This window comes from Musa acuminata, chromosome BXJ1-2 (genome assembly GCF_036884655.1).
Source record: "Musa acuminata AAA Group cultivar baxijiao chromosome BXJ1-2, Cavendish_Baxijiao_AAA, whole genome shotgun sequence".
Lineage (NCBI taxonomy): Eukaryota > Viridiplantae > Streptophyta > Magnoliopsida > Zingiberales > Musaceae > Musa > Musa acuminata.
Window position 1 is genome coordinate 25,208,927 of NC_088328.1, and position 139,338 is coordinate 25,348,264.

General features: G+C 37.8%; 18 protein-coding genes and 1 long non-coding RNA gene across 38 annotated transcripts; 10 read left to right on the forward strand and 9 right to left on the reverse strand.

Moving 5' to 3' along the window:
- The first annotated feature begins 771 nt into the window (after positions 1–771).
- Positions 772–30,381, forward strand: LOC135604403 (uncharacterized). Of its 4 annotated transcripts, none has more exons than XM_065094369.1 (18): positions 772–1,330; positions 4,466–4,871; positions 4,963–5,034; positions 5,151–5,213; positions 7,621–7,833; positions 10,232–10,810; positions 14,811–15,557; positions 17,062–17,343; positions 17,994–18,149; positions 20,513–20,910; positions 21,292–21,754; positions 21,835–22,188; positions 23,226–24,012; positions 24,101–24,159; positions 28,257–28,742; positions 29,098–29,136; positions 29,217–29,343; positions 29,741–29,916. In XM_065094369.1, exons 1-18 carry the CDS (start codon positions 957–959, stop codon positions 29,773–29,775), a joined length of 5,640 nt encoding a protein of 1,879 aa, XP_064950441.1. In that variant the 5' UTR covers positions 772–956; the 3' UTR covers positions 29,776–29,916. The 4 variants fall into 4 exon arrangements, with proteins under 4 accessions (XP_064950441.1, XP_064950442.1, XP_064950443.1 ...); XM_065094370.1 differs by lacking the exon at positions 29,217–29,343 and having other exon boundaries at positions 775–1,330; positions 10,232–10,418; positions 10,512–10,810; positions 29,741–30,381; XM_065094371.1 differs by lacking the exon at positions 29,217–29,343 and having other exon boundaries at positions 775–1,330; positions 10,232–10,418; positions 10,521–10,810; positions 29,741–30,381.
- Positions 30,382–34,897: 4,516 nt separating this feature from the next.
- LOC103975840 (uncharacterized) lies at positions 34,898–43,229 on the forward strand. Of its 4 annotated transcripts, none has more exons than XM_009390936.3 (9): positions 34,898–35,345; positions 35,570–36,232; positions 36,731–36,830; positions 37,869–37,937; positions 38,307–38,424; positions 41,377–41,465; positions 42,379–42,440; positions 42,571–42,667; positions 42,780–43,229. In XM_009390936.3, exons 2-9 carry the CDS (start codon positions 35,895–35,897, stop codon positions 42,828–42,830), a joined length of 924 nt encoding a protein of 307 aa, XP_009389211.2. In that variant the 5' UTR covers positions 34,898–35,345; positions 35,570–35,894; the 3' UTR covers positions 42,831–43,229. The 4 variants fall into 4 exon arrangements, with proteins under 4 accessions (XP_009389211.2, XP_009389212.2, XP_009389214.2 ...); XM_009390937.3 differs by having other exon boundaries at positions 37,872–37,937; XM_009390939.3 differs by having other exon boundaries at positions 37,872–37,922.
- A 786-nt stretch (positions 43,230–44,015) lies between these two features.
- Positions 44,016–46,178, reverse strand: LOC135612888 (photosynthetic NDH subunit of lumenal location 3, chloroplastic-like). The gene is made up of 3 exons (XM_065109674.1): positions 46,002–46,178; positions 44,483–44,745; positions 44,016–44,349 (listed from the first exon to the last, which is right to left on the reverse strand). Exons 2-3 carry the CDS (start codon positions 44,723–44,725, stop codon positions 44,242–44,244), a joined length of 351 nt encoding a protein of 116 aa, XP_064965746.1. The 5' UTR covers positions 44,726–44,745; positions 46,002–46,178; the 3' UTR covers positions 44,016–44,241.
- A 1,609-nt stretch (positions 46,179–47,787) lies between these two features.
- On the reverse strand, positions 47,788–48,440 carry LOC103975838 (defensin Tk-AMP-D2). Its single transcript, XM_009390930.3, has 2 exons — positions 48,289–48,440; positions 47,788–48,195 (listed from the first exon to the last, which is right to left on the reverse strand). Exons 1-2 carry the CDS (start codon positions 48,350–48,352, stop codon positions 48,020–48,022), a joined length of 240 nt encoding a protein of 79 aa, XP_009389205.1. The 5' UTR covers positions 48,353–48,440; the 3' UTR covers positions 47,788–48,019.
- A 3,738-nt stretch (positions 48,441–52,178) lies between these two features.
- Positions 52,179–56,155, forward strand: LOC103975837 (uncharacterized). Of its 4 annotated transcripts, XM_065094372.1 has the most exons (7): positions 52,189–52,415; positions 52,854–52,960; positions 53,291–53,361; positions 53,810–53,908; positions 54,038–54,131; positions 54,559–54,733; positions 55,717–56,155. In XM_065094372.1, exons 3-7 carry the CDS (start codon positions 53,341–53,343, stop codon positions 55,784–55,786), a joined length of 459 nt encoding a protein of 152 aa, XP_064950444.1. In that variant the 5' UTR covers positions 52,189–52,415; positions 52,854–52,960; positions 53,291–53,340; the 3' UTR covers positions 55,787–56,155. The 4 variants fall into 4 exon arrangements, with proteins under 4 accessions (XP_064950446.1, XP_064950444.1, XP_064950445.1 ...); XM_065094374.1 differs by lacking the exon at positions 52,854–52,960 and having other exon boundaries at positions 52,179–52,415; positions 54,619–54,733; XM_065094373.1 differs by lacking the exon at positions 52,854–52,960 and having other exon boundaries at positions 53,280–53,361.
- Positions 56,156–56,610: 455 nt separating this feature from the next.
- On the forward strand, positions 56,611–60,307 carry LOC135604540 (uncharacterized). Of its 2 annotated transcripts, none has more exons than XM_065094376.1 (4): positions 56,611–58,013; positions 58,692–59,181; positions 59,294–59,378; positions 59,941–60,307. In XM_065094376.1, the coding sequence occupies exons 1-4, from the start codon at positions 57,527–57,529 to the stop codon at positions 60,142–60,144; spliced, it is 1,266 nt and encodes a 421-aa protein (XP_064950448.1). In that variant the 5' UTR covers positions 56,611–57,526; the 3' UTR covers positions 60,145–60,307. The 2 variants fall into 2 exon arrangements, with proteins under 2 accessions (XP_064950448.1, XP_064950449.1); XM_065094377.1 differs by having other exon boundaries at positions 56,612–58,013; positions 59,297–59,378.
- Positions 60,308–61,089: 782 nt separating this feature from the next.
- On the reverse strand, positions 61,090–64,949 carry LOC135604566 (ras-related protein RHN1-like). The gene is made up of 8 exons (XM_065094378.1): positions 64,764–64,949; positions 64,609–64,686; positions 64,315–64,482; positions 64,158–64,206; positions 64,002–64,075; positions 62,632–62,725; positions 61,736–61,836; positions 61,090–61,405 (listed from the first exon to the last, which is right to left on the reverse strand). Exons 1-7 carry the CDS (start codon positions 64,800–64,802, stop codon positions 61,736–61,738), a joined length of 603 nt encoding a protein of 200 aa, XP_064950450.1. The 5' UTR covers positions 64,803–64,949; the 3' UTR covers positions 61,090–61,405.
- A 196-nt stretch (positions 64,950–65,145) lies between these two features.
- LOC103975834 (NADH dehydrogenase [ubiquinone] 1 beta subcomplex subunit 7) lies at positions 65,146–70,294 on the forward strand. Its single transcript, XM_009390924.3, has 2 exons — positions 65,146–65,571; positions 70,084–70,294. The coding sequence occupies exon 1, from the start codon at positions 65,215–65,217 to the stop codon at positions 65,539–65,541; it is 327 nt and encodes a 108-aa protein (XP_009389199.2). The 5' UTR covers positions 65,146–65,214; the 3' UTR covers positions 65,542–65,571; positions 70,084–70,294.
- Positions 70,295–72,257: 1,963 nt separating this feature from the next.
- Positions 72,258–75,521, forward strand: LOC135582876 (myb family transcription factor MOF1-like). Of its 8 annotated transcripts, none has more exons than XM_065094381.1 (7): positions 72,260–72,969; positions 73,063–73,197; positions 73,322–73,398; positions 73,490–73,526; positions 73,975–74,116; positions 74,264–74,495; positions 74,993–75,521. In XM_065094381.1, exons 2-7 carry the CDS (start codon positions 73,071–73,073, stop codon positions 75,272–75,274), a joined length of 897 nt encoding a protein of 298 aa, XP_064950453.1. In that variant the 5' UTR covers positions 72,260–72,969; positions 73,063–73,070; the 3' UTR covers positions 75,275–75,521. The 8 variants fall into 8 exon arrangements, with proteins under 8 accessions (XP_064950454.1, XP_064950455.1, XP_064950453.1 ...); XM_018821425.2 differs by having other exon boundaries at positions 72,260–72,916; positions 73,057–73,197; XM_065094379.1 differs by having other exon boundaries at positions 72,261–72,969; positions 73,057–73,197.
- Positions 75,522–75,604: 83 nt separating this feature from the next.
- On the reverse strand, positions 75,605–79,449 carry LOC135604682 (uncharacterized). 2 transcript variants are annotated; one of them, XR_010484252.1, is made up of 3 exons: positions 79,248–79,449; positions 76,708–78,275; positions 75,605–76,407 (listed from the first exon to the last, which is right to left on the reverse strand). It is a non-coding gene; the product is annotated as an uncharacterized LOC135604682 (long non-coding RNA). The 2 variants fall into 2 exon arrangements; XR_010484251.1 differs by having other exon boundaries at positions 76,674–78,275.
- Positions 79,450–80,781: 1,332 nt separating this feature from the next.
- LOC103975833 (calcium-dependent protein kinase 26) lies at positions 80,782–87,634 on the reverse strand. Its single transcript, XM_009390923.3, has 7 exons — positions 86,673–87,634; positions 84,756–84,899; positions 84,530–84,682; positions 83,892–84,007; positions 83,517–83,684; positions 82,445–82,669; positions 80,782–81,103 (listed from the first exon to the last, which is right to left on the reverse strand). The coding sequence occupies exons 1-7, from the start codon at positions 87,385–87,387 to the stop codon at positions 80,987–80,989; spliced, it is 1,638 nt and encodes a 545-aa protein (XP_009389198.2). The 5' UTR covers positions 87,388–87,634; the 3' UTR covers positions 80,782–80,986.
- Positions 87,635–89,689: 2,055 nt separating this feature from the next.
- Positions 89,690–92,335, reverse strand: LOC103975832 (probable L-type lectin-domain containing receptor kinase S.5). The gene has a single exon (XM_009390922.3). It carries the CDS (start codon positions 92,042–92,044, stop codon positions 90,002–90,004), a length of 2,043 nt encoding a protein of 680 aa, XP_009389197.2. The 5' UTR covers positions 92,045–92,335; the 3' UTR covers positions 89,690–90,001.
- A 3,736-nt stretch (positions 92,336–96,071) lies between these two features.
- Positions 96,072–97,604, forward strand: LOC135604718 (protein ALTERED XYLOGLUCAN 9-like). The gene is made up of 2 exons (XM_065094384.1): positions 96,072–97,356; positions 97,481–97,604. The coding sequence occupies exon 1, from the start codon at positions 96,210–96,212 to the stop codon at positions 97,290–97,292; it is 1,083 nt and encodes a 360-aa protein (XP_064950456.1). The 5' UTR covers positions 96,072–96,209; the 3' UTR covers positions 97,293–97,356; positions 97,481–97,604.
- Positions 97,605–100,151: 2,547 nt separating this feature from the next.
- Positions 100,152–101,577, reverse strand: LOC135604731 (DNA-binding protein MNB1B-like). Its single transcript, XM_065094387.1, has 7 exons — positions 101,349–101,577; positions 101,154–101,267; positions 100,993–101,050; positions 100,864–100,908; positions 100,680–100,760; positions 100,497–100,592; positions 100,152–100,399 (listed from the first exon to the last, which is right to left on the reverse strand). Exons 1-7 carry the CDS (start codon positions 101,396–101,398, stop codon positions 100,379–100,381), a joined length of 465 nt encoding a protein of 154 aa, XP_064950459.1. The 5' UTR covers positions 101,399–101,577; the 3' UTR covers positions 100,152–100,378.
- A 776-nt stretch (positions 101,578–102,353) lies between these two features.
- LOC135604739 (butanoate--CoA ligase AAE1-like) lies at positions 102,354–105,235 on the forward strand. The gene is made up of 2 exons (XM_065094396.1): positions 102,354–102,628; positions 103,573–105,235. Exons 1-2 carry the CDS (start codon positions 102,398–102,400, stop codon positions 105,040–105,042), a joined length of 1,701 nt encoding a protein of 566 aa, XP_064950468.1. The 5' UTR covers positions 102,354–102,397; the 3' UTR covers positions 105,043–105,235.
- Positions 105,236–106,665: 1,430 nt separating this feature from the next.
- Positions 106,666–107,883, reverse strand: LOC135604745 (uncharacterized). Its single transcript, XM_065094402.1, has one exon. The coding sequence runs from the start codon at positions 107,759–107,761 to the stop codon at positions 106,883–106,885; it is 879 nt and encodes a 292-aa protein (XP_064950474.1). The 5' UTR covers positions 107,762–107,883; the 3' UTR covers positions 106,666–106,882.
- Positions 107,884–112,772: 4,889 nt separating this feature from the next.
- LOC135604757 (GDSL esterase/lipase At5g55050-like) lies at positions 112,773–114,397 on the forward strand. The gene is made up of 5 exons (XM_065094412.1): positions 112,773–113,042; positions 113,126–113,241; positions 113,321–113,557; positions 113,689–113,938; positions 114,025–114,397. The coding sequence occupies exons 1-5, from the start codon at positions 112,799–112,801 to the stop codon at positions 114,243–114,245; spliced, it is 1,068 nt and encodes a 355-aa protein (XP_064950484.1). The 5' UTR covers positions 112,773–112,798; the 3' UTR covers positions 114,246–114,397.
- Positions 114,398–119,745: 5,348 nt separating this feature from the next.
- On the forward strand, positions 119,746–121,358 carry LOC103975826 (GDSL esterase/lipase At5g55050-like). Its single transcript, XM_009390916.3, has 5 exons — positions 119,746–120,016; positions 120,100–120,215; positions 120,295–120,531; positions 120,663–120,912; positions 120,999–121,358. The coding sequence occupies exons 1-5, from the start codon at positions 119,773–119,775 to the stop codon at positions 121,217–121,219; spliced, it is 1,068 nt and encodes a 355-aa protein (XP_009389191.2). The 5' UTR covers positions 119,746–119,772; the 3' UTR covers positions 121,220–121,358.
- Positions 121,359–128,168: 6,810 nt separating this feature from the next.
- On the reverse strand, positions 128,169–132,431 carry LOC135604773 (wall-associated receptor kinase 5-like). Of its 2 annotated transcripts, none has more exons than XM_065094426.1 (5): positions 132,243–132,431; positions 130,651–131,633; positions 130,061–130,537; positions 129,738–129,890; positions 128,169–129,639 (listed from the first exon to the last, which is right to left on the reverse strand). In XM_065094426.1, exons 1-5 carry the CDS (start codon positions 132,248–132,250, stop codon positions 128,417–128,419), a joined length of 2,844 nt encoding a protein of 947 aa, XP_064950498.1. In that variant the 5' UTR covers positions 132,251–132,431; the 3' UTR covers positions 128,169–128,416. The 2 variants fall into 2 exon arrangements, with proteins under 2 accessions (XP_064950498.1, XP_064950505.1); XM_065094433.1 differs by having other exon boundaries at positions 130,651–131,839.
- Positions 132,432–139,338: the final 6,907 nt, after the last annotated feature.

Below are 139,338 nucleotides of genomic sequence, written 5' to 3' on the forward strand. Positions count from 1 at the left end.
TGCATCGGAAGCTTAACACTTTTTCCTTGTAGCCATCTCGAAAAACACCCTTATTATCATTCTTATGCTTTTGATTTCGGATCGTATCAGATTGAACTCATACGTAGATTACGAAATCTCTCCGCAAGAAAGCATACCTAAATTTTAGTTGGGTTGAAATTAACTATATAAGATCGACTTCCATGCGTTTTTTTAAAGAAAATTTAATCATTTCCCCATGACGATCACATGAGACGACAATACACAAACGAAGGAAGGACCTCTAAACGTAGACTTGTATCAACCAATCCAAATGTCTCAGGCCGGACATCAGAAATATAAAAGCACGTAGCTTGGAAACCGCATCTAGATAGGGAAAGTATCGTCGGATGAAAGATGGACGGCTAATATTCATAGAGGGAACGACCTGGGCTACACCAGGAGACAATGGACGGATCAGATTCATCGAGGGAACCGACCCGGGCAACGTTGGCCGTTGAAGAGACATCGGACGATGGCGTCCACGTGCAACATAATGCAACACCCCGTTACACGATACACCAAAAGTACCACCTCCTAACACAACATATATTGTAATAAGACCCCTCAAACGTCGGATAATAATCTTTCACCAGGGATGCAAGCCACGAGGACCGTTGGATCACGGGGCATCTCTTTCATCTACCGGAGACTTAGAGGCGGTCTCATCTGTTGCCGATGGCCTCCAAAGAGCGGAAAATGGAACACCACTCCAAAGGCTGACCGAATCGACCAAGAAGTGCTACCTGAGTAACGTGGCTTGTGGGGGTCTGTGTGATTCAGCCAATCTGAACGGCGTTTTCCCACAAAACAGGCCTCGGTCCTTACGGAGTCGTCTTCAACGGATACCATCGTTCGAGCAGCCGTACACAGGAAACCCTAAATTTCCCTCGCTCTTCCCGTCTCCTGAAAGCCATAGTCTCTCATGCCATCCACCCATGGATTGCATCGTCTTAGTGGCGATTGAAGAGGTCTGCGCGCGGGCGGCTGCCGGAATCCATGTCGCCGATCTCTGGCCGAGCCTCCGCGGTGCCCTTTCCGGCGCCGGTCTTCCCCCTTGCGACGCCGTTTACAAGGTTATATGGATTCGTCTCCTCGCCCACCCAGGGCTCCGATTCGAAGCCCATGGTTCGCCTCTCGGCTCCCAAGACCCGTCCATCCAGTCCTTGGAGGAGGCGCAGCGGATTGGGGTGAGGATCGTCGCGGAGGACCATCTTAGGGATAGTTTCCTGGGGATTTATGATCTCAAAGCTTCCTCTTCGGATATTTCTCAGATTCAGAGGGCTGCTCTCGAGCGGTTGGCCGCTGCCAGGTTCAATGGTCACCATCTTTTAGTCTGATTCTAATACATGCCAGTTCTTTTCATTTTTTTTCCTGTAGAATCGAGCTAAATAATTGTTTGCTTCGTTACTCGAAGCATTTAAATTATGATGTTGCATTTAACTTGGTTTTTAGTTGTAAGCGTATTATTTTGACGAGTCCGATTATCTATGCTGAAGTTATGGTTTCATGTGAAAACGAGGGGTGACTTGCTTCTGCTGAGGTTTGCCCCTGTGATCTATGAACAAAAAGTCGTTGCTGATTATATTCTGGCTCGAGGAGTATTCTAACTGCTATTGAATCTTTCATTTTATGGTTGCACTCGTTTTCACTATTAATCAGTAAAGTTTCCTTTTTTCCTTAAAAAATCTTTTGTAGCATGTCATGCTTATGTCTTATATAGTGCAACCAGAAGCTTTGAACTGGTCAGAGATCTTCATGAAATTGAAGTGAAAGCATTGAAGAAAATAGCAATTCTTGGAGATGCTAGTCTCAGTTAATCTTTTATCAAAACTTTAAAAAACTGATTTTTAATGGAAGTAATTTTCTATATTGGAGTTTGAGCATATGTTCTTGGTGCTTGAATAGATAGACGTGCAGTATCCTTGTGCCCCAGTTCTGTAGCAGACTATTATGGTTTTTTGTAGCAACCTCCCAAGAAATGTCAACTTACTCTAGGCTCTTTCTGTGGATGACGTACATTTTTCACGCTGAAACAAATACTAAGCTAAAAATATTGCCACCTATATTCTAAATTTCATGGCTGTTCCATCAAGTCATGGATTCAAGTTCAAAATGTCTGTTTTCTTCATCTAGCATATCCTTTAGGTGTGGTTTAGGCTAAACGACTCAGATCAAAAGTGGCTTTCAGAATTGACTTGGATGCACAGTTGCTTGCAATAGATGGAACTGAGGTTCTCTCTCTTTCCTTTACTTGTCTATATCACGGCTTTCAAAACAATGTTGCCACCACCATATGTTGGTCCCATGACCGGTCGTCAATCTGAATTACAGAGACAACCCGATTTGGCCTCGTTCCGGAGTCAATAGAAGCCATCCACGATGAGCACTTCACAAAAGGGGAAAGGGAGAGAGTCGATGATGATGGCCCTCAGAGCTGAGGCAGATCTCGTGCCCTCATCTTAAAAAGAAGTCCACTGTCGGGGTGTTCACGATTTGGTCCCTTCGATGCTCAGGTCAAGGCCAGTTAGATAAATTTTTGATATGGGAAGTGGGTGAAATGAGGAGGGAGAAGAAAACCTGGATGGTCGTCCAAGGGTTAATAATTTGTAGCTGGAGGTTTTTCTGTTCAAAACCTTTTTTTTTCACATGCTAAACTTTCTTGAACCTGATTCCAGATTCTGTTATATGGTTGGATCGAAAACTGGTTTCTGGATAAGTTATTGACAGCACAAGGGTGTCTGTGGGTTGCCAGCACGAACTGTTGGTGATGGCATGCCCATGTATTGATGGGAACAGTCTGAAAATTGACTTGATCATAGTATTAAATAGCCAGCACCAGCATGACGCAGTTTGCCATGATACTCTTACCCAACTCTTATGTTATGGGAACAGGAAAACTGTTGCAACTATTTCATCATATACCTTTCTGACTAACTGACCTTAAAGTTGATTTTGTAGCTGTTAAGTGGATGCTACATATTGCTGTGGCCTTTTGCTTTATAACATGATTGACAAGGATCATTGTCATTATGACTCTCTGAGATCTTTGCGTTCTATTGTTGCTTAAAGTATATGATGTTTATATTTTCTTCTCTGTAATCAATAACTTAACACACACATCTGTAACTGAAGACCACTTGCATAGCCAGCGACCAGAGAAGTTATTAATTTTCGGGATGTTTTTAGCTAGTATTTAAATCTTGAGTCTTACATGGAAATTTTTTTTTTCCTTCGACCTGCCACTTTCATGTAATTGGAGTTTGTTTAATGGTTTTTACATGAATGATGTTGCTCAAATCATCCAAACCTGACTCCATTGGGTTTTGAGTAATGTTCTTTTAGGATAGAAGAGGTTCGTTGTAGAGGCATCCGTATGCAAATCTCACCTAAATTTACAGGATTTCACACTATTTTTAAGAAATAACCTAAGCTTTTCGTTGAGAATTATTATAACTAAAACCAAGTAGAACCTCTGTTTTTAGTGAATGAATATGTAGTTTCTTTCAAGGTTTGATGTACTGCTTGAAACGGTACGAAACGTGCAGTACATACTGGTCTGTGACTGACCGGTATGCCATTTTGGGCAGTATGCAGAAAAGGGTTAGGTAATGATTGGTATGGGTAATGTTTCGGCTGATACGGTCGAAACTCATGCTGTATCAGCTGTATTGGCCGTTATGGGTCAGTTTCAGTTGGAATTTGACCAATACCAACCCATGTCGGCTTAAGTTTGGCCCCAACAGTCAAATTGACCACTGGGGCGTCTTTTGGTCTTTAAATTCTCACCTCTCCCCCTCTTTCACTCACTTTCTTTCTCATTATTTCTCACACTTGCTTGTGATTGAAGTTCCTAATTGGTGATTAGTGGTAATCAAAATGTTGATTTGGATAAAAGAGGGGTTGGAACTCAATATCTAGTGGAATTTATTTGAAGGTATCTATTGTCTTACATTTAGGACCAAATTGAGGGTTTTTAGGGTTAATCACGCCAGCCTTATGCATTTATAAATATGCCTTATGTACACTATTTTCTTAATCAAATACAATAAAATTATCATTAAATTAGGATAAAAATCTAGAAAAGAATTTTTATGAATTTTCGATCATTTTTCAACCTTTTTCTGAAAACTGGTATGTACCAGTATATTGACATGTCATACGCCAGTATTGACTCGTATGTCGGTCTGCCCATGGACCAATACCACTGGTCGGCATGGTACTGTGGTCATTGGTTTCTTCTACTTGCTTCTGTGATGGAACCAAGGTTTTATTGCTTGTTGCAAAACTCTTGAATCTCCCTATATGTTCTTTTATGTTTTGTTTTCTTTTGAAACTATGCATCAGTATTTCTATCGGCAATCACAAAAATAAAATCTTCCCACTATATATGTGCTTAAATTTTTTTTTAAAAAAAATCTCTGAAATACATCTTATATGTTTGCAGAACTAATGGAGTCACTCAGAGTGAACTTGGTAAAGAATTTCGCATCAAGGGAAATAATTTGTTTTACATAGTGAAACACCTTGAATCCCAGCATCTGATTGTGCGACAATCAACCATTGTAAGGGCAAAAGATTCAGGAACTGAATGGGAGAATGCAGCAAAAAATAATTCTGTTGTGTCTACCAATTTACTACATTTACACCGTTATGCAAAAAACTTAAATTTAAATTCACAACAGAGATTTGAGATTACAAGGGCAGACATATTAGAAGGCATGACCGTTGATGGGATTTCTGTAAATGGTGATGAAATTTCTGGTGATTTTGCCAAGGATGATGTTTCAATAAAAGATTACCTACCTGAAATGAAAGCTATTTGTGATAAACTTGAAGAAGCAAGTGGGAAGGTCAACCTATGTTTGCACATATGTACATTGATGTGTTCAAATAATGTAACTTAACATATTGCTGATTATTTATGGTTGTTTTTCTTTTCAGGTTTCAGTTGTATCAGATATTAAAATGTCTCTTGGCTATAGAAAGACCACTGGCCATAGAGCATGGAGAAATGTAAGCTGTTTACTGAGCTAGACCAATTATTTGAGTTCGATATGGGTATAGTTCTTTTAGATCTCTAACAGATTTCACTTTTATTTTGGTGATATTGTTATAATATGCATTTACAGATCTTGCAAAGGCTGAAGGATGCTCATCTTGTGGAAGAATTTCAAGCAGAGGTGAACAAGAGGGTAAGTGTAAGAATTGTAATTACAGATTACCCCCTGTGGTTAGTTATGTTTAGCAGCCTGGTCCCTACACTTTAAAAAGTTACATTGATATTCTTATAATTAAGTGAAACATTCAACCCCGTTTCTCCTACGCTGTTGACTTTACTGACCGAAGATACCACATGTGTTGTCACGTGCAAAAATGGTGCTAAAAAAGAGATAAAAAAATAATTTTGATCCTCACCATTGGCAGAGAGCCACCGGTCTTGCGTGAAGCCGAAAGCGTTGGGTACGATAGCAAAGTAGGAGAAATGAGACAGTGCAAGAGATGAGGATTGCCATCGATACCGTGGTTGGGTAGGCCGTTTGGGAGGATAGCGAAGTAGGAGAAATGAGACACTTCAGGAGATGAGAATCACCACCAACAGTCGTTGGGTAGGTCATCCGAGAGGATAGCTAAGCTTTCACATAAGTGACCCTTCTATGAAATTAATATCTTTGGACTATGAGGATCGAAATGACCTTTTATCCTTTTTTTAGCATCATTTTTGCACATGACAACATGTGCGGTTTCTTCCGTTAGTAGAATCGACGGTGTGAGGAGAAACGAGGTTAAATGTTTCACTTTCGTAAGTATAGGGATGCTAATATAACTTTTTAAATGGTAGGAACCGTGATACTAAACATAGCTAACTGTAGGAGATAATCTATAAATAGCCCTAACTGGATATACCTTTGACTAATTGCAACACTTTATTGCCTTTAATGCTGTATGCTGGCATTCTTGCGCTCTCTTATGCTATTGGATATCTCTTATTGCACACAGATCAACCTTCTTTTCTGAATAATTTTTGTTGGGGACTCTGTCAATGCAACTTTGCTTGTATTTCTCATATGTTTATCAATAATTAGAGAGTCACAACATCTTATCCTTTACCTTATGCTGACATTCTCGTGTTTCTTCCGCTATTAGATTTCTCTTATGCACGCACAGATGAAACTTCTATTATAAATCATTTACTGTTGGAATTTCTGCTGTTGTTCTTCTGCTTGTACTTCTAAGGAAACCATACCCATCTAGTTGCCGACCAGTATCAGCACTGAACCATAATTTTAAACCTTGCCCACAATTTTTCACATTTAATGAGCTGTTCTACTCTTTATGAGATGTTTTCATTTTGTTCCTTGTGAAAATGGTTGTGCTGATGGGATTCCAAAATTTTGATTGTTTGCATTCTTGCTGCATGCTGGTATATATTAAATTTATGTTGGTTCACAATGTACCAAAAGTTAATGGAGCATAACTTTCAACTAAGAGATCATAATATCCAGAACTTAGAAGCAAACATCTTTTTTGAATTACAGGCCTTGACACAAAAGGAAGAGTTCATGCAGACATGTGATCTCTAAAGTTAGTTTTCTTTTTCTTCAAATTTTAAGGGAATGAGGGAAGAGTAAACTAGCAGGATTTTTATAGTGCTGGTCTGCTGGGTACCACATCTGCACGATACATGGTGTGGGCCTGTGGGGCATGTCTAGGCATATGTAGTACTTAATGGGTCGGGTAACATGTGAGGATCTTTAGAAGTGTTTAGATATAAATTCTCACATTTTTGTTTTTGAACTTTTACATGGTTACCTTAAATTCATGCATGAACCTGAACTTATGAAAAAAAAAAGGGCTGAAACTTGAAAGCAAGGTTTTATCAACTGACCATACCGGTTTGTACAGTCCGATTCTTACAGGTGCAATGGTGAATTGGTTGCAAGTACACCTGTTTGGTCTGCAATTGGTGGCAATTACACCTCTTCATTGCCATGTTTCTTCTCCTCTCCGTTGGACTGCTGCATTGCATCATCCTTTCCGGCACCACTGCTGTCCCTCCTCCATTACTTGTTCATGTCATGGTATCTACTTTGCTGCATGGTGTTGTTCCTCCTCCGTCTTCCATCTCTTTTTTCCTTCACTGCCTCCTCGTCGTTTCACTCTCTCTTTTGCTGGCAGTGTGGTATGTTGTTGGATCAAGATTTTTGTTCTTGGTTGGAAGTATCATATGTTTTAATGGTTGGATTATTGAACTGCACAATTATGATTGTGGAAGAAGTCCAATGAAATTTGTGATTATTGCAGCAGTTTTAAATCTGTAATTATCAATGGTCTGAAACACTCCTGGAAGAGAAAGAGCTTAAACTTGTGTTGGCAAAGAAGTTCAGGAGAAGTTGTAAAGGACACAGGATAAAATCTTTTTGCTAACTTCTAAAACCATCAGTGCTCCATTTTGTAGCTCATATCTCATTTTTTGCATCATGAAATATTTTTCTTCTGTCAAAGTTCCTGCAATAATTTATCTTTTTATGCTTTCAGTTTATTGGATGCTTTAAGTTGTCATGAACGCAGACTCTTGTGGTTTTCTTTCATTTATTGCAGGTTGTCAGTTGTTTAAGGTTACTAAAGAAATTTGATTCGAGAGATTTCCAGCCCAAAAAAGGAATGCATTCACATGATAACTTTGATAATGAAAATTTGATAAAAATTGGAAAAAGGGGTCATATTACTGATCAGTTTGTTGAGCTTCCTTTAGAGCATCGCATATATGATATGGTTGATTCCGAAGGACAAAAAGGATTAACGATTTCTGAGGTACTCATCAACAATCTGCAGGCCTTTTCTCTTACCTTTCCAACTTTATTCTAGTTTTCTACTATAATTTCATGAGTTCTGGTTATACTACTTTTGTTGGCCTCATGTACTGTTTACTCAATCTGAGTCACTTCCTTGTATGTTGAGGATTATAGTCCTTTTGGGCTATCCAAATGAATAAATGTAATTCAGGAACTTTGCGGCTAGCAATGGTTCCCAATATGGTTTTAAATTTTGCCTGGATTAAGACATACTTGGCTGAGTTTATCGGTTCAGGCTTGAATCGTCATGTGGACAAAAGTCTTGTATTGTTTTTCAAGGTCAGTGGGGCTTAGGATTTTTTAATGCACTTCCACAGAAAAAAGTCTTGCAGTGCACTAATCTCATCTCTCTCTCTCTCTCTCTCTCTCTCTCTCGTCTCACCTCGTGTCACCTTTGGCTATCGGCTCGCCCGCTGACCCTCTGGTACTTCTCTTCTCTTCTCTTCTCCTGCTCCTCTTCTGTTCTATTTCTCCTCCTCTTCTCCTCCGCATCTTCCACCTGCTATTCAGCTCTCCTTATCCTCGTCCCCCTACACTGGATCTCCTTGTCCTCCTCCTCCTCCTCTTTTTGTCCTCCTCTTTCTCCCTCCTTCATGGTGCTGAACGAAATGCTGGTGTATTGTGTCATGATATTCTGATAGGCTAGTACGGATCTGGCCAACAACAAGTATAGGGTTCAGTATCGACTTTTGAACTATGGTCCTCCTTGTCTCCTTGCTAATTGGGAAGAGACTTGAAGAGCCTTTTTCTGGATCAGAAAAGCGTCTTATGCCTACTCTACCAGTGCCTAATTCGGTCTATGGTTCGACCAATTAGGTAGGCAAAGTGAGGAGGGCTACTAGGTCATTTGGGGACACTGAAAGAGACATGTTGGAGGACATGACAGAATGCAGAAGCAACAAATGAAGGTTTGGGTCTATTAGTAGAAAAATTGTTATGATGCCAAACCTAATTTTGGATAGATGCTCATATGTTAAATATGACACATGACAAACAAATGAAGACAAGAATTTTGGATTTAAGAATAGGGAAAGGAAATGAGAGAGAATAGAGAGATAATAATAGTGAAAAATAAATGATAAAATATAGAGGGAGTGAGGATGATATCACATTTGCTCTGGTTCCTAGGCATCATGCTTAGGGATCCTATCGTTTTATTAGACATGCCTCATGCGTAAACGATATTATCACACCAACGAAGGATAAGTACTAGACTTGCTTTGGCTTAAAAAACCATTCCTACAGATGTGGCTTCATATCACACATGGACATTATTGGGTTATTGGTTACATCCCCTTTCTTCTTATGCACACACAGTATGCGAAAAAAAGAAGACTACAAAAATATGGAAATTATATGATCAAGAAAAATGCATTCTATAAATCAAGGAATATTAATCATTTCTTCTTTCTTTTTTTGGGGGTATATATTTTTCAAATTTGTTTTGACAAATACACTCTCTTTTTGATAAGATGTTTGGTTGATAGTCTTCCTTTTCTTTGATGATAATTAAGCTTCCTTGTGGTAATGGATCCTCCAATCAGGCTCAGATTTTTATCCTTGTTTGGAATCTTTAATCAAGCCCGTCCTTTCTTAAGAATATGGATAAGTAATTAGAAATGTAGAAAATGTTTTCTTGCTGCAACTTATAATATATGTAGAAGACTGTTCTAAGTCTCTAAAATGATTTAAAAATTAAATAAAAGAATATACCTTCTCCTTTAGACTGGTCTTCAAACAAGAAACATGGGATGCCATCTTATAATAGAAACATCATCTTGAGAAATGAATTTGGTTGTTAGGTTCATTCATGACTTGTGCAAATAAGGACTCAAACATTTGGTGCAACCATATGATTACTGACAAGTTATCTATATTTTTTTATGTTTTGATGTTTAGTTCCTACCTTACTACTTTTATGCTGTGTCATGCATTTCTGTAATCACATCACTGTATCTACTTGATGCCCATGTTTCTGATCATGGTCTTTTTAGTTTTTACAAACTCTAATTTGTGGACATTATATCTTGGTTATTGTGTGATCAGCTTGTGCAAAATTTCATGCTTTGACTTGTCCCTGCAAGTAAATTTCTGTGGAGTTTGCTACACTGTTAATTTCCTATATTATGGCTGAAGTTGTATTAATTTACACAATAGATAGTTCATTACTTAATTGAGAAGTCAATTTTGATCTATTCATTTATCCTGACTCACCAGTATTGAGATAGGATAGGTAATGGTCATTTTGTCTTCTTTAAGAATAGAGCAATTAGTTCTTTAATGCAAGCTTCTCAATTCTATTTATTTTATTATTCAAGAGAATTGTGTTTTTATTAAATGTTGTGACTTGCAATCAGGTTTGCAGACGACTTGGGTTCACCCCTAAAAAGCTATACAGCCGGATTAGTTCAATGCGTGAGAGGTTTAGGATGTGTTGGCAGGCTGAAATTCATGAGAAAACGCCACTTTATCGAATGTGGACATTCAGAAATTACCCACATCATGCAATCAACACTTTTCCTGGCAAGCATGAAGCACTTCAAGGTACAAATGAGCTTTTGTTTCAATCAAAAAATTTAACATTGCTCGAGCTCCAGTCGATAAATTCGTGCTCCACTGGTGAGCTTTCATCCATAGAGAAAACAGATTGTGCAGTTGGATTGGCACCTTCTGGCATGCCTCCTGAACATGATCGAGATGCACAAGAGATCAAATGCAGAGGGGACCAGCAAAATAATGCCACTGAACTTCCAAGTGTATCTTATGATTCAAAACCTGCAATTGTGGAGATAATGCTGAAACAGAATGCTTGCCAATGGGAAGAAAGCCGTTTTGTTTCATCGGTTTCACCCGAAGTTAAAGCTGTGAAACGGCATCACCGATTGTCGACTTCAAATAGAACTAGGAGGGAAGAAAGAATAGTAAAGAAGCTGAAGGTTATAAATTATCATTCTCCATCATTTTTTATTTAATTTCTTTTGAGTTCCCTCTTGATGCCTATATTTGTGTTTAGCATAATTAAATTACCAGTCAGTTTAAACTTACTTATGATCATCCAACTTAATCTTATTTTTCCTTTTCTTATTTATCAGAGTAAAAATATAATTCTATTTTGCTCAGAATTGTTCTTCAAGTAAATACCCTTTATGGTGACAAACATTGAACCGCTGTTGTGTATGCATGATTTATTCATGGAAATAATGGGGATATGTTATAATCCATGACGAGATGCATGAGATGATGGTATTCAGATGCAAAAACTAAAAAAAGTATTGGAAAGGCTTGAAATATGGGAATCCTATCTTCCTGCATGTAACTTTATGAAAGGAGCTCTGTGGTGTATAATAGGTATAATGAGTTCATAGGGGTATTTGGTAGTAACTATTGTGTTTTAGAGACCATGTTCTACCATGAGACAAGGTTTAAAATGGTCTTGGAATATGTTATCATAAAAGTTCATTTGAGCTTAAGTTACTTAAAGGTGATTGTTTTTTCCAAAGTCAAGTTCTTGGCTTTGAAATTCAATAGAGCTTTTGTTGTTTGTTGTGGCATTGGTAGGGAAGAAAATTTAAGGTCAGTTTGGTTTGACAAGTTTGGACTATATTAGTTTGGAGTTATTAAGTATATAACTAGCAAATTTAATGTTGTAAAACTGATCGAGTTTAGGCTTCTGTCGAACACCTCAAGGTGGTCAAGCAAGCACGAGGATAAGCCTAGCTGGTCTGAGTTATGTTAGATTAACTTCATATTTGTAAAATTTTTTAGGTACCATCACAAAATCACATCAGTGCAATAAGTACACACTTTAAAGTGTTGCTAACTTCTTGAAATTTAAGTCAAGCCAATTGAAGTCTACTTGACAGTTGACACATCCACTTTTGGTGAAACAAAGGGTTCTTAGCTCATAAGGGTATGTGCCACCTGCTTCAGTGCATGTCACTTATAAATAATGGTCTTGCTGGTGGAAATAACATCTTTGTTTTCTATTTTGCGGACATATCACTGGTCCACTGCTAGGTTTTCATCCCGCCATCTTTTAAAGGGGTACCTTGACCTATACGAGATGATATTATACATTAACCTTGATATCTTTTAGGAACTTCAACTTGGTACTATATTTAGTTGCATTTTCACCATGCTGTCATATTGTTCTTTGTAAACTGCAGTTGTAGTCTCCTTATATATGCTGCATCTAGCCAGTTGTTGGCTATTAAGCAATGGGCCTATATGCCCTTTTGATCGATGTCCATGTTAACTAATGAAAACTGTTTAATTTAAGTTAAATCCTCTGGTCTAATAGATTTTGACCTGTCCACATTAACGATGTTTAATCACACTTTTTCTCTAAGTTTAAATTCATCATTTGAGAATATGTTGATTGAGATCATTATTATTTAATGCACATTTATTATTTTTTGCTATTGTTCCCACAAAATGTATAGGCACTGGTTTCATAGTTCTCATTTTTTTTATGATGATAATTGTGGGTAAAATCATATTACAATTGTGGATGATCATATTATTGGATATTTGATATTGTATATCATGACCAGTTGACCACTTTACTTAAAAAATTGTTGTAAACTATATATGAACATTGGGTGTTTGGTTCTCTGCTCAGTATACAATATGATTTTCTAATAGATAAATTTTGATGATTTATTAGTTGTCCTCTTTGTGTTCAAAATACCTTACAGCCCAGTGACATCTGCTACAAGCCTGCTGTATGCTTTGATAAGCTTATAACATTGGAGAAGATGGAGTTTAGGGTTATCATATTAATTTCATATCTACTATACAGGGATCCTATTTTCATCTTGGCTTCTATTCATTTTACAATGAATTTTCTTCATCCGTACATTCATTTATGTTGTATATGTCACCAAATTTATTACATGCTCTGTAAGGACACGAAGGTTCTTGAGTTGTGCTTCCTTTAGAAATACATCACATTTTGATAAGACGTGTCCCTATCAAGGTATCCTGTAATTGGATGAAACTTTCAACCAAGGATAAAAGAGAGAGAATTTATAGATCTGTTGTAATAATGAAACAACCAATATCAAGAGAGAAGACTTACAATATGCCATATACACAATAAACCAGCCAACAGAACTAGGGAGAGAAGTTTCCTGTTTAGGAAAACTGAAATCATATTGAAGGATATGTCTAAAATTCTCTAAATGCAACTTTTAATGGTTCAGGAATACTCCAAAGTCTAAAATCTATCTGTGACCAGAATAGGATTTATATATAAGAATATAACCTGATATATGAGTCTAAAATTGACCTTAAATAAGAACTTAATATATGGTGAAATACATAAAAAATAGATAATTCAACCAAAAGGCCCTTGTCTTGGGCCAGTCAAGGTGGGCTCATCACAGGAGCGGTCTAGGGTTCTGCTCTGTAAATATGTACTTATCTTAGTTGCAAGTGTGACCATAGTACAGAATGAGGATTGTTAAATGTCATTATATTTTTTAGGGTATATGCTTGACCAATGCTTGTACAAGGCCTACCTGACAGTAATAGTTATTCTTTTTCACTTTAATAGCAAATTTTGATCACCCTTGTGGGAGTCCATCAGTATGTGATGGTAATGGCTCACTATATAGATTAGCATCAGATCTTTGACAAACCCTGGGTATCTTATCATTTTTTCACGTAATTGGATGAGATCCACATCTTGTTTTGCATTTAATTACTTGCTAAAATGCAGGTTCTAAGAACTTTAATTGCATTAATTCTAGGCATGTGAAAGTGTGCTGTAGCAGTGGCATAGACATGTTTCACCATATTGCCACTCTTTCTTATTATATAGCAGAAGAAAAAAGGAAAGCCTAGTGTCAAGGGCTCCCGGCAGTGTGGGGTTTGGCAAACTAATGGGCTGAACAATTGAGGCTTCAACACAAATTAAGAGTGGCCATTTCCCTGGACCCATTGCCACTTGAGATTGCAGATGTGGATTTTTGCTCATTTATTGAGACCTCCATTGATTCACAAGCATTGCACATCAATATGGACACCGTCTCTTACTGGCTGTGAAACCCTTTTGCAGCCTTATGATGGGTTCCATCTGGAGTTGTTCTGGACATGAGTGACTAACATAGATGCAATATATATAGACAGGATACTTCTGAAAAGCACAAATACACTTACCCATTTTGATAAGTACAATAAACATTAACTAGATGCCATCTAGACAGGGGATACTTCTGGAAAGCACAACTACAGTTTCCTCATTTTGTTAATTACAATAAATATTAACCGTTTAGCACTGGATCCATGTATGTTTGGCATCAACTGAACTCTCTTGTAAGCTTGATTGTGAGGAAGAGTATCTTTGGCAATAGTTATTGATCAAGGGTGAAGGGACAACTGGGCGTTGCAGCATTAAATAAAGTAATAGATAGTGCAGTATCTATTTTATTTTTGCAGGATAAGAAGAAAAGATAGAATTGGTTGAAGGAAAACATATTTTCTACAAATAAAATAATTAGTGCTAACATATTGTTATTCATTTAGAAAAATAGTGCAACATATTATAAATAAATAAATAAAAAATTAAAGGTTGAATTTGCTTGGTGAATTTTGTTACACTGATGGCAGGTCAACATTCTTGCTTAATAATGCCATTTCATTTTATGTCTTTGCTACAAGAAATTGAGTCTATACTCTATAGTTGCTTCAAACAAAATCCAAGTTCAGGGTCCTATTATGTGGTATCATGCACATGTATAGATTGCCACTCAACATTTAGAATGCCCTTGTTGCACATTTCTTTTTTAATAATTTATTTGTCATATTTTTCTAAAATTATAAGAATAACATGAGAAAACATGTCTAATCTCTGCTACATCATAAAGATAATTTGTTTCCTAAATTATGGTTGTAGGCAGTATTCTTTAACATGCTTACTCTTCATCCCTGCAGAAAGAGGAGTTTATTTTGACAGCTGAGCTCTATAGGTGGCTAGAGGAACTCGAGAAGGGTAAGAACACAAAAATGGGCAGGAGAACTTTAACTAGTACACTGAATAAGCTGCAAAAGGAGGGCTTATGCAAATGTATCCAGGTTAGCTTCCCTGTGGTGACAAATTTTAATCGCCATCGCATAACTGATGTGATTTTGCATCCTTCTGTCGACAACTTGTCACCAGAACTTTTAGACAAAATCTACAGAAGACAGAGAGAGTTTGATGGTCGAATTCGTGGACAAGCATCAGCTCGATCAAGGACTGGACAACCTGTGCACAATTTAACAAGTTTGGGAATGACATCAAAGCATGTGGATGACAAACCTGTTCTGCTTGAGGCTATGCGTGCTAATGGTTTTGCATCTGCTAGGATGGTCCGCGCCAGGCTTTTGCATAGATTTCTGTGGAGTTATGTCAGCAATTTGCCTAGTTGGCATGGTGCTGTTAATTCTAATCAATGCAACTATGACCTGAAGAGTCCCAGCACATGCCAATTATTTGCACTTGATGAAGCTATAAAAACAATGCCGCTTGAACTGTTCTTGCAAGTTGTAGGTTCTCCAAAGGAGATTGAAAATATGGTCGAGCGTTGTAAACTTGGCTTAAGGCTCTCTGATGTATCTATTTCTGAGTACAAGAGCTTGTTTGACTCTAGAGCGACATGTCGACTCTCAAATATAATTAATATTCTGGTTCGAATGAAGGTAATTATCTTGTTCCTAGGACTACAGGAGACAGATATAACCTGAATTTTTTAGTTTGCTTGATAAGTTGTGCTTAATTCTCTACTTTGAAACACCAACAAGGACTTGTTAATTTATTCCCAGTGCTTAATTTGTATGCAGAAATTTATGTTATCCATTACATAATGTTTTGGTGCTTAGAATTTAGAAAATTATGATTTCTCACACCTCTTTTCCTGAAATCTGACACAAATGGTAGTAAACTCCTATTTGATGCAACATAAGACTTGTTCAAGTTAGGATTGATTCACAACTAGGGTCCAGGTAACATTTGGTTGAAATATGTCCTTGTGTCGTTGTTAATAGTCCTTATTTTGTTGTGTTTCTAGAGTCTTAATTTGAATATTGTTCTAGTTTTATTCTAGGTATTATATGAGTTAAGAAACGTGTGTGGCTTTTAGGAGCAGAGATTTCCAGTTCATGGCATGGGGATACTGTTTAGGTGCAGAGATTGCCAGATCATGGCACAGGGACATACTGATGCAGTTCTAATATCTCATGTTTTGTGCTGGTCTGCATGCTCCCCCATTGATTGGCATAAACCAAAAATGGCTTAGTCATATGTCAGTACCTCTGGTATGGTTTGACATATGACTCATGCTAACAACGTCTCTCTGCATGGTATGTTATGATCTGTTCCATTGGGAATACTATAGTTGTTAGGAACTGTGTTTGGTGAGTTGTAGAGGTCCTATTTTTTTTATTATGTAGCATTATGAGTCCTCTAAGAAAGGTTCTTTTGTTGCAATTTCTTTCATTTGTTTATGATTTGTTTGTAGGTATTTAAATAAATTACCACACAACAGTTGCAGTTTATCATATTTGATGAATGGTTATTTCTTTGACCATGGTTACTTCTGTCTGTGCATTCTTTTTTTATAATCTTTTCTCTTATCTTATATCTTTTATATTTGCCTATCACATGCTTTGCTTTGTCGGATACACTAATCAATGACCAATGGAGAACTCAGAGTACTATTCTGTCTTTTGTTATATATAGTAGCTTTTCTTAACTGTTTCTGTATCCACCATCCATTATGTATAGAAACACTTTACCAGTTCAATGGTGTGTAACCCAGGGTGTATGAATTCTTTGCCTTGCTGTTTGGCTTCATTTCTTGTGTGCTTCCATGTTATATGAGATTTACCGTAGTGTTTGATTTGATTGGACCTCAGGTATATGGTTATTACAAATTTTTTCAGCTGAATTATTAAAAAGGACATTTTCAAAGACTTCTGCAGTCAAATCTGTTTCTTGCTTGTGCGAAACTTCTTTTCTTGCAGTTTATGACACCATATATACTCTCATTCTCACCTAGCTGCAGAAATACCTTTTAGCCTTTCAAGAGTTGCCAAATTCCAAAGGATGCTGGGCAACTAGTTTCTTTAGTTATTTTTACTTTTTTATAATATTATTGAAGCAGATATAGGTGAAGGCTAACATGGTTTGTTCACATATTTCTAGTTGATACGAGTAGTGAAAGAAGGAACTGCTGAAGATGACAATGGGCTATCACATGCTGTTCTTACATATGCCATGGAACTGAAACCATATATTGAAGAACCAATGACACGAACAATAACGCCTTCACATTTCAAGGTTGACCTTCGTCCTAGAATCCGACATGATTTTCTTCTTTTAAAGCCAGAGGCCGTTGATGTATATTGGGAAACATTGGAGTATTGCTATGCAGCAGCTGATCAAGTAGCGGCTTCATGTGCATTTCCTGGTTCTTCTGTTTGCGATGTATATTTTCTTCTAAACTCATTTTCTGCTTTTTTTGGTGTAAATATCCTTCATTACTTTGCAGGAACTTACTGATTAGTTATGAGCATAAAGATGGTGCCCAAAATTAAAAATGTCACATTCAGAATGAAAATGTTGTTTTAAATGCTTGAAACTCAAAATCAATTGGTTCTGCATTCTGCTACTTGTTACCTATTAAACAATTTATTTTAATGCATACACTTGAAATGTCATGTTATACTTCCATGTGCATCATGAAATACTTGTTTGCTATATATTTTTTAATTACAGACATAACAACAGTTTGACATCCCTGTTACGTGTCCAACCCTACACCATGGGGGAGGACAATATGTATAGTAACATTCCTCTAGGACTTAAATCATCTTCCTTGAGTACATTTAAGTATGCATAGTAGAAAATGATGATCGTGCTATAGAAATTCCCTTCTTGTACCTATACACTCTGAAAATATATTGGACATGATCCATTATAATTGCAGTTCACAATCTTGTATTTATACACACTGTTAAAATATATTGGACATGATCCATTATAATTGCAATTCACAATCTTAACTCTTCCAATTTTCTAAATTTACTGCACGATTTTTTTCAACAGTTTGAAGTAATGATTATGTGGTTTGTTAGGTTTTTCACACTCGTTCATGGACTTCAGTTCGAGTGATGAACACTGAACAAAGAATAGAGCTTTTGAAGCGTGTGAACAATGCTGACCCAAGGAAAAAAATATCGTTTAAAGATTGTATAAGGATTGCTAGGGAGTTAGACCTTACAGTCGAACAGGTCAGCATTTATTTCAGCTTCATTTAATTTGTCATCTAAATCTTATAATTGATGGATGGAAATGGTGATTATGTTACTGTTAAGTTATAAATGCACATTAAAAAAATTTGAAAAATTATTTTTCTTAATTTTCAAGGGCTGCTATTTCTGCATTGTTGCTACATAGGGCATTTCATTTTTATGCTACAAACAGGCTCTATGGATGATGGTAAATGTTTCTTAATATGATTTAGAGATTATTGCTCATGAGTATATGGGACAGTATGATGGAGAAATATAAAACCTGCTTATCATTATTTTTTTGTCTTTACCTAGAAGTCGTGACACAAAAAGTTTTATTTGTAATCCTTATTCAATTTTAGTTGGACTTGTATATCTTGGTTAGGATATGAATCTTGGTGTTTATTCCCATGTTGCTAACTGTATTAGGTGGTATAAGGCACTAAGATCCTTTAACATCTAGTGTTAGTTGCTTGTCTGAACAAGCAGGAAACTTATCTTACAAAACTGATAAAAGTTTATTTACGGATTAAGACAATCATTAAAACAAAATTTTCAATCAAAACATGAGTTACATTGTTATATATACAAGATAATTATACCAAATTATGTACATTTTAGTGTAGTCAAAACTGTTATGCACCACGGTCCCAAAATGCCCGAGGCGCTAGGTGCTCACCTGAGCAAAACGTGACACTCCCGAATGTTATAATTTAAAAATTATATATCATGATTAATAAAAATAAACTAAAACTAAAATAACACATCAAACTTTGATTCATTTAAAGTATCAAACTACATTGTCCATATCCAATAACTGACATGACAATAAAATAAGATGTGCAAATTTCACTACAGCAATAGCAATAATAATCGACATTTTACTGATTCACTACAGCAAAGAAGGCAGCTGCTGTTCACTAGAGCAGGCAGCTACTGTTCACTATGGCAGGCAGCTGCTGTTCTCAACTGATCCAGTGCACAATGATGTGCAACTTTACATGCAGTCATGCACAAACTTGTATCTTGTGCATGTCCAGTACCTCCTAATGCTGTTGGAACAACATCAGGTGTCCAATGAATTCATACAAACTAATACACAGACCCACTTTATGTGGGAATGCTCAAATGCTATTTCCACTAAATGCTATTTCCACTAAAAGCTTTTTCCACCCAATTAACAATAAGTAATAAACACTCATTGCATGCATGTCAAATTCTTGTAAAACCAAATTCCAAACCGATTACTATTGATTGGGTAGAAAACGTAACCTCTAGAAATTTCACTGAAAAAAATCCAAAACTCAAGCATAAAAACATCCAAAGAAACAATTCCAAATACTCTAAATTTGACACATCAAAAATGAGGGAAGACCAAGGATTGTAGGATGGTAGGAGGGCAGCAGTGACCAGGGAAGAGGGGAACAGAGGGAAGAGCGATTGGGGAAATTTGCTGGAAGTTGGATTTAATACAAAAAGTTGGCTTGATTGAATGGAAATTTGCTGGACTCTCAAGACTGGCTGGAAATTAGATAGGATGGTTAGGTGGGATCAAAAGCCAAATATATACAATCCTTTGAAAAGAAAATTCAGTTGTTTTTGGATCAGGTGGCCATTCCAATTTGGATCAAATGGGTCAACAATCCAGCAAAGCATCTTCTAAAATGCGTTGTGCATATGGATTTGTTTCTTTTTCTTTGGGTGAGGATAAAGAAATCTATCTTATTTTTCCATATTAAAATTTTCTTGATGTTAACCAAGGTGATTAATTATATCGAGACTCTCAGGCCTTGTTTTTTAATGAAGCTAACTAAGATTATCAAGTATATCCAGATTCCAGACTCTTGAGCATTGGTGTTTTGTTAGGTTGCTCTTTTGCAATTTGAATGTCTAGTGTTTTAGTCATGGAAACAAAACCTCTTGTCATGGGGTAAGTTACATATATTGATTCTCCATAGATCTTGCATGAGTGAGAGTCTCATCTATCGAGGTGCTCTACTGTGAGCTTCCAACTTGAAGCAAACTGGTCCCAAGTGATCTACTTACTAGCTTGGTTAGCATTAGGATTTACATTTATGATACAGGTTACTACATTCATCATTGACCAAGGCTCATTCTTTCTGAAGATACCTTGTCATTCATCATTTTAGCTGTAATATACAGTTTCGGAAAAAACCATGAGTTGGGTTATTTTATTTCTCAAGTTGCTTCACAAGGCATATGGCGAATATGAGATTATTGGTTTGACCTGCATTTTATAGGGCAATTGTTTGGTTCTTAACCATGTTGGCACTTCTATACACCAGCTGATCATGAAATTGTTTGTCTAGATTTTAATTCATATAGAACTTCATTTTTCGTAGGTACTTCGTGTTTCATACGACAAGCGGCAATACCGTCTTTACAGGTATTCTAGCAGCTCAAAGTCCAGTGAGCAGGACAACCGTATTGATGGAGATAATTGTAGACCATTTAATAGCAAGAGGAAGAGATCTTCTAAAGATGGGTCTCCAAAATATGATCTTGAACAGAATGAATCCTTAAGAACTGGTAAACCAAAGATATGCCACTCAATTGGTGTTGATGATCAAAGCACGGAAACAAACTTACTTCCTACAGGAGATCATGATAACATTAAGCATGCTAGCAATTCTGATATGCATGTGGAAGATGGTAGAAATAGTGCTTTTATCAATTGTGCATTTCCAAGGCAAAAACCCATGCGTGCTAAACGGTTCTTCTGGACTGATACATTGGACAGGTATATTAGTCAACTTGTTATAGGTAGGATCTGCTAAATCTTTATTTGTATTTTGTTTTAGCATAGCTTAAAATGCTTGTCGGGGCAATATAAATTGAGATTGATATTTTTAATGGTCTGGCCAAATATTGGCGACAGACCATACAAGTTGGTACTGGCATGGCTCAGTACACTGCTTTTTCTAGTGATACCAGGTGGTGTATGTCAGTGTACTGTTTGACGTCTCAGTATTGCATCAATCTGACAGGCTGTTGAAATCAGTGTTGAACCTGTATTTAAAATATTTCTAATAAATATATATTTTTATTTTCTGAATGCTTGATGGGTTTTGTTTTAATTACAAGCCGTTATGCTTTTCTTGTTGGCATGTTGCTTCTACAGACGGCTAGTGATGCAGTATGCAAGACATCGTGCAATGCTTGGGGCAAGATTTTATCGAGTTGATTGGACCTCACTTTCTGATCTTCCAGCACTTCCTTCAACTTGTGCTAGAAGAATGGCTGTCTTGAATGCTAATATTCATATCAGAAGATCAATAATGAGATTGTGTAATCTCCTTGGGGAACGGTATGCTACATACCTGGAAAAAATACGCATAATGAAGGAACCTGTTACTACTCAAAATTTGTCTCTTACCCATGATGAAAGTATTTCTGAGTTGAATTGCCAGCAATATTTCTGGGACAACTTTGAAGATCCAGATGTAAGGATTGCTGTTGATGAAGTTCTTCGGTGCAAACGATCAGCAACATTTCAGTATGCTAAGAGACTAGGAACCAGACAAGGAAAAGAGTGGCCAGATATTCCTCCGATTGATGGCAAAACTTCAGATATCCAGGAATTTGTATGTTATTAATGATATTTGGCTTTAAACATAGTTTTTGAAGCAAAGCTTTTAACTGACTAGTAAACTTACTTTTTTAGTCTCAGCCTGCATTGAAGGACCAAAATATCATTTCAGAATGTGGCGGAAATGAATCTCAGAAGCGAATTTTGAGACACAAAAAAGTGAATGTTCTTTCCACGAGGCCAAGCAGGCTGAGGTCCCATCATTCTCGCAGGAATCTTGTGAAAATTTGGAATAGTCGATACATTTTCATGAAAAGGAAGGTGTATGAATCATTAGCAGTTGCCAACGCTGTCGAGCTCCTTAAGCTTGTCTTTCTTAGTACAACTGCAACAACTGAAGTGCAAAGCTCTTTAGTAGCAACTCTACAGCTTTATTCAGAGCATGACATATTTGCAGCATTTAATTATCTCAAAGAAAAGAACTTCATGGTAAGTATTGCCTTCATATTTATAAAATTTTGAGCTAACTTGCAATATTTGAACTGACATTACTATTATGATAGGCAAAATTTGTGTCTGCTTGAACCTCTTAAATCATTTTGTGCTTATGCATCTCAATTCTACTAATTGATGAAGATTATACATGTTTTGTTTAAATTATTGCAAAGGGAAAAAAGACCATAACTAGGATATCTGAATAGTTTTGTGTTTGGAAAATGAACAATATTGTGTAACAAAATGACAAAAATGAGGGTGGTTTTCTCTCGTGCATTACCAATCTACACGACTCAGAATCTCCTCATTCTTACCAATGCATTGAAGGTCCTTTATCAAAAAAATGTTTGTATAGGATGATGTCTCGCTATGATGTGCCGAATTGTGCTTGCTGGCTTGTGCTTGAACATGTGCCTAGGTATGCTGCATCAGTGTTTTCTGTCCATGCTGTGTCTAATCAAAGCAACGCATACCAGCCAGAAATGTCATATATTAGTGAAGTTATCAGTTTTGGAGCAAGGTTTTAGATATTGCTCAAATTGGTACATACACCGGCTGGTGTTTATTGGTCCAATGAATATCGGAATCCAACATGTAGCTCAATGTCAATGCAGTATTGTTCATTTTTAATTGTTAAATTATTTTATTCCTTGATATCTTGCAATATAAGCCGGTGTATTGTCCAGAGTATCTGTACCCTACTGGTCTTATAGGTTTAAACACTGGTATTAGTGAACCTTTAACTAGATGTACTAATTTCTGTCATGAGGTAATTGTGATACTATGCTGTTTTTTATTCCTTCCAGTAATGTCCCAAAATTCCACGGTAGTTTTAGTAAGAACTAAGAAGTACCCAAGTGCAAGCCAAGTAGTTGCAACTAGTCTAATGTGTGTGAAAGTTTACAAATAATGTCATGGCACTAGGATGGCAAACTAACCGATTACATTTAATTTTGATGAATTTGTGCATATTTGTTATTGATATTGTTCTATTCCATCTTTTCTTACAAGTTCTGTTGGCCTGTTGACAGGTAGTTGGGCATGGTAGCCGACCATTTGTCCTTTCAAAAATGTTCTGGCATCATTTATCTTCTTCTCCCTTTCCAATTGATTCAGGGAAGAGGGCTGTTGAATTTTCTAGTTGGCTTAGCAAGCAAGAAAAAGATTTAATAGATAATAGAGTAAGTCTGACTCAAGATTTACAATGTGGGGAAATTTGCCACCTATTCGCTCTTGTTTCATCAGGAGAATTCTCTATTTCACCATGCATGCCAAAGGAAGGGATTGGAGAGACTGATGAACCAGTGGAACATGATAAGATTAATAATTCAAATAGTCTAAAACGAAAATGTGCTGAAACTAAGTTAGGGAATTTGAAAAAGATTAAGAAGCCCAAGTTTGAAATGGTAATCGACAATGATTATTGTTCTCGTCGAGAAAAAGGATTCCCAGGCATTAGAGTTGTTTTAAAACGTAAAATTATTTCAGCTGACACATTTTCAAACCTCATGAAGGAAAACCTCAAGTGTTCTTCTTCATATGACAAGAACAGTCAAGGACTCTCATCTGAAGAAATTGGTGCAGGCTTGCGTGGCAATCTAATGTGTCAGAATTATGGAAGTGTAACAGCAGTTGTTGATGAAGTGCCTTGGGATGCCATAGCCAACTATGCTGAATGTTTGTCTGCGGTACAGCTTGATGGGAACAAAGCAACTACCTTTTCACCTGAGTTTTTTAAATCTGTTCATTCTGCTGTTTGTCAAGCTGGTGAACAAGGATTGAACATGAAAGAATTATCTGAAGCCATGGACATTCAAGGTATATTTTGTCTCCCTTGCACATGCACCAGAATGCAATGAGAATCTAAGGCATAGCCTAATGCATTTTTCTGTTTTATTTTTTATAGGGGAGCAATTCACAGAAGTTGTCGTGGACACTATGGAATTATTTCAATTAATAATCAAGGTATATTCATTTTCAACATTTCAATTATGGGTATAGTTTGCCGCTAGTCTCGAAATATGCATTCTTACTTGCAGAATTTGTTTACTATTCAACATATTTCAGATACAAGGCGTTTGATATTGTGAAAGTGAATTTTTTTCCATATTTTGATGTTTATGAACTTTTTTCACTCATGAAATTTTGAGATATTGGTGATTTTATCTAGGAATTATACTAGATAATTCCTAGATGAACATAGTATAATTCCTAGATGAACAATCCTTTATTGTCAAAAGTCAAGGTAGTATATCTCATCAGCTGTAGCAACTTAAACAGCACCCTGAACTTTCATTTCCTAGAATATATATAATTTTGTCTTACATATGTCATTGGCATTGCTTACCATTCATGGCTTGTTTTTTCTATTTTAAATCAATACATCATGAATTGAAGTACCAGTCCATACCTTCCATATTGTTAAATACATCTGGATTTGATTGGGTATTGCATGTCACTGTGCCGAGGAATGTTAGTTACCAATATTTTAAACAAATATTTAACATTTTTTTGCATCAGTATACTGATGTATACTGTTCCAGTCAGTATATACCTGTCTGACAGGATTTCGGTGTGAGCACCTTTATTGGGTTTTTATTTATTACATTTATTTAATCAGATTTCCAAGGTACTTTAAGTTAGAGGTTGTTACTATTATTTAAAATTGTCCAGTTACTTGACTGATTATGTGCTGAAAGCATGTTCTGTCAACTTAATATTACTGGTACTGTCAGAATCTAAATTATAGTTGTTTTATCAGCTTTATATTTTCAAAATAGCTCTCTCTTGTGAAAAATATATAATGTTTCACATGATGATACAAGTTCAGATCAATTATTAAAGAAGTGGTTTGTGGAAAAAATCAGTTAGAAGTTTTTTGGTTGTTAAAGATGTTGTATTTTGCTTAATTTTTATGTGAAACTAATCTACAATGGATAAAGGATTGCCATTTTGTGTATTGGAACCGTACCGATCCTTGTCCAGACCGGTCTGTAGCGGTCTATCATGGAGCAATCAAGTCAAGGTGTTTGACGCATGTCCATGATGCTTTTCGATTCTTGTTTCTCGTTTTTTTTATGGTTTCAATTGTTTTCTTATAGGTAGTATGTATGTGGAAGAAAGTTCTACCATTAGCCCCATTTTGATTTGTTATTAGTGTTTTCATTTTTTGTTTCTATCATGTAAAACATGGAAACGTACGATGCCGTGCGAAGTGAAAAATAGCCAAAACAACCCTATTCTTGTGTACCATGAGCTAATTTCTTGCTGACAGTCTTGCGATGTGAAACTTCAACCGTCTTAGCACCTTAGAACCACTGGGTGGCATTGGGCAGATGGGGCCTGCATATGCCTTTGGAACCCCTTTTGCGTGCTTGTCTTCTTTTCTGTAGTATAAGATCCATTTAATTCTTGGTTCACAAGTACAACATTTGATGGATAATTATCAGAAAGTAAAGAAGACTCCATTGGTTATTTTGTCTGCATTGATTTGGTGATGGCTCAATTGCTTGCTATGTGTTATTGTTCCCCCATGTAGGCCATGCGGATCAATCTCAGTTTTCTTATTGTTCAAGTTTATTTAAGTGCCGACTAAATCCTGATGAAAATTATGTTTTGCTGTGTCGACCATCTGACAGAGATCATTATAACCTAAATTTCAGATTGCCTTAAGAATCGTAGCATTTAGTATGCACATCATAAACTGGTGATAGATCCAAAACTTCCATAGTTTCATATTCAATATTGAATCTGTACTTTCTTCCCTCTCTCGCCTTCTTTCTTTAATATGTTTATCTATAAGAATCATAAAATCATATCAATTTTTTTAAAAAAATTAGTCATATGGTGATGATTGCAAAGTTTCCAATTATTGCTGATTTTTCCTCATTCGTATTGTCTTGCCATTTAAGTTTGGAATGAAGTATCAAGAATTAATTGATGATTGAAAAATCCATAAATTCTTCATTCACAATTAATGTGATTCAGATTCTTAGAAGTTGCACATTCTTCATACCTTTTTAATGTTTTCTAAGACTGGTGCTCTTCCGTACTAAGTGCTTAAACATATTCAGTTTTGGACTCCTAATTTATTTCTATATTATTTTTTTATTTTTGTTATTGATTTAAATCAAGGTTCGTCGTACCATGATGTACCACCCGGTACAGGCAGTGTATACTGATCCAACAGAGGATTGGTACGGGCAGTACATACCAATCCGATAAGGGATTGGTATGGGCGGTACATACTAGTCTGTCAGTATACTTTACCGTATTATGTGTCGATATATTGGTACGTACCATATTGATGACTAATCGGTACACCGGTATGGATCGATAAGGTGAACCATAGTTTAAATTACTTTTGATTAAGAATTTCTTCCTTTGCAACTTGGGGGTGCCAAATTTATACGATTGCTTTTTAAACAGAACTGGTTCATGATTTTTAGCTTGTTAGGTTGACCTCCTGTTTAATGATCACTTGTTTACTGTTGAATGGTTCACTAGTTCTCAACATTAACAAACTACTTGTATCAACCCAAATTGCTATGTAAGCCTCCCCTTATGTCATTTTTTTGGTTGGATTTTCCTCTCATGTTTCTTGAGTTCTCTTCGGACTTTGGTTTATGATGTCCTGAATCACCAACAAAGAATCATGGTATAGACATGTGGCTCCTTCAAAGAAAAAATTGGAGATAAAATGATGTTTGACTTTTCATTCATGGTTTCATCTTTGATAAAAAAAAGGCCTAGAAAGTGGCACATGATTTACTAGTTTAAACATCCATGCAGTAGTTAAGCACCTAGGCCATGAGTCCCGGTCAAGAAGACCACACTATTATTATTTTAGTTAGACATAGCATGTATTCAATTTAGAAATATTTGTTAAAAACGAGCCGTTCAAGATGTTTTGACTCTTGCAACGACCATGAACATTTGAACAAGTCTTGCAATGCTGCCTAGCATGGTTTGGTAATGGGTGTTATTTATCAGTCTGACAACCTACCAACATGTGGACCAAGGTACGCCTGATGATGTGTCTGATACATGGTCTGTATTGGGTAGTAACTTTTTTTTATAATTTTTCAAATTTTTTTTAGTGATTACCGAAACTCGGTAATTGGTATGTACCGATACATATGCCGATATGACTAGGAGCAGCACCAATCTAGGCCAAGACCAACATAGGTCTAGTACTCGAATTTAATATGCTTGCTTTTGAGTCTACTTAGAAGATGTATCTTCTGAAGTTCATTAACTTCATGATTCAACATAATAAAAGGTTGAAACTCATCAGTATAACCTTAGCTCACATGATAAATAACTAAATGCTTTTACACAATAGTTTATTCTATATTCCATACATGATAATACATATAATTATTAGTGTATTATGGTCTAGGTATGTAAATATAGTTTAGGCAGATTGAGCATTTGGAGGTTGAGCCTTGGTGTCACAGTAAGGTTGCTTTTCGGTGGCAGGTGACTAGGTTTCAAATTGTCACAGAAACTTCTATGATTGTAGGGAATTGGCTGATCCTTTCTAGATGCTGCATTGGAAGGAGACTTGTGCACTAGTCTGACTTTTTTAAATGCAATATTGTTCCTTGTTCTCTAAATTGTCATGGAGTAGGCAATGCTTGGGTAGTTTTGAATTGTGTAATGCCTAAACTGTAATCTGGATAATTTAAGGAGCAATATTAACAAAAAGTATAAGGAACCTTTAATCGTTGATATCTATATTTGTTTGTAATTTACTCCACTTCTAGCTGAGAATATCACCATAATTTTTTATGTTTATTAGTTGATCTATGTTTTATGTATTTTGTATCAATTTACTAGAAAACTCATAGGCCTTTTAGGATTAGCATGTTATTTTTTATATTTTTGTAGCAGCATATGGATTAAAAACCTAATAGATCAGAAAAGTGTTTCTATGATCGTTTGCAGATTATAATGATGATATGATGTTCTTATTGTTCAATTTTCTGTTTGTAATATAGTGAACAACCATGATATGATTCAAGGAATATTTGATTATTTAATATTTGATATTTGTGCAGGTCAATTCATTTGACAACGAACGAATCCTTGATTCTTCATACAAATCTAAGTATCTTTTACGATCACCTGAAGTTCAAACTCCAGATCACAATATGTCATCTTACATGAAATCTCGAGTGACAAGTTATGGTGCATCTCGGCAAAATTTTGAGAAAAAAGTTGATATTACTTATGATTCTCAGAAGTCTAATGTGGATGTCTGTGATGGGCATAAAATGACTATTATTGATTTACCTAGTGAATCCGTCATACTGGATGTGGAAGGTCAAGACAATATATCAATTGCCACTCTTCCTAAAGAAAGCATGGTGGTCAGAGATTCTGATCATGGGAAGGAGGTTAATTATACTGCTGGTAGTGAAACACATCCATCTCGTCCTATCTTACCATGGATAAACGTTGATGGAAGTACAAACACCATAGTGTACAAGGGTCTTACACGTCGACTTCTTGGAACTGTCATGCAATATCCTGGCATCTTAGAGGTATCATTTTTAATTTGCATTTGTGGACACCATATTATCCTATTTACTTGTGTCTAAAAATGAATGAATTTTCTTTAAATATGAAAATATCAACTCCATTATGAATAATTCATATGCGTGCTTCATAACAGAAAAGCCATATACATAAAAGAGTCAGGGACTCATATTCCATGCCTCGTTTTACAGTCATGTTGGTCATGCATCTGCTCATGTCTTTAATCTATTGATCTGTGTTATTTTTCTTAATATACCATTTGGAGCTTATGACCAATCCTACATCCTTTGTCCTGTAGTTTATGTGGAAAATTATGTCTAGAGTTAGGCTGACTAATGTATCTATTTGGTCTGATGGCAGGAGGATATCATTCGGCGAATGGATGTATTGAACCCTCAGGTACTTGTATTTATAGAATGTTATTTTGTATATAATTGTATGGGAGAATATTGGGTCTTAGACTAGGTCTCTTGAATCAGATACATACTTTACTAGGCCTGGCCTATTTCCACTTCATGTGGCCGAAACTATCATCACAACTTGGTTTCTTAACATGTGGATCTTCATACACTGAACCCTTCCAGAAGGCGGATTGCCAGAAGTCAGGTAAAAAAAAAAGAAGAAAAAGAAAGGAGACACCCGTCATAACCTCCCTGTAACTTCTCTGATGTTTGTGGAGAATACATATACCACTGGGTTTGGTCTCTGGGTCACTAGATTCGTGCTGCCTAAGTTATGCATAGGTGTGAATGAAACCAACATGTTCTCTAGCTTTCTTGGTCTTCTTCATTGTGCATTTACTTCTGCTTCTCTTCGTCAGTCATTCTCAGGAGGTCGTCGTGTAGGTTTACCATATACCCCTCGAAAATGATTTGTTTTGCCAATATGCATTTATGAAGCAGTTGGATTGTAGTCTGATTATGGTTAGCTTTGTTTATTTGTTGTCTGCAACTTGCAGTAATATTGTCACACATAACGTATCTTGTTTTGAATATTTATGCAGAGCTGCAGAAGGCTATTGGAATTGATGATTCTTGATAATCACCTGACTGTGAGGATGTTGCATCAAACACCTTCCTCTGCTCCTCCTACCATATTGAAAAGCCTTTTTAATTCCAGTTCGAGTAACATGGAGCCAGTGTTCAGAAAACATTTCTTTGCTAACCCACGGAGCACAACCCTACTTTAACTTTTAGTTGTAACTACAGTATGCTTGTACATATTGAGGCCTTTTCTTGCCCTCGCCGCATGATGGAATCTATTAGTTTGCTATCATGCCAAAACCCTGTTAATGAGCAGAAGCATGCAATGCCTTTTCCAAATGCCCAATGCAACAAATGGAACGATGTCTTTTTCTGATACATTCTTCGATAAGAATCTGCTATACTGCTTTTTCCGATGATATATTTTTCACAACTTGGAATAATATGCATATGTTGGATTTTAAATGTATCATGTGTTTCTGGCTGCAAAGCGTTTGCACATGCCTCTTTAGGAGATTTTGAAGGAAAAAAAGCAGATACTTGTTCTTTAAGAAGGTGATTAGTTTAACTTTTTATGTATTTTTCATGATCTTCGAAGAAGGTGATAGTTGTCTGAAACATATGATATCTGGAATATATATCTCTTACCTTTTCTCATGCACACCATTCTGCTCCTCTTTCATACTGGGTTCTGTTGCCTTATGATACTAGTGGAATTAACTTGGCAGCATCGCTGACTTGGGACGTACATAATCATGTTAGTGTTCCATTATTTGCTTTTGGTCACATGATGTAGTGGGTGACTAAAGTCTCCTGCAACTTTCAAAAAGCATCACCTTTTCGAGCAAATGGACCAGGTAATGGAACCTCACATCATCAGTTGGAGAAATGCTTTCCGCCACTAGGAACTGCTCGGTCATTCCAACTTCGATGTTGATACTTTTTCCCAAGGCAAAAGTAGGTTCTCTTTTGTAATCGCTGATCTACCATTGGTGGTGGATGATGGTGATTGCTCCATTGTCGTGTAAGTTAACATGAAGTGTCTATGTGGGTATTGTGCTTTAATGGTGTGTACTCGCCCTATCAGAGTTGTGATCCTTGTTGTTTCATGGTGCCCACCAGCACTAATGCATGTGAAGTGGTTCTCCTTTGTGGGTGCACTTCCAGCACTAAAGAACTGGGCCACAACCATTTGCTTCTTCCCAACAAATCTTTGAAGCTAGAAGTAGGCTCATTCCCTTGTTTTTCCAAGATTTTATATAGCCTCTGCAGGTGTCTTCAGATTTGGTGTTTCCTCATGTTGGGAGGCAGAAAGATGGAACTCCTCGAGCTCTCTTTTAACGGATGGTTACTTCCTTCGTACAGCACCCTTTGGCCTTTTGAGTTCGGTAGGAGTCTAAAAGCTTTAAACTAATAAGTTCTCCTCCACCCTCAGGCACACCACTTCTTCCTTCTGGTGTTGCAGTCAGAGAGACTTTCTTGATTAATACCTGCACTACTACTCTGCAAAGGTAAACTCCAATCTTCTTGGCAGAGAATTAAAGGGCCAAATGGATGAAGACACCCCACCCCTCCTGCGCTTGCACCAATTGCTGACAACAAGATCTCAGACAATGCATGATCTTAGTGAGCAGCGTGATGAGGTGGAAACCAATTTGGTGATGGCCTCTTGCTGACTTGTAAATCATGATAGCAAAAAAGTCCAATCATGGGGAGTTGCAGAAAAGACCCGTGCATCAACTAAGCAGACAGTATTCAGGTAAGAACTGTTTCAAAGCATTATGGACAAAAGCCATTCAACTTACTACTTCAATGATGTGGAACTTTGAAAAGCAAGCGATAATTTCATTCCCATCACCTCCTCCTAAGCTGTTAAAATATGTTTTTCAGATCTAAGAGGCCGAAAAGTTCAGCTAAGCATTTCCGCAAACAGTTCCACAGGCATCAGATGCTAAAATATTTACTCGAAAGCAGGAGGATTGGTGCAGCGTAAGAATTGAACCGACTCTTGTCCAACAGCTGCTATATCCATGGGATATAATAACCATCTGTCTGATTCTTTCTCTGCTAGATCAAGTCATTTGCACTGAGCACAAGGGAATCTTGTTCCTGGAGCACATAGCAAGCACAATGTTGTTTCAGTGATCCTTGCTGACATAGACATGTCCGACCACAGTGGACCGATGATTGCAGCTTGGAATCATCCAAGTGCTCCAATCTTAGGTGGCTCCATCAGAACATTCTCCACAGTGGACGGGGAGGGCCCCAGTGGCAGCTGAGTTTACGGTGGTCTGCCTCCTGTCAGTACCATGCCCTTCTTCCCATGATGGGGAAGTGCTCCTTGGTGGGTCCTCGGGAATCCATGCTTAATAGTGAGTTTGATACGGATACCTGCAATAGGTCATTGTCTAAACCTTAGGTTCCTATTTGACTACACATCACCAGTCCCACTTGAAGGAAGGCCTCATAAGATCACACCTCACTTGGGATTCACTTTACGGTACCCGTCGAAGCATTTCTGAAGGAAGTGAATCGTCGTCGCATGAATAATAATAATAATAATAATCATCATATTGTTTCTTTGTGACTTAAAAAATATATGTTTATAGTTAAGATTATATATATTGATCCGCTTTCCTTCACTGTATTCATTATCGTTAGGCAAAAGTTGTGACATGGATAAAATAAGATGAGAGACAGAGATATCGACATAATACCTAAAAGTGTGACATACCACATGTCACGTTATGAGTTCATAATTATAGACTCCGATTTAGCGCTCATAAGTGGCCTACATCATGTAAACAATGATTCATAAACAGTCCAATTACGAGCAACCAAACTCTCCTTTAATCTATTGCACGTGTAGCACCGTAACATCATATCTGAATCACTGGGTATTGTATTATTCATTGATGTCATTTATTACGATTCATTGTCACTGGCAAAAAAAGACATGGCAGCAGTGCAAATTTATGGCGCACCGACCACCCACTGTAACCAAACGCACTCCGGCCAACTACTCTGTCAGCCGCCACCGACCGCCAACCCCCAGAGGACTCGTGGTGAACAGTTGCTGGACCGCTTCACGGGCCGCGTTCCATCTGACCATGTGCCGCAGTCGGCCACGTCTTCGTAACTAAACACGAAAATTCTTCGACACTCGTACGACAGATACTCACTTGTGTACCTGCTAAGACTGGGGAAATCGCGCAGGCTCCATGTTTTTCGTCGCGTCACCACAAGGGTACAACAACCGTGTGTATTGAATTCTGGTCAAAAAAGTTATTGCTGATCTTGATAGATCTTAGTGACGTCGACTAACTAACATGTAAATATGTAATATACTTCCAGATAAGCATCCGTTAAAACTCCCTGTCCTTTTCTACCCACCGAATCGTACCCCCTTACACAAGGAGGTGACAGTAGCAAATAAACCTGGGACCCACATGTGGGGCCCGTCTTAATCTGTGTGGGTTATCGACCGTACAGCATTGATGTGTTACCCTTTTCTTTTTGCATTGCTTAGCCACAAAGCATGTTAGATAGTGAGCAGTAGGCAGAGGATGAGTGGACCTAAGATTCCATCTTTCTCGAGATAATATCAATCATTTTAATTCAAAATTAGATCCCAAAGCCTTTATCCTTTCCTTAGCAACATTACCACTGTTTAAGATATAGAATCATAAGACCTAAACCAGTAAATATCATGAAAGAGGACTAACTTACCATGTTAACTTTGAATTAGTGCAGGACATTTTAGATGAACTGGCATGGGTTACATAAAAAACATTATCAAGAAAACATGATGAGATATGACTTTGATCACCTTTTGGCTGGGTGTAAATCTTATTACTGAGCTCATCATGTGATATATGTGTAGGAGTTCTCCCAGCTGTAACCCAATCATGCACATCAACCTTTTGGGGGTAATGATTAAGCACTGGACCATATAAATCATCAATCCCTTTGTGTTGAACATTTTCATAAATGCTTTGGGATGTGTGTGTATGTATATATATATATGGAAAATAATGATTGAAATCAATCAAAATATCTGATGTCAACGGTCCATTTGACGAGTCTTTTTCGCTGGCAGTCACTCCGAGGCATGTGTTGGCATTGTCAACCCCATCCAATTGTGACAGATTGGGGACACTGACATGAGTGTAAACATCCCCAATCCATAGTAGGAAACCCTTTCGGACTATTTGGGATAAGCTATGTAGATATCTTTAGCAAAAGAATAGTGTTCTTGCCTCCTCGATATGTGCACTTCACTTTTGGTGTTCCTTTATGATCTTTATAGTATAGAAGCCAACACCACATTGTATTCATTAATGACATGTTTTATTCTTTTATTCAAAATTATGCCAATTATCTATTTTTAGGACGTCATATCTTTCCTTCCACCTCGTATAAGACTTGAATTTATTTTGTTTATTGACGTGCTTTGAATTTTGTTTTTCTTATTTAGAATCGAATCCAAAAAAAGAAAGAAAGAATAATTTCACAAGTGGATTGTTGACATTCAAGGCAATTATCACGAAATGACAAGAGATACTAGCTAAGGTGAATATGATTCTCTATTATTTCTCTCATATCATAAAAACAAATGTCATATTCGAAGTCAAATAGTTGGCTTTTATGTATGATTGGCGAACGAATCTACAATATATTGCAAACTTGGGGTTCTTAAAATAGATGTGCAACAGTCGCTAAAATAGACGTACAATATGAATCTCAACTATTTGGCCTCACATCATGACATCAAATGTTATGCAATACCAAATTATTGGCTTTCTACGATCGACAAATGACTTAAGAACAGTTAAATAAGAAAGAACTATTGCTTCTGTGCACAATTTTAACAAACAATAATATAAATTTGTTAAAATCTACCCTTCATTTCCTCTTTGTTTATTTTCTGTATTTCTGCCTTTTGTTGATCTTCCTAAACTTTTGTTGCATCCATCATTCAGATGATATGAGGTATTTATGGGATTACCAAACATATCTGAAAAGAAGAAAAGTAATTAACATCTAAGTTCTAAAGTTTGAAGGACTAAGACAAATAAAATCCTTGAGACACTGCCAAGTAAAGGACATTTCTGGACTTTTACCAGAAACATATCATGTCCAACAGTGTCTCAACAAATGCAGTGGGGGTGGAGAGAGAGAAAGAGAGAGAGAGAGAGAGAGAGGGATGGAAATTGGAAATTGGTATGGGAATGAGCACTCACTAAATCAAGTTGCGAAAAGAAGAAGAAGAAAGCAGACAACTGGGAGCAAAAGCAGAAGCAGAAGCCGAAAAGAAACCAAAAGCAGAGAGGCGTATAAAAATCGATACGTCCAAAAGGAAGTGAAAAGAAGTTTGGGCGGAAAGAAAGGAGGGAGAAGGTCGGAGAGGACGGAGGGGGAGGGCCGCATGAGGCTCCACAGGAAGTGTTAACCGCATGCATCCAACAGAGTGTCTGCTTCCCGACTTCCGCTGCTACTTTGATGAATACAATACCATCGTTCTCAATTTCTACTCTTCCTTGTACTGATCTTGATTTTTCGCTTTATATATCTGCTCTGCCTTCCCATAGCAGAGAGGAGCCTGCGGCATCGTAGCAAAGATTGGTACGTTTTTTTTTTCCCCCTTCTCTTTTTTATGTTCCATCTGTTCAAGAATCAATCTTTTCTGGTAATTAATTCTCTTTTATACGGCCCCGAAGATTTTGAGCCAGAAAGATTCGTTCTTGATAAGGATTTATGAGGGTTTTAGCAAATCTTCGTTGTTGTGTCGGTTTGCGTCGGAGAGCATGTGAAAGTTAAATTGATGGTCTTTTGTTCTTCTTGCATAGGGTCCCGAAAGCAAACTTTTCCTGAATCGTTGGGGGGACAGCGAAAAGTTCCGATTTTTGGCTATTCAGGGCTCGTGGTGTTCGTCTCCGATCTCTTCCGGCCGTCATAATTGTAGCTTTCGAGCCATGTATATGACGTTGTCCTTATTCATGTTTCTCTGTCTATTGAATTGTTGAAAAACATAATCTTCGATTTTTGTTTGACCATCGACAACTCCGAGGGTGTCTTTCTTTCGCCTTCGTGGGCTTTTGAGAAGTTCTATATAGCTCTCCGCTTTTGGAAATCAGTCAATTGGTGCCCGAGAAAGCTGCTCTTGGTATAAGAATGGCGGCAGATCATAACTTGAATTTCAACCATGGAAGAGGCTTCTCACAATCTTTTAGCAACCAAAATGTTGTTCCTTTTCAGTCCGAAGTGGTGAACAGTGCAACAGGGTTGATGTCAGGAGGAATGCATAGTTCAGGTGAAATTAGTGGCATGGCAGGGATGATCATGCCCAGGAACCTTGTCACACAAAGCAATACTTCTTCTATGATGTCGCTCCCTGGTAAATCTTCTGGAAACATCATTCTTGAATCTGCCCACCCACTCAAGCATAGTCCAGCAGTGGCTGTCCGTTGGTCTTTTGAGGAATTGATTGTGTTGAAACAATGCCTTGTGGCGTAAGTTACTTGTTGTCTTTTATCCTTCTTCATTCTTATTAAACATGTGTGTGTGTGTGTGTGTGTGTGTATTCTTTCTTGCTTTTAAGCTTATTTTTCTAGCACACAATGATCTTAATTAGCAGATGAATCAATATATCTCTGTAATTGGTCTTGTTTTTTTTTTTTTAATTCTTCTTGGTTCAGTATGGTCTCTTGCTCAGGCAGTTGTAACTTTTTAGCAATTTTTTCATTTAAATGTAACAATATAGTGCCAACTTATCTATTTTAACTTATGAAGGTTGTTTGAGTTTGATATTTAATTCATTTTTTCTCTTTCTGCAATAGAATAATAATGGGAAATGTCATAAGAGCAAAAATAATAGAATCTTATATTTGTTTTACTTTTTCCTTTCCACCATGCTAGAGAATTTTGTTGTTTGACCTGTTACTTGCATCACCATTACCTGATCATTGTAACCTTTTTCTCTTTATATTTTGGTCATATCAAATATCCAGATATGCTGACGAACCTAATATAATGAAGTACATCAAGATAGCAGCTAGGTTGCCTGACAAGACAGTGAGGGACGTTGCAATGAGGTGCCAGTTGATGACTGTGAGTTTCACATGATTACTCATATTTGCAGAATGTTCCACGTCTTTTTTGCATGATGCTTTTAGGTTTTGCCTTCTTTTGTTTCTCAGTTGAATGTTTTCATGAAAATTAAATATTGCATTTTTGCTTTCATATGTCTTGTCAAAGATTTGTAGATATTCTTTTACTACCTTTGGTATAGCAGAGTTATGGAGTGCAGTAGACATTCGTTTCCTTGTATATTTTCATAATGCTGTTCAAAGGTGATTTTTTCTTGATAGCTCATCAGTTAATATGGACACAAGGACAAAAAGGAAATTAATGGTTTTAGAGTGGTAAGTGTATAAAAAGCTGCAGGTACATGCAACTTTATACCCAAGATATGAAATTGTTGTGAAAACAAAGTAGTTATTATGGAAACAAGTGCTCTTTGAAATGCACAACATTTTTTAATTTTTTATTTGAAGATAAGTAGGTTTTTTGTTGATGTGGCATAAAAGATAAGATAAACATACATAAAAGTGCAAAATAGTTCCTCTTTGGGCAGAATGGATGAAGCTTACATGGTAGTAGGACCTGAAGACCATATTTGATTGTGAATTCCAATGGGGCAAATAAAATATTATAACCAGTTGATTGAGCTTGTTTTAATTAGGTTGCTAAGCCACAATAGTGATAAAAATCATATAATTTTTTTTTCTTTCTGGGAGTTTCTAGGCTGAAGCCTAACAAATATATACATGTTGGGCCACACAAGATAGCATAGTTAGCACATGTAATTCTTGCTATCAGATATTAACTTCGAGTGAAAGAAACTTGATTATCTAAAATTTGATTTGTTATTTTCATATATTCAAGTTTCGCTGGATTTCCTGGTTCTGCTTCATTTCCTCTTATTTGATAATATATATATGATTAGTTTTTCCCTTCAGGTTTTCCTGATGATTCTGTGAGCACTATAAAATATGTATAATTTTTTATGCCCTTATCTCTAAAGTGATTGTTTGCAAACTATTTCCAAATGAGTTTTTTTTACTAATATAATGGTTTTCCTAATAGAAGAAGGAGATTGGTAAAAGACGGAAGCTAGAAGATTATCATGCAGACAAGAAGGTAAAAGATAGCATGGTAATCTCCAATCTAATGCATGTGAATAGAGTGCTGATTGTACATATGATCATAACTATGATGTTCTTCGATGATACAGTCTGAAATTATAATAGAATCATGTCTTTCTTTATAAACAATTTTTATACGTCCTATCATCATCGCATGAGAACTACTTGTCATCATCACATGAGAGCTACATCAATGCCATACTATGTATCATTCTGTAAAATGGACTCTGATGAGACCATTATTAAATAATTCTCAGTCAAAATAAATTAGTTACATACTCTCGAAGGCTGGAATTATAGTTTGATTTTCTAAATCCAGTAAATTTGATCATGTTGTAGTGCATATGAAGCTAAGATGTTCTTGTGTGATTTTCTTCAGGAAAAGATGGCATATTCTTCCTCAGTGGCTAGTGTGAATTCTGTTCGATCAGACAACATGGCCACCTATTCTTTTCCGATGCTTGATGTGCACTGCAGTAATCAGCTTTTATTGAAAGGTTGTTGGATTCTTGAAATTATTCTACTGTAAATGAAGTTTTATTATTTAATGTGTATCTTCTTTTTTTTTCTCTTTAAAAAGGAAAAAAATAGAAACAGAAGTGTATGAGTTACAACATTAATGAATTCATCACCCAATACATTAGTCAATAGTCACCATATTAAGTTCTTATAGATGTGCCTTTCTAGTGTTGCAAATGCCAATCTTATCTCATGTGATTTTTTATGTGCTTTTCTATTTTCTGTTCCTGTGTATTTCTATGGAGTACCCTAGATATCTTTTTATTTATCTCAAGAAGATTTTATTTTGAAAGTTTGTACAAGAAAAAAAGCACAAATCCTTTTCTTTTATATACTTTAAGTACATCCATTTATGTTCTCAATAATATTTGATTTTTATGCTTTTTTATATTAGTATCGTAGTCGGTTGATCGCCAATTGATTCCTATGTTTGTAGATATTTCTCTTGCTCCAAGATTCTAGGACTCAATTTTTGTTGATAGATATATCCCTATAGTTCATCTTTATATGGATCTTATGGCTTTAGGTCCTTGGCATCTAATTTTTTGCATGATTCCTTCTTTTCTTTTCTATATCAATGCTCTAGTTGAAATATTCATCTTGCAAGTGCAATTTTAAAAATCTCTATGCATTCAACCACCATTATGTTCAGTAGCTTATAAGTCTGTCTTCTTAGTTATTATATTTTTAGGTTCTTGGTACAATCAAGGTTGAGGGTAATGGTAGGGTGAAACTGATGATGAAGCTTGCGGGCTTAGTTTATACTGAATGCAGCCGTGCTGGTTTATTCGGACAGGTTTCATTCAAGTTCAATTTTTCTTGAGCATTCTGGAAAAATGTTTAGGCTCTTAATTGTGGAATGGCTGAAATTTGATGTGTATATGTGTTTATTTTAAAAAGAGGAATAATGCCGGTATAATTACATTGGAGCAGCACAGACATTGGTCCTTAAGGCAAGAGTATCTATTCATTTTAGTAGTTCAGATGCTCTCTTTTAGGTTCTAATCCAAAAACGCAATCCTATTTTCTCTTGGACATTATGAAAAAAGAGTAAAACTATTGTATCTGCCAACTTCCAGACAGAACTAGTTAGTTCTTATTTACAGATTAGAATATTGTTACTGTAGTTTCAAAAGCCGTGGGAGCAGCTGCCACAATTGGATGCTACTTTAGTTTGTAGTATACAAATTGAAAAGGAATATTGTGGTTTTGGTTTCTGTTATCACGTTTTTGAAGATGAGTTGGCAAGCTGAAGTAGTAGATATGGAGTAGAGTTGATCTTGTTGGATTTGGCACCTGCAAATCTTGTTATAACCAGGAAATATCCTCCACCTGGGATGCTAAGTAGAAGAAGAATGCCCATGTACAAAAGGGAGAAGTCTTAAGCCATTCTGAGAATTAAGTAGGGCCTATATAAGTTTTTTATGGCCTTTACTGAGCATTTTATGGGATAGACACTATTAAGGTGGCAATTGGGACTGTCTAAATAGCCATGCAGATAATGAAAGAGAATATCTATTAGAGCAAGTCTGCCCTTTGGCAGCACGTATCTCTGCCACTCCCTTGTGCAAATAGTTTATGCCAGCCTCATGGCTCATAATGCAGCCATACTGATGCAGGAATTACCAAGCCACTATAGGAAGGGGAAAAACAAATGAAATGAAGGAAGTGAGTAATGCTTCAGAATTCAGATACTTCTTTTCTGGTGGTTACTACTCTCCACAGCTACTGAGGGGTATGGGATTGACAAAGAGCTTCAGCGATGATGAATGAAAGAGGCCCTACCATCATATGATTAGATCTTTGTTCAAAGTTACTAAGATTCAGTTGAATATGGAAGAGTTAGTATACACGGGATTGGGTTCATAAACTTGTGTCTCAACCGAACTAAAGCAAGTTAGTATATACAGGAGAGTACTACTTGCAAGTGAGTGTTTTGTGTTCCATTCTACTTGGAATTTTCCTTGCTGCCAGATTGTTCAATATTTCATTTCTTGGTTTGTTATCTTATAATGCCAATGCCATGACAACACACAATTGGTTTTATCTTTTCCTCCTATGATGAAATAGAACATTGTTTGACAAATAAAAACAGTATACTTTATATCCCAATACTTCAACATGTCATCATTCCAATTTTTCTTTTTGTCGTTCTGCTCTTGTCACAGTATTTGCCATGTACATTCTTATGCACATATGTTTGATCTTGTGTTTTGCCAATCTGGAGTCCTTTTGCAGATGATCTTAAAAAGCCTTTTAACTAAGTTCATTCGACTTGTGAATATGAGGCACTTTTTGTTGAGGTAATTCTAGGTTAAATTCCACAACAAAAGCAACAATAGCAATAACAAGATGTAGTTTACAACTCTATTGCGGCATTTCATATCCCAACAAGTCCTCTTGTGCATGATATTGTTGATTTCTATTATAGCCAGTCTCAAGGTTGGGAAAAGGAGGGTTGCATTAGGTAGATAAAAGTCAGCATAACTCTTTACCAGATCAAATGTGAACATGATTCTCTAGTTACAAATCAATCATATTGCAGAATTTCACAATTTTGTACCAACATAGTTATAAGAGTTCTTTGCAAGTTCTTAACTAGAGATCCACAAGTTGTGTAGCATACTTGCAATGCACAAGTTTCTTCTTTCTGAACACTTCAATTATGTTTTATCATATAATGATGATTAAGATATTTTGTTAAATGAAGGTGTTGTACAGGCAGGCAGGCATATTGTCTATATAATAGTTCTGTTTGTGGAATGACATATTAATTGAAGTTGTATACATGTCACTGATTGCTTTACATAATGTGATAAGATGCAAGTATTATTGGATAAAATCAAGATATTAAGGAAACTTTGCTCCAGTTTTCTTTTGTCATTTTTCTAAATTTTTCCTGACCCAATTGTAATTCTGTTTAACAACAGCCTCTCCGATAAACAGTGAAACCCAGCGCCTTCTAATTGAGAATGTTACCCTTCTCGACCAGATTGGATCCAACCTTGAAATGAGTAAGGTTGGTGGTGTAAGACAGTCAACCTTTTTTTTATGCCTTTCACGTGTTCACTTTTGTTTTAATGCTTATGATCAAGTTCACTATATGTCATTACTGGAAGAAAAAAAAGTAACTGTATGATTTTCTACAGTCTATGAAGGGATTTTTAATGTTCTTCTTTGAGCTGGTCACTAAAACATGTCAACTATACATTAACTTACATTGTTCTAGATGCACAGGGAGAAAAGGCCTGCAGGTTATAATAAGGTTATCATGTTCCTTACCAGCATGACTTATGTTTAACTGTGAACCAGCCTTTATAGAATTAGAGGAAGTGTTTTAATCTATTCTGTTCTTTGAAAATTGTACCATGTCGTCTTATGTTTATCCAAGTCTTGTACCGCAGCATGTTTAGTGGTTTTCAGATCTTTGTAATATGCACTGTATAATATACCATTGGATTTAGGTCATACATGAAATTTTCTGACCCCACTTTATGGACCTTGATTAGAGGTACGCTTTTCGAGAAGTAATCTGCAATCTTGACCATCAGTCAATACCTCAGATTTTCAGTGAAGGCCTTCTTCACATCTAGACTGTTCATTTCTTGCAGATCCATCTGCACTTGTAGAAGACAGATAATCCGCACTTGTGGATACATTCTTGCATACTGTGCCAACCTATAGTACATTATCAATATATAACAAGGTCTTGAAAAGAAAAAAGGGAAAGGCATAGAGAGCTGTTATTCCTCTAGATTTTAATTCACCATTATGAATATCTCATTATTATTATAATATTCATTTGATTTTTTTCACTAAATTACTTGGAAGATATTTTTAGTACTTTTCAAGACAGGCATCTTACTTTTCAGTTCACATGTTTGCCCTCTAAATGGTATGCATTTGAGACAGGCCTCTTTGATTTGTTGCAGGTACATGATAATGTCAACCTATTCTTTCGTACAAGAGATAACATAAGAACCATTTTAAATAGGTATGCCTTTATTTTCTGTTTTAAGTTTTTTTTTTTTCCTTTTGATCAGCAACTTTTATCTGATATAATAAATCTTCTACAAGTTGGTTTCTTATATGATTTTGTAAGGAAGGTTTTCTTCTTTGAACAGCATCAGTAGCATGCCAGGTATTATGAGTCAGATGCCTTCATTGCCAGTGTCAATGGATGACAATCTTTTCCAGTCCATTTTTCCCCTTATTGGTCAGGTAATCTTCCAGTTTTTGATAAAAATTCCATCAAAAACCATTTTAACTCATATAATGTATGAGTTTTTTTTTGCTTCTGACCATAGTCTTTGTAATTCTGCTATTTTACAAGGTGTATGTGCCTGGAAGCAGTCATTTAAAGGAAGAGCCAAGATTCTGGTAACATGCTGAGTGCATGTTCTCTTCCTGAAATGAATGAAGGTGGTTGGTTAAAGCTTCCTCGCTTGACTGCTGCATCCTTCAAGGAGGATCTCAGTCTGGATCTTAAGGTGCATCAAGCACAAGGTAGTTCAAGTTTCTGATGCCTGGGTGTCCAGTACGTCCTGTCACTGCAGATTGAGCTTCTACTGCAGGGTGTCCATGTATATGCTTCGTCAGATAGGAAGTATTTACACAATAGCATGATTAGGCGCTTTCAGGTTTAGTGATTCTTTTGCTTTTTATCATATTCTTTTTCCTAATAAGCATTTTAGGGTGATAAGAAATGTAGTCCCGACAGAACAATTGTTGTACTTAATTAAATTATTTTAAGAATGAAGAATAGACTTCTATTACCAGATAATAGAGCTTGTCGATCATCAAAACATTGACATTTTAAACATTGTCGAGATCAAGGTGGAATTTTGTTCGCAGTTTAGCTGGAAACAATCTGATGATTATTGCATTGGAGGATCAAGGTTGCAGTTTCTGATACATCGATATTGTAGTTTGCAGAGAAAACTAATAATAATTATATTACTGGTTCCGTCTTGCTTTTTCTACCTGTTATCCTTTTCTCGGATGCATTTGGAGCACTTCTTTTGGTTAGTTTTAGAAAAATGTGCTAGAAGATTTTTTACGACAATAGATTTCATCGAAGTTGATGGGGTTTTCACAAGCTTTACTCTCTGACTATTTGTGTTCTGCATGGTGTCTGGAGTGCATATATACCACAGAATCTGTTTCATGTCTGGGTGAAGCTCAAACTCGAGATGCTCCCTTAACCAAGACAAACTGCTGCTAGTGCTGCTTTTGTATGGTCTATTCCTGGAGGCACTCAGATTCTGCATCATGGTTTAGGTAGCATTTGATGCCGGAATAGATGCAGGCTTCCGGTAGCATAATTGCAGAGGCATTGGTCTGCAGAAACCTCGTCACAGATGCTGCTAATACTATTTACCAGATGCAACACGTGATCTGAAATGATAATAACGTTGAATGTAACATTTGGCAGTAAAAACATGAACAGTCAGAGAAAACTTTGTTTCAGATGGGTATCACATCCTCTTACTATCGAGGCTCATAGCAGAATTTGCTATTGTCGCAAACTAACTGCCTGTAGTTGAATGATCAAAGCATAATTCATTCATGAAATGAAGAACCAAAACAGGCATCTATTTCTTCTCTTCTTTCATTTTGGATCCATACAGGATATTTACAGTACCAACATGCTGTCAATGCAGATGTAAACAGGGAAAAGAGCTCCAAAATCAAAACAAAAAGAGAGAGGATATTTGTTTTGAACATAAAGCTGCTCCTCTTGCTTCCTACTTCCCTGCAAGATGCTAGCATGCTCAAAAAGTCAACTTTAGTTTTTAGAGAGAAGGCACGAGAGCAGCCATGACTTCCTGTAACACATGAGCTGTGTCGTTGTAACGAATCTGTGTCAGGGAGATGCTTCGGCTCTTAACAGCATGATCCAGCTGCCATTTACCACAAATGATTAGGAACAAGTAGCACTTGAATCTCCGTTGGCTCAACAGATATCAACAGGGAGATCGAAGGTCTACTTGCAAGATAAATCAAGGGAATTAACATGGCAAGAAGCAGAATTACTTGCTCCATGTAGCAGAAGAGTTTATTGGCGAGGTCAGTGAGGAACTTCTTGCGCTCGTCTTTTGCTCTTGAGATTACCTGGTTGAGGTCACAGTACAAGAAGGTGGACTTGAGGCGAAGACTGCTTCCCATGAGCTCCCATGTGTCTTCGTCGTCATCGATCAGATCTTCTTCCATTGACAGGAGATCAAAGACGCACTTCCTAATCCTATACACGCATCCCTTCCATTCCATGCCCTCCATGGGTGTTGCTTACTCTTCACCTGAGAGTAGGCAAAGGAACAGCTAGTTAGTATTGCAAATCTAAAAGAAAAGAAGAGATGAATAACATCGTGCTATAGTTTATTCTTTGTTGTTAGAATTTATACGGTGGAAGCAGAATGTCATCTAAAGCTCCATAAATGATCTTACAGAGTGTACGGCAGTCAACACATGAGAAGAAAATGAAGGAAACAAGCAGCTGCATGTTAGCCTCCACTCTGAGGAGTGGCTTTAGGCTTTGAGACGAAGAAATGTACCAAGATAGATAACAAATAATAAATCAAGAGAAGATATACGAAGGAAGAACAGGTCAAGGGCTAGTGGAAGAGGTGGAAGGCTCATGATTTGTGATCCGCGGCTCCTACTGTCTCTGAAAAGACAACTTGAGCATACAATGGGAAGCTTCACCCTTTAAATCAAAGAAACAGCATATCACAATAGCATCAAAATGCATAGATTTCCTTCTTATTTCCTTTTTCTTTGGTGGTGTGAACACATAGATGTAGACAGAAAGTTGCAGGCAAAGATAACAGTGTAAAAGAAAATGCTTGACTTGTACTTGCTGCACAAGGCCATAAAAGAAGAATAAATTCTTTTTTTTTTCTTTTAGTCTCTATCCAAGAAAGAAAAATTGATGATCGCAGATTTATGCTGCTTTTCTTGTCATGTTTGGCTGCATCACACTTCAACTGTAACCCAACAAAACCAAGAACATGAAGAGCATGGCTGCATGAATAGAACAATGTAAGAAAAATTAAATTGACAGTTTTTGTCTTTCTACTTGCAAAATGTCATTATTATCCTCGGTCTGCAATATCCTAAAACCATCAGGGCCTAATTAATGATGAGAAATATCCTAATGCCGAAAACAGGAAATAATCTTTGGACATCAAGTCCAAGAATCAGCTGTGTGGAAAAGGAGAAAGCAAGAACAAATGATGGAAACTTGCACATACTTTGTCTAGCAGGACAAATCATCCATCCTTCAACCAAAGGCATCTCATCAAAGCAATCCATCTCCAAACCCACTAATCCAAGAAAAGCAACATGAATCCCAACAAGAAGATCAATTCCAGAGTACAGAAGATTAAGAAGCAAACAGAAACCTGCAGAATTCAGTCCAGAAGCTACAAGCGAGTGCAAGAAAGAAACGGGAAAAAGGAGCAAAGCAAAAAGGAAAAGCCACCCAAAATTTCTGAAAGCTGACCAGGAGAAGAAAACAAAGGAACACAACTGGGACTGCTTTTGCTTCTCTTACCTGATCCTTTTCTCTTCGTTGCTAAGCTACCAAAAACAGAGTACTCACGCAGATCTTTTGCTCAATTTTTGGTTGCAAAAATCATTTGTGACTATGCGGACAATTAAAAGAAAAGGACGGTACTCGGCACCAATGATCTGTAAAGCAAATTCTACCGTACAATGACCGAAGAACTAATGCAGTGAACTGTTTATCACAGAAAAACAAAATACAGTTATATACATGTTTATACTGTGAGGAGGTACCCGTTGCAGACGTATTTTTGTTGGGTTCGGGATGAAGTCTATCAGATTGGGACTCTCAAATCACATGTTGGGATCTTCAGGTCTCATCTCAATCTCGCCTATGATTTGCCAGCGTATCTCCCCCGCAATTAATGCTTTTGTATTCGTCCCCTCATTAGTCATGTATATTTTATTCCTGTGACACCCAGAAACTTGTGCATTACATCTACGTTGTCAAAAACAACATGAACAGCTTCTAAAGGCCCCATCATGATGTAAGAAGTTTAAAATATTCTAAATAATTTATATTTTAATACTATATTTAATTTAAATCATGTCTTTTGTGAAGAGTCTAAATGTTTTGGATAAATGTTGTCAGGAAAAAAAAGGTTTGGAAATGACATATATTTCTAAAATAAAAGATGTGGGGACCTCAGAACATAGGTAAAATCTTCATTAATTTTTGACAAAAAATCAGAGATTAGCAGCTAATTAGTCAGCTAAGCAATTATAACTCAACTAACTACTACGTCTACTGCTGAACTAATACTTTAAATAATTGTGATTAATTAATGGCTTGCCATATGACATAAACATAGGCTTTAACATAAACATATGACTAGTCCTGCATGTCAGTTTATGGTCGTCAAATCCATAGATGACACAACTTTAAGAACATATATTTTATATTGGGAACTATACGATTGAAAACGACTGCATAAATTTCTGATTTAAAGTCTATTTTATTATAGACTTAAAGGCAGTGATTAGTACATCTCAGCTAACAGGCGAAAGTGTGGTATCAGCCTGCGTGAAAGGGACAATGTCTTGGCCACCTTTTATTTATAGTATAGAATATTAGGGTCAATGATTTGATCCGGTGGAAAATATTAACGTAAAGAACCGTGGATTATAATTTCTAATTGAACCTCCTGTGTGCTCCATCAAATCCTATCAAGTCTTATGAACTCTGATCTAGGAATAGAACTCTAGAGAACTCATCAAGATTATGACGAGGACGATATTACTCGCCCAAGTTTTAAAAACTCGTCCTACCTTGTTCCCACGTCAAGCTCGTCTTACCTTGTTCCCACGTCTTGTCCGCAAAAATTAATTGGTCCCAACAATTATTACATTTGTCAGTGTTATTATGTATGAGAAAGATACCATTAGATATCGCACGATTAAGGATGATATTTATTTATCATTCAGAAATGGGGAAAGGACAATATGGAGTTTTTGAATGAATTAGACATGGATGGTGATGATATGCTTTTTGATGATCCGATCGGTGTGCGATGTTGGGTTGATCCGATCTTCTCCCTTACGTCGAGTAAAGGTCACATCGGTGTTTGATGTAGGTAGGTTACTGAACGGAGCTCTGTAGCATGGTCGCTTGGTAGGTTTGTGAGCGAAGGAGTTCTCGATCTATTAGGCATTCAGAAGCCTTCAGTTCTACTCACTTGCAACTGCTAATGAATAATGTTTTGCTTGGTATGTTTAATTGTGATCTCTACGATCTTCCAGTGAAAAGATAGTAGGAATGGTAGGAATGGGTATCATATCAGCAACGTTTAAGAGGACATTTATTCATGAATCGAACCACACAATCTCACAGAACAGAAGCTGCATGATACGGAGGAAAACTACGTTAAAGATGCAATCAAAGCACGAAGTTATAATACGACATTCTACTCATCGATCATCGATGTTATTCTTAGCAGTTTCAGGATGACAGTCTCCAACGCCGCTTCCAACACCATTACAGTGGTATTGATGGACCGGTTGAGGCGTTCAACAGTTCTTGGTGCAGTAGCATTTGCGGTGGATCAGCGACCCACGGCAAACCCCTCCGTGGAAGCCCTCCGTTTGGCACACGTTCCCGCAGTTGGCTTTCCTCACGCACGGGCCGACGAACTTGTGGCTCTGAGACTCGCATGTTCTTCCATTCACCACCGTCGTCCCCATCTCTACATCACAAAACAAAGGTCAAGACATACATTAAATGTTGTCCGGGATATTCGTGCAGTATGTAAGTTTGAAGTCCTGGGAGGAGAAAGAACCAGAGGTCATGAGAAGGAACAAGAGCAAAAGCAGTGGAGGAAGCATTCTTCTGGAGGACGCCATTGCGACACGGTGATAGTAGAGAGATGAGATCGGTGAGAAGAAAGAGACTAATCTAGAATGGCTTATATAGAAGGTAGTAAGAGTTCATATGGAACAGCTCATGTTGCATGCACCTTGGAAGTAAGCATGTGAGCCATGGGAATCCGACATGTAATTGGAGGCAGCATCGTGATATGTTATTTTATGCAGAGAACAGCGTGCTTCTGCAACGATTCCTCTTGTTTCTGCGGTTGCATCAGAAATCCACACAATCTTTTCGGCCCATCATCCATGGATGCTGTATCGACTGGACGTCGCCCTGACGGTGAATGGACATGGATCAGAGATCGAGGCTGTGCATAAGTTTGTCTGGTCGAGGAAATCACCGACCTCATGTAGCCCGGAGCGGCTGCCCGTGAAGAACATTTTGGAGTTCGACACCAGATGCATTTAGGAATGCACGTCGGGGACAAAACAAAAAGTTAGGTGCCACTGCGTGAACCTTTTTAACGCGTAGTATTTGGACTAATTATTTTTTTTATAATTAATTTTGTTTTTTTTAATATTTTAATTTTTTTAATTTTTTAAAAAATTATATTGACTTTCATTATTAAAATGAAATATTTAGATTTATTTACTCTAATGATATCGATTTTACTAATAAAAATATAAATTATAAAAAAATAATTTTAATATTTTAATTGATGATGATGGACAAAGTCGGTGATAACGTTATTGGGGGCTATAGGTAACTGTTGTGGATAAGAAAAATGATGACGAGAAGGGTTGTTTTTTATTTGTATCGATTCAAATGTAATTGTTGAGTATCGAAAGGATCACTCGACAATTGCATCGGTATTAATAAGCGACTCTCACCTTTTATCATCACTCTTTTCAACCATAATAACTACTCGTAACCTTCAATGGTGTCATTGATCGTTACTATCGGCATAGTCTATAATTATCAATTGAAATATTAAAATTATTTTTTTTTACTTTTTATTTTTATACTTATATTGATAAAATCGATAAATAAAATTATATTTTACTTTCATAATTATACAAAATATTAATATAATTTTTTAAAACATAGGGATCAAAATATTAAAGATAATTAACTACATAAATATTATGTAATTAGCTCATGATCTTCGAACTATGTTTAGTTGGTTCTTTTAAGTCTTAATATTTCAACTTTGTCGGCCTAAAGCTTTACATGATTATTAGTTTATTTATGTATCTGCCAGCCCTGGTTGGCAATATGCAATCACCTTTCGACAAAAATTCCTCAAACAAACCTTCAAACTCGATTCCTAAAAGAAAAAGAAAAAAAAATAGTGTTTCCATGTGTAGAATCTCACAACCGGCTACCAAAAGGGACCATCAGACACAGCGCATCAGAAGAGCCCCACTGCAAACAAGTTTTGGGACCGCTAGATGGCCAAACCGAGCAGCCCACAGAAATGGTGGTCCTTGGATTCATCACATCGCTTTTCATTTCATTCCCCTGTTAGGTACTTCGAACCGAGATCAAAACTCATGTCTTCATCAGCTCATGACTGCCACTTGCACAATCTGCTCCCCCGGACGGTGTCACTGTGCCATCTCTCCCAAGGTTGTTCGTCTATGGAAGGCTAATAACCCATACCCTGCCCACAGAATTGATAGGCTCAGGTTCATCCCTTCTCTCTCTCTCTCTCTGTGAATTGATAGGCTCAGGTTCATCCCTTTTCTCTCTCTCTCTCTCTCTGTCTCTCTGTGAATTGATACGCTCAGGTTCATCCCTTTTCTCTCTCTCTCTCTCATTTTCATTTCTCAGACTACTTTTGAGGTGATCACAACTCGTGTCCTTCAGCAGCTTACCACTGCCAAGCATATGCCGGAACAGACGCTCTACTGTTCGGTGGCAGCAGTATGGCCGCTGTGCCACGCATCCCCAGTTTCCACTCTTCTGATGGAACATCAGACGGCTCCAACGCGCCATCCCCTTATCATAGATCATAAAATCGGCACCAACCCCGGGGCGACGGTCCCACCCCTATCCTTTCTATTGTAGCGCTGGGTCCCATGTTATGGTGTACACGTGAACTGGAGCGGTCCAGTCACCTCCCCGCCCTCCCCCTACAACCTTACGATATCGTCTATTGAAAGGAAGAGTTAAACGCGTGTATTAATCTAAATATCGTGGATTTCCATTCATAAAACGAGTCTGCACTAACATTATGTTAAGGATTTTTAAGTTATTATTGAATTGAATTTAGGTTGTAAAAATTCTTAATAGCCTTGTAAATATAGATATACACGTAATCTAATTTTAAATGACTTCAATATAGGTAATCAAATTATATAATTATCTTTCGAATTTTAATCATACTTGTTTTATGTGTGAAAAAAATATGGTACGATTTAATTAAAAGATAAGTGCGAAAATATGTAGGCTCACCTGTATGAGAAGATCATAATAATATTTAGAATATAATTTGATTAAATCCATGATATCGGTACTCATTTCAAAAAACAATTCCAAATTAATTCCTTCGATCACCTCTTACATAATCAACATAATCTATGAACTCTAATATATATATATATATATATATATATATATATTGATATTTAGAAATATAAGTTGTAGAAACGAATCGTCACTACAATAACCAAAAATGAAAGCAATCAACTCCTCAATCCCAAGTTTAATCAGATCATTAAGTTAATTGGTGCACACAATCATATAATACTGAAAACCGAAGAGGATTTGAACTCCACCAAAGATGACCGGTGACGGGATCCAATGCAACCGTGATGCGGCTGACGTCGCCGCCGTCGTTTTTGTCGTTTGTCGTGTCCGATGTCGGTTGGCATACTGTAAACAATACTCCATCTGCGTGTGTCGGTCGCTTCCATCTCAGCCGTCTCATTCGCTGCTGCTCCAAAAAGTGAAGCACTATAATATATATATATATGAGAAAATATTATAGTTAATGAAGATCTATTCTCATGTACTCAGCAGTGTCCCTTTTTGTGAACCTTTGTCATAACAGTTGGATATAGAATTTATATTTGTACAAGAAAATGTCAAAAAAAATTCAAATAAGTATGTCAAGTCATTAGTATTAAAAGAAATCTCCATAATATCACTTTCTTTCTATAATATGGCATTTATTTGGTTTCAAAATAAGCATATTTTTTAACAAGTTCCTAACTATATCATCTAAATCCTCTATTTCCCACCCTAAGCTTGGAGCAATACAAAAAAAGAGGGAACAAACATATGAGAAGGGCTCCTTCCAAGAAAGTGACATCTTAGAAAAGAATTCATTCAAGTACTTCACCCAATCAACACTAGGAGCCTTTTAGATACATCCAAGACATTGTACTCTAAGTTTATAAAACTTAAGCTTACTTTTACCAATTCAAATTACTTCCTACAGATATTTTCTTGTTTGTTTGTCCTTTTAATCTACCATTCCTTTCCCATGCTCCTTTCAAACTAATAAACCACATTAACAATCTTGCATTCTTTAGTTTTTCTTTTCTTAATCGAACTTTTTATGAACACTACTGTTGATACAAACTGGAGATGTAAAAATGCAAACATTGTGTTGATGAGGAGAGTAGCTGTGCTTGATAGGGAGAATAAGTACTCTATCATTTGCTCATCATTGTCCTTTGTCTTCCTAATACCTGTTTTATTTTTCTGATTTACCAAAGTTAGTACTCTTTTCTATGCTCAGCATTTGTCCTGTGCTCTACTGGTGCCAGATTTTGGAATTTGTCAAATTACTGTAAGATTCTTACAGCTAATCTTCTTATCCAAGGGTGCCAACATAACTGCAGTAAGTATTCTTTCCTATCTCAAAGCAACAGTACGATTCCAGTAGGCGTTGAGGGAGAGCTCCTCCACTCTTCGTTCTCATTATTTATGGAGCAAATGAGAAGACAGGGAGACACCCGACATCTCTTTGTTGCTCTCCACACATCTTTCACTTCTCCGGAAGAGACAGCGGATTCATTTCGAGGCTGACGGCGACGACGGAAGCATTTGCCGGCGACAGAAAAGAAGCAATCTGGCATTTGTTAGTCGGTAACACCCAATCTCTAGAGAACTGGCGGCTCCTTCTCTTCTTCTTCTTTTGTCTCTTGCTCGGAACCTTTCATGAGTTTCTTGTGTGTCTAATGTTGCTGCTCTAAGCAGAAAAATAGGTTTTTTTTTCTCGGAATAAAACCGAATTCTTCTGCTGTGTGGGCTCTTACATTTACCTCATTTTTCATTTTCTTGAATTGGAAAAATCGAACTGTTCTTCCTTTTAAAATGCATTGTGTGGTTCCACTAAAAAGCTATTTTCTCTTAGAGGAAAAATAATAATCGTGGTCTTTTTTGCTATTGAATCATTTCCTTTTCACAAGATTTAATTCTTTTACTTGGTAAGAAACATTTTTTGCTATTCTTTTTTTTATTTCAAAGAATGTAGAAAACAGACTTTTGTGTAGTTCATTTAGATTAAAATATTTGATTTCGCAGGTTGTGAAGCTAAAATTGGGATTTTGTATGACGGAGTGACTGCCGTTTTCTCTTTCATGAAGCAGAAAGATTCGTACTTAAGATAATCAACTATCAGGCATAAACATGTATATCTGCTCGGTTGCCTAAGAAATTGAAGTTCCAACTCTGATATATTGAGTGATGTCGAAAATTTCTCCACTTTGTATCACCAAACCAGTAGTTAGTACTTCACCATGTTTTTGCCAAATTTCTTTCAAGTGATTTACTAAATAATGTTAATTATTTAAGAATTTTCAACCCTTAGTTCTCATGGACAAGTGGTGTTATTAAGCCATTTCACGATAATTATGAACAATTCTGTTGGTTTTGGTGCATCTGCATATAGTGTAACTATCGGTCTATCTGCAGTTTTGGTTGTTTATTAGAACCCATTTAATGAAGCAGTTATTCTGTAGTGCTAGTTGGTATTGACTGTACCTTGGGAGAGACATCAAAGGCATCTGAAATGGAGGAGATATTAATGCAGGTATTGGAAATTCCATCTTGCTTCAGCTACATCTTATTCTGGAAAAGGAAACGAAGCACTTATACTGCCTAGTTTATAATCATCTCCACCTAAAGTTAAGAGTTCTCGGTCAGTTGCTAACAGGAATGCAAGTATTAGAGACAAATCCTTCTTCAAAAATACTTGAGATGATTCACTTTTGAAGAACTGTAAGGAGCTTGATTTTGATGGTTTGTCAATAACATGTGTGCAATGTACTCTTCATTACATAGTATACAAATATAAGGACACATAGAGTCTACATATTCTTGAGTGGAATGACTTGAAGCTTTTTGTTGCCGTAGAACTTTTTGCTCAAGTCAGAGTGATTTTAGCATCTACATGTTGCTTTTTCTTCTTCACTACTAATCTAAGTAGTGATATCTATAGGTATCCTTTTCATAATTACTGTTCATGTAATTTGCTGTAGAGAGAAGTTACAGCAGTAGATAAAGCAGGAAATGTAGTATTAGACATTGAGGGTCTCACACAATCCTCTGATAAATGCTCTGGAAGCCCAAAAATGACGGTGAGCAATCCTACAGCCTAATGCAGTAATTCTGAATCGGCACATGGACCTGCCTTTAACATCCTACAGCTACAAAATGGTGTGTAAGTAAATAATTTACATATTTTTCTTCTTTTTCTTCTCTGGCAGAAAGCTTTATCTCGTAAAGGATCATGCCGTATGGAGAGGCGGAACAGTGAGGAGCAAGATGTGGATGATACTACTAAAAAGGTTGTGGTGAAAGGTATAGAATGTGACTATTGCTGTTATAGCTATTATGGAAAATAAAATCAGGGAACTTTGCACATGCAATTAGCATTAAATTTGAGGTAGTTGATGCCTTAGCTTTGTCTCTGCACATTTTATTGCACCAAACATATAAAGACAAGAGGTGACAGCAACTTAATGTTTTACACCATTCCATTGCATGTGATGTTAGACTTGACACTTATCAATTTTGATAAAATAACCTTGCCTGCCGTTCTGCAAGAAGCATCAAATGACAAATGTCTTGCAGCTTACGTAACATGTCTTAGATGTGTTAGCTTCTTGTCTTTTTCTATAAGACATTCAATTGCTGGTGTATCTCATTTTTAAAATAGTAAACAATTAATTTGTCATTTGCAACAATCAAGATATTCAAGTGAATCTCTTTGTTTCCTCCTCAACAGTGGTTCCTTCTCACATGGAGCTGTTTAAGCAACCACTAATTGCGAATAAAGCTCTTGTAGTTTCGTCTACATCAACCAATACCCCTGTTTCAGATGCTGGAGATGGAAAGCCTAGGAAGTTTATTCGTGTAACAATCATCAACCCCAGGAGAATTCTTCTCCTCTTTGCTTCTTTGTAAGTATCATTTATTGCTTTTCCCATGCTATGATTTGCTGACTGATTAATTTGGAGGAGTGTTCAATTCCAGAGTCTTTTCCATGTTCTCATAACATGATTAGAGACTTGGAATTTTGTATACAATCAGCAAATAAAACTTACTAATAGATTAGGAGTTTACATATTTCATAACAGTAGTCAGGCTGTTTTAGCAAAATAATGTTTCTAAATGACCACTGGATTGCTTTATCCCCTCAGATTGAGATAGCAGCTAATTCCCAGTTTATGTTCCAGTGTCTGATATTGTCAAAATAAATCGATAGAGATTATAAAAAAAAGGAATTTTGGTGGCCAACAACTAAATTTGTCTTATGAAACTATTGTCATTGATAACAGATTCATCCATCATTTGAAATGTACCTCACAGATGGCAGTGTCATATGCTGTAACATCATCAAATGAAAGAACTTGATTAATTTCATGGTAACAAGAATTAGTACTATATTAAGCAACACATGGACAAGATCTTATACTTGACATTCCTCCATGACAAGGCACCTCCACCTAAGGTGAGCCCTATATACAGCAACAATATCAGCTGAGATGAGAGGAGAAAGGTCTATGAAACTTCTGTACCATGGTCAAACACCATGCCGGATAATCTTATTCACAAAACCACATGGGCACCTGTTGCTCAGACAATTCAGCTATACTGTGTTTGTTGCAGTTGAACCCTGCCCAGCATGTTCATCGACTTCAGCTATTCCAAAATTGAGTTACAGTGCTTTTTCATCCTTGGACTAAATAAGTTCATGTCATGCCACCCCGTTGTGGACCACATCTGAAGATTAAAAGGTCTTGGCTGTTTCAGCTTAATGATTCAAGGAATTCATCATTGGTTCTTCTCTGCTTGTATCCCATTAGATTTTTCTAGGACTGCAACCTTGACTTTATTAGTAAAAATACTTGGAAGATCACTGATGTTCACCTATTATTTACAGGTCTAGCATGGGGACAATGATTCTTATATATTTTACACTTGCACTCCATCGGCGGCAAAGCCTTGATTGATACATAGCTTGTTTATCAAGTGATTTGCCGGCATGATCACATTTGATTAATTGAGAGCAGACTATATACTAGGTGGGAGCTGAACATGTTGGAAGAAAGATTTGATGCACATGAACAACTAGTAAGTGAGAGTGAAACCGTGAAGTACCAGCCTGGGTATTTGATTTTGATGCTTCATGAAATCACAGCTGTGAACTGGCAAATCAAAGAGAGTATTCTCATGTTATATAGCGCTTTGATTCGTCTTACATATTTTGTTTTACTTTTTGAGCCATGGCAGTGTCTTTGGTATGATCTACTACATGGAATGTATTTGTGATCTTGATGTCAGTGATCATTAATGTAGATAAACTGTGCTATTTTGGTGGACATCTCAGATTGTGCTTATTGAACTGGAAGATGGTATTGTTATTGTAAGATATTGAAGGAGCAGGTCAGGTTTTAGTTCCTGGATTAAGCTGCACAGAAGTGCCCTTTGAATAAAACCAAACAAGAGTGGCATATGCTTTACAAACTTCATGATTCTTATGATATGAACGAAAGTCAACTTTGTCATCTTGTAATGATCTTTATTAAAAGCATGGCGTAGTCATAAACAAATCATTACTAAACACACTTTTTAGCAAAAAACTTTTAAGCATGTTCTTTTGTATGATAGCGCAAAAGAATCATGGATTGACAGTTTACAAAAATGAGAACAAGGTCTCGATCTGCAGCTCAAGTGGCATCAGTGAGTCATGAATGATAGATACACTAGGAATGTTTCATGACCACAGTATCAGTTTAGGACGCAAAATATGGTGTGTGTGGTGTTATCACCTAGAAAGCTTCTCTGTGATCCCCTGCGGTCACTGCAGCGCTTTTAATGCCATCCTATGCTGGGCTTGCAGGAACGGTCATGGAGTCATGATTCTTCAGCTAATCCAAGGCAACGGAGCCCAAACGTCAGGTAGGAAGCCGAAGAAGAGCATGCGAACACCGACATAATTTGGCTGGAGCTAACGTGAAGAGAGGCATCGACAACTGGTGATCGCCGTATATTAAGATGACTAGTTTCTGAGCAGGTCACATGCGGCGGGATGGGTTTGTACGAAAATGAGTATGCTACTTCTTCGTAGTTTATGAGAGTGATCAAATGTTCCTTTCGCCATTCTTGATTCAATCCCAACCTCACTTTCGGCCCCTTCCATGGATTTCGAGTGCATCCACGAGCCTTTGTCGCCTCGGCAGTCTCTCTCTGAGCTGGAGGTCCGATCTCGGAGATAGGCAAACTGAAGCTGCTACATGGGTCCCTCGTCGCACCGATTCCTCTGCCAAGATTCCGTCCATCTCTGCCAAGGTTTTCGCCAGTTAGTGTTTGCTTTCGGTCCGATTGGATGCCTTCTTCTTGCAATGTTCGAGCTTGAACGGACCTTAGAAGGAATCAATCAAAAAAATTGGTTCTTGGAGATTTTGATGGGTCCTTGAACGATTTTAGGCTGACATTTGTGTAGAATGAACGGGCGATGCTGCTTGGGGTTGAGTGGATAAGAAAGGAAGAGGAGGAGCTCCATTCCAAGTCTCATTGCCTTCTGAACCTTCCGAGTTCGAGGACCGTCCTAAAGAACTCTTCTTTTTTTCGGTTTGGACAGAAAACATCTGACATTTAAGCTTAGATTTGCGGAGGCGCCTTGATGAAATCTTGCAGGAGTCAGTGCGGCAAATAGATGCAAGGACGTAGAGTGCTCCACTTCGACGGAGATGGCTAGCGGCCACAGATCGATAGAGCACGCAGTGGGGGCGCCGAGGATTAGGTCACAAGAAAAGCATTCTCTCGAATCGGAGAGCGTGTCGTCCGGCTTCGAGTTTCAGAAGGGAGAGCGAACGCGGCCGCACCGGTTGACGGCCGCAGCAGCAGTTGTGCCGCCACTCTCGAAGCCAGCACGATCTAAATGGGACGATGCAGAGAAGTGGATTGTAAGCCCGACGTCGAACAGAGGGGCGAATAAGCCCGGTGGACGGCAAGCGAACAATGCAGGATTAACTGGGTCTGGGTGCCAGCCGACAGCGGCTAAGGTTGTCCTGGAGGTTGTGGACGAAGCAGCTGCTAAGAGGGTGGACCGAAGCCAAGCAAAGACACAAATCAGTGGGATCGAGAATGTGAATTGGGCAGGTGAGCCTTGTGCTACTTTGGATTCAGAGGTGAAGCTCGCTGTTGTTGTGGAGAATCCAGTGGCTGATTCTGCTGGTAATTTTTCCCTCTCCTACTGCACTTGTTGCCAAGTCTTTTCCTTTTTTTTGTTTCTTTGCAAATTTCTACTCCTCGGTATGTAGAACAGTTGTCCAACCTTTACCTCTACTGTGAACTAATGACTAATGATACTGCAGGTTCTTTAGCATGTCGATTTCATAATTGCCAACTTTTGCATTATTATTGTGTAATTGCCAAATCATCGACATCCTCGTATGCAAGCATTTTTATGTATGGTAGCAACCGTCAACGAATGGAAAAAAGTCAAAGAGAAGGATATACTACAAGATTAAACAAAGAAATTACAGCCTGTCACCAATTCCAGGGTATAAGAAGCTTTAAACTGTTAATGGAACTTATTACATATATCATTAGTTTTGGTTTCGTATATGGACCATAGTACCTCTTTGACGTGCTAGTAATATAAAAAATGAGACTGATAGAATATATGTGGTCCAAAACCAAATGACAATTACTGTTGATAGCATATCAAGTTAAAGTTGCAAATTTTCAAGTATGAGGCCTTTTAAATTCACAAGAGGCCTTCATCTTGAGAATTCTTCCATAGATCTAGTGTTGTTGGTGACTGCTAGTATATGTTTAGTAGCTATTGAATTTTAGGCCTGTATCATTGTATGTGCGACAATTGAGTCATCATTGTATGTGCATGTGCAGTCAATCTCAGTTGGCATGATTCATCATCTGTTCAGAGTGCTACAACATTAATGACACCTAACACAACTTTTAGGCCTGTATCCATGAGAGATATGGGCACAGAAATGACGCCTATTGCAAGTCAAGAACCTTCTCGGACAGGAACTCCTGCAAGAGCAACTTCACCACTTTGCAGCCGAACTTCTTCTCAACCGTCGTCTCCACAAAAAATGGCTCCAGTTTCAACCCAAACTGAGTCAGGTGATTGTGATGAGGATTTCAGCAATAAGGAGTTGTCCAGGAAGGAGCTTCAAAATAAAACTATGAGGGAAATAATGATTCTAGGCCAGCAGCTAGGTAAGACAAACATAGCTGCATGGGCCAGCAAGAAGGAGGATGAAAGCGATGCATCTACTTCAACTAAGACTGTGTTGAAAGGTCAGCCAGCCAAAAGCATTGTTGAAGCAAGTGCGGCATGGGAGGAGGCAAAAAATACCAAGTATCTCGCTAGGTAGTATTCTGCAAATAAACTTTTCCCCCTTGGGGAAACTGGTTAAGCATTGGTAATTTATTTTGTTTGTTTCTTTCATAGGCTTTTTACATTCTGAAAGACATTAATTCAGCAGGTTTAAACGAGAAGAGATCAAAATCCAAGCATGGGAAAATCATCAAAAAGCAACAATTGAAGCTGAAATGAGGAAAATTGAGGTACTAACTATAGTTTGTGGCAAAGATGTGTTTTTTTTAATGTTTGGAAATATGTTATATCACATGCACTCGTATTCCAAAGCTCCTCTATGTTGGATAAACTTTAGCATGTGTAAAGTGTCAACATTTTGCTGAAAAGAATTGAACAAATATATAGTTACCACGCCTCATGTTGGCAGTATCTTATTTCGTCATAGTAGTAAACTAGTAATCACACATATATTTCATGGTGAGTTGATATTGGTGAAACACATGATTCCGAACATTACAATTTTAGACTAATTTCTTATTGAATGAAGGAGCAACTGTATGCATGATTTTGGCATATTATTCAAAAGAGCAATTAGGAACAGTGATACCCGAGCAGCTAGTTTCTTTTTAAACTTGAAGAGAGTCCTGAAGCACATTAATTCAAGTCTGCCTCCATCTCATTGGCTTTTAAGCACGAGACATCTGACTAATTTTAGAATACGTATTTGCTGCATTTGCTTTGGGGCGATGTGTTGGTTTCCATTTGTTCACAATTCAAGTTTTCTGATATGGTGATGAACATCTGTTGCAGGTTGAGATAGAAAGAATGAAGGCGCTTGCAAACGAGAAGTTGACGAACCATCTAGCAGCTGTAAGACACAAAGCTCAGGAAAAGCGTGCTACAGCAGGAGCCAGAAGAAATCAACAAGCTGCAAAAACTGCTCGGCAAGCAGAGTACATTGGAAGAACCGGTCAAGTTCCTTCTTCATTTTGCTGCTGGAGTTGGTGCTCCTAGTGCACATCGTTTGAAAACACAGTTCCAGTCACTATGACAGACAGGAAGAAAACTTTCTTGGTTCCATCATGTAGATTGTGTTAACTCTTTCTTTCTTTTCTTTTTGTTATTGAAATATTTTTTCTATGTTGCTTTGTCAAATTAATTTATGAGCAAGTGTAGATTGAGGACTTGAATGCACTGGAAGAACGTGATGTAGATCGAGTAAATTTATGTTATTTTGATATAGAATGTGAACTTGAATGCATGGGAAGAACTGTGGCTACACTAAGAAGCCGGGACTTGTGCTTTTGGTGGATGTGTTTGTGTTCAACATGTGTCGAACACACATGCCTTGACACTGTGTGTGTGGCTGTGCTCAGCAGCTCATGTGGCTCTCACATGAGGGTCATATATTTTGCCGAACACTCGCACGTGTGACCATCATGTAAAGGTAATGTGTTTTGTAAAAAAGGAAATCGGAACATAAAATATATATCAACTATATCTAGATATTGTCGAATATTATTTAATAATTTTATTTTTTAAATGATGATATTTATTTGTTCATATTATTAAGTTTATAAAATTTAATTATACATACTATAAAACTTATATTAATTGACTATTATACATACATATATATTAAAAAGACATGTCTCTGCATCTTAATTTGAAATATATATATATATTTCTACAGTTTGGTATGCAACCAGGAGGAGATGCAACACATGGTATCTTTGTTTTGTTAGATTATGCTGATTTATCAACGATATTGTATCTTTCCTTTGAGATCTCATGTAAGTAATATTGTGAAGCATATCATCAGACCACCACCTGTTTGGAACAGATATCACACGATTCTGTCCTTTGGGATGAACTCCAAAATGCCTTAGGACTCGGGAACCTTTTTAAAGTCTTGAACCATCCACTTTCTAATCGATGCGACCCTTATGAGACATCAGATACCATAGTATACAAGCTTTATTAGGCATCAAGAACTGACGTTTTACATTCCAAGTAGCACGGAACAGACAAATTTAGGCATACAAACCTTATCTTGAACAGATCAACCATCCAAAGTAGCACGGAGCACATTAATTACACACCAGAATATCATGAGTTTGATGGAAAGAACATGAGGCAAATGACAAGGTCCAAACTGGAGGTGAGAATTTGAAGCAGCCTACAGGTGCGTCTCTTAAGCTTTACTCCATAATTAACAACTTGATTTGTTGTCACTCCTCTTGACTCATTTTTCCAACAGTTGAACACCAACGATCTGCGGAGAGAAAGAATTGACAGGCAAGATGACATTTCAAAATTGTAAATTTATATTGTTGAAACTAAATTCTAAAGGTCTTCTAATCACAGATGGTTACATCCATTTATGAGCTCTCTCTCTCTCTCTCTCTCTTCCTGTAACAGCATTTGAACTTGTCAAAGTGGTGTCTTTGATTCATACAGCAAAAGCAGGCAGCGTTTCTTTGAAGACTAATATTGTTAGTCCACTATATATATGTGCTGGATCTATCTGAACTATGGATCTTAACCCACCCCCAGATGGAAGACTGAGGCATAATGCATATAATAAGACAAACCAGTTTCTCACCTAAGAACAGCACGTTGAAGCACGTGATATTTCAGCTGGTCTATCTGCAATAACCATTCCTGCTGGTTGCTGAGCTGGTTGAGCACGAGGTAATCTTCTTGCTGTTGCATAAATAATATCGTTTTATATTTTCTTCTGACAAATCAGGAAAAGTGCTGTTACATAATATAAGTCTCTAAAATAGTTTAAACACCATAGATGTTAAAAATGAAACAACTAAAAACTTAAACAGAATCCAGTTAGCAGTTTAATGATCAAGGTGATTAAGGTTAAATCACAAGAATGTTATTATTTATCTGAATCATTATTTCAATAAACCCTTAGCATAGGATTCCAAACTATTAGCCCTGATCACAACAAGCTCAGTGTACCAGATGGACTTATAATTGAAGATCAGGAAATCTGAACCTCTTTGTAATAACTTCTACAACACTGTTCCATCAGAAACTTCACCATCAAACAACTTGGAAAGAGACAAATATCATCATGATACTAAAAATCAGCGCTTGATATCCAATGTCACTTGGAACCATCATCAAGAGTATATCATCATATACTCAACATAATCCTATTGAAATCTGTACAAAAGCTGATCATCTGGTACAGATCTTATACAAATGCATTTATATATTCCAGAACAACAAAGACCATTTAGTTAAGAAAATGCATCTCCATAAATGGGCAACCATCACTTTATATCAGGTTAAGCAATGGTCTAAAAGGCTATCTTTTATGTGCATGAAGTCTAAATTTGAGAAGATAGCAGAATAATCATGATATTCCCATCCCCACTTTAGGACATAGTAATTGTTTAATTCCTAGATATGGTTTGCCATGTCATACAATAAATAAGGTCACTCTTAATGAGTAACACGAGTCGATGCCAAAGATTGTACCTATTTCATAGAATATGTCATTCACATTGATGGCAGTTTTAGCAGAGGTTTCCATGAAGAAAAGTCCATTCTCCTCCGCATAAGTACGTGGTTCCTGCAATGCAAAGACAAAATTGTTTCGCATTTTTATGCATAAGAATTAAATCACCATCAATACCAGTCTACAAGCTTGTGAAAAACAATGCAAGAATGAATAATAATATTAGATGCAAATTGGATATCCCAACGATCTTGTAACAATACAACAAACCAAAAAGGTATTTTATTTTGGCTGGATTAGAATCATAAAGCAATTAAAACATCTATTTATTTTAACTTGTATTGACCAAAAGCAAGCAGTTCTATTAATTTAAAACTATCAGAAATTCACCATAAAAATTATATGCAAGTTTGAGGAAATATAGAAGTAAACTTGAACCTCAAGAAAGAACAACTCTAATTTTTGATAGCACAAATTTGTCCTTCTGAAAACATAAACAATGGTTTGTTTGCATGCTTTTAAACACAAGATGTTCATTGTGTCAAACAATCAAATAAGCACACTAACTTTCTGCAAAAAAAATGTGTAAAGATAAAGACAACCTCCCAATATTTTGTAGCAATGTGTCATGTAAATTCCTCATTCCAGAACTTTGCTCCCGAGAGCAAGTTCTAAATAATACAAGCTATCATATTAACCTAATCCACCAAGAAAATTAGAATAACCTTGGTTGGATGCCAGATAGAGTGCCACGAAAGGTGTCTTACTAAGAAGAAAAAGCAATATTTTAACATTACATCATTTAACAATCTTGCCTTTGGCCCTCTTGTCCTGCTTTTTCCCTCTGAAGTGCAACAAGATGATCAATTTTAGTCATCTAGCAGGGCACTCATAACAACAGTGAAAACTTAGTACCATTTCCAATTATCTATCTGTGTCTATATATCATTCTCTCTTTTCATATGTTACAAACATTCTCTAAGTGATTAATAATCAGAAAAAGAAATAATGGAATTTTGCATTTCAAATTTCGCTGTGGTGGTTTAACTTGAAAAAGAGCTAAATATTTCCTCTACACGAGTAAACTCAATTTCTCATATAAGCAGACTGGATAATTGCATGTACATTCAAATTATAAGCTTCTATAATATCCAATTATGATTCCATCAGGAACAAAGGGTCCATGATGCCTGAGTTCAGCCACCTATCCAACTGATATGCAAGGTTACTCTCAAACTAAGCCCATGGTTTCAGCAAACAATGCAACATATTAGCATACAGTCTATTGCTAACCACTAAAGCTGTATCCAGGAAAAATGGAGCCACACTCTCAATTAGGTCAATTTGATGGAACATAATTAAAAAAGTCAGGCTCAGCCAAAACACTTGCCTCGGTTAAGACCTCCCTTTTTTCCTCTAAATCACATTTATTTCCTACAAGAGCGGTCACCATGCTGGGATTACCTAAAATATAGTATGCACATTAGCAATAAAAGATCATCAGCAAAACAACCGGCAGAGATCAACATAAATAGCTTCAACTGACCTTGTTTTTGTAGCTCTTGCACCCATTTCTTAGCCCTCTCAAACGATTCCTGAACTCGAAGAGAACAAGTAAGCCGAAAAACAGGGCATGGATTGTAAGCATATGAAAAATGTAATTATTTTAGTGTCGCTAGTGAATGAACTCAGACGCTACACACCATTCTGGAGATGTCATACACAATTATCGCCGCTGCCGCACCTCTATAATACATTGGAGCCAAGCTGTGGTACCTTTCTTGTCCGGCTGTGTCCCAAATCTCAAGCTTCACCGTGGCGTCGCTCACCGCAAGCGTCTGCGAGAAAAAGGCCGCCCCGATCGTGGATTCCTGCAATCGATTCAAAGACAACGGCCGGTCGCAAAAACCTAGCTTTCAGCTTTAATCCTCGAATCGCTTACAAATCAAATCAAGATCAATAAAATGATGGTACTAATATCAACTAAAAACCCATACCTGGAATTCGAGAAACTGGCCCTTGACAAACCGAAGGACGAGGCTCGACTTCCCGGTGCCCATGTCGCCCAGCAACACCTAGGGATCAAGAAGGATCCATGTCTTAGATTCGAGAATTCGAGGTAAAAGGAAGGGGAATCAGAGGGCCAACTCACGAGCTTGGCGTTGATGCTGTTGTTCCCGATCGTCGCCATGGAAGCCAATTCAAAGACAAGGAGGGTCTCGATCGGATCGAATCGAATCGAAGAATTCCTCCTCCCACTCCTCAAAGAGAGAGAGAGAATGAATAATTAGATGGTGCGAGGACTCGTGGGAGAGAGAGATAGAGAGAGGGGTGTCGATCGGTGTCGCTCGTTCTCAATACGAAGGGATCATTTCCGATTATTATGGTGGGGACCACGGGAATGATAGGCTCTGATGTGACAATTGGACCGTCTAATTTAGAGGTCGAATTGGAGAGGATCCACACACAACAGGAAAAGTCAGAAACATTGGATTTAATCCAACAGAGTTCTCGCCACAAAATAAAAGACAATAACTGCGCCTCCGCCGAGGGCTAAACGCTGGACTAGAGAGATCGATAGAGCCAGAGCGAGCGAGCGAGCAATGTCGGAAGAGGCAGTGACGCTGGGTTCGTCGAAACCGATGATCGCGACGCAGCAGGAGTTGGTGGAGAACCGGGTGCCCCTCTCCTACCGCGACCAGTGCGCCCACCTCCTCATCCCCCTCAACAAGTGCCGCTCCGCGGAGTTCTTCCTGCCCTGGAAGTGCGAGTCCGAGCGCCACACCTACGAGAAGTGCGAGTACGAGCTCGTCATGGAGCGCATGCTCCAGATGCAGAAGATCCGTGCACTCGAGGAAAAGAAGAAGGCGGAGCAGCGCCAGGGCAACGGCGCCGGCATCCCGCTTATTCCCTCCCCCGCCAACGCCTGATCCTCTTCTTCCCCCTTCTCCTACGTGATGGTTAGCCTCCGTCTCACATCCCTCTTCTTTTAAACTTCCGATTGATCTAATTGCATGGCTTTTTGGTTCAAGGTTCGACTTTGGGGTTTTGGAATATTGGTTCTTTGGTTCTTACAATTTAGTTTTGAATATATGCCCCTCTTTTGGGGATAAAAATTGGAACTTGATGGGGGTTTAAGAATTTTGTTGCTTCGGTTCTTTCTAATCAGGATTTAGTTTTGATGATCTGTCCCTCTTTTTGATATTCCTCTAGTAAAGATTGGATGATTCTTGAATTCAGAAATGCTGATTAATTGTTCCTTAGATCTATGAAAAGGGTGTGACCATTTATACGACCTATGCCTCTTCTTAAGGTAGGTTTTGGTATTTTCTTATGGATTTCAAAATTTAATTTTGCGCTGGTTAAGACAATAATTGGCTTTAGAAAGATTTGTCTTATCTTATTATAGTGTCAATTTTTTTTTCTGGGTTTAATGTATGACCAGATGACCTAATTGTGGGAAGCTGTTACTTTTCGGGGTTTCTTTTCTTTCATTGCCATGGATAAGGGTTTTAATGCATTTCTTGGTTCTTATGGTTTCTGTTAGTGTCATGATTACTTTTGTTCACATTGTAAATTGCTAATTAGTTTGTTAGGGCAAGAGCTTTCGTTGCAAAAAATGACATGACACTACTAAAGATATTATGCTGTAAGTTACTTGTTCATAAAGCTGCATAATCTTGCGAATGCGACTTATCATCCATTTCCCTTGTCAAATCTTCTAACCTTAATAGACATATTCTAGCTATGGATGAGCCAGATCGACATTCATGTCTTGTCTGTGCATATGCCTTGGATGGTCGGACAGCAAGCAAAAAGCTGGAAAAAGATAAATATAAAGAGGACACTCCGAACCTATAGTTTTTCATGGTTCTGCATATCAAAGTCTGTAGGAGATAGAAATTTGATAAAATAATTTGAGGGTCTAGTGTGAGTTTCTATCAGAAGATTAACGAATCTACTGACAAACATGTGAAGTCTTAATAGTTTTATATCAAGAAAGAACTATAATCTGGTACATATGACATGTATTACTAACAACTTGGGTTGAAACTTTTTTTCTTTTTCGTTTTTTTGTCTTGCCAACAATGTTTATTTCATATCTATGGTTTTTAAGTTGTTATAAATGTGAGCAAATTTGTGAATGGCATGTGTTATGATGTGGGTTACTTCATGTGCTTCAGGGTTTTCTCATGTTAGTATCATATTTTAACTCTAGAGGTTGGTATTTGAGCTCTAGAAGTTGGGGCTATATGTTTCTTTGTTGAGGAGGATATCAAGCATTTGAGACACCAATATCCTTGTGCTCATAAAGTGGTAAGTAGGGAAGCTTGGTGTTGTACATGTGACTTGACTGGCATATGTTGATTAAGTGGAATTTGAGTGTTTTAAGATATGTTGGCAAGGTATCTCCTGATGAATTACAAGTCTAGGAAATTACTTTAGTCATTACAGAACTTGATGTACAATTGTAGTGCATGAGGTGAAGGCAATATACAAAGTGGTCACCAAGTTTACGCAGACTAGTTGATTTTTTTGCCAGAATGTTATTGGTTGACTAGATCATATGTAAACCAGAATATTGATGTGGTGCGGAACAAGTTGAATGGAGGAAGAGAGGAAAAAGATGAAAAAAAAAGGAAAACTACATAGAAAAAGATTGAATACCAGTTAGTATCGAGCTATATATTTCAATACTGAGACTTGACTAGACTGGTAAATATCAGTGGTACATACCTGTCTGACTAGTATTAAAACCTTGCTTCTATGTGACTTTTGAGAAAGACAGCATTCATTGGAAGGACGGATTCCTGCTTAGTTGTCAATATTGAAAAAGTCTGGTTTTATTTTTTAGACTTCTTGTAACCACACAAATAAAAGGCCAGGGAAAATAAAAATCATTGTGTGATTATTAATACAATCGACATAAGAAAATAAAAGAATCATTATGTTATAAATAAAATCATCTAAGTAAGAAAATATAACAATATCGACAAGATTGACTTTTTAATGTATATATTTCTAGAACTCCTCCAGATCACACTCTTTATGAATCATCTTTGGCCAAACATTTAAGGGTAGTATAATCTGATGCCTAAGTGTATTTTCTGCTTCAGACCAGAAACATGGTGCATGGTCATCATCTCTTTAATGGTCATCTTGGCAACCGACTTATTGTATCTTATTCATGTCTAAGTATGGATTTTGAGTTTATTGTGAACATATAATTAAGTTTGTAGTTCTAAGTGACTCAATAAAATTTTTTAAACATCCTAAATCATATGTACTTTGCACAAATTGTTCTATATATTAAATTTTATTTATTTATAGTTATTTCCAAGCTGCCTATACTCATTCCATTCATTAAATGACATACACTCTTAATATTGGGTGGTTGCAACATACACTTCTTTGAAACATTGATCATATCAACTTTTGTAATTTGTATTAGGGAACAACTATACTTTGCAACAGCTTAATGATATTATATTCACATTTCTTCATGTATGCATGTGTTCATAACTTCATAGAAGAAACAAAAAACATCTTAAGGATGGCATTTGAGATTTCCTATTCTTCATCTCCAACAAACAAAGATGCATTAATGCTATTGAGATGTTTATGGTGGAGCAATAATAAATTATATGGTTCATCATTCTGTTTGGAATTCAGTTGAAATTGATATTGTTTTCTTGTCAATGAACTTTTGGTGTGATTAGAACCAAGGTACTTAATGATTTGAAAAACTAAAAGTAAAAGATTTTTCATGAATGTTATGTATTTATGTTCCCACTCTCCAAAACCAACTAATAATCGAGATGAAATTTTTTTTTCAATATGGAGTGTTGGTAGAAGTCTGTCGTCTCCACTCTCCTAACCTACACATTTGCTAGCTACTTTTGCAAACTGCCCACCCCTTTCTTCTTTCTACCCCCCACCCAAAAAAAGAAAATCCTATAGGATATTTAATACATAAGCAAGTCTACCATTTACATGAGCTCCTGTTAATTCTTTATTTAATATTTCATGATTTCCTTCTTCCCCAAATCAACGAAAGAGCTGGATGCAAATAGGTAAGAATTAAGAAATATTAGGGCCCTAACTCCATTTCTTTAATCTACTACATCGCTGTGCAAGGCAGTCCTTAGGCTGGCTGATCTGTCAAAGCCGCTATCACCAGTGGACGGCTTTTTAGGATGATTCTCAGCAGGACATGGCAATAGCCCACAGCCAAGGGAACAACCAGTAGGTGCAATCTGCTGCAACCAATCAATGGATCTTCAATCCAAGGTTGATTGCTGCTGCCAAAAGCATCAGTGCATAGCATGGAAGCTTCACAAGGAGGAAATGTGTTGTGGCCTCCAAAATTTTTCCCCTTTCTATGCTGCATGGATGAGTTGGTACTCATCACTAAATCATGATTGTCTCTTGCTTAACTTCTATGAATTGATCATCTCTAACTGGCAGCTGTTTGTTGGGACTATAATGGCTGAGCACCATTATAGATTTGAATTGCCATTCATGAGGTTTCTAGGCATTCTCATTTATTTTAATGGATTTCATAATGATTTGACTGAGTTTTGAGATGAACCTGGTGTTCTTGAGGGATTTGATCTAGTTCTAATCTTAATGATGTTATATCCTGGATCTGTGGTTTCTGTGATCTTTTTCATGCTAGATTAGTCTGTGGATATACCGTCTAAACTACAATATGAGCTACTCACTGTTATCAAATAGCAACAGTGATGTACCTTTGTTAAGGTGACATACCATTGTTAAGCCTAACTTACAGCATCAGGTATGAACATGAACAAGTATAACTACAGACTATCGGCCAGCCATAATGGAAGGAGACTGACCTTAAGAAGAGAACATCACGGATGAAAATCTCATCAGGAGGAAGATGAAGTGTCAATATATCACAGGCAACTTTGTAAATGTCCTCTAGTAATCGTCATGTGTGGCAGATTTGAAGTTGATAGAATCATAATTTATAACTTAATATGTACAATTACCATCGAGTCAATTTTGAAAAGATGTACCATCTTGGGGCATCAGCTCTGACTGCTATCCTTTGCATCAAATAGTCTGATGCATCTCAATGTTTATGATATTGCTAATTTGCATTATGGTTTAGTCTAGGATATACAGGCTAGTCAAGGAGTCGAGCATCTATTTCCTCCTCAGACATGCCTCCCAAAATTATTTCACATTAGGCTGGCATTTGGTAGGTCATCTTTAGTTGTAGGCCACTTGTAGTAGGCTGTTTTTGTATTGACTTGTTGCAGGCATTGCATCACTAATTAGTGTTTGCTGTTTTCGTATGCCTTGAGTTGACAAGATTAATTTTAACATGGTTGCATCTTGGAACTTCAAGATTGTCATCTTTCTTAAAATTGCATATTCTATTTGTAGGATTATAAATTTTTTGCCATTTGCTCTAACAAACATCTTTTTTTTTTTCTTGACAGGAAAGCAGGAGTCATAACTGGGATTCATGCGCTTTTGATGTTCAATGACACCACTCAAAGAACAGTGGTTGTCTCACCAAAGTGTCTTTGAACTTGAGTTGATTTTATTATCCTTCTCAGTGTGAGAATCTTTATTTTCTGTTAAAATAAGGAATTCCTTTGCTGACGTGTTGATATGTCATTTGATAACTTAACGACAGTATTAGTCATACTTAAGTGATGCAACATTATAATCCTGAACACTCAATAAATTGATGGTTGATGAAACAAATTTACATGTTACTAGATATGTGTGTATACAAAGTAGGAAGAAAGGGAATATGTGGATACGATGAAGGGAGCCAATTTAGATTAAAGGAGATAGCTGATGAAATTTTGGTTTGGAAAAATAAGAGCAGGTACAATCATTTTCAACTGGAACTGTGAAAATCGATATATAATGCTTCCAGGAATATTCTGGAAAAAAAACATTTTTATGCTGTTATTCCTGTATCAAATATTATCTACAGGATGGAATTGAGAACGATCAAGGCAGGAGGAGAGTTGGCTCAGCCTGATTCAGATGTTTACAAGGAAAATTAGTGTCATTAAGAAAAGTCAGTGTTTAAATAGGGATTTGTAAGTATTTTGACCATAATTATAGTGACTTATCAATGATAATCTCGGTTATTATATATTTGGTGTAAGTGAGAGACAACGAGTCTGTCTACTTGTGTCGGCCGAAGGTAAGAGTGACCAAACCGTTTCCCGGGTAACCTTGCTATGGAGGAAGGAGAGGTGGCGTGTGCAATGAGAAGCCATGATTGCCTTGAAGATGGACCGAAGGGGGCTTTGCATGCATTCACTCTCCCTGTGGGGTCATGGGGTCTTCATGGCGTCCTTTACAACGTTCTCTCTCTCCGCCAACAGACCGTGAAGCCATTGATTAGTGTTCTTGGTTCTTCAACTTGAACACCACGCAATGATGGCGGCTGGTGATCCCTTCAGGACCTTTTGGCCCACCATTTTGGGAGTTCCCGTACGTCCCACGCATGCCGAGGCACAGGGTCGGTGAGGTTACCGCCATGATACGCGAGGGTCGATCAGGTGAGTAGGATCTCGGAGGCAACAGGACACCACTCTCTCTCTCTCTCTCTCTCTCTCTCTCTCAAGCAACAACAGGTTTCAAGGCACTGCATGACGGATTTGACAACTTCTCAGAAACGTGGTCTATTTCACTGCATCACAACAATGACTCAACTATTCCTCAGTGCAAGAAAGAATAAAGAGTGACAAGAAGGGGGCTCTCAAAGAATTGGACTATTCAGGCAAGGGGTCAAAAGGCTCGGCACACTAATAGGCCATTCAGTGCTTTGATTGAGAGATTTTGGAGTTGCTCCGTGCACTCCTCTGCTGTCTTTGCCAAATTGCTCTTTTGTTTCTTTCTCGGATGCTGTGGAATTCGTCCGAAGAGGACAATGAATAATTATCACGAATTTGGATCGCTTTGCGTTCATCGCCATCATCATTCCATATGCAGGAATTCTCATCATTCCTTCTGCCACCCTATAAATGGAGACAGGACGAACTGAAATAATATGACGGTGACAATTCTGGACTCGTCGTATTTTTACTTTTTACTTGTCTGATGTTTACCTCAAGCTGGTTGTTCCATATCTAGTGGTAGTAGTAGCTGTACTAAGCTTCTCATTCAATTTGCTATGCTGAAAACTAAAAGATATCAGCACTCACTGTATAATTCTGAGTTAGGCACACTACTAGATTCTCTTAATGGGCAACTGCAATTTATCTTTTTCTCTGGAGCAAACTTATCCTCTTCATCGTCTTAACATTTCAAGCTATCTCCCCTGTAGTTGCAAGCTTAAAATATCCAAGTTGAAGTCGCTCCAACTCTTTACCATTGTGCTACGTTACCCTTTCGCCTTTTCTTCCACCTAGAAGCCCTACAAGTTCCTAGGCCCTCACACAAGTTCTGCCTTTTCTTTGTTAGGTCTGCTAAATTCTGGACGAAGGCAGGAAGAACTTTCGCAGCTATTTAGCTGACTGACTAGGCTTTGAAGTTTTCAATGTCTTTGAATACATGTCTCCACAAACCCTTCCTGTCTTAGTTCTATGAGCTTTGTCCTGCTTCAAAGGGTTGGCAGTGATGCTGATTGATTTGAGAAAGGCCTAACTCCCACTAAGAAAACACCATGCATGGTGACTGTTTGTCTACACCAGCTGAAGACTTGTCCATATCGTGCTTACTTCTCTCGTAAGACTACACGTTTGGCATGGAAGAAAGAAAGAGAAAATATTGCTGAGGAATGCCAAGAGATGTACCCATTCATCTTAATGCTGGAACATATCAAAGTATATTCACAAAGAACGGGAGAAAATAGAGTTTTTGATGTGGGAAGGCAGCTCGGAAAAGACTACAAAAGTAAGGCTGGAGTGCGATGAAGAAATCCTGTGCTCAGAGATTCTGTAGCTGTTTTCTTGTGCTCTTTTCTATGAGAATGTATACCTTTTGCTCCGGTGTCGCTCTCCACTCTCTGGAGAGTCAAAAAGCTGTGGACGACTGTAATAATTAGGAGAAGGTGATGATGTGCGAATTCCTACCTGTACAGGTAGAGGAATATTGAAATGGATCAGAGAAAGGCCAGCGAGAGGCTTTTGTCCGTTCTCACTCTCTCTCGATCTTTCATCATACCATCTTCTTTCACTTCAGTGATTGCGTCCTCTTTGTGATGAATTGTTCTAGTGATTGGCTTCCCACATCATCGAGTGTTTCGTTGATCCAAGACTGTCCGAATGATATTTAGAGGTCCCATGTAGCTGAAGCAGCTAAAAGGTGAAGGTCTTTACATCAGACACTGGAGAAAGAGCAATGTTTTGAGTTTTGTGGTACAATGCAGCTTGACAGGAGTTTTATCTCTAGAATCTCTCAGCTAGTTAAGAGAGAGATTGTTGGTGCTGAATAAAAGCCTATAGCTGCAGGAAGGGAGATGGGGAACTGTGGAAGGAATGGAGCTGTGAGACGATACATTCGATCTAAAGTTCCTCGGATGAGATGGACGCCTGAACTACACCACTGCTTTGTTCATGCCATTCAAAGGCTCGGTGGCCAAGAGAGTATGAATCTGCTTCTCTCCATATCCATTTCCCATATCAAACCATAGTTGATTGGCTTCTATGAGGTTGAGTTTGTGTTACTTATTGCGTTATCTCATTGTTTGCTTTCTGATACCGCAAGCAGAGGCAACACCTAAGCTTGTGCTCCAGTTGATGGATGTTGGAGGACTAACTATATCCCATGTTAAGAGCCATCTCCAGGTTTCCCTGCTTCTACTGTTTCCTGTGGTTACCTATTACTTGTTTCGTTTTCTCCATGCCACTGTTTAAGTGATGGTGTGGTTTCAATCAGATGTACAGAAGCACGAGGAACGAAGTAGGCAAGCAAGGTATGGAAATGGTTCTCTTCAATTCATATCTGTGTTTACATGCTTTCTTTTTCTTCAATCATGAAGCTGCCATCTAAGTTTCTTTCAACCCATTATGCTACTCATGAGGACATTAGTGCAGTTGTCTGCATGTTCTCCACATAAAGTTGATGCAGCATCTAAGCACTTCATTGTCATGAAGAAAGACTATTGCATAGAACAAAGAGCAATCCTTTTCCTACCCCATATTATTCCATTTGCTTCTGGTTTTCCTTCTCTGCTGACAGAAAGTTAATTGTGGCTGCAACCGTGCATGTCACCTTTTTCATTCATGGTGTCTGCATATTTTCAATCTTTTGCCTCTTAACTCTCCGTAAGTTTCATCATGGTGACTGCTAGTTCTTTCAAATGAAGGGAAGATATGATCTCAATCGAGGAAACTCTAATGCTTTATCTTATCTCTCATCAGATTTGCATGAAAGAAAGCACTCAAACCCAGGCAATGACAAAGTTGCTGGTGAGCAACATGGTCTTGGCCCTTGCCACGCTTCAGTCCCCACCGAGGAGTTCCAGTCGCACCTTCTGTACTCTCCTCTTTCCCCTTTAAAACGGTTGGCAACTTACAGCCAGCTTCATCTCCACTTGCTATCAGTCATGTTAGCAACATATAGAGACAACATCCAAGTTTCTTCTCAACACACTCCTACCTCACCTTTTGCTAATCCTTTCCCCATTCCTTTTGTTTTCTGTATCAATAGGATTAGACTGGATACACAAACCAGTTCGAAAGGTATGCAAGACTTGACTGTGGATACCTCCCCGTACTCGGTTGATCATTACATGCAAGACTTAACTGTGGAGAGGGGAGCAAAGGAAGGTCTCAGCTGGCAAAGAGAAACTGCCCGGGCTGAGAACCACTTCTCCAAGCTTACAGCTTTCAGATACATGGTGGACGGATGTGATCCTTCTAAGGTAGATCAAAATAGTGAGGTAGAACCTGCATTCACCTGCTGATCTTCTTGTCTATATAAAGCATCTTTTTCCTCCTTTTCCACTGTCTTTAGCTTTACTGCTCCTTTGGTTGTCTACTTCATCATGTGCCATGTGTACAGAGCTGCATTTGGAACTTGCATGATTCATTTGGAAGCTAAACCACTTAATTCTTGCATTATTTAGCTTTTCCGCACATCCATAAGTCTGTGATTCAATAAACCGTAGGCAAACAGGTAGAGATGAATACTTTGACTGAACTATATCGATCTCTTTGGACGAGGTTCTATAAATGTCTACTTTGAACAACCAAAATGTGGTATTGACATAAATCTCTCTTTCTCTCTCTCTCTCTCTCTCTCTCTCTCTCTCTCTCTCGTGCATTTGCTTTAATTTTCCTCTTTATATTAAGCAAACTATCGTGATGTGTTGGTATCCTTCAACTACTTCAGAGTTGCACTGATTCAGATGATATAATTCCATCTTAATCTTCTCAGGCCACCATAAGAAATGATCATTATCTCATGCCTGCAAACAAGTTCATCACCAAACAGATCTGTGGGAATGGATGCCTGTCATGCAAACCACCATCACATTACAATGAGTATGTGGAGAGCGAGGAAGCTAACGATTGCTCTCTGTCGCTGTCCTTGTCGTTGAACAGTGGAGCCAGTTGTGCATGCTCTTCTTCCTCCAGCAGAGACTTCACTGACCACTCGAGCTACTCTGGTGGTGACAGAGTTAATCTGGATCTCTCCATGTCTATCTGTGAAACTTAAACAGGTTGCCTGATACATATATCTCTTGTGACTCTTCTCCCTTCTGTGGCCATTGTTTCCATTTAATGGCCATTGTTTCCTTGTAAGGATTTACTCGGTTCATTCGACAGGTTGCTAAAAGCTTTACTTTACATGAATCGTGGCGAAGATATGTAATGAGCTTTATTTACTCCTTACAAACCATTGTAAAAAGGGCGACAAAGGATTCTAAACTTCCGTGATGTAATAATGTTTGTAGCTTCCATCATGTTATTATCTCGACAGAAACTTGCTTAAGCTGCTTATTCCACATTACGATAACGAATAATGTTGAATACACTTGTGAAGAAGATTTAAGACATAATGCATCATCTACTTACAAGGAACCAAACAACTAGAAGGAGATATCGACAAGCTTTAATAAGACCTCTTCACAAACTAATCACCGGAAGGTGCCTGGCGTATCAGCTGCTGTAGGTAGCCTCAGCACCATAAGTTTTGATCTCGTGTTAGTTGTCTTGAAAACCAAAGATCATCCACATTTACAGCCTATCGGAAAACCATCATGAGAACATCAACATTTAGGATCTCCCGCAACACCACAAGCCATCTTTATCATCATCTTCATCCTCCAAACATGGCAGCCGTCTTCATGGCTAGCTTTGGATCCATTTCTCTCCTTTGAGAATCAGGCATCAGCCTAAAGTTGTCGTGAATGTTACCAATCTCATACGTTAGCCTTTGCAGATCAGCCAGACCATCATATGCGCCTCATCCAACTTGGTGGTGTTGACTACATCAGATTCAAGCTCCTCTTGCTCAAAATTTGATCTCGGTTTTTGTTCTATAGATGTTCTCCCTCATTCTTCTCTCGGTTTTCAACTATGTTGTTTCCTGTATCAGGTTCATCTGTAATTCCCATTTATGATGCAAGATTACTCAGAAAAGCACTAGATACACCACATAGAGGAATGGCTGATGAAGTTTCAATTTTTGCTCCATGAATATCAGATATTTCATGTTATGGGTCTTTATTGATCTTGGCCTCTGGTTCATTGGGTATTCTTGTTATAACTGCATCAATATATTTTCCCCACTCCTTGTCAAAAACCATGAGATAAAGACTCATATTTGATCTCATCCATCTGTGAACTCTGTCATAGGCAAGGAAACAAAAACAAAAAACAAAGAATTTAAATTAGTTCTTAGAAGAAAAAAATATGCTGAAACGGTCAGAAACATCCCAGCTGACGAACAGGAAGGGTTCAATTCAAGAATGACAGGTAGGAGATAAAAGAATAAGGAATAAATATATGAAAGCTGAATAGCAATCTGCTTCAGAATCAGCGGCGATATGACTAAAACGAATCTAATAGCAAATGCCAATAGCATTTAAGATTTAGGTTAGAACAAGTTGTACCAGATATAAATAATCATGAGGTTAGGTCTTTCACCTCCTTTCTCAACTAGGGAGGGATTTGTTGTCTTATTTCCAGATTTCAGTATCATTCCAGGCCACATATGAGCAGAAAGAGCTCCATACAGCCGATCTATCCCTTGGATATCACCATCAACCAAAAGACCTGTCAATGGACACATTGTAAGACACTATTACCAGATTACTATTTAATGTGACAGAAATGTTACAGACATAAACAAGCACAAGGTAGAAACCAGTTAAACCTTGCTTTTAGAAGTTTGAAGGAAAAACTTATGAAATGTTTAGGTCAATCAGACGAGTAACATATTCTCTTCAATCATAAAGGAAGTTGAAGTGCTAAAAATGTTCCATAGCTAATCCTACGATTCACAATCCATATATCGTAGCTTGATATAATTACAGATGAAAAATCTGATAAAGAGGCACATGAGGGCACCGGAAATGAGTTGGTAGAATTTGCATTTCTCTTGTACAAGTGAGGTTCACCCTGCAAATTTGCACCTCTCTTGTTAATTATGATTTCTAACCACAAGTAGATACAGAAAATAAACAGAATCAAACTAAAGCTGCAGAGAAAAAAAAAATGTCAACTTCAATATCAACTGTAGTGAATGATATGCAACACCTAAGTACAACCAACTTATTAAGCTAAATATGGGATAAACACAAAAAAAACATTAACATAGAAAATACTTAAGTTTAAGAAGGAAAGGAGGGAAATTTACATTTATCATCAAGGCACAAGATTCTATATATTCTATGGTATGCTTGATGCACCAGTCTAGATATGACTTTCTAATTTCCAGAGATGGTTTTTTTTCATGCCCCAGTAAGCTACAAGCTTCAGTCTCATCAATCTTGTAATTCATATACTCTGGGTCTGGATCACCATTGGACTTTCAAAGTTTCCGCAATGTGTTCTATACTCTGTATGGGCACAGTGACCAGTCACAAGATCTGTTTTCTTTCCTATGCACAGTATTATTCCAAATTTGTAATATCAGTTTTTGCAACCCACCCTTGGAGGGCAGTAAAAGAAGATTCCTGCAGACTAAACAAGAGGAGAAGAAAAAAATCACTTATAGTAAAATTCATGCATGCTTTACACTAATTTGTAAAAATTATATTCACAATTCGAACATGCATAAAAAAATACTACGGTAGGTCAAAAACATAGTCTAAGTTCAGATAACAATCTATTCAAGACCATAAAAGTAAAGACAAACCAGATCAGAAGAATAAAAAAGCATAGGGAGAGTTTCGAACATCACTCATGTCAAAAACCATCGCTAAGGCATCCAACTGCTTATAAATAGGCATTGATCTAATTGAGAACTGTTCAACTAGATGAGCTGTCCATATAGAGAGATCAGCAGTGTAATATTTTCCAATTGCCCACCCTGGCAAAATAATCAAACCATAAAAAGTAAAGTATGCACCAAATGAACATATTACCATCAACAATTTCATGTGAAGACAACAAAGTGGCATAGGTTGCCAATGGCATGCATATTACATACCCTAGACAAAGGATCCCTGTTGATAGGTCGGATGTGTCTGGAAAATCAATCAAAAGCAGTCCTGCAGTCAATGAAAACATCACCCACTATGACACAAGAAAGATGAGAAAATAATCGAATCCCTCAAGCTACTTTACAACCTTTGAAGTAAACAATCAACCACAATGACATGTAAATTCATTTGAAACTTCACATGGTAATATGGAACTTTGGGACTTCAATATTGTTGAAAAGCACCAGGAGAATTAACAATATGGAAAGCCGTACAAAGTATAAATTCTTACCACCTTATATACAAGGTGGTACCGGTCGGTATACTGCCTGATGTACTGAAACCATATCGGTTTGACCAGTCGCTAAAACCAGTATTGGATCAAGATTTAAATTCTTAACACAAAGTATATTTTCTCACACTGAAAGACTAATATACACTGAGGTGAAGCAAACTATCTTGATATGAAACATGAGGACAGTCTTACATCTCAAAAATACAAAAAAAAAAAAAAAAAACTTAAACAGTAAAGACATGGTCACATGGACATTCTGTTATTTCACAGAATGAGTTGATCAGAAAGCAATTCCCTCCATGATTACCCATAAAAATACTCCACTTATTTATCTTCCAAAGAAAACATGATCTAATTATGATGAGACAAAGAATCGCAGACATACTGAGACATTAACTATTTTATTCTAAATTAATATGTATTATTTTCAGTAATCGAACCTTCCATGTACTATCATAACTCGCAGAGGCACAATCAAGATTTCCAAAGATGGAAGCTTGTGTATAAGGTGCAAATCATTTACATTTGTCTAAACAATTCTACCACGGCTTTTCGGATAACCAAAAAGACGAGAAATTTCACCACAATTTTCGTAGTAACGGAAGGAAACGAAGCAAGAAAAGAACATTTTATGATCAATTACATAAGCTGGGACAAAGATCGAACGAGGACAATTCACAACAACAAAAGAAGATATACATATGGTTACAAAAAAGCCCAGAGAGGCAGGATCGGATGGTCCTGACGGTAGAGCAGGGTTCGCTTGCCAACGTTGGAGGAGCCGATGAGTAGGATCCCCGGCCGCGTCTCCATTGATGACGAGCCAGCGCCGCAGCTCGTCGCTCCATCTCCCTTCCCCGTCGATCCACAGCCGACGCTGAGAACCCTAGCCCTATGCCACGGTGGCAAAAGGCAGTGAAGCTCAAGCTTGAGATCGATGGTTTCTTCCGTGACTCAAAACATACCCAAAACGAGAGGGAAAAAATAGTTGCCCGAATCATAAAGCAATCAATCAAGTTGCCGACGAGGTGACGATGGGACGAGGCGCGTCCATTTAATCATAAGTAATTATTAATTACTTAGAAATAAATAAAATTACATAAAATAAAAAATATATATATATGAACATGGCTTTTGTTGACAGTATATAATCTTTCCCTCCACATTAGGATACATGTGAACATATACATGTATTTAAACATAAGCATATTTAGTATACAGTATAACTCATCCTATGCTCTTCAATACCATGAGCCGATGTGCTTCATATTTACAAGCACTGGAATATGAAGTTACATATTTTAAACCACTTCCATGGCGACGCCTGAATGAGGGTTTTCACAATTCGGTGTTTTGGTTTATTACTATATACCAAAGAAATATGTTACAATTAATATTTGGTGACAATCTAAGTATCATGTCGTATTGGAGAATAGTAGGAGTGAAACCTACTAAGAATATGTACCTGTGTGTATGTATCCTTGTCTGGCCAAGAATCTCTCTTGTCCAACATTTTCTTCACTATCATAAACAATGATCATTGAACGATGTGGATTGTATATGGTCAACTTGTCACTTGGAGCAAGAAGAAGTATAGTTATTCTTTAGGTTACACAAAACAAATGCTCAAACTGCAGATGAGCATGGATTTGGAAATCTTTAAGATAGCAGTATTAGAGAACATTAATTAATGACAGTAGTCTCCAGAGTTTGTCCATGTCTAACACCAATGGAAACAGATGTCCATGAACAAGTCAACAGAGCACAGGAAACAATTCATACAACAGGAGTGTTTGCCAGTTAACAAATTTTAGTAATGATAATTGGCAAATGCAGAGGTCGTGATCTATGAAACCAGGAACCATCTCTCGACTGAAGCAGCAAAACCAAGCTTCATGGTGAAGTAACATGAATGATGAAAAGGAGATCTTATGGGCTGAAGATAAACCATTGGATTCTACAGTTCGAGAGTGAAACCATATAAGCACATACAGAAAAAAATATAGAAAAGGGACAAACAAAGGATGATGCACCAATGTGCAAAATCATTCAAAGAATAGCAGATAGATGCAGAAAAGTGACTGTGCATGACTATAGGATCGATTCCTTTTATTATGTTCCTGAGAATGCTGGTAAGCCATATTGAGTAGTAATGACACTGATGCAGCAAATCTTTCCCACTAACAAAAAGAAGAATAGCTAAAAAACAGAAGTGGTGCTTAAGATCCCCCAGACCATTTCCTCAATCCATCTTAGACACGATGGTAAGGTGTGGTTGACTTGTCATGAAAAAGGATATTTAGCTCTAGGGTTTGAAATTCAGATATCCCATTTTGAACATCATACTTAATCTGACATCATTATAACTACTGAATTCTGCAGTCATTTTTTTTTCACTTATATTTGATAACCCAGATAAAGATAACATAGGAGGGGTAACAATTAGATAACAAGTATCTGAACACAACCTACGCATATTCAATTATTAAAAACCACCATCCCTCATGCTTATGTTCAAGGTATTTCTCATCGTCCATCTACCCAATCCCATTGTGCCCCTTCGCATCATAGCAACAAACTCACCGTAGTCAATACGACCATCCTGAAATATAACAAAGACATAATAGTTAGGATTTGGAAAAATGATCAAGCTTCAAAACCATATTATGCAATATCATACTTTGAATTGTAAGACATCCAAGTAACTTTGAATTATTGGAAATCTGTGAAACATGGATAATTGAATTTGCATGATGTACACGTGCATTGTGTATGTATTAAATATCATACATACTACTTATTGAATATGTATCAAGTAAATTTTCTAGCTATTTAATTTTTAAATAGTTATTAAATAGACTGGCTTATTTTGGGATACTTGGCTAGTTCATGAATACATTAAGTTTGTCTTTCTAAAATGTTGGAACTTTTGGTTACAGATGATATGGATATCTGACTAGAGATATTGTTTAGCATGTAATTGATATTAATAAACCAAAAAAACACCCATCATTTATCACAAATTCTTGTTATCTTTTCCATATTCTTGTAGTAGTCTACAGTCTAGACCTTGGTTAACACAAAACATTTAGAATATCAAGCTTCAAAATTGCAGGAAGTCTTTGCCATAACACAAAACAAAGAAAAAATATTCTCATGTCTGGTCGATGTACAAGTAGATACTAGATGCCACAATAAAGCAAATCTAGTCACTTCTTTTGCTTCTACAAGCCATAATGTCCCAAATATCCGAGATCAACTACATGAATCTTATTCCCACTTAGAGCTTTATTTATAGAAATATTACTAGTCAAACTAAAAGAAATCAAATATAAATTTATTGTTTCTAATAAAACCTTTTCTCACCCTAGTAATCCTAATTATCTTATCTAACAAGTGCGTTTACAGATCTCCTTAGAAAATGCACATAACATTCCAACAGTTTTTCCTCATCTTTTCTTTCTAGTGAAATTACATCTAATCATACATGAATATAAATGTTCTATCTTTTCTAGTAGCCCCACATGTCAATCTCGACTCTTCGTGTTCACAACATTAATATTCTTAACGTATTGTCCCTAATTGCTCAACATTCCACCTCTTAAGTATTATTGATCTTATAAACTTTCATTTTAATCTAAGGGACACATGACAATCTCCAATCCTTTTTTTAGCTCTGGCAAACTGGTAGAAGTCTTTTTCCCAACCTTAGTATCTAACTTATTATAAAAGTAGGGACGTCATGGCTTATTGCTTTTGTTGTTATTATCATAATTATTTATACTTATAGTTATAATGCATCTTCTGAGGTTCTATTCATTTTAAATTCTACCAAACCTTAGAACATGTTCTTGTTTTATTTACTTCTGGACACATCAATATGTGAAACATTCATACTAAAGTAAAGTAAAGCTACCATATTTCCATACAAGAAATTACTTACATTATCTTGATCTGCTTCTTTAATAATATCTTCAAGAATAACATCGGTCATGTTATGCTCTTTACAAGCTTGTTGAAGCTCATCAACAGTAATATAACCACTTCCATCTTTGTCAAAATATGAGAAGGCTGCGACTAAATGTTCTTCACGCTCCAGCTTGTTGAGATGTATTGTTGCCGCAATAAATTCACCATAATCAATGGTACCACTGTTGTCCACATCAGCCTGCATATAATTTGGAGAGTCAAAATTAAGGAAGCAAGTATTTCATTTTTTGCACTAAAATTATTATCTTGATGAATTGCATTAAATTTCCATGATCAAGAAGAAATAACGAAGACATTTAATAAATAAATTGTGAGAGTTGTTATACTCAGTGCCTATGAAATGAGATTTGTGCAAAGTCTTAGACCTGGAGAGAGCTTCCATCTGAAGCAACATGTACCCTTCGTAGTTATCTTTTTCAGACCCAAGATAGATTTTTTAAAAGTTAAGCTCATATATATTAGGGTTCAGTACAATCTTAATCTAAAAATGTGAAAGAAAGTAGAAGCTAAGAACAATTGATAGATAAAATTCACACTTAACATGGCTAGTTTATATCAAGCCAAACACAACTTATGGCATTAGATCTGTTGCAGCATGACAGAAAAGATTTTCCCGTGCAACCAAATTGCCGTAGGAGAATAGAAGTTTTGCAAAAATAAGCATATGACAGGTCGCAGTTAAAAAAACTGATCAAGCAGTATATTCTGAGGTGTGAGTATGTTTGCTCTGAGCTCAAGCTCCTGTTGTATTATGTAGGTCCTTAATGGAGATTTGGAAACCATTTCATGATTGTACTTGAAACCGTTTCTCAGTGGCAAAATAACTCATTAGTTTTTAACACTAATCATTCGGATGCATATCAAAAAAGTAATTTTGGCGACATAAAAATCAAGAGTAAGTTGATATCACAAAGTTATGAAAAGTAAAATACACAAAGAAACTTGCTAATCATATTAGATCATGCCCTTTGTCAAATAAAGGCTCAACAAAGACATCTGCCACTTTCAAAGTTTGATAAACTTACAGCTTCCATAAGATCACGGATCTCTGTGTCCTTCAATGTAGAACCATATCGTCTCAATCCTGCTTTGAGCTCATCAAATGTAATTGCACCACTGTTGTCTGTGTCCATTGCTGTGAACATTTCTCTTAATCCAGCAATCTCCTCTTCTGAAAGGCTTTCAGCTATAACCTGATAGGATATAGAGCAGATGTTCAATAAAAACACCATTATAGACAAGAAAAACAAAAAAAAAATGCACATAAAAGATCACATCATGGTGAAGACAAATTTATGTGTTCATTTGTGTAGTAATAACATCTCTTACAACTTGAGCATTACAAACAAATATCAGTCCTGATAATTCTGCAAAGGTTGTTTAAGTTCAGATTTACTGACCCGCAAAGCCATCTTCTTTAACTTATTCATAGCTGAAAATTGTTTGAGACGAGAGAGGACAGCTGGATTTAGAGCTCGATCAGAAGCAACTCCCTGCTCACGAATCCAGGGATGAGCTGGAAACAAGGTGAATGGTACAATATGTCAGACAGTAAAATCTACATCTTGCCGGCTACTAAAGTGTTCAGCATATAATCTCTCATACCACATTAAATTTTGCTCTTGAGATTTTGACAATGCTCAAAGTTGAACAGAACTGTGACCTTGATGTTAACAGGATTGACCCATGCAGATATCAGAACATGAAATAAAGGAACAAAATAACTCCTCTCTTTTGCACATCCAAGTCTCTCTTAAAAACCATGACCTCACACTATTCCACCTTATCTTTATGTATATTGCTCTTACTTAGCAAAGCCATTAGCAGAAATTAGTGCATATCATTAACATCCTTGTTTCCATATATACAAGCCTACAGGAAAACCATTTGTAATTTTTTATAAAGAAGTGTCAAGTTGCATAAAGACAGCATGTGCATATAAGGGTGTGCACCAGAAAACATATCTAAAATGTCAATAAAATCAGACAAATAATCAGCAATTCAGATATATAGATAATCATGAATCTCAGTAACTCACAGAGGACTTGATGAGCTGTTAAACGTGTTGAAGGAGGAGAGCATAACATTTTCCTTATTAGATCTTTAGCACTGTCAGAAATCAGAGGCCATGGATCTGAGTCAAAATCAATGACTCCCTTCAGAACAGCATCAAATATTCCTTGCTGTGTTTCTGAAGAAAGAAGATTCAGAATGAGTGATTTGATAATCATGAGATTACATAAGCATGAGAACACGAGTCATACCAGCCCAAAAGGGTGGCACACCACTTAACAATATGTAGAGTATGACACCCGCAGTCCAGACATCTGCTTCAGGTCCATATTGTTTGCACAGTACTTCAGGAGCAACGTAGTATGGGCTTCCAACCACATCTGTGAATATCTGACCTGGAGATGCAAAGGATCTGAGTTAGTGAAACTCCAGATAAGAATGGCCATGTCGCATCAAGGGACCTGGGTGTCAAGGATTCAATTATTGGGAACAGTCTCTCCCACTTAGGGATACGGCTGCATATATTTGAACCTCCCCGAATCCCCATTTCCAGGATTCTCATAATTGGGTCACCCTATATTTAATCAGGAGATCACTAACCAAGAGAATCACAAGTAGATAATAAGAAGAGATAAGGACATAAAGCAAAAAATACTACACAGATATGGAAGATCTTATGTTTGAGAGGCTCCAAGTTCTTAGTCTGTGCATTTTCATCATTTGGTAAGATTTAATAATTGCTCCAAGGAAGTCAATGTCATTGCATCTAATTAAAAAAGAGAAAAGAAAAGAATACTTGTTATATTGTTATAAATCTGAAAATGGAGAACTAAGTGGTACTTTTATTTCATCTTTTTAACCCTATTGATCTCTGCTATACAAATAGATATCATAAAGGAAAAATAAAATAACCTGTATTCTATCACTTCACCATCATGATTTAACAAACTCTGAGTTTTATTTGCATCTAGTATGGAATTCACCTTTTCTTAAGTTTGTTTACAATTTTGTTTTTCTTTTGGTGCCATAGCAAACCACCCACTGATTTATTTACTATAAAATGATGGATATTTTACTTCCTGGGCCTCTGTTAAATTTTACCATCTTCTCTCTTTGCTTTTATTCATTATAGTGTATTCAAGACAAAATACGAAGCACACATATTATTAAGCAAGCAAATAAAAGGATTGACAAATAATCAGTAACGTCAGAAAAATCTCCTCTGCTGCCTCAGATGAATGAAGGAAAATTGGACTTATCTTTATGGATACATGGATGCCAGTCAAGAGTTGAGGTAATTACAAGAATGACACAATTTTGACAAACATTAGGAAAGCAAACACAATCGTTGCTTTTCCTAGTGCCTGAAAATCTTTACTACTTTTTTCAGTCATTTGCCCTAAGAATCCCCAAAAAAATTCTCTGTCGACCAGTTACAAAATAATTATAATTGATTCTTCCAATGTGTTGCAGCTAGAGAGCATTGATTTCACCAATACAAGTTTGAGCAAAGTCTTGCTCAGAAGTAGCAATAGACAACCCACAAATGACACTGTTGCTGCAGTAAGATCAAAATTGGGCATCATCCACTCACATTAAGAGCCAGAAGTCGTAACCCAACTTTTTTTACTGCAGTTTTTAACTTCTGCAAGGCAAATATATGAAGGAAGATTCCAACAAAGGCATAAATAATCTGCACTAATATAAAAAAACTTGAGACACTAAAAAGAATGAACTCTTTGTTTCAATAAAATCTTTGATCAGTCAACTACTGAATCCTTATTTAGTAAATGCTACTACAAGCTCTTAGATTGTAGGATGCAGCAAAGAACAATGGTTGGCATAAATTGAGAAAACAGAAATCCAAAGAATCACACAAGAGGTAGTCCATGCAGCATACCATGAAAAGGGAACACGGCAAGCCAAATAGAACCAATAATTGAAACTACTAAAAAGACTGAACTCTTTGCTTCAATAACATCTTTGATCAGTCAACTATTTAATCCTTAATTAATTAATACGAGCTCTTAAATTGCAGGATGCAGCAAAGAACAATGGTTGGCATAAGTTGAGAAAACAGATATATCCAAACAATCACGCAAGAGGTAGTTCATGCAGCATACCATGAAAAGGGAACACAGCAAACCAACATAACTTGTCATTCTCACCTGGCTTGAAGAACACGGAGAGGCCAAAATCGATGAGTTTGAGAGACGAATCATCCTCCTTATTGACCAGTAAGAAATTCTCGGGCTTGAGATCCCTATGCATAACCCCTAAAGAATGGCAAGCCTCGACAACCCCAACGATGATCCTGATCAGCTCGGCGGCCTTGCGCTCGCTGTAGTGCCCGCGCTCGATGATCCGGTCGAAGAGCTCGCCGCCGCCGCACAGTTCCATGACGATGTGCACGCAGAGGGAGTCCTCGTAGGCGCCCTTGATGGTGACGATGTTCTTGTGGCCAGAGAGGTGGTGCAGGATCTGGATCTCCCGCCGCACGTCCTCCACGTCCTCCTTAGAGATGAGCTTCCGCTTGGTGATGGACTTGCAGGCGTACTCGGCGCCGGTGGCGAGCTCGGTGCAGAGGTAGGTGGTGCCGAACTGGCCCTGCCCGAGCTTGCGCCCAAGGGCATAGAGGTCGCGGATGTTGGGGGTGGGGTGCCCGAGGACGTGACAGCTGGCGCCGGCGCCGGCGGGGTCGACGCCCCGCCTCATGACGACAGCGACGGCGGTGACCGAGGCGGCGGGGGGGGCGGGCTTGGGGGTGTCGTCGTCGTCGGACGAGGAACTGGTAGAGGAGCAGGAGCGGCGGTTAGATGACGGCTTTGGGTGGGTGGGGTGGTGGTGTCTGCTACCGAAAAACCCTCGGCAGGTATTGCCCATCAAACGAGGTGAAGAGGTCGCATCGATGTTTTCTTTGGCTCTTCCTCCTTTTTCTCTCCGCCGATTTCGGGAGCGGATCGCAGAAATTGGAGCAGAACCGGAGCTGATCGTAAGCTGGGAAGCGATGAGATCGTTATCAGACAAGAACAACACGGACGCGAGAAGGGGAAGACGACGAAGTGAGGCGGGCGAAGAACGAGGGAAGGAAGAAGGTGCTGACCGACTCTGCTTCCCTCTAAAAAAAAAAAAATCCAACTAAATGCAAGTAAAAGACAGATAAAGACCTTCCCACGCGCAATCCTTACCCATATTCTCATTCGAGGAGCTTACCTCCCGTGTCACTTGTGAAAAGAAACCTTTTTTCGCTGTCTCCACCATCCGAACCTCTCTCAATAGCCGACGTGCTACTTGCGGGTCCCACCTTTTATCCGGCCAATCATAGAAGAGGAAGGTTGGTCACGTCGGCAGTACAAGATGACTTTTCCTCCGCTGTCCTTTGCTGCCATTGCAACTCATCGCGTAATCCACTCGCGTGTCTTATCGGCGTGGGAATAGGAACTTCTCCGGAGAAGATGACGCGGTTTGACGGGCAGAAAAGAGAGCGTCCACATACCCACCAAAAGACACACGCAGTGATGGGTGGTAGAGCCCATATTCCCTGAGATCGACGGTTCGGATCGTTTGGGTTTCTTTTGGGGGCTTCAATGCGCGTGAGGAAAAAGAGATCATTCCTCTTCTTGTCATTGGTCCAAGCGATCTTGTGCTCGTGGGCGGCGGATTCGCGTGCCGCGGCCACCTCTTGCACAACTCATCCTCCTCTGGTTCCGCGAGACGACGGAATTGACGCGCAAATCTTCATATGCGAAATATGCGCAAGCATCAAGTACATGGTCTAATAGTTCCAGGGAAGACTATTAAATGGATAAGTTTCAAGCTTTCCATGGAAGACTATTATTATGCATGATCTAAATCTTAGTCTCAATCTTAATATATCTTGATTAGTGATACCGTAATTTGGGAAAAATTACTGTTGCTACTATTATTTGAAGGTGCATCGAAGCGTTGACCAAACCAAAATGGATAGCGGTCAGTGTTGAGGTGGTTCAAAAGGCATTAAAATCCGTGAAAGTCAACTGCACCAGTAGTGAGAGACCATAAGTAAGATGAACAGGAGCACTTTAAATGCCCAAGGAAAGATCTTAATGGTATCGTCAGACGATCTATGCAGAGTAGTAAGTAATTGACTCCTTCCTACTCTTTTCGTTTTACTTAGGTTGGATAGTCATGCTGGGGAAACCATCAAGGACAAAGTCAAGCACTGTCACATACCTAAGATGATAATTTTAAATCATCCTCGGGTGCACTGCTCGATCAGATTAATCGAGTCAAATATGATCAATAGTTTGGGATTTTAGATAGGTAATATCATTTACATGGGCTTAATCATTAATGCTAAACACGTTAAATGATATTACGTGTAACGTCAACAGCTTCCTACTATCATCATCATCAGCATGATCTCCTGTGGTAGGTGGTTGTACCCCACGGCAGCACTTTCCGAGCAAGGAAGAGAAGCACAACTTTCCTCTCGAGACGAGCATTGACGGACCACAACCATTATGTGTGAACCCGTCACTTTCCAAGAGGATCATGAGGCAGCCATAGAAGAAGGTTGAACCTTGATGAAGGGTGGACCTCAACTACCTTGACGGAGACATGACGCATACTTTCTTCTCTCTCACACATTCTGTATACTCCGCAAGCCTGTGATACTCAGTTTGAAATTGGACCCTGAGATTAATGTTTACTAAGAAAGAGAGTAAATTATGGAGATAGTTTTTAGAAATCGATTTGGCCCATTAATGTATTTTATAATAAAACAGGTGAGTTTGGCTCCATTAATGAACACCATTGACTTTGAAAGGTGACAATCAACTACTCAAATATGATGTTAGACCAGTCAACACTGACTAATATGATCAGCAGTCTACAGCAGATCATATATTTATTTGAAAATTAAAATAAATATTTTGCAACTACAAGAAAATAAAATTGAGTTTTAATAATTATGATAGAGAAAAATTGTGGTAGCTGGGTATCCATCCATCTTGCTGTCATGTTGATAATAGCCAGCCATCAACACCATTTCCCGAGGGAATACAACGTAGCACCTCACTCTCCATGAAGGTTCTTAACTTGTCAACACTGGTTGGTGCATTTGAGTATAAGATCAACGTGCATGGAGAATATTTGGACGGCAGACATTTTGGACCCAACAACCACAACATCATCTAAGACTCCTCTATTACTTCATGTAATTAAATATCCAAGTTCCATGGTACATCAATATATAAGGAAGGACCAGACGTCATGGGGCCAAATTAGTGGTCATCGTCACCTTTTGCTTTCCTTCCCCTTTACGCTTTAGTGCTAGTGAGGTGAGATTGGCTAAGAAACTGCAACATGACAGATGTGGATCACTGTAAGCTTAGGACATCGAGCAGGGGTCATGCAGGCTAAGCATTACACGGTATAACCAGTAATAAGCTTGGAAATTAAGGACATGTAGCCAATGTGAGGCAGCTTAACAATGGCGGAATCATCACTGAGTGAGTCATCTTCCACTAATGGAACTCTGACTCAGGCGCCCTCCTACAAAAAGTAGCCCCACGAGAGGCAGCTCGATCTCATGTTGAGTGTTCATCACAGGCCACACGAAAGCAGGCTTCTCAGCTGCAGGATTTGGAGGAAGAGCTCCGCCGCCTAGAACCTGGAGAGCCATCCTCATCGATGGCCTCTTTTGATGGTTTGGATGGCAACATGCCAACGCCAACTTCAGCACGCGTTCCATTTGCACCTCATCGTACTCTTCACTCAGCCTCGGGTCCGCTGCAGCCAAGATCCTCCCACTTCCATGTAGATCCCACAACCAGTCCACGATGTAATCTGAACCACCTCCGTCGAACTCAGCCTCCTCGTCGCAGGGTCGAACGTAGTTGTTACCGGGCCTTCGGCCGCAGGCGACCTCCATGGCGAACACACCAAAGGCATACACATCAGTCTCGGGACTCGCCCGGCCGGTGAAGTAACACTCGGGCGCCATGTAACCTCGAGTTCCAGCTACTGCGGTGGTGGAATGGTGGGACTTGTCGTCGCGTTCGATGGCTCGCGCCAGGCCGAAGTCCCCCAGCCGGGCATTGTATTCGTCGTCCAGCATCACGTTGCTCGCCTTGATGTCCCTGTGAAGCACCCTTTTGATGCTTCCGTGGTGGAGGTAGTCCAGAGCGGAGGCCACCCCGGAGATTATCTTGTACCTCGTCGCCCAGTCAAGAACAGGGAGCTCTGCTACTGTGCCCTCCTTCCCAAATATATACCTGTCCAAGCTGCCTCTGTGCAAGAATTCATACACCAGGAGCAGCTCCCTGTCCTCGTTACACCACCCGATCAGTTTCACGAGGTTCCGGTGCGAGAGCTGGCTGATGGTCGTCACCTCCGCGATGAATTCTCGCTCTCCCCTGTGCGAATTCCTTGAGATCCTCTTGACAGCCGCTTCCATGTCGAAGTCCTTCAGGTAACCTCTGTAGACAGTTCCGAACCCGCCTTTGCCGAGCTGCCTGCTTGGATCGAAGTTGGCCGTCGCATCTTTGAGCTCCTTTAGGTGAAATCTAACCGGTCGCTTGCTGCAATCCTCGAGGATTAGTTCTATGTCTTGTCTCACCATCTTTCTGTCGTATCTAAATAGTCTCCCTTTCTCCTTCTTCTTCCGGTATAAGAAAACGGCAAAAGCAGGCAACAGTGGAAGCATGGTAAGCAACCAAATCGATCTCAAACTCTTCTTCTTCTTCGGCGTTCCAATGTCTTCGGTGTCCAGCGAGCTAAAAGACCAATATTTGATCTGGTTCAGTTGAGTGAAATTGCTAGTGGATCCAGAAAATCCCACCCAGACATCCTCCGACAAGTAGACTGACAGATCGATCAACCATGTAAACATCAGAGTATTACTGATCGCCGATGTGCCATTAACCAAGGCAGCAGAGAGTAGAAATGATTTTGACACTGCATCAAATGAGATGCTGACTCCAACATCGGTGCCGCTCGAAATGTTTATGCCAACAGCTCCAAACGGCACCTGATAGACGGATTCGATGCCGTTGACGTCGAGGCCGACGTGGTTGTCGTCGAGGTCATTGGCGTAGCTCTTCCTGGTGTCGAATTCGACGGCAACGAAATGGTTCGAGGTCATGTTATCGGTTCGATTGTTGACCACGCCAAGCCACTGCCCGCTGCTATTGGTCGGAAGCCTTGGGTTGTTTGTGAGGATGAAAGCCAGGCCTTCCCCTCCTGGTTGAGATAGCGAGCGGATGTTGAACACAAAGGAAGTGTTGATGGATGTAAGGCTCGATCCATTGCTCCTGCGTAGCTTGAAGGTTTCCTTGTAGAAGACTCTTCCCGATTGGTAAGCTGGGTTGCCGGAATTTGGTGTGATTTGCAGAGCACCATCACCGATGCTTGAGCTATTGCTGAAGACGAAATCAGTCGAATTCTGCGCAGAAAAGTCAGGGTAGTAGAACTCTAAGCTCTGGGCCTTCGTGACGACACAGAGTACTGCAACCGCTACTATCGACGAACACCGGTTCAGCTGGCTGGGAGATGGCATGATGATAACCCGGAGATGGAAAAACTTAAGGAGAAGGTGAAGGGATTATACTCTCCGAGGAGAAATAAAATCAACAAAAAAGTCGACCAAGAAAAACAAAATGGAAGCAGCAGCAACACGTCAATGTCTAATAATAAGATGAGATTTGATCCGCGGCAGATGGATCTTCTACCAACCGATTTTTAATTCTTTGTTGAGAGCAAAGAATGCGACAGATCGGAAGCTTTGAATTTTTGGGAGACTAGCCAATGACATCTCGTCGCAAAATCTTATGGAGGATGGGAACCAACGAATCCCTCAAGAGCTGAGTCATGACAGCTCCGTCGAGTGAATTCAAAGCATGTTTTGCAAGTACTTGGAACAGACGAAGCATCTACCCAGTGAATTCAACGCGTTCTCAGGTTGACTTTGGCATATCATACTGCTACTCCCTCCATTTTCTGATGTTATGTGCAAGTCGTAAAAGTCAATTGTAAACTACCAGAAACTTGTGGATCTTAAATTTTGACACGGCAACCGCAGTTAGTTACTGATAGAAAAGTTAACTTAAAAACCACTTTTATCTCTCTTACACGATACAAGTTATATTGGAGATCAAAAGACAAACATACGGTGAATGCAAGTGGCGTTGTGCTCTCCGCAGAACCAGCAGGGCGCCACCCCGAACCTTCTGCATGTTTCATGTCTTTTCTAACGGAGATCGAGGACATGCATGCTGCTCGGCAGTGGTTACAGAAAGGGGCAGGTGAATCTTCGACCTCCTCGAATTCCCCTTCTCCCTCTCCATCACTTGCTCGTCGTTCTGTAAAAGTTGCAGTGAGAGAAAGAAACTAGAGAGATGAAGAAGACAAGCATACACCATTCAGAAGCTCTTTAACACAGCAATATCTGATACTAAAAATAAGCAAACAAATTACGTCGGTAACTTCTGCAGAACAAAGTTTGATCCATGTATTGTTTATTGGATCATGTTGCGAAGGATGTATGAACGGTAAAGGAAATGCTGATCCAGTCGTTCCTAATTTCCTGCATCGAGGACCGAGGAGAGTCCCTCCAAAGTTACTCCAAATCAAGTGATGTTGTCGGTGAACCTTTACGCATCGGCTGAGATATCAACATGGCTCGGTCCGATCTCGGATGCACAAGATTGTCCATGCAAAAGCTCGAGTGGAAGAAGTGGGCATTGGGTTGGGTTGAGCTGTGGGCCTCGTCGTCTACTGCTTTATCGTTGGGCCCCGTTGAAATCGGGAGGAGGATTTTTAACTCGACCCCTCGGAAGCTTAAGTTAGAGTGTGATAGAATAAGAGAGAGCTGTGTTCAAAGTCATTCATCATTGGTTAAAGGGCTGGCTTTTATACTTGCGATGGGGTGATTGGTCATACGTGGTCCTTTAATGACTGTCGACACCTCGGGAGGATGATTTATACTCTATAGACGAGCATCAATCAATCCATACGGGTTGGCATCATGTGGCGTCATCCTGAGTTTTGCAGAATGACTCTGGGTATCCAGCGTCGACCTATATGGCTCCAAACAATGCGAAGGTCATGTGATCACCTCGTCCGGGTCTAAGGTGTTGTTCTGTGTCTACCTAAAGGTCCTTTGTTTACTGCCACATGGATGGTGCTAAAATGTGTCATATCATATGTCATACGAGCTAGTCTTTTAAGCTTGTTGATCCGATCGTATCGGTCAAACCATTCGATGGGGAGGATTTCATTTTTCCTCTGTTTTTTATTTTTTGAACATAATCTCTTTTAAAAAATATTATAAAATAATAATTAACCTCAAATTTATTTTTCATAAAATAATTAATTTAGATTAATGATTCTAAATTTAAAACTAATTAAATCATAACAAATTATATATAATTTCTTGAAAATAATTATATCTAATTAAATAAAATAGAACTATTATTAAATGAATAATTATTATAACATCATAATTCAATTTTCACTATTTATTAATTATAAAAAATTAAAAATATTATTATGCATCATACAACTTATAATAATTTAAATATTAAAGATTTTAAAATATAAATAAAAATTGATTTCGAAAAACTATCAAAGTCTCTTCCAAAGTTAACAAATAAGTTATTTTTTATTTTTAATTTATTTTCACACACAAAAATAAAATTATAATATTTATTTCTTATGATTTACACACAAAAATATGAATTAAAATAATTATTTTTTAAGAATCACATCATTTATTAAGAAATAAACCAATTAATAATTTAATTAATTGATAAAATTTTTAATTATTCACATGATTAAGAAAAAAATAATTTTATTCATTTCCTTAACCATGATATTATACAAACAAGAAAGAATAATAAAAAAAACAACACTATAAGGGAGAAAAAAATATTTCTTTAATATGAGTCAAAGCACTGCTTAGAGTAGTTACATTATTGGATTATCTCATATATCTATTCATATGTCTATTTATCTCACATTAGATATCTCATATGTCTTTTTCATTTCGATAAGAGTCTATATTCACTACCCGATATATCTTTTTCATTCTATCGAAAATTAATTTTACAATTTATTAGCTTATAACCTTCCTCTATGTGGTAATGATTTCTAGCACCATGATTTTTACTATAATGATACTATCCATAAATAACATCTATAGATAATATTATTATTTCGTAAATTGGATTTCACTTGAATGCCACTTCCATTGTAAGCTTTACCTTCGTCACCCTCACATTTCTCTTCCTCATTTTTTGTCACTCGGCTAATTCACTAACCTCTCCAACACTACAATCTGTCACGAAGGAGAAATTCTTCTGAAAAAACAACAATCAAACATAAATCAAAAGTTCACAAAATTCAATTGTCGTCTACAAGATAATCAAATATAAAGAATAGTATCTCTTGAGTCAATCAAAATATTTGAAATATTTATATAATAATCAAATCCTAATCGGTAAGGATTTCTTTCCATATTTCAATTTCTTACTTTAACCTTATTATAACGTCAAATATTATTTTTGCAATCCTTCGTTTACATATTGCTTGAAGATGCATTGAAGTAGACATTTATTTTCTCTATTGAAATAATTTCAGAGATACAACTCTATCTCAAATCTACATCAGTTCTTTTAGAAAACAAATTCTTTTCTAGCAAACTTTATGATATTCTGGAAACCTGATTTTTTTTCGGTAAAAAATTATTTACATAAACCATTTAAAAGAATATTTTTCCATTGAAAAAACTAATTTAACATAATTTCGTAGAAAACTGTAATTAGATTTTAAGAAAAACTCCTTTTTCTTTGGTTTTTAAGCAAGTCAAATAATTCCATATGTAAATAAAATAATTTACAATTTACAATTTACAATCGAGCAATCACTCCTTAAATTATTAGAGCCTCAGTGATTTAACAGTAAAATCGATCCTTTCTCGCAGAAAAGAAGGATTTGGAGAATAAATATTCCCTATCCTATCGAAAATAATCGTCTACTATATAGATCATATTAATTTAAACCCTCTTTATGCTACCAATTTCCTCTTAGTTGTATGTATGTTCATGATGATGTCCGAGCACCAAACGAGAAGGAAAAATAAATAGGGGAAAAATAAATTAAAATTTTCTTCCATATATATGCCTTTGATTTGCGATAAATTTATAAGTAATATATGCCATCAACGTTTTTGGTACTTGACTTTTCCTTGTTGTGGGTCCCATGATTCCCCAATCGCAAGGCAGGTAGGTAAGAGAGTTCCAACGGGTGGATGCCAAAATGGTGCAATGGTTAAAAGAAGTGTATCATTCTATAGGTCTCGATCTGAACTGTCTATTTTAGATCGTACGTTGTGGAGTCCATTGAAATGGGTCTGACTTCACCAAGCGCCAAATGAGATCCCAACGAGGCGGCCCGGGTTAGCTCGACGCGTCCTACTCCGGCTCACTTGCGCCGGGCCAAATCCTACCTGCTTCCGCTTGCCTGTTCCCATCTGGGTGACGCTCTTCCCCACCCGATTCGCTTCTCCGTCTCGTCCAGATCTCTCTCTCTCTCTCTCGCTCGCTCGCTTGCGCAGGTACACCGTCCCTCAAGTGCGCTGCCGATCTCTGACGCCCCTCCGCCAAGATCCGACGGCAAGGAGGGACCCGATCGGCGAGGCGGCGGCCGCCTTGGATCCGTCGTCGATGGTGGGCCCCGCGGCCGCGGCGCAGCTGGGCGCCCTAGCGGCGTGCATCGTCCTCTTCGTGCCGCTGGGCATGGCCGGGTGGCACCTTAGCCGCAACAAGGTCCTCTTCTTCAGCGGCGCCCTCTTCATCTCACTCGCCGTTGCCGTCCACCTCGCCCCCCACCTCCCATCCCTCTCTCTTCTCCTCCTCTCCTCCCTCTCTCCCTCCGCTCCCATCATCAGTACCACATCCTCCTCTTCCTCCGATCCAATTACCACGCCTACCTTCTCCTCTTGCCTCCCTTTCCTCCACGACATCGATTGGCATCAAGAATCCCCTTCCTCTCCACCGACCTGGCGGTGGGCGCAGCCTCCGCACGCCGCCGCCTGCGGCTTCCAGCGACTCCCCCGCGCCGACGCCTCCGACCTCCTCAACGGCTCCTGGATCCTCGTCGCCGGTGACTCCCAGGCTCGGCTTCTCGCCCTTGCTCTCCTCCGCCTCCTCCTCGACCCCGTCGCCCTCCCGCCCGTCGAGGCTGACCTCTTCCGCCGCCACTCGGACTACCATGCCGCCCTCCCCACCCGCGGCCTCACCCTCGACTTCGTCTGGGCCCCCTTCGAGTCCAACCTCACGGCCCTCCTTCGCGGCCTCCGCCGCCGCAGCCCCGCTTCCCGCCCTGACGTGGTAATCCTCGGCTCCGGCCTCTGGCACATGCTGCATTTCACCAACTCGTCCCTCTACGGCGAGTCCCTCGTCTCGCTCAAGCGCGCCGCCGTCGCGCTGCTCTCCACCGCACCGGCACAGCCGCCCCACATGTTCTGGCTTGGGTTGCCGACGCTGGTCAACTCGATGCTGAACACCGAGGAGAAGAGGGCGAGGATGAATGCGACGGTGTGGGATGAGTATGACCGCGAGGTGAGCGAGAGTACCATCCTGCGAAGCTCCGGGGGGCCGTTGTTACTGCTAGATATCGGATTGTTGAGCCAGGGCTGCGGACAGGGTTGTACAACCGACGGGATGCACTACGACAGTGTGGTATACGAGGCAGCCTTTCACATTATGCTTAATGCTCTGTTGATCGAGTCCCAGCAGCGGATATGAAGCCCGGCGATTGATTGCTTCGAGGGTTCACTTGGTCGAGATCTCTCCTTCGAACCTTGAAAAGGTGTGCCCTCCAGTTACTCAATATTTAGATCTTGTTTACTTCTGAACATTCTCTTTCAATGTTTCTTCTTCACTTTTGATACCGAGCATTTTCTTACTATGTTTTTCTTTGCTTTTGATTGTAGCGCTTGAAAGTTGGAAGCATGTTGTTAAGTATTGACATTCTTTCTTTCAGCACGATAAGATGTATCATGTAACTTCTTTCACTATAATACAACGATAATGCAATGAAAAAAAGTTAAGAGAGTAGATCTTGTTCTTTTAATTCTGATGTAAAAGTTTGTCGAATTCTACTGCATGCTTTCATGAGCTTTTCAATACATAGGTAACTCATCTTTCAGAAAGATTAAGAAATATTGATTGCCTCACAAGTTGATTACGACATAAATCTGAGATATCATTAGGAAGAACCCGAGTTAAGCCCAGTGGCCTATATTCATCCGAGATGAATCCACCCCATCTTCTCCAATGAAAGAAGATAATCCATTGCTTCCCCTATCAACTCAATTATACATGAGTAGTAATTTGTCACAAGTGCCATATCAGTAGACCTACAAACTGTCTCACTCGTGACTAACTGCTAGACGAAACCTATGGAAGCTTGGTGATCTTTTAGGTCCTACTCAAGACTCAAAACTTCTGCACCTCTAGTGCCTAGACTTTCAAATGGCATTTGTGGGTTCATAGAGCTTATCAGCACAACCAGTCAAGAAGCATTCTAGAGAAATTCTACATTAGCATACATAAATTTAGCCTTTCTGACAAGTTTAATTTCAGACCCTATCCTCTTCAATTAAGTAATGATGATTTCTTGTTTTCTCTTAGCCTCTACTCGCAGAAGATTCAAACTGTTCAACAAGTGAAAAATACAAACGGAGTGCACGAGGCTCTCACTAAGATGGACGACCTAATAAAACAATTAGATCCTGCTGCATTGGTTGTTACTTCATATATGAACTAAATTTGTCACAACCTGGTTAAATGAAAAAATTGAGCCAATATTTGATGATTCTAGAACCATATACGGAAATGCTTAAGCCACATCGACCATAGCAGGCTCATTTAGCTCTGTGATCCGATATAATCCTCCTACCACTACAAATGAGGGACTATTTTGGTGTACCAAAGCATCAAAGTTCACTTCAAATCAGGTTTTGGGGTCATCCATATCATACATTTTCTGTACACTTTGTCCAAATGTAGCATAACAGAATTTTTTTGATAGGAATCCTTTATCAAATCAAATCACATCCTATGTAGACAAAGTCATCAAAACAGTGGTTCAAGGTGTTTATTGTGACGTTACTTGTGTTAGTTTCACAAGGATCCATTTAAAGCCGTTAATAGTATAGAAACCTCAGCTAATTATTCTCGAAAGCATTAGTTTTTAAGGTTCATTTCCTTGTTAATTACATGTGTTGTAAAGAGACAAACCTTCTGAAGCACTCAAGAGCCGAAAATGTTCAAATTTTTAAGCCTTTAAACTGTTTCAAGCCTAGAAAACCTGCATCAGGCATCGGTAACTTTTGTTAGACTTCTGAAACATATTTTTTCGTAGCTTGCTTGAGTATTTGTTATAAGAGTAATCAGAACATTGTACCTCTGGAACCCTGAAGGGCTATCTTTATGTGCAGAAGCCTATCTCCAAGTTAGTCTTAAGGTTCTTGTTTCCTTTGTAATTTTTGGAGGATAGTAACAGGGTCACCTTTTCTCAAAAACAAGAAGGGGTAGAAAATGAAACTTTTGGTGGTCTGTCTTCTATTTTTTCATTACTCTTGTGTCGTCATATGCACTTCTCACTTGCGAGTCTGTCTCATTACTGAAACAGCTTTTGGTCTTCTCCATAATAGTGGGAATGAAATAGTGGGTTTGCATGGTCTCTCAAGATCTTTATTTCTTTATATTTCACTTTTAATTCCTGCATGAGATTTTTATTCCATATTACCAAGGGAATGAGATAGTTCACTTAAGATAGTGGGTTTGCATGGTCTCTTAAGAAGTGCACTCCTGCGCGGTTCTTTTATTTCTCTGATCTTTCTACCGCCAAATGTTGTAAATTCATTTCCCTTTTTTCTCCGATCCATGCATTTGCAAGTGAACCTCGTTATACTTTCTTTGATTCTTCCATCAGCAGCTACAGTAAATTCATTTCCCTTTGACTACTATAATTTTCTTTGATTTGTCTCTACGGAGTATTTAGCAAACAAAAGAAATAAATTAATATAATGAATCAAATTTTGAACAGTAAAAGTATTCATTTTAATTTCAGAGTATAATTCATAATTATCCCCTATAGTTACTTCGGATGAGCTATTTAAAGGAAGGGAAAAGGAGAACAGGACTTACGATGAGAAGGTGGAGATAGAGGAGGTGACAATGCTCCACCTTGCAATGCAAATTTTACCGATAGAGCTAGGGACGAAATCGACAAGAGACAAACTGAGTTAGAACCTTTGCTTATTGCAATCTATGAAATAGTGGTGTTTCAAAAGAGATCCAACCATCAAACCATAACCTACGATCTATGAAATACTTTTTTACCCTTATCATTCTTATCAAAATTAATAACATGAGAATAATTAAAATTAAACATTTCACTTTCATAATATAAGAATCCCAATTCTATTTTTTAAATATAAAGGCCTAAATGTTAATCCTAAATAACCATAAAAGATAATATGTAATTATCCTTAATTTTAAAAGAAAACATAGTTTTATTCGACACAACTAATCAACAACTTAATCGTTGTAGCATTGCATGCTACACAATCATTGGGTCAGAAAAGCCAAACAAGATGAGTTAAACCCCTGCATACTTTGTCGATAGTAATTTAACAAAAAGGATGAGCAAAATGGAAGCATCCAAAGGAACATGAGCCATTTCTTTTCTTCCTTACAATGGAAAAGCTATACTAATCTAATTCCTAGAACATTAAGAAAATAATTTAAAAAAAAAGGAGAAAAAGCAAGAAGAAAAAGGGCCCTTCCCACCATAGCTTCCTCAATCGATCACTTCCTCCGAGCTACTCTTCATCCTCTTCTTCCTGCAACACTCCAAAAATAATGATGCAACAATTTAAGTTTCACCAGTTTCTTTCTTACGCAGAAATTAAACCAAACACTACAGGAAAAGAACAAAACCTCTTCATTTCCGTCTTCTTCATCATCTACCTCAGATTTAGACCCCTCTTCTACGACTTCCTCCGCGGGACTTGCATTACCACTAGAACCCTCAGACTGAAACAGAAAGAACAAGACACAGGTAAGACACCATACATCTCAAATATACATTATTTTAAACCACATAAATAAAAAGAGAAATACCTGCTTCTTGTTGTATGAAGCAATGATCTTCTCATACTCAGCCTTTCTCTTGGCTGCCTTTGCTACGTATGGAGCTTTATCCTGAAAATTTTGTTTGTATAAAAATAATAAATAACATAGAACATAAAAAAAAACGAAAAAAGATCTCTTTAATCAAAATTTTCATCAGAGAAAGATCTCTTACAGCCTCAGACATGGATTTCCATTTGTCCCCACATGCTTTGCTAACCTAATCACAGGAAATATAAAAATAAAAATAAAAAAACAAGAGCAAAAAAATAACATCACATAGAGAGAAGGGACAGTAGCTTACCACGGAGACTTTCTTATTCTCAGGGTGTTTCTCCTGGAACTCTTTTCTAAATTCCTCCCTTCACAACGACGCACGAAGAAAACCCAAGATAAATCCAACAATAAACAAGAAGAGAAAAGAAAACCAGCAAAACAAGAACAAGACAAAACTTTGAAACTTACATGAAGACGAAGAAGGCGCTCGGAGGCCTCTTGGGCTTGTTCGGGTCCTTGCCAGCCTTCCCTCTCTTTGCCCTCTTACCCTGATTGTCGGCCGCCTTTCTCTTCCCCGCCACCCTACAAACGTCAACCCAATCGATGACAAACGACACCGAAAACGACCAGAACGAAACACAGTGCCGGAGAGAAGAGGCTCACTTGGTGTCATCCTTGCTTGACGCCGCGGCCCTCGATTTGCCCCCTCTCATGGTGACCAACAGCAGCACGATCCAACTGGGAACAAAGGAAGCGGGCCGAAAAGGCAGAAATAAAAAAGGACGGACCTGTAACTTTAGGGTTAGGGTTTGGGAAGGAGATGCCGAGAGAGGCAGGATTCGGGGTCGGGCGAAATCGAAACTTTAAAACGTTAGGAGTGAAATTTAAGGCGGGGGGATCGGGGCGGGATGTCGGAAAAATTTTGGCCGACACGTCACCGATCCGTGGGATACGACACTATTGGACTTATCACTTAGTGCCAATTCAGTGGCACCGCGATAGGGTTATCGGATCCGGATCCTATCTGGATCTATAAAGCCTATTGGAATGCAGCCCATTAACCCAACCTATCTTGATTTGGGTATAGTAGTTGATTGGGCCGTGCATCGTTACGATAGATTTTTATGTATGTTTAACATCCATCCGAAAAATCGAGGTTTAACGTAGAACAGAATGGCGACAAATATTAGTCTCTTCGAGTTAAAGAACAATATAAAAAAATACTCAATATTTTTTAAAGATAATAATAAAAAATAGAGTCAACAACAATAATGTTCGAAAGCATATATATACATTTGTTTTAAATAATAGTTCAAGTTTCTAAATTACTTTAAAATTATTTTTAGAATTATCCAATGCCTTAGTTCGTCGATGACCTTTCAAACTATGAGATATTTTAGATGAGGTGCTACAGCACTAAATCATCGTTCCAACAGCCTATGACAATATTTATCTGTCTCATACGCTTACATATTCAACACGCGTCATTTGCTTATATAGAAGACGTGGCCGATATGACGTCATTTAGTTTTGATCAACGGATACGGATTCTCTTCAACAATTTCAACAGATGGTCAATTCCAATGATTTCGGGACGCGCCATGATAAAAACGGACGGCTAGGATCTAGTGATTAGGTGTGCAACCTAGTGAGTTCCACGTCCTTTTCCTATTTGGTCAATCCGCTCATCCTTGGGATCGAGAGACTAGGCGATGGAGGAGAGAGAGTTCGGCGGAAGAAGGACGATGGAAGGCAGCATCCGGTGCTCGGCCAATTACGTACCGCTGTCTCCGCTGAGCTTCCTCGAGCGCGCGGCAGTTGTCTACGCCGATCGTACCTCCGTCATCTACGGCTCCACCACCTACACCTGGAAGCAGACGCGCGATCGCTGCCTCAGGCTCGCTTCCGCCCTCTCCGCCCTCGGTATCTCCCGCCATGACGTCGTAAGCTCCCTCCTTATCAACTCTGGTCCGTAGCATAGAGTCATATGATTCCTTGTTTTCTCTATTCCCTTTTAGTATCAGTTACTGGCAGTAGCTATGTGGATCTCAAGACTTCAGACTGTGAGTTTCCTTCATGTGAAATAATAGCATTATTTGGACTCATGGATGACGCCGTCACAGTGGCATGCCCATGATTTAGGCCAATACTTTAGATTAATTCATGCGATTCATATTTTTTTCGTCCTCAATTTGCTTTTTTTTGGTTCATTTTGTTGTTTGAATTGATATAAATCTTTTGTTCGGGAATCGTTCTAATACCTCAGATTTTAAACTAGATCGAACTGCTGGCTTTTCAATTAAGAACCCTGGCTTCTAGTACGTCTTGTAAATATTACGTTGCAATATTTGCTAGATGGAGGTAAACTATGACAATATCTGAAATGTTCGTCGTCCGTCCTCCAGTTCATCACTCTTAAACTAATGCTTTTACTATCTTGTTGCATTTGTATTTATCAAAATCATGATAAAGAAGTCACAATTATATGCTCCAAGATCATGTCTGTAATTATTATCCTGTACTTAGGCATGGACTGAGAGTGTCATTCAGGTCATAGTTATTGCATTATTCATGATGAAGAAGAATATTAAAATGCATCTTTTGTTATTCTTTTAAATTAATTTTTTTTAAAATTACATTACAGTAAATGAGGTACATGATGCTTACATGTGGACTCTGAGCATGAGACCTATCACTTGTGCTTCGATATATTATTCAATCTGGATTTTTCAATAGAGATGCATCTTTTTGTAGTTAAAATTGTATTCGCATGCCCTCTTACAAGATCGTATTCATAGTTAATATTAGTTAAAATTGTATTCACATACCTTCTTTCAAGATCTTATTCATAGTTAATCTAGGGATTGTTAATTACTGTTACAACCAGGTTGCTGTGCTTGCTGCAAATGTTCCAGCTATGTATGAGTTACATTTTGCTGTCCCAATGGCCGGTGCTGTTCTCTGCACGCTCAATACACGGCATGATTCAGCCATGGTCTCTGTTCTACTTAAGCATTCAGAGGCAAAGATCTTCTTTGTCGACTCCCACCTTCTTGAAATTGGCCAGGGAGCATTAAAGCTTCTCTTTGAGTCCAACATCAACCCTCCCACTATGATCATAATCTCGGATTTTAATGACTCCATTCCCACAGTCCGAGGTGTTCATATGTCACTTAATGCAGATTATGAGACCCTTCTGCAAACTGCCCCTCCTAACTTTGAGATCAAATGGCCCAATGATGAATGCGATCCAATCTCGATAAACTATACTTCTGGCACTACTTCAAGGCCAAAAGGAGTCATCTATAGTCACAGAGGTGGATACCTGAATGCCATCGCAACGATTCTTTCCAATGACATAACAACAATGCCAGTTTATTTGTGGACTGTACCCATGTTCCATTGCAATGGATGGTGCCTTGCATGGGGCATGGCAGCTCAAGGAGGCATCAATATCTGCCTCCGAAATGTTACAGCAAAGGCCATATTTGATATTATTGCCCTTCACAAGGTAACCAACTTGGGCGGTGCACCAACAGTCCTTAATATGATCATAAATGCGCCAATCACAGAAAGAAAACCACTTCCTGGAAAAGTAGGAGTGATGACTGGTGCTGCACCTCCCCCTTCCCAAGTCTTGTCCAAGATGGAGGAGCTGGGTTTTACTGTCACTCATGCTTATGGTCTCACTGAAACTTATGGTCCAGCAACTGTATGTACTTGGAAACCTGAGTGGGATGCATTACCCCTCGAGGAAAGAGCGAAGCTGAAGGCCCGCCAGGGGCTTCATCACATTGGAATGGAGGAGATTGACATAAAAGATCCGGTCACCATGAAGAGTGTTCCTGCTGATGGGCATACGATCGGAGAGGTGATGTTCCGAGGCAACACAGTGATGAATGGGTACTATAAGGATCTAAATGCAACAATGGATGCTATGAGTGGAGGATGGTATCGATCAGGGGATCTTGGAGTCAGGCAAGCAGATGGCTATATACAGATCAAGGATCGATCAAAGGACATTATAATATCAGGTGGGGAGAATATAAGCTCAATTGAGGTGGAGTCGGTGCTCTTCAGCCACCCGACAGTGCTTGAAGCAGCAGTAGTTGCAAGGCCTGATGACCACTGGGGTGAGACACCCTGTGCATTTGTCAAGCTGAAGGATGGTGTTAATATCAGTGCAGAGGATATTATGAAGTTTTGCCGTGCTCGATTACCTCATTACATGGCTCCCCGAACAATTGTGTTTGAGGATCTACCAAAGACTTCCACCGGGAAGACTCAAAAGTTTATACTTAGGGAGAAGGCCAAGGCCATGGGAAGCATCTTTAGGAAGGGTGGAAGCAAGCTTTGAAGTCCTTGTACCAGTAGGCAGAGGTGATCGATGAATCATGCAACCTCTCACCTGAATTGTAATATTATTCATTAGAGTCAATGTGTTATGACTTAAACTATAAACTTATATGATATCACAAACGAATTGCTCTCTAGATGAGGCATGTATTTAGTGATTTAAACTCATGAAGATATGTCTGAGTTTCCATTCATCTGATCAACGTTGCAGTTCGATCTAAGCAGTGTTTTATGTGAGTTGTGCGTCTATGACTGTTGTGGCAAACGCCTTAAAACTAGGGGTTGGTAAACCCCACATCATATAGCATGAATTGCTGTCATGGACACTTAACAGCACCATGGAGAATATGTTATTCCTTTGGTTAAACTATGCGTGTAAAACATTTAACACCGTGGAGACCGGAGGCGCCGGGGGTGGCGGGGCGCCGCACAAGGAATCATGGCTGACTAAGCCCCTTGGTGTTTTGAATCTTTGCTTGTACAACAGAATACATTGTATTCATATTGCATCTTGGCAATTCAGACACCTATCATGTCTTTGTTTCCATCTCCAAGCATGCTCTGTAGTCTTCTTGTTCCACCGATTGTCTACCAGTTCTCCAGCAGCAAGAGTAGTAAATATATGCTAATAGATCTGGAACATGCTTTCTAAATCATTTTTGTCTTACAGAAAGCATCTTTTCATATGATCATCAAACATGGAGCTTCTTGGTCACATGTATAAGATGACTTTGTCGAGGTCAGAAACCTTTTGTCTTGGCATAAAGCATCTTTGAGTTTGAAGTTATGGGTACTTTTTAACCAGCTGTTTCCTGTCCAAGTAAGATAGTTAAATTCTTTTTGTTGTTAAATCCTGTAGGATTTTGTATAATATGCTATTTATCATTATTGTCTTTGTTCTTATATATTCTTTTGAAGCGTATTTTATATGAATTCTGTCGCTTATTCTGTCATACTTTAGCTCCTAAAGTGCTATTATAATAATTTTTACAGTGATAAATAGATAAACAATCTTTGAATGGATCCAAAAGAGCCATTTATTTGCATCTATGAGATGTTAGTGTCATCTGGCTAAGCTACATCTACAAAAAACCAAACACCAGCTTTGCTGAGTTTTAAGAAGCATATAACATACATATGATTTGTTCATCTTGATTCCTTGTGTATAATAGCCATTCAAGTTTGGAGAGACAATGAGAATCTTAGAAAGTATGGCAGTCCAGGTGACAACCAATTTAAGTATCTTTCTTAGTTTAGCAAACAATTATTGTGTACACTAGCATTGCAAACAATTATCTTTCAAAAAATTAGATTGTAATGCAATAGTTGACGACACTAAAATCCATATTTTTGCAACCCTCACTCGCGCGCGTGCATGCACACACACACACACATATATATAACTGAATTTGGTCATTTAATTTAAGGTAAGATGTCAACTCTGTCTGACAAGTCAATCTCCAACCTTTTATGCCTATGGAGAAGCCGTGATAGTTATTTTGGTTTCTTTTCCTTGATGTCTTTGACTTTGAGTTACTTCAGTTCTAACTGGACACTTGAACTACTTAATTTGTGATCTCTAATCCAAATTCTTCTTTAAATTTGACAGAAACCAATTTACCGGATGAGAAGGCAACAAGTTCATTCAAAAAAAGTATCTGAGGCCAACAAAATGTCCAACACATGAAGGTGAGCACCTTGATGAATGACTTCCATTTCATGAAACATCTATTCTATACAATTTTACATCTCTGGTGCATGCAAAATTGGAATTCATCAGCTTATCCTTTAAAATGCGGATGCCAATGATGGGGGTCAGGCACAGAGCGTTTGATGAACATCTAGAGGCTGAGAATGTTAAGGAGTGACACCCTGTTCTGGATCAGTCTCCGAAACAAGTGTTCCAAACCATTCTCAAGATCTCCAAGACTGATCTCAAGTGCCTTCAACTGATTTTGGCCCATCATTGTCTTCTCAGCATCAGCATCTTGAAGAGCTGCACATAGGGAGGAGGCATCTGCATGCCATATTCCAAGTAAGCCCTTCTTGGATGCCACTCGCATAGCCTTGGAGGCAAAAGGCCACCAGGTTGCTTTGGTTTTTGGCATTACCAATGATTGCAAGATTGAGCAAAGGAGAGATCTGGTGATCATTCTTGCTTCATTCAGTAGCCTTGAGATCACTGGGAGATCTGAATCTTCAGAGGTAAGAGAGACACACTGACATTTGGCATCCATCTGCTTCAAATCTTTATAGCACTTCTTGATGGTCTTCTGTGTCTCCTTTCTTGAGCAAATGTAGGCGTGCACTTTTTCTCCGGTAGAACTGTCACCTCTTCTTCGAAGCGCAAGCTGAAGATCTTGCGCATGCTCTTTTGATGTAACGACTGCATCCTTCATGGTGCCACAGAGGTCCAACAACCTCATTGATCCATCCACATCCTCCTCCAAAGCTTTTGTTTGGTTGGAGCGGCGTAGGCCTTGCTGGATGTTTGGTTGGTGAAGAAGATCTTCGATGCCATCATACAGAGCAGCAAGATCTTTCAATCCATTGCAGATCACCTCGTTTGTGATGGAGGGCATAGATGCAAGTGATGATTCTACAAAAGGCTTCAGTTTGTGCAGCTCTTCTTCGACCCTGAACGTAGTTGGATGAGTTCGGGAAGGCAAACTCACTGAACGAACATGGAAGGTCTTCTCTGTTGTGGTAGAACTGGCCATTGTTGCCTTCTTCTCTGCTAACCACTTCTCGAATTCTATGAAGGATCGGAAGAGGAGGGTGAGGGACTTGGTTCTGGTCCTTCTGCTCTACTTCCTTATATATAGATCACAACAAATACAGAGCAGAAAGGGAGACAGCAAGAACCATGGCAAACCGTGGTCCATGTGATGGCAATGTGAGTCTTGGTTTGTGATGAAAGAGATGTAGGATTTCTGCCGACAGGTCTCTTTTCTTTATTACACATGATTACAACTGAAGTCTAATATAAATCTTCATCCGCATGGGTGGCTCAGTATGTGTCTCCAAGTTGTCTGACAAATTAAGGATCCGGTGGTAGATCCAAGGCTAGCTGTTACATACTCTGATGAAGCTCTTGCCAAGAGCACGAGGGAGAAAGGAGGGGAAAAGGTTCTTGCTGTTGATGCTGTTTTCTTGTTGCCAGTACTTTGGGAGACGAATTCTTACGACCCAGAGTTTGAGATGGTTGTTGTTCCTTCTTTGAAACATCATGTGTTGCTGCATCTGAGGACATTGAACTCTAAAATGGTACTTGTTGAACTATGATAAGAAAGGATACTGGATTGATCTTGACCATCATATAGTTTTGGTCACTGAACATCGATGATGCATAGGTGTCCTATTTTAATGTTTGTTTTGAGTTGTCTGTTAGATTGTTGTAGATCTGCAGGTTGATCAAAGATAAGATTCTACCTTGTCCGGTTAGATCCTGCTAAGGTGACATTAAAGAGTATAAAAATGGCACTTTGATGATTGACATGCTAAAGATAGGCTCAAGCTTTTGAGGTTGGTCTTCCTTTACTGTTGCTTTCCCTACTGTCCATCTCGGAGCTGGTGGAAGAAGACAAGTAAGAAGCACTGCATGATGCACCGAGCTATGGATGTGAGTAATGCTTCGAAGCGTTTAGGTGAATGAAGCTTGAACTGATGCCTCAAATAGTTTCGTGTATTTGCAACTGCTATCATCTTGTTTTCATCTGTTTCTTCTCTGCTCTCTGTTGCATTTTAACCATAGACTCTGATGAATGTAAAGGATACCTTTTTCTGTTCTTCGATTGGGTTGGGCTTTTATTCTTTTCTTGATCGCAATCATATTATTTGTGATGAGATCAGATTTTGGGCATTTATTCGAGGTGGGAGATCCATCACAACCTCGATCGATGGATCCATTGGAGATGGCGATATGTGAAAATGGTATAATTGAGCTACAAAGGGCAATCAGAATTATGTAAGATAAGAAATGCATTGGGAATATGATCCTTTTTTTTTTTCTGAGGCTCAAATTTGAACTCAATATTAAAAAAAATAATAATATAGTAAAATAAATCTAAAATAAAATATTTAAAATATTTTTTTTTTTTGGTTGTTCGAATGTCAATCCAAAGCCAAAAAAGGTCTTTTTTGTCATGTCCCTCGAGATAGTATCATAAGAGACCATTGAATTTAAGGTTGTGGATAAATATAAAAAATGATTATGTACTTTTTCTGATCTTAAATGCAATCAAACCGTGAGGTAACAATCAATTAATTCAACTTCTTAGTTAAAGCAACATTAAGGTGTTAGTCTGATGGATTACGACATATCAGTTTGTTAATGATGAGGTATCGATAAGATGGAGAGGAGATGATAGCATCATCCACAATAATCAACCTTGAATCAAAAATCTATTTTGTAACCTTTGAAGGAGGTACTTTGAAAATAACAAGATCTCTAACGACTCGATCATCTTCTAAGATCTTTGATATCTAATCCTTGTGCATTTTCTATATTATTTGAAAGTTTATTTCAATCACTCATAATTGTTCTCCCTTAATATAAATTAATTATTATAAATAATATAATATTTTTATTTAAATTATTAACTTTTTTTGTTTGTGTAGTATGATTAAAAAAATGAATAAAATTAATTTCCTTAATTATGTGGATAAGTTAAGAATTTTATTAATTAATTAAATTATTAATCGATTTATTTTCTAATGAGTGGTGTGAATTTTAAAAAGCACATAGATCAAATTTCATTTTTATGTGTGAATAATAAGAAATAAATATTATAATTCTATCTTTGTATGAAAGTAAAATAAAAAAAATTAAAAAATTAAATTATTATTTATCTTTTGGGTAGCCTCATCCTTCCTTTGTGTAAGGATTGAGGAAAGATCTTTGAGAAGAAGTAAGATTCTTTACTTTTTCCTAAACAAATTTGATTAATGTTTTGAAATTTTAAATGTTAGGATTATTAGAATTTTATGATGTATAATAATATTTGAATTTTAAAAATTTATAATTAATAAACAATGATAATTGATTTATGATGTTAGAATAATTATTTGATTTATAATAGTCATTAAGCTTAAATAAAATTGAAAATTATTTTAATTATTAAATTTTTTATTTTTTGATTAATGCAATAATTTTAATTTATTTAATTAGATATATTTATGTTTTAAGATTTATATGAGAATTTTTATGATTTAATTAGTTTCAAATTTAAGATCACGAATCTAAATTATTTAATTCATAGATTTAAATTATTATTTAATAATTAAAATTATTAAAATCTAATTTAATAAGAGGGGACAAATTGGGAGTGATCTAAGTTAAGTTGATTAATGAGACTAGTCTATGTGGTTAGGTCCAACTTATATGGTTATATATGACCTAGACTATATGCCCAGGTACGATCCAACTCATGTGACTAGGTATAGCACATAATTAAGTATGACTTGACCCCATATGATTTGACCTATGTGGTTATGCATGATCGAACTCACGTGGGCAATTACGATCTAACCCATGTAGCTATATACGATGTAATTCATTCAGCTATGCATGACTCAAACTCATGTAACTAAGTACGATTCAGCTCATATGACTAAGCATGACCCAAGCCATGTGGTCAAGCATGGTCCAATTCATGTGACTAGGCATGACCCAACTCGTGAGCTAAGTGTGGCCCGATTGAATGGTAAGACTCGGCTTAGCCCGAAAATTACATCGCCCAGCTATGTGACATGTGTCTAACTCAAGTGAGTTAATTCGATTTGGACTAGAACCATATGATATAGTGAAATTTCATCTCCTTTTATTGATTTGAGCTTGTTAATTGATTGAATCATATATGTTTGATCGATTCAAATTAGTTTAGCGTGATTTCATACTAACTTAATTAGTTCGAACCTATTTGACCTAATTAAAATCAATCAAATCTAAATTAGACTAGTCTAAGATGATTTTATACTAGTTAAGGATTTGAGATTGGTTTCATTAGATTCTAATCAAATTAAGTTTTGTTTAAGTTAATTAGGCTATTCCAATTAGGATTTTAATTGATTTAGGAGTATTTAGAGATTGATGTCTCATGGTTTTATGATTTTATGAACTATATAAATAAATAATCATGGCTGTTTATATATCCCTATCTATGGTAGATCGAGCAATTCCTTATGGATATTAATAGGTCATAAGACATGATAGTTGAATGATTAATCTATCTGTTATTTGAAGGAATGTGTCTCCACTTGTGAGTGAGAGATATCACTTTATTTGTTGTTCGGAGTGTAATATGAGGTTCTCTCCGTCGTGATGTGTGGGTGAGAGATATCACATGATAGATGTATACATTTGTTATTTAACTGTCATATATGTTATCAAGATGTGTGGCATATGATTGATACATGATTTTATTTACTATATAAGAATTATTATTTATATATATGAGTTTAATAATAATTTAATATATTATTATTTTATATTAAATTATTGACATTTATATATGTTTGATAAATATAAAAAATATTTTTATAATTTTTTAAAAGTTCCCATCTATGTTGATATATATTTATTTTTAAAATAACAGACTAATTTATAATAAATATGAGGCTTTGGATAGAAGAGATTTTTTTTTTTATCACTTGTGGCTCTACCAAAATGACATGATTTTTTAGTTTAAAATATTTATTATTATAAATTATAGATATAAAAATAATAATTTATTTTTTATAAATATGAGATTTGATATTTTCTCATGAAATTATATTTCAATAGGGTATTTCAGCAAACTTGTTAATGATTGAAATGAAAAAAAAATTCCACAGCATGAACAATAAACTTCTTGATGAACTGTTGCGGTTGGATTTTGATAGCTATCAGATCATTCGAGTCTCGCCACATGTCGAGCTATGAACGTGGCGGCTAACTTCATACGCATTCCTTTCTTGACAAAGTTGTTTCTGGTTGCCAGAGTCATTGATTTGATAAAGTTGGATGACACCAACTCTTAGTTGAATACGACCAAAAATTTGATGCTTTGTAATGAGTAACTATGATAAAAGAGAGGGCTTATGCATGTAAAATCTTTTTATCTTAATTTCATATTATTTTTGAAAATATTCATATGAATGAGATAATAAAAGATGAACAATTTACATAATTAATGATTAAAAGAATCGAATTACATAGATTAGATTTAACTCAGAAGATATGAGTCTAAGCTTTTTGAGCTTAATTTGTATCAATATTCGATTTCTAGTAGTCAGATACTTCTAGAAGATCGTATACATATTAGATAGAAGCAATGTGTTCTTGCCCCAACTAAAGAGGTGTCCAATAGGCCTCGATTGTGAAACACTTAATTATATACATTTAAATTGATCATTTATGAAACCAAAAAAATACCTGAAACTAGAAAGACCATTATAACACCATCATAATTATTCGAAGAGAGGAAATTAGTTCATATATCACTCATTTAATGGTCATGTACGAAACTAGAAATACCATCATAATAAGATCATTTTGGCCTAAAACCAAGTCGGTCAATTGCACATGCATTATTATGTGGAACAGGAAGGAACAACAACCACGACAATTCCTGCACGACAATTAAATCAACGTCACAGTCAAAGCACGTGTCAATTTTGACCAACATGTAACTTGGAATAGAAGCAATCTCTTCTCCAAATTTTGTATATAGCTGGTACGAGCCATGTGGGGAATCACAACCTTAAGCTCGTTGCCGATGGCGAAGAAGGCGACCACCTTCCTCCTCCTCAACTTGTTCTTGGCTGCTCTCTCCACGCTAACGACAGCTGCAGTTTCACCTGCGGTCTTTGTGTTCGGAGACTCCGCCGTCGACGTCGGGAACAACAACTTCTTGCCCAGCGATGCACCGAAGGTCAACTTCCCTCCCTGGGGAATCGATTACCCTGGACGAACTCCCACCGGGAGGTTCACCAATGGCTTCAACTACGCCGATTACGTCGGTATGCATTACTTCAGTTCTAATGTCGACGCTGCAGTGTTTTCCTCCTCTTATTCTAACTTGTTTGCTTCGCGCTGCTTAAAGCCAAAGCAGTAGGCTTAGCGATGAGCCCGCCACCTTTCCTTTCTCTTTCCAATGGGAATCAGATGCTGAGAGGAGTAAACTTCGCATCTGGTGGGGCAGGGATTCTCGATACCACAGTTAAGTATCCAGTGATGAGATTGATACGGTGTTGTGGATTACTGTCAGGGACTATCTTTGATGACCTGATGGTGGCAGGGCGGAGATGTGATCCCCATGGCGACACAGATTGAAGACTTCGAGCAGGTTGCGGCGAACCTCACGGAAAGACTAGGGGAGAAGTCTGCTGCTGTCTTCCTGGGGAAGTCTCTCATTCACTTGATCGTTGGGAGCAATGACATCTACCCGCTGTATTATCTTCTCAGTCCTGGAAACAGCACTCAGAAGGATGAAGCCGTCGTTCTTCTACTCGACAAGTTCAAGCATCAAATAGAGGTCTCCTCTCACCCTCTCGCTCTCTCTACTATACATCCTATATATTACAAGCAAGTAAAGAGCTCACGTGAGAACACTAAATCGCAAGTCATAATGATCATAAACGCTGACTGAAGTTATAATTACGGCAGAGGCTATATGATCTCGGAGCACGAAAATTTGCAGTCCTGGGTGTTCCACCGATTGGGTGTGTTCCGATGGTCAGAGTCGCAATTTCTTCGTATGGCTGCAACGAAGATTTAAATGATCTTTGTCTACGCTTCAAGACTGCCACAAAGGCTCTCCTGAAGGACCTCAGCATGTCATTTAAGGGATTCCAGTACTCGTTCGGAGACTTATATGAAATGTTCACCCAAATCTTCTCTGATCCCCAACAATATGGTGAGTATGCATCTCGCAGAAAATTGTCACTTTCACCATTTATCTTTTCCTGCGAGCAGTTAACCTGATGATGCTGCTATCTCCAGGGTTTACAGACATCAAAGCTGCGTGCTGTGGAGGTGGGAGGTTGAACGCCGAGTCTGCCTGCCTGCCGAACTCCACATACTGCAGCAACCGTAGCCAATACGCCTTCTGGGACCGGAGTCACCCCACCCAAGCTTTGCACAAAACGATGGCTCAGCTGGCACTCTATGGACCGCCATTGTTCGCCAACCCCGTCAACATTCATCAGTTGGTGAAGAGTTAGAACCACTGGAGTGGAGTGTTTTCTGCATCATCATTGCACAACTCGGTCTGAGAATAAACTCGCCTTCTTCTTTTGTGATGCGCACTTGTACTTGATGCTGGAAGGTGTTTGATGAATAATATCTTTATGGCGGTTCTTCTTCTTTTGTGAAACGTACTTGTCCTTGGTTGGAAGGTGTTCGATGAATAAGATCGTTATGACGGAAAACATACATCACTGGATTCATTCCTCTCCCATAGTCTGTTTGAGGTCCATCTTGGAGCTCAAAAAGTCTGCAGTTCATCACTTTTTGCCGTGGTGCGCACTTAACAAACATATGGATTTTACCAACTTTTCATCTATCTGCATGCATTTCTTCTTCCAAAAATTGTATTAATTAATTAATCTTTATGAATTTATTAGATACGATGATAATGTCTTCGACATAAACCAATATATATATAATACATTTTTTTATTATCATAAAAATAAAAAAAATCACTTTGAGTTGATGAAGTCTACTAACAAAAAAAAAAAAAAAAGCCTAAGTTCGTTATGCCAATCTTTTGGAGCTCGGCAAAGTCAATAAATAACTTTTTATAGTTTATAAACATGATTTGAATATTAAGGATAGATGAAGAAAAAGGGTTATCGTATAAAAAAAATCTTCAATTAAGATCCCTTTTAAGAAATCATTGTTAACATCTAGTTGGCATATATACTAGCCTTAAATAAGAATCAAACTTAGGATAAATCAAATTATCATCAATTGAATAACTGGACTAAAAGCCTTTATGAATCAACACTTGGTTGTTATGAAATCCTTTTGACCACTAGATATACTTTGTATTTGACAATAAATCCATTTAGATTTTACTTAATTCATAAGATTCACTTATACCTGATAGTACAAGGGTCTACGTGGCATTAGGAAAAGGACATCATATTCCTTACATATAATTTTACGTTAGTGTAAAAATATTTGGACTTGGGTGATAATTATGGGTACAATAGGCTTAGGTGAAGAGTTGTGGTAGCATGAAGTTTAAAGATTTGACATAATTTGAAGATATCATTTTTGAACTGTATTATCATGTGATGTCTAGGTTGGGTGCTATTATTGAGTGTATTGAAAGTATGAGAATTGATGAAGAGTTAGTAATATGTACTAGATTAGGTTGATGCACTTCGATGTTACGTGGTCGATGAGAGAACAAAGATATCATTTATGGTGCTGTGAGCATTGTTTTATTATGTATTACGAAGGAGTTGGTGGAAAGATAGATAAAGAAGTTATAGAGGAGGTGAGGTGTTGTGAAACTAGAGTAATAAGGGAGTATAGGTCATGAGAAAAACTAATAATTGATGTAGTGAGAGGTGTACTTATATAAATCCAATGATGGATGATTGTTGTAATGGCTCACATGTTAAAGGAGTAAGATTTCGGAAGGAAAATATATTCATAAAAATTCGAATTTGGGGATCATAATACCAAAAAACATTATGTTTAAGGGGATACCTAATGAAAATACAAAGCTTGGATCTTGATTTTAACTTATGTGAAATATTGGGGCACAGCCACGGATAACATAAATAACCAAATACTTTTAAGTTTTTGAAGGTTTGGAGTTTTATGAATTTTTTTTTAAATGATAATTGAAGTTATAGAATTAGAGTGAGCATACGATTAATAAGGTAAATCGTGGTTTAAAATATTACTAACCAGAGGGTTAGTAGCATAGAGACTTAGTGTAAGAGGATAAGACCGGTTTCAACTATATGTCGATGTTTTCATTCGACATAGTTAACTAGTTGATATGTGTATGATGGTTACTTGAGATATTTTCTACCATATGATAAGAGGCAAGTTGTTAGAGTTTGATATACATCTCCTCCATCATAGTAAATTATTTTAATAGTAGACTATAAAAAATTCTCAACTATCTTTCTAAAATGAGTAAAGATTGTGATGATTTCAAATTTATTTTTAAGAGGATATAGTCATATATATTTAGTAAAGTAATATGTTAAAATGATATAAAATCTAAAATTATCAAAGGAAGTGATTAGGATAGTACCTCAACATCAATGTGAATAATTTTAAGTGGTTTTGAGTAGGATATGGAAGATGTTATAAAAGGTAGTCTATAATTTTTATTAGTAAGATAAACACCATAATAAGTTATAATTCTCTTTGATTTAAAAGTTGGAAGAGAATAATAAGAAATTAGCTATTGTTAAAAGTAAGGAGGAGTCACACGTCTTTGTCCTCGGTGCAACACTAGAATTCAAAAGCAAAAAATAAAAATTAAGAGTTAATGAGGTAGATTGCATTTTAAGGTTTAAAATGTTACTAACCAAAGGGTTAACAACATAGAGACTTAGTGTAAGAGGGTAAGACTGGTTTCAACTATATGTCGGTGTTTTCGTTCAACATAGTTAACTAGTTGATGTGAGTATGATAGTTATGATATTTTCTACCATATGATAAGAGGCAAGTTGTTAGAGTTTGGTATATATCTCCTCCATCATAGTAAATTATTTTAATGGTAGATTATAAAATTTTTTTGATTACATTTCTAAAATGAGTAAAGATTGTGATGACTTCAAATTTATTTTTAAGAGGATATAGTCATATATATTTAGTAAAGTAATATATTAAAATGATATAAAATCTAAAATTACCAAAGGAAGTGGTTAGGATAGTCTCTCAAACATCAGTGTGAATAATTTTAAGTGGTTTTGAGTAGGATATGGAAGATGTTATAAATGATAATCTATGACTTTTATTACTAAGACAAGCATCATAATAAGTTATAATTCTCTTTGATTTAAAAGTTGAAAGAAAATAATGAGAAATTAAAATAGGGAGGAGTCACACGTCTTTGTCCTCCGTGCAATATTAGAATTCAAAAGTAAAAAATAAAAATTAAGAGTTAACAAGGAGATCAAGAAAAAAGAATAACAATAGTCAACAAATTAGTGGGTAATAAAAAAAAAAGAGCGATGAAGAAAGAGTGTTGCTCCAAGCAAAAAGGCTATGATTATAAAAAAATTAAAAATTATTATAAAAGGGATAATATTATTCACTGAGCTAATATGTATTTATATAGATTTTGAAAAAAAAATTCTAAATCATACACTCAAATATCCTAAGACCATAAATTAATTAGATATTAAATCATATAAAAATATAAAATTATTATCCCATGTTTAAGTCTATCGTTTTCCTAAGAATCAGTTTTGTTTGGGGCCTGAGTTCTCATTTTGGTATCTTTCGAGTACTAAGCTACAATTGTTCGTGGTACGTACATCCAAGCTTAATTTTAGCAAAGGAGCTGATTGTAAATAAAGATATAACAGGGAGTAAATTGTAAAAAATACGCCTCTCTCGCCGCCAATGTAGATCCAGAGAAGGGACGAAAAGACACAAGGGGGAAAAGGGGGAAGAGAGAGAGAAAAGATAGTGAGATGGCGTCGGCTGCGAGAACAGAGGAGAAAAAGAGAAGAAGGGAAAGGAAAGAAGGAGAATAGGAGGAGAATGGAAAGAAAAGAAAGAAAAAAAGGAGGAAGATATCTCCGGTGTGAGCGAGGAGAAGAGAAAGAAAGGAATAGGAGAAGAAAAAGAAAAAGAAAATAAAATTTTAAGAAATATGTATTGAGGAATTGTTCACATATCAATTAGATTTAGATCAAACTCAAGAAAATTACATTAGGTATGATTTTAAATTTTCTTAAATTTTTATTAATTAGATTTATATTTTGGATTATAGTTAGATGAATTTTAATATTCTTAGTTAATTAAATATTTATATTATGTAGGAAATAAAATGAGAAAAAATGATTGTTTTAGAAAATAAGAATAGGAAAGGAAATATATTTATATTTTTATGTATGTGATAACGAGAATATATGATCAAGCCAATGACTCCATCTAGTTTGTTTCTAAAACTATTAATGCATGTGTTTAATATTTATGAATAGAAATTATTTATATATTATTTAAAATTATTATAAAAGAATATAAATGTCAAAGGCATATGATTTGAACTTTGTTATTGTTTTATAAGCATTTTTAAGTTATCTTTTCATAATTCATATGAATGTTAAGCATTATATTTGAAAGGACTAGAAAAATGATATATGATTACATTAATTTTGAAAAGGTATGCAAAAAGAATTTATTATACCTTCAGTTTTGTAAAAATACAATTAATATGTTATTTTTCGTAATATATTAAATTTATAATTAAGATGATTATGATCTAAATCATACCAATGAGGTTATAGATTAGCGATATGTTTCATAAACTAGTTCTTTAGGCCGAAGATATGTGTTATCTATATCAGATGGGTTAGAACATAGTTTTAAGACTTACTAGTAGGATATAATATTATTGTAGCCATCAATATTACTATGATTTTTATTTTAATATTTTAGTTAGACTTATACTTATAATCCTTAGTTATATTTATGCTCATCTATGATCTATGAAAAGTAAATGGTTATCTATGCTTTATGCCACATTAGTTATATTTATATTTTTATTATAAATATATATTTAATTTTAAAAAGTATTAGTAAGATGACATGATTTGAAATATATATGAAATAAATATTTCTGTAAACTGTATCAGCATAATGAAAAATTTGGTATTCGAGTATTTTATATTAATAACTCATGATTTTGAGGTGTATGTAACATTTAGGTTTTTGTGTAAGCAAAAGGAAAGTATTTGAAATATATATATATTTTAAACTATGTTTTGAATGCATAAAAAATTTACATATTTTAAAAGAAAGTAATCATCTATGATAAGTTTTACTTAACATGTGAGTCTTTTTTTTTGTCTTGACAGGTAATGTTAGTCTTCAGTTTTTTTATATTTTTTTGGACAATGTCTCAATCAAACAATCAACATTGAGGACTTTTGACCAAGTTTGTGATTTTTGACGTGTTATCTATCTACCTAAACATCGCATGTCTGTCTTGATCTGCTCACAGGATTCTTCTTTTGATTCTTCCACATGATAGATCTTGTTGCCGCAACCATTGATTTGATATGGTTGGATGACTCCGACTCTTAGTTGGTGTCTCTTGTTTTAATGTGTATTCACATCCAAAATTCGATGCTTTCTAATGAGCTAAATATGATCTAAAAAGAGGGATTATGCAGGTAAAATCTTACGATCTTAATTTCATATTAGTTTTGGAAATATTGGTATGAGTGAGATAACGAAAGATGAAGAGTTTACATAAAATAATCAAATTATACACGCTACATTTAGCTCATCGAATATCGCTTATTTAATGGTCATTTAAGAAGCTGCATATACCATCATAATAAGATCATTTTGGTCTCAGAAGCAACTCGGCCAATTCCACATTATTATGTGGAACAGGAAGAAACAACAAGCACGACAATTCCTGCACCACAAATAAATCAACGTCACAGTCAAAGCACGTATCAATTTTGACCAACATGTAACTTGGAATAGAAGCAATTTCTTCTCCATGTGGCAATCACAACCTTAAGTTCGTTGCCGATGGCGAAGAAGACGACCACCTTCCTCCTCCTCAACCTGTTCTTGGTTGCTCTCTCCACGCTAACGACAGCTGCAGTTTCACCTGCGGTCTTTGTTTTCGGAGACTCCCTCGTCGACGTCGGGAACAACAACTTCTTGCCCAGCGATGCACCGAAGGTCAACTTCCCTCCCTGGGGAATCGATTACCCTGGACGAACTCCCACCGGGAGGTTCACCAATGGCTTCAACTACGCCGATTACGTCGGTATGCATTACTTCAGTTCTAATGTCGACGCTGCAGTGTTTTCCTCCGCTTATTCTAACTTGTTTGCTTCGCGCTGCTTAAAGCCAAAGCAGTAGGCTTAGCGATGAGCCCGCCACCTTTCCTTTCTCTTTCCAATGGGAATCAGATGCTGAGAGGAGTAAACTTCGCATCTGGTGGGACAGGGATTCTCGATACCACAGTTAAGTCTTCGGTGATGAGATTGATACGGTGTTGTGGACTACTGTCAGTGACTGTCTTTGATGACCTGATGGTGGCAGGGCGGAGATGTGATCGCCATGGCGACACAGATTGAAGACTTCGAGCAGGTTGCGGCGAACCTCACGGAAAGATTAGGGAAGAAGTCTGCTGCTGTCTTCCTGGAGAAGTCTCTCGTTCACTTGATCGTTGGGAGCAATGACATCTACGCGCTGTATTCTCTTCTCAGTCCAGGAAACAGCACTCAGAAGGATGAAGTCGTCGTTCTTCTACTCGACAAGTTCAAGCATCAAATAGAGGTCTCCTCTCACCCTCTCGCTCTCTCTATTATATATCCTATATGTTACAAGCAAGTAAAGAGCTCACGTGAGAACACTAAATCGCAAGTCATAATGATCATAAACGCTGACTGAAGTTATAATTATGGCAGAGGCTATATGATCTCGGAGCACGAAAATTTGCAGTCCTGGGAGTTGCACCGATTGGGTGTGTTCCGATGGTCAGAGTCGCAATTTCTTCGTATGGCTGCAACGAAGATTTAAATGATCTTTGTCTACGCTTCAAGACTGCCACAAAGGCTCTCCTGAAGGACCTCAGCATGTCATTTAAGGGATTCCAGTACTCGTTCGGAGACTTATATGAAATGTTCACCCAAATCTTCTCTGATCCCCAACAATATGGTGAGTATGCATCTCGCAGAAAATTGTCACTTTCACCATTTATCTTTTCCTGCAAGCAGTTGACCTGATGATGCTGCTATCTCCAGGGTTTACGGAGCTCAAAGCTGCGTGCTGTGGAGGTGGGAGATTGAACGCCGAGTCTGCCTGCCTGCCGAACTCCACATACTGCAGCAACCGTGACCAATACGCCTTCTGGGACTTGAGTCATCCCTCCCAGGCTTTGCACAAAACGATGGCTCAGCTGGCACTCTATGGACCGCCATTGATAGCCAACCCCATCAACATTCATCAGTTGGTGAAGAGTTAGAACCACTGGAGTGGAGTGTTTTCTGCATCATCTTTGCACAACTCGGTCTGAAAATAAACTCGCCTTCTTCTTCTTTTGTGATGCGCACTTGTACTTGATGCCGGAAGGTGTTTGATGAATAATATCTTCATTTGTGAAACGCACTTGTCCTTGAGGCTGGAAGGTGTTCGATGAATAATATCAAAACCGATGGTTTCGATTCCTAATTTCAAGAAATCAAAATCGATGATTCCAAAATCAAAGTTCGGTCTTGTCAGAGCTGTCCCATTGTGTGTGAATATATATCGATGCTAGGCTTCCTTAAATTGGCAAAGTTAGCATCCACCATTAAAACTTTCTATTATAGAAGTTGGTCCGTTACAATTTTTCTTGGAATAGAGGTTCCTTCATCTTCGTGATTTTGAGATCAATATGGTAAATTGGTGCTATCGCATTGAGCAATTCCTCGGCTTTAAAGTTATCTGAATTTTGATACTACTTGGAAATCCTACAATTGTAGGCAACAACATTAGGTTTCAATTCCTTGTTCAAGGCTTCCTTCAGAATCTCTTTAAACAAATCGACATCCCCTTCGTTCAAGTACCCATCCAAGAGAGTCTTGTAAGAAACGAAATCCGGCTGAACTCTTTTATTGCTCATTTCGTCGAGCACATTGCGGGCGGTTTCAAAATCACCTTTTTCACACACAGATCGAAGCAGAATATTATAAGAGACGATGCCGGGAGCAATACAGAGTTCCCTCGGTGCACGGTCAAAGGTCTCGATGATGAGATCAAATAGGCGATTGTGGAAGTAGTCGGAAAGGAAAGCGGAGAGGGATTTATCGGAGCGGGGCCTGCCAAGGAGGTCTGGTATGCGGTTGAAGGGGCGGCGGCGGCGGCGTGGTCAGGCATGCCAGCGGCAGAGTAAAGGGAGATGAGACGAATGATGAAGCCCTCGGACTCGGGGTACTTGGGGTCGGATAGGAGGCGGTCGACGAGGTCGGGGCGGCGGGCACGGGCGAGCTTCCGGACGGTGAGGACGAAGAGGGGGCGCGACGCTGGGAGTGGAAGCAGGGAAGGTGGACGGAGGACTGGAAGAGTTCCGCGAAACGGTCAGGTTCGGATTCGGGGCGGATCGCGTCTTTGAGGGTGGAGAAGGGTTTGGGACCAGTGGCAGCGGGGGACTCGGCGTGAGAGGCGAGGGCTGAGAAAGGGAATCACCGGCAGCAGCCATGGTGGAGAAGACAAGAAGTCGGGAGACTCGAACTGGTGATATATATATATATATATATATATATATATATATATATATATATATATATATATATATATATATATATATATATATATATATATATATATATATATATATATATATATATATATATAGTTAAATAAATCACTTGAAACAGGTAAATAAGAGAATACGAGATTGCTAAGTGCTAGTAAAGCCATAAGCATGTGATAGCTAACTAGTAATCCATCATAATTCATCTACGTATCTCGTGGACATAGATCAATCTTTGGCCCATATCCCACCAAGACGTAGCCTTTCCTACTATTGGAAGTCCGAAACACAATAAAGTGCTTGGATCGTAAACCCATCTTTCACCATTTACTCTTTGAAAAATTATAATTACTAATGGGATACTGGAATATTGTATTAGTTATGGAAATTATTATTTGTTAGGATCAAGAGTACTAAGAGAGGGGGGAGGTGAATTAGTGTAACGAAAAATTTTCGACGCTTAAAACTATGTTCGATTCTAAGATTACTTTCACTTAAAATCAAACGAGATGACGTTAAAGTAAATCTGACAGTTTGCAGTTATGATAGAAATCAGAATGTAAGAGGAAACCGAAATATGATGTTCGTAAGATAAAATCGATTTTCATATAAACGTCGATTCAGAAAATACTTTAACTTAAAATCAAGCAAAGTAACGTTAAAGTAAATCGATGAAAGCAGTTTGCAGTTAAGATAGAGAACGAGAATGTAAATGCAAATCGAGATTTAAAGTGGTTTGGTCAATCTTGACTTAATCCACTTTTGGCTTCCTCCTCCGATGAGGTTACCAACGTCCACTAGATATCTTCCTTCAATAAGCGAGGGCCAACCACCCTTTTGCAGTTTCACTCCTTTTGACGGGCTTAGGAGACAACCCTTACAGAAATTTCACTCCTCTCTTGAATGATTATGACTTGAAAGAAAAGAAGGAGGTGAACTTCTAACTTATACAACAATTTTGAGCTCTAAAAATCACAGAATAAGATTGGAGTTTTAGTGTTTTTCGATACCCTTTCATTGCTAAAGGGTGGGGTATTTATAGGCCCCAATCCAGTTTGAATTCCGAGCTCAAAAATATCATTTCTCGGAATTCCGGGGTCTAGTGGTTCCACCGCCTGACTGGGTGGTTGCACCGCTTGGCAGAGCTCGAAGACTGAGCCTCTAGGCGATGCCACCTCATGACAGGGGTAGTTGCACCGCCTGGCAGAGCTCGGAGACGTCTCCGAGCTTTGCCAGGCGGTGCCACCTCTTGACAGGGGCGGTTCCACCGCCTGGCAAGGCTCGGAGATCGAGTTCCTAGGCGGTGCCACCTCCTGACAAGGGTAGTTTCACTACCTGCTAGAGCTCGGAGATCGAGCTCAGGCGGTTCCACCGCCCAGCTTTCCTGGGAGACTGAGCTCCTGTGTGGTGCCACTATCAGCCAGGAAATCTAGGTCCGAATGGGCTGATCCATTCGACCAAATCTAGGTCTATCAAGGGCCCAATTACCCTAAGATTAAGTTAATGGGATCACCTCCCATTTCTAACTTAATCATCGTGCTAACTACGATATTTCTTAAGACATTTACTGCAACTTGCTCCGGTGCATCAATCGCTTCTTTCGGTGAACATTCGACGAACCTTCAACAATACTCCTACGGACTTCCGGCAAACTCCTGGACTTGTAACGATCCACTTGGCGAGTTCCGACGAGCTTCTTTGGCAGGCTCCTGGATTTCTCGGATTTGTTCCTGCAAAACCTTCGATGACCATTCGAACTTCCATCGAACTCTCGAACTCTCAATGTGATCATAGTCTTGACTCCAGCACAACTCCTGTTACATATCTTACTTTCATCGTAGTTAATCATGTACACTTATCTCAACATATAGATTAGATAATAAATGATAATTGATTTCATCGTCCATATTCAACATTATTGACATGTGATGTAGCATATTAATTTTGGATTAACGTTAACCGTTTATATACACATACCGAGATAATGATATTACTGCTGGGCCCTATTACTTTATTTTTCTTCGTAGATTGAATCACATGATTGAGGCTGATTTTTCCCATGGCAACATAGCGAAACTTCTAGTTGTTTATATATATATATAATGAGATAAATGAAACTTACATCTAAACATGTTGAATTGTTGAAGCCATAAGAGGTTGCGAGCAAGTAGCCAATACAAAAATGAGTACTAAACGGAAATATACTCATCGTGGATAATACTGTGACCACATAAATTCCTACTCTAAGCTATAATTTCTCGTTGTGTCCTGAGCTCTTCCGGCAATCGATTTAGAGAAAGCATAAAATGTATCACTAAGAAGACAGTCAATTTATTTTTTACTTTTTGCAGTACAGTTTATTCCTTTTTTTTCATTATAATCCTCCACAAATCTTGTAATTTATACTCAACTTCTTTAATAGTAGGCCTGTCAGCTCCAAAGATCTCACGTTATCTTTGGAGACCAATCTTTTAAATATGCTTATCAAAATTGTGGTAACTATATACATTATGTTAAAGGAAAATTGATAACAAACATGCCTTCGGTCACATATTCACATATTCTATATAACTTAATTTTCTGAGGTGCTCATTGACAATTGAATCTTCCATTATTAACATTGACAATTTATTTTTGCAAATGAACGGTATTCTTTGCTAATTTACATTACATTACATTACATTACATTACTTTGCAAATGAAAATTGCCCCAATTTTCAATTGCTCTTTCTCCAATGATATTTTACTCACTATGTAGCCGTATTGGAAGACGAAAGCGGGAGGATTGGACGTCTGGTTGCACGTTAGAGCAAATGATCGGTCTCTCTTACAGCCCTCTTTCAGACCAACTGGAAATAAGATGTCCACACTCCCACACTTTGTCGCGCAGTCATTTGTCGGATACCGTGCAAAAGATGGATCTGTCAATATATGGCCAGAGTCGCCATAAGCATACTTATTCGGATGGCCAAAGCAAGCTGTATGATTTATATCTTTAAACTCGTAGCATACATCAAGAATTGTTGGAAGCATGCAATTGTAAGAGTGTCGCCATGTTTTTTTTTGTTTTTTCAGAAAGTACGATCAAAGACCTTTTGCAATATTAGGCATAGATGTCTACACAAGTCATCATCTCTTTTGACTCTTTGAATGCTAAAAAATTATAAGTAATAAATTATAACAGAGAAGCTACAAAAAAGGAAGATTAGCATGTCCCTAACTTGTATCAGTCACTACGTATCCTTGCTTCGCTTACTAAATTGAACGCACATAAAGAGAGAGAAGGAGGAACATCACCTTGGCAGCCATTGGGTAGATAGGGATTGCCCTAATAACTAAGAGAACATCCACAGCGGTATCCAACGCTAGAATTCGTGTAGGTATAATTAAGAATGTTGTAGCAATCACTGTTGCGACTGAGGCAAGCGTAAGTCTTTGGATTCTTACGAGCATCTTCACATGTAGGATGGTCTTCGATGCACCATGCTAAGGTTCCCTCCACTTCGGTGCTCCCCCCCCTTCACTGTTCGTTCGAGATCCAGTTCAGTAACATTGTTTGCATCATAATAAATGACCTTGATGTTTGTGGCATTAACCAAATCAAGATTGGTCTGGTTGAGTCGAGTAAACCGAATCCCCAGAGAAGTGTGGTTCCAACTAGAGAGCTGAAATCTGCAGTGCCGGTTGCCACTGGTAGAGCATATAGTGGTAAGTATCGATAGTCATACCGGTAATGGAATTCATTAGATCGACGATCGCGTTGCAACCGGACACATACAATCTCTTTTCTGTCCCACCGAGTTAAAACTGTAAGGCCAGTCGCCGAGATCAATCACTGAAAGTGCTGATGGACTTCACATCCACACCCATGATGATAATGGGTAATTTGACATGTACCATCCCAGTATCCAAATCAAATTTTCATAACCTCGATCTTGCCATCACCGAAGAAGAGCCTAGGAGATGTGGTGGTGCGGTGTATGCAGGAAAGATTGAAGCCCGGACAGTGGCAGCCATTGCCTATGCCGAAAGGATATGCGATGCTGATATTACCACAACAGTCGAAAGGTAGTGTGAAAGGTATGACTGCGGATGCACTTTCTGCTCTTGTTGAATCCATTGAGCTCAATCGTAACAGTGGTAGTAGTAACAGCGAGATCTCCACCGACTCCATCCCTTCTCTTCCCTCTCTCGAACAGCAGCCTTTTCCTCGTCTACCTGTCTCAAACCTGTTAGAAAAGGGAGATTCCCGTAGTTTATGAAGATCGCATGGAAGAATGTATAAAACATGAAACAACAGCACGATACAAGTAGCAAGATAAGAAGCTATCTTTCAATGATACCATAAAAGTAGCATAACTTACATGTATGGTAGCATGGAGTAGTAATTTGCACGACTCAAAAGACGGTACAGCGGCCTACAAAGTTCATTAGACTTGTACTATGGACACTCGTAACATGAACTTCATGTTGGTCGGAGCTTGCCGTGGTTCTGTCCTCTTCCTGTTCTAATCGAAATTGAATTAAGTTAGAAATATAATTGAATCGGAATCGATTTTAGGTGATTCGATTTTGATTTTTTATTTTGAAAGACAAAAACCGATGATTTCGGTTCCAAACTGATGGTTTCGATTTTAAACCGTTGAAATATTTTTAAAGATAATTATATATTATATATAGTATAGTGGCTAAAATGTTAAATTTAAATAAATGAATATGAGTTTGAGTCATGAGAGAGACTTTATGTTTGATTAAAGATTTTTTTTCCAAAGAGGTATTTAGTTGGATTAAAAATTTTATTATTTTATTTTATTTTATTTAATATCAGCCTTGCCTATTATAGTTATACATATATTTTTTAATTTTAGAAATAAAATTCTGATGTTTTTATATTTTAATTTATTTTTTAATTAAAAAATTGAGGTTAATATCGAACCCAAATCGTCCGAATCAGAATCAAAACCGATGGTTCCGATTCCTGATTTCAAGAAATCAAAACTGATGATTCCAAAATCATGGTTCGGTTCGGTAAGAGCTATCCCATTGCATGTGAATATATAATGATGCTAAGCTTATTTAAATTGGCAAAGTTGGCATCCACTATTAAAACTATCTGTTATTGGAGTTGATCCGTTATAATTTGAGTCTCTTTCTTCGTGATTTTGACATCAATATGGTACATTGGAGCCATTACAGTCAACAATAACATGACAATTTTAACTAATCAATAATGTGTGACAAATATTTAACACGTTTCCTTGTAAAGAAAATAATAGGATATTGAACTGATAAAAGCAACAGTCATGTTCCCTTGTTTTCCAAGTCTAATCAATGCCACCGTTGTTGAGAGTCGAAGACACGACGTGCATCTGCAACTATAAAAGTACATCCAGACAGCAATATATGACTGAACCCATTTAGATTCTACCAATGAAACTACCAGTGAGTATACGCAAAGGTTATCAAAGAAAGCACATGTTTTCCATTGATTCTCCATAATTTGATGTTGAAGTATACTAATCATCATCATAAAGATGCCCCTTCTTTGGCATGGCCCAAAAAAGAGCAACGATGTGTGTTGTATCATCAGTTATTTTCTTATATCCGTGAAACTAGTATTTAATTGCTAGAATAAGCATTTTATAAGTATCATCATCATAACTGTTATTGATACTACAAATTCAAATAAGTAAACAAGCTATATATATTATGAACATATATATATACCTGAGAACATATATGAGCATTTATAAAATACAAACATGCCAATGGCAATACCCGTCCCTAACAATCCCAGAAGTTATTTGGAATGAAAATTTACGACATAACATTCCCACATGATGACTACACGACATAATGACCCGTGCATAAGATGCATTTTGTTATATTGCCAATACAAATAAATATAAATACTAATATAAAACACACTCACCGTGGGTTATAATCTGACCACAATATTTCTTTTTCTAAGCTATAATTCCTAGATGTCCCTTCGGTTGCTAGGTCAACTGAATTAGACAAAGTATATGATGAATCGCTTAGCAAGCATGTAGTTTCTTCATTACCTTCTGCAATATGATTGTCTCCATTCTTCTTGATCCTTCTTAAGCTTTGTAGTTTATACTCCACTTCTTTCATCGTAGGCCTTTCGCTTCCTTTAAACTTCAAGCACGTTGCTACTAGTTGAATAACTTTCATAAGGTCTTGTTTAGTCTCTTCTTTCATAACACGATCCTCCACGAGATCAAAATAACGTTTCTCATTCAGTGCTTGAAGAAAATACGTTGACAGGTTTTGTTTGTTCTCATGCTCGATGGAGAAAATAGGTTTCTTTCCTGTTAAAAGCTCCAGAAGAATGACCCCAAAGCTATAAACATCGCTCTTCTCTGTCAGTTGACTTGTTTGATAATACTCTGGATCCAAGTATCCAAAGGTACCTTGAACAGCAGTAACTATATGAGTTTGATCAAGTGGAATAAATCTTGAAGCCCCAAAATCTGATACTTTTGCTGTGAAGTGATCATCCAAGAGAATATTCAATGATTTAACATCTCTGTGTAAAATAGATATCGAAGCAGCCGAATGCAAATAAGCAAGTGCTCCTGCAGTCTCTGCAGCGATCCTCAAACGAGTTTCCCATGACAATACACAACTACCATCTAAAGTATGGAGATGGTCCGAAAGAGCACCATTTGAGATAAATTCATAGATCAATAAGGGCACTTCAGTCTCCAAGCAGCAACCAAAAAGCTTTACCACGTTTCTATGATTAATTTGAGAAAGAATTGCAACCTCATTGATGAATTGATCTATCTCGCTCTTCTTCACAATCTTCGACTTCTTTATGGCGACTACGCGTTGATCCGACAGAATCCCTTTGTAAACTGTTCCGTGTCCTCCACGACCGAGCACTCGAGTTTCATCAAAATTATTGGTTGCCTTTTCTATCTCTTCAAGAGGAAATATCTTTGTTCTCTCAGCAACATCTTCACGGGAAGAGATGAGTTGTTGTAGCAGTAAACCATGATTCTGACGGAAGTGTTTTTCTCTTATTCTCTTTTGTTTTCTTTTCTTCCATTTTGTCCTTAGGATGATCAAACTCGTACTCAAGAGCAATAAGCCCGCGCCATTACTTGCGCCGATGATGACACCTGCACGTTAACACACAAAGTTTTAGCTTTCCCCGACTCTTTTTAGCTTTGCCGATGGCATTTACCCTCTACCGTGTTAATTGGTATCGAGGACTTGCCTAACACAAGAGTCGGCTTTTTGTCAGGGATGCAGGCTCTTTGTCTAGGATCACCGGACGACCCAGGTGGGCATGTGCAAGTATAGCTGCCCATCGTGTTAGTACAAGTTCCATAGCAAACATATTTTTGGGGATTGCGACACTCATCAATATCTGACAATTCATAAAAAAATAATAGCAATGCTTGAGAAGGAAATTTTAGAAGATCATTGCAAAAAAGAAAAAAGAAGCCTGTGAAAGCGGAAAGATAATTTTATATGTAGATGCTGCTTATACAACTAATATTCTTCGTATCAAAGAGGGAGGGAAAGAGTTCGAAGTACCTCTACATCCATTTAGGAGATATGGATTTCCTTCGTAACCATCGTTACATTGACAACGATATCCTGAAATTTCCTGGCCATTGCTACTAATTTTCTCGTCATTACATGAGCTGTGTTGGTCGACACATGCGAATGTGGTCGTGTTTAGCTTAGCATCCTTGCAGGATTGGTCTGTGATTATCCAATTCAAGATGAATAGCTCTTCAAGACCAATGAAAGGTTGATTATTGTATGCGAAGGAAAAGAAGTAATCATATTTTTTTTTCTTGACTGCCAAAGTCCCTTCCACCAACGACATATTCACCACTATGTAGTAGTCTTGGAAGGAGAGAGTGGGAGGCTCAGTTGCCCTTATGCATGTTAGAAAAAATGACTGGTCTCTGTAGCAGCCCTCTTCTACCCCAAACGGAAAGAAGATGTCAACATCCCCGCATTTTGTTGAACAGTTATTTGGTAGAGATGGTGTGAAAGTTTTATCTGTTGAGACGATCACAATGCTCAGCGACAGAATTAATGCAACACAACTTTTCTTTCAATACATATATATATACATTTAAATATACACAGGAGAGATGAGGAAGGAACATTACCTTGGCAGCCGTTGGGTATGTAGGGATAACCGTGATAACTTAATGAGCACCGACAAATATATCCAATAGTGTAATTCATGTGAGCTACACTAGAAAAGATATCGAAGCAATCACTATTATAGCTGCGGCAAGCGTAAGTCATCATATCCTTCTTAGCCTCTTTACATGTTGTTTGGTCGGTAATATAATACGCAAGGGTGGCCACTATCACTTGTGTTCCTGTCCCATTCAATATTCTTTCGATATCCTCAGTGAAATTACTCGGATGATACATGAAGGCCTTAATAGGAGAGGCATTAAACAAATGATGCTCGTTCTGGTTGAGTCGAGTTAACCGAATCCCCAGGGAAGTAAAATTCGCAGCATTCCAATAATACATGGAAATTGTACAGTATGCATGTGGAGTCGAACTATTGGGATAACAGGTAGTTGAGCAAGAATCGATGGTGGTATTGGTTGCAAGATCAACTAGATATGCATTAGCGCTGCAACCAGCGACATAAATCTCGTTAGATGTCAATGAATCACCGAAACTGGATGTAAGGTTTGCCAACAAGTTAAAAGAGAAGGGGAAATTCCTCAGATCAATCAATGTGTAATTGAAATAGTCCTCGTCGACATCCATGGTGACAATTGGAGTTTTCACGTACACGATTCCATTGTCCATATCAAAATCAATGACCTCAACGGTGCCATCGCCCAAGAAGAGGCTACGAGCAGGAGGATCAGTGGTTTGGTTTATGCAGGTAAGATTAAAACCTGGACGAAAGCAGCCGCTGCCTATACCGAAAGGGTACTCGAAGCTGATGTTACCACAGCTTTTTGGGCAGTTGGGAGGGAGGGGAAAAGTTATGTTTGTGGATGTGTTTTCTTCTCCTGTTGAACCCATTGGTCCCAACGTCAGAAATAGTAAGAGCAGCACCTCTGCTAACCCCATCCCTTCTCTATCCTCACTCGAACACCAACGTCCAGATGTTACCAACCTGTTAGAAAAACAGAGTCAGGCTTAGTTAGCAAAGCTTACTTCAGTTGGCTACATGGACAAGACTTATAACACGAACTGATAACACCATAAAATTAATTAGTGGAAAAGTCGATTTCTGCGACACCAGAGCACTTTCATATCCATCAAATATGGTAGTATTGAAATCTTAAAGATTTTCTGCAGCCCAAGAAAACCATCCCAAGCCTGCATATGTATATCGTATTAATTTATATCAGTGTCCATTATGAATAATATTTAGCGGTTTGATAGTATAGTGGTGATGACAAGTGTGACCCAGGGCTTATAGAGGATGAGCAGAGGAACTCTGAAAACACGTGGGATAAAGAACGGGCTTGATGAATTCTGCTATCAATAATCCTCAGACAAAAACTCAATGGCATCTGCGAGGTTAGGGGGGTTCTCTCAAATGGATCAGCCAGGATGGGAAGCTAACGGAGGCAGAGGGAAAGGAAGTGAAAACTTGTATACAGGGGATAAAGCACGGGCACATGTTTCATATTTGACATTAATCTAAGAATACCTTAAGAAGAAAATTGGTTTAATGATATAAGAAATTGCAAGAACAGCCAACGATAGTTCTACTAACCTTCGCATAGCATGAAGCCTAGCAACTCTCGGCACCTTTCTCCTCTCCGCTTCTGGCTCTTACAGGGACGAAACTGTTGCAGTGCACAGAGGGGTATATTCTCGATGTAGATAAATAACGCTGGGGCAATAATTAGCATTAGACTGGCGAACGTATTGACTTAGTCTGGATTGCTACCTGTTTGAATTTCTCAGAGCTGTTCCATCGGGCATGAACAACGATGTTCTCGGTGATATCGTATAAGTTAAATTCCTTGAAAAACAATGATTCCACCGATTTATCTAGCTGAAGTATGTATTATCTAATTTCAATCTGTTTGGTCCTACTAAAACTTTAGTCAGTATATATTTGCAGTCCACCTCAGGAAAGTGAATCCAGAGTAGTCCGATGTGACGTGGTTTTCAGTGAGTCATTTGAATATACTAATGGGTATTGTATTAGTTGTGAAAATTATCGTTGACATGTCACAATAGCGTATTGACTTTGGATTAATATGTACCATTCATATATACATATAATATAATGACAGTACTCGCGGGCCCTAGTATTTTAATTTTCTTGAAAGATCTAATCACGTGATCTTTCGAAAACCTTGATAACTTAATGAACACCGACAAATATATCCAATAGTATAATTTATATGGACATCAAGGAAAGACATCATAGCAATCACTATTCTTGCTGCGGCAAGCATAAGTGATCATATTCTTGTAAGCCTCTTGACATGTTGGGTGGTCGGTGATGTAATATGCTACGGTGGTAACCGACACTTGTGTTCTCGTCCCGTTCACTATTCCTTCGATATTCTCCATAGTAAAATTTCTCCCGCTATACAAGAAGGCCGTAACGGTAGAGGCATTAAACAAATGATGCTCGGTCTGGTTGAGACGAGTTAACCGAATCCCCAAGGAAGTCAAATTCTCAGCATTCAAAGAATATATGTCAAAACCACAGTATCCTGTATCAAACGAGTACTAGTATTCATGTGGACTTGAACTGTTGGCATAACAGGTAGTTGAGCAAGTTTGAATGGTTTTATTGGTAGCAAGATCAACTAGATCAGCATTAGCGCTGCAACCAGCGACTAAAATCTCGTTATATGCCAATGAAATAGTGAAACGGTCACTAAAGTTTGCGTCCAAGTTAAAAGAGAAGGGCAAATTCCCCAGATCAATCAATGTGTGGTTGATATATTCCTCGTCGACATCCATGGTGACAATTGGAGTTTTCACGTACACGATTCCATTGTCCATATCAAAATCAATGACCTCAACGGTACCATCGCCCAAGAAGAGGCTACGAGCAGGAGGATCAGTGGTTTGGTTTATGCAGGTAAGATTAAAACCTGGACGAAAGCAGCCGCTGCCTATACCGAAAGGGTACTCGAAGCTGATGTTACCACAGCTTTTTGGGCAGTTGGAAGGGAGGGGAAAAGTTATGTCCGTGGATGTATTTTCTGCTCCTGTCGAACCCATTGGCCCCAATGTCAGAAATAGTAAGAGCAGCACCTCTGCTAACCCCATCCCTTCTCTTCCCTCACTCGAACACCAATGTCCAGATGTTGTTACCAACCTGTTAGAAAAAGAGAGTCAGGCTTAGTTAGCAAAGCTTACTTCAGTTGGCTACATGGACAAGACTTATAACACGAACTCATAACACCATAAAATTAATTAGTGGAAAAGTCGATTTCTGCGACACCAGAGCACTTCCATTTTGATCAAATATGGTAGTGTTGAAATCTTAAAGATTTTCTGCAGCCCAGGAAAAGCATCCCCAGCCTGCATATGTATACATTATCAATTTATATCAGTTTCTATTATAAATAATATTTACCTGTTTGATAGTATAGTGATGATGATGACTAGTGTGACCCAGGGCTTATAGAGAATGAGCAGAGGACCTCCTCTGCTCACCCAGAAAAAAGGAACTCTGAAAACAAAGTGTTTTGGTGAAGCGGGGTTGAGGATTTGTATGGTATCAATAATCCTCGGACACAACTCCATGGCATCTGCGAGGTTAGGGAGGTTGTCTCTAATGGATCAGCCAGGATGGGAAGAAGCAAACGGAGGCAGAGGGAAAGAAAGGGAAATCTTGTATACATGGGACAAAGAACGGGCACATGTTTCTTATTTGACATTAATCTAAGAACACCTTAAAAAGCAAATTGGTTTAATGATATAAGAAATTGCAAGAACAGCCAACGCTAGCTCTACTAACCTTCGCATAGCATCAAGCTTAGCAACTCTCTTCACCTTCTCCTCTCCGCTTCGTGCTCTTACTGGGACGAAACTGTTGAATTTAAATATGGATTTTCAACTAGCGTATGCTTTCCACATTTTCCCCTATTAGTCTACGCTTACAGTAGTCTAAATTGTCCATATACAAGTGAGGCATCATATTTGAATTTTCCTTCGAGTTGCTATTCTCTCCTTGTTCAAAGAAAAACTATCCTTACGGACTTCCACGTGAGTTGTTCTTGCTTCTATCTTCTTGTTACTGTCTGATTTATTCGGATTTGGATAAGGAACAATTTAGTTAAGACATCAGTAGGGTAATATAGCATGTAATCTAAAAACTTATGTTATTTAGTTTATAGACTAATATCGATAGCAAGACTAATCCGAAACAACTTATTTCTTAATTCATCTTAGATATGAAATTTCTTTCTAATAAAATCCCACAATTAATAACAAAAATTGGGATTTAACTCATACTCTAATAGCCAAACAATGATTATTTCAATGTACTAATCAGATAATACAAGTATTGTATGGTTGTATGGTGAGTCATTCTCTCTTCTATCTTCCGGTTGCAGTGTGATTTATTCTTCGAGTTTGAACAAGGAACAACTAGTCAAGCCATCAATCGGGTAATATATCATGATAATCTAAAATTTTATGTTATTTAGTTTATGGACCAATATCGATAGCAGGACTAATCCTAAACTACTCATTTCATAATTTAGTTTAGATATAAAATTACTTTCTAATAAAATCTCACAACTAGTAATAAATATTAGGATTTAACTCATATACTAACAGTCAAACAATGGTCATTTCAACATATAAATCAATATCGCATAGTTGAAGTTATCGTTGAACTGTCAAGTAATGTCTTTATCTTTGAAGTATATATATATTTTTTTCAAGGACTTTTCATATTTTTGGTTATTAGTCTACGCTTGTAGTTCACGAGTGAGACATCATATTTGGATTTTTCATTGAATTATTGTTCTCTCCTTGTTCAAAGAGAAACTATCCTGACTTTCGTATGACTCACTCGTACTCCTTAGTATCTGTCATGAAAAGAAGTGATTCGAGGAATATGACAAGTAATGTTGATATGAAGACTGAGTCATTTTTTAGCACAAGAGTATAGTATTTTATTTTTCTGAAGTTTGTTTATTCTACCCAAACTAATACCTGCCTCTTATAAATTAATCCTCAATCTTTCATCATGTTTGTTTGTCACGAATCCACCTAATAGGACAACTAATCTATTAACTTCTTCATATCTAAACTATTAACTCATGGTACTTAAGCATAATTTAGCAGTAATATATCTGTCACATAATATTTTTACACCTTATTAGTTGACACTATCATTGTATTCAAGTTTTCATTAATTTAGATTTAAAGGCTTGAAAAATCTAACTTCACTTACCACGAAAAACTATATATGAGTTAATCTCGATGCTATGGTGAAAAAGAAAACAATAAATGAACAACCGATTATTACTACAAATGAATTGCTAGTTGTTATATGTATGAGTGCAAAACGACTAAACTGTGTCACATACTTTACGCACGATATGTGAAGATGAAACGGTAAAAACATACGATGAAGATCATCAAGTTAGAAACTAAGGGAGTGCTGAAGTCCTCAATTGAGAATAATAGTGTCAAATGTTTAAAACACTAACTACAAGGCTAGAGAAAGGAAATTATGATTGGCTTCTCTTAAGTGACCATCATTTTCCACGACGCGGATAATCACAGAGTTTTGAAATAATTCGTTTGACATAGAAATTAATATATTAAAATGGATCCTGACTCTGTAAGCTTCGCCCTTTCTTGACGACCTAAAGAAACGGAAAGAGCACGATTTTAAATTGATATGAGTGGCTTAGAAATTCCAATTGATGTTAAACGTAATATTTCAACAACTTGTATCTTAGAAAGTCAACAAGGCAGTCAGTTTAAGCCGCCTCATTAGAATCATTAGTCGTCAACGCAGCAGCACGAGTCTATCTAGCGTGAACATCATGTTCACGCTACAGAAGTTGTGGCCCTTGTGAATCCACCCGTTTGCATTCGTCCCACAAGAGCTCGTGCTTGGATCATGTAATCCAACACTAAGCTACATCTTTGGACAGAAGAGATAGAGACTCACCTTTCGTTCTACAAGTGGCCTTCTCCTGCTACTTGCGTTACATCATGTAGACAAATCAATCACCGTGGGTCCACCTTATGTGAAATGAGAATAAAAAGATCAATGGACTGACTTCCACAAAGTCTTTGCATCGCTCCCTAATGTGGTACGTATTGATAAAACAAACGTACAATGTGCATATGATGTGGTACATACAAAGGCTATACCGAACGAAAATTGACTTTATACAAGCTCATCACCCGCGATTTCAATAGAACACAGATTAACCTACCAAACTTCCGTCGCAAAAATGTTCTCACCCTATGTGGGCATCACATGAACTTTGAAATGTCTTTGGGATGAAAATTCAAACGCAACATTACCCAAAACCGCATTACATTATATCATTAAACCCAAAGATGACACACTGCAACATTATATAGGCACAAGTGGAGATCAAATGGTCAACAAAACATGAATATTTTTCGAATACAAGAGTTTCTTCAGCATGCAAGCTATAATTCATGGACGTGTATCCATGAATTATATGTGTCTCCAAGCTATAATTTGATAAAGAATTGCAACCTTATTTATGAATCGATTTATCTCATTCTTCTTCTTAATTTTTGATTTTTTTTATGGCAACTACACCTTGATCCGGTAGAATTCCTTTTGAACTATTCCATGTCCTCCACCATCGAGTATTCGATTTTCATAAAAAATGTTAACTGATTTCTATCTTCTAAAGAAAATAATTTTGTTCTCTATGCAATATTTTCATTGGAATAGATTAACTGTTGTAGTGGTAATCCATAATTTTGACGGACGTACTTTACCCGTATTTTCTTTTGATTTCTTTTCTTCCATTTCTTTCTTAGAACCACGAAAACCTATACATAACATTAGCAGCCCCGTGGCTTGCACCGATGATAACACCTGCGCAGTACCAATCAAGTTATAGCTTCATACAACTTCCCGTTTGTGTTTCATAGCTTTGTCAATGACGTTTAGTTTCTTTTCTATTTCTTTTGCTTTTTTTTTCCATTTCAATTGCTCAATCATGCAATTCCACGTCCCTAACAAAAGAGTTTACATGCGCACGCAATTGTAGCTGCCGTTCGTATTAGCACAAATCCCATGCCAAACGTATTTCTCAAGAAAGCTGCATTCATTGATATCTAACAGACCATCAAAAGATTAGAAGTTATGTCTAACATCGGGATTTAACTTTTGAATCCAATTTTTAGGGAAGTTACTATTCATAACCTCCTCTTTGCAATTGACAATCTTCTTACTACGGGCAACCATTTAAAAAATAATAAAATATTATTTTATTATTAACAACCCTTGTATTATCAATTTTTTTTATTTTTTTTCCCATAGTCTCTTATTTTATTGTTACAATCGACACTGCTTATTGCTGTCAATTGTTGGTAGCCTCGCTCGACCTCTCGATGTCATTCTCTTTTAAGAGAAGAAAGAAGAAGATGAGGTGGAAGAAGAAAAGATATTTACATCTTAGAAATATAAAAAAATATAAAAAAAATATTTTAAATAGTAAAAAATGGGTTACAAATATTGATATCCTCTCCTTAAAGAAGAAGATTACTTTTAACCTCAAGCACATTTCTATCATCTTGATGATTTCCATAATATTTTGTTTGGTCCTTTCTTTCATAATAACATCTTCTATGAGTTCGTACTAGTGTCTCTCTAGTTGCATAAAGAAAATACATTGACAGACTCTGTTTATTTTGTAGAAATAATAAGTTTATTCCCATTAAAAGTCCGAAGAGAATGACTCTCAAATCATAAACATCGTTCTTCTCCATCAATTGACTAGTTTGATAATATTCTGGATCTAGGTATCCAAAGATATCTTGTGTAGCAATGACTATATGAGTTTGATCAAGCGAAATGATATCTTGAGGCTTCAAAATTCGATACTTCTCTCATATCCAAAAGAATATTCGACGACTTATAAAATAGATATGGAAACAGCTGAGTGCAAATAGGCAAGTGCTGTATCATGTTCAGTTATGCTGTTAAATAAAAGCAAGAAGCCCAGCAAAGAAATTAAATGTCAAACTTGTGAAGAAGACAGTAATGGGAGAGCAGAGTCCACTCACCTTCGCGTCTCTGCTGTTGCTCTGGCTTGAAGGACGCCTGCAGGGGTGCACACAGAGAGAGATAGATTGTTGATATAGATGATGTATCGAACCTGCAGCAGCTGTGATGGAGGAGCGAGAATTTCTGGAGGGACGGATTGCAGAAGCTCACAAAGGGAAAGGGGTAGATTGCTGGTATAGATGATGACTTGGCACGGCAGATGCAGTGGTAATTGGCACGACTGAAAAGACGGTACAGCGGCCAACAAAGTTGATTAGACTTGTACTACGTACACTCGTAACATGAACTTCTTGTTGGTCGGAGCTCGTTGGAATTATAAATGAATTGGAATAGATTTTAGTTGATTCGATTTTTATTTTTTTATTTTGAAAAACTAAAATCGATGATTTTTAGTTCTAAATTGACGATTTCAATTTTAAATCATTGAAATATTTTTTAAAATTATGTATAGTACAGTGACTAAAATGTTAAATTTAAATCAATGAATGTGGTTTGAGTCTTGAGAGATGTTTTATGTTTGATTAAAGATTTTTTTTCTTCAAAAGATGTATTTAAATGGATTAAAAATTTTATAATTTTATAATTTTATTGTCGA

Bases quoted from the DNA above. Each gene is read 5' to 3' on its own strand.
- LOC135604403 (XM_065094368.1), top strand. From the start codon at position 957: ATGGATTGCATCGTCTTAGTGGCGATTGAAGAGGTCTGCGCGCGGGCG. The intron at 18,150-20,512 runs GTCAGCATTTAT...CATTTTTCGTAG, and splicing joins TAGACCTTACAGTCGAACAG to GTACTTCGTGTTTCATACGA. The intron at 24,013-24,100 runs GTATATTTTGTC...TATTTTTTATAG, and splicing joins TGAAGCCATGGACATTCAAG to GGGAGCAATTCACAGAAGTT.
- LOC103975838 (XM_009390930.3), bottom strand. From the start codon at position 48,352: ATGGCGTCCTCCAGAAGAATGCTTCCTCCACTGCTTTTGCTCTTGTTC. The intron at 48,196-48,288 runs GTTCTTTCTCCT...TTTGTGATGTAG, and splicing joins GTTCCTTCTCATGACCTCTG to AGATGGGGACGACGGTGGTG.
- LOC103975834 (XM_009390924.3), top strand. From the start codon at position 65,215: ATGTCGGAAGAGGCAGTGACGCTGGGTTCGTCGAAACCGATGATCGCG.
- LOC103975832 (XM_009390922.3), bottom strand. From the start codon at position 92,044: ATGCCATCTCCCAGCCAGCTGAACCGGTGTTCGTCGATAGTAGCGGTT.
- LOC135582876 (XM_065094381.1), top strand. From the start codon at position 73,071: ATGGGGAACTGTGGAAGGAATGGAGCTGTGAGACGATACATTCGATCT. The intron at 73,399-73,489 runs GTTTCCCTGCTT...GGTTTCAATCAG, and splicing joins ATGTTAAGAGCCATCTCCAG to ATGTACAGAAGCACGAGGAA. The intron at 74,117-74,263 runs GTTGGCAACTTA...CTGTATCAATAG, and splicing joins CCTCTTTCCCCTTTAAAACG to GATTAGACTGGATACACAAA.
- LOC103975837 (XM_065094372.1), top strand. From the start codon at position 53,341: ATGGAGGAGATATTAATGCAG. The intron at 53,362-53,809 runs GTATTGGAAATT...AATTTGCTGTAG, and splicing joins TGGAGGAGATATTAATGCAG to AGAGAAGTTACAGCAGTAGA. The intron at 54,132-54,558 runs GTATAGAATGTG...CCTCCTCAACAG, and splicing joins TAAAAAGGTTGTGGTGAAAG to TGGTTCCTTCTCACATGGAG.
- LOC135612888 (XM_065109674.1), bottom strand. From the start codon at position 44,725: ATGGAGGGCATGGAATGGAAGGGATGCGTGTATAGGATTAGGAAGTGC. The intron at 44,350-44,482 runs GTAATTCTGCTT...GGTAAATGGCAG, and splicing joins TCTTCTGCTACATGGAGCAA to CTGGATCATGCTGTTAAGAG.
- LOC135604757 (XM_065094412.1), top strand. From the start codon at position 112,799: ATGGCGAAGAAGGCGACCACCTTCCTCCTCCTCAACTTGTTCTTGGCT. The intron at 113,043-113,125 runs GTATGCATTACT...CGCTGCTTAAAG, and splicing joins CAACTACGCCGATTACGTCG to CCAAAGCAGTAGGCTTAGCG. The intron at 113,939-114,024 runs GTGAGTATGCAT...TGCTATCTCCAG, and splicing joins CTCTGATCCCCAACAATATG to GGTTTACAGACATCAAAGCT.
- LOC103975840 (XM_009390936.3), top strand. From the start codon at position 35,895: ATGGCGGCAGATCATAACTTGAATTTCAACCATGGAAGAGGCTTCTCA. The intron at 37,938-38,306 runs GTAATCTCCAAT...GATTTTCTTCAG, and splicing joins AGAAGGTAAAAGATAGCATG to GAAAAGATGGCATATTCTTC. The intron at 42,668-42,779 runs GTAATCTTCCAG...CTATTTTACAAG, and splicing joins TTTTTCCCCTTATTGGTCAG to GTGTATGTGCCTGGAAGCAG.
- LOC135604739 (XM_065094396.1), top strand. From the start codon at position 102,398: ATGGAGGAGAGAGAGTTCGGCGGAAGAAGGACGATGGAAGGCAGCATC. The intron at 102,629-103,572 runs GTAAGCTCCCTC...TGTTACAACCAG, and splicing joins GTATCTCCCGCCATGACGTC to GTTGCTGTGCTTGCTGCAAA.
- LOC103975833 (XM_009390923.3), bottom strand. From the start codon at position 87,387: ATGGGCAATACCTGCCGAGGGTTTTTCGGTAGCAGACACCACCACCCC. The intron at 84,683-84,755 runs GTATGACTCGTG...TTCTTTCTTCAG, and splicing joins TGTGCCACCCTTTTGGGCTG to AAACACAGCAAGGAATATTT. The intron at 82,670-83,516 runs GTAAGTTTATCA...AATTATATGCAG, and splicing joins TCCGTGATCTTATGGAAGCT to GCTGATGTGGACAACAGTGG.
- LOC135604566 (XM_065094378.1), bottom strand. From the start codon at position 64,802: ATGGCGACGATCGGGAACAACAGCATCAACGCCAAGCTC. The intron at 64,687-64,763 runs GTGAGTTGGCCC...CTTGATCCCTAG, and splicing joins ACAGCATCAACGCCAAGCTC to GTGTTGCTGGGCGACATGGG. The intron at 61,837-62,631 runs GTACAATCTTTG...TTTATGCAACAG, and splicing joins TGACATATTCTATGAAATAG to CAAGAAGATTACCTCGTGCT.
- LOC135604540 (XM_065094376.1), top strand. From the start codon at position 57,527: ATGGCTAGCGGCCACAGATCGATAGAGCACGCAGTGGGGGCGCCGAGG. The intron at 59,182-59,293 runs GTAGTATTCTGC...ACATTAATTCAG, and splicing joins AATACCAAGTATCTCGCTAG to CAGGTTTAAACGAGAAGAGA. The intron at 59,379-59,940 runs GTACTAACTATA...CATCTGTTGCAG, and splicing joins CTGAAATGAGGAAAATTGAG to GTTGAGATAGAAAGAATGAA.
- LOC135604773 (XM_065094426.1), bottom strand. The intron at 130,538-130,650 runs GTAATGTTCCTT...TCGTCTCAACAG, and splicing joins CATACCCAACGGCTGCCAAG to ATAAAACTTTCACACCATCT. The intron at 129,891-130,060 runs GTACTTCGAACT...ATGAATTGTCAG, and splicing joins TCTCCTAAATGGATGTAGAG to ATATTGATGAGTGTCGCAAT.
- LOC135604731 (XM_065094387.1), bottom strand. From the start codon at position 101,398: ATGAGAGGGGGCAAATCGAGGGCCGCGGCGTCAAGCAAGGATGACACC. The intron at 101,268-101,348 runs GTGAGCCTCTTC...TGACGTTTGTAG, and splicing joins TCAAGCAAGGATGACACCAA to GGTGGCGGGGAAGAGAAAGG. The intron at 100,593-100,679 runs GTATTTCTCTTT...TTTCTGTTTCAG, and splicing joins CTTCATACAACAAGAAGCAG to TCTGAGGGTTCTAGTGGTAA.
- LOC103975826 (XM_009390916.3), top strand. From the start codon at position 119,773: ATGGCGAAGAAGACGACCACCTTCCTCCTCCTCAACCTGTTCTTGGTT. The intron at 120,017-120,099 runs GTATGCATTACT...CGCTGCTTAAAG, and splicing joins CAACTACGCCGATTACGTCG to CCAAAGCAGTAGGCTTAGCG. The intron at 120,913-120,998 runs GTGAGTATGCAT...TGCTATCTCCAG, and splicing joins CTCTGATCCCCAACAATATG to GGTTTACGGAGCTCAAAGCT.
- LOC135604718 (XM_065094384.1), top strand. From the start codon at position 96,210: ATGGTGGGCCCCGCGGCCGCGGCGCAGCTGGGCGCCCTAGCGGCGTGC.
- LOC135604745 (XM_065094402.1), bottom strand. From the start codon at position 107,761: ATGGCCAGTTCTACCACAACAGAGAAGACCTTCCATGTTCGTTCAGTG.